Source organism: Furipterus horrens, unplaced genomic scaffold, assembly GCF_987537825.1.
Source record: "Furipterus horrens unplaced genomic scaffold, mFurHor1.1.pri manual_scaffold_4, whole genome shotgun sequence".
NCBI classification, from domain to species: Eukaryota; Metazoa; Chordata; class Mammalia; order Chiroptera; family Furipteridae; genus Furipterus; species Furipterus horrens.
In genome coordinates this window covers 88,125,648-88,269,826 of record NW_028327174.1, presented here as the reverse complement: position 1 = coordinate 88,269,826, position 144,179 = coordinate 88,125,648, and the positions used below count along the sequence as shown (strand labels likewise).

At 40.1% G+C, this 144,179-nt stretch overlaps 2 protein-coding genes across 2 annotated transcripts in view; both read left to right on the top strand.

Moving 5' to 3' along the window:
* The window catches only part of LOC150012379 (uncharacterized), an 18,970-nt gene extending 6,022 nt beyond the window's left edge, over positions 1-12,948 (top strand). The window contains exons 2-3 of the mRNA XM_090273730.1: positions 10,458-10,507; positions 12,694-12,948. Of these exons, the coding sequence (XP_090129856.1) occupies positions 10,458-10,507; positions 12,694-12,933 (290 nt within the window). The 3' untranslated portion in view covers positions 12,934-12,948. The remainder of the gene's footprint in view (positions 1-10,457; positions 10,508-12,693) is intronic.
* Positions 12,949-31,576: 18,628 nt separating this feature from the next.
* LOC150012378 (beta-1,3-glucosyltransferase-like) lies at positions 31,577-134,424 on the top strand. Its single transcript, XM_090275166.1, has 14 exons — positions 31,577-31,651; positions 38,630-38,708; positions 39,421-39,530; positions 78,141-78,217; positions 78,703-78,814; positions 90,531-90,667; positions 100,119-100,182; positions 101,239-101,358; positions 102,991-103,060; positions 116,239-116,352; positions 118,299-118,398; positions 122,149-122,268; positions 128,696-128,840; positions 133,952-134,424. The coding sequence occupies exons 1-14, from the start codon at positions 31,577-31,579 to the stop codon at positions 134,117-134,119; spliced, it is 1,491 nt and encodes a 496-aa protein (XP_090131292.1). The 3' UTR covers positions 134,120-134,424.
* The last annotated feature ends 9,755 nt before the right edge of the window (positions 134,425-144,179 follow it).

Sequence of the window (144,179 nt, the reverse complement as noted above, 5' to 3'; positions counted from 1 at the left end):
CCTTTTTCTTTCTAAAATATATTATTATTTTCTACTTATTTTTCCATTTCCTGTCTTTCCTGTAAATATGTTTGTCCTATGGCACATAGACTATATTGGTCCTGGCAAACTCTTTTGCCAAGTGAGGAAAAGCCTGTAGGCCAAACTCCATTTTCCTGCTGACCTCTTCAACAAAACAGGAGATGTGTTTCAAATGTATTTCAAATTGGGGTAGGTCATGGGCTCATTAGAGGAGAGATGTCCCGTCTCTTTGCCATCCCATCTCTTTGCCGTCCTTGGGTAGGAGGCCAAATTGTTGTAGTGTGGTAGAACCTGTGGGACAGGTGAAGGTGTTCCCTGACCTAACTGTTGTCCATCTTTCTTCTTGCCCTGGTAGTAGAATTGTGTTGGCATTTTCCCAGTGCAGCATATCCCTTTCCTAAGAGTTTGCTATTGGCTCCTGAGCAAAAGGTTCTGGCTTTTCTCATAGGTCAGATCCTGTCCTGAACCTGGTCATGTAGTGACTTATTCTGAACATGTAATGACTTATTTCATTCTTGTTTGAGTCCTTCTTTACAGGAAAGGAGGCAGAGGCTTCGAGAGGCCAACTTACTGGTCCCATGTTGCTTATCTACTAAGCAGCAGAGCCAGGATTGAATCCCAGGTGGTGAGAGTTTAGACTCTGTCCCTGACAGTGACTTCATGGTTCAGTGGGCCTGGAGCCGAGGTCTCCTGTAACTCGGTGTCTTTTCATGTACTGTGAGCTTTAAGGGGAGAGATCTTTAGGAGAACCTCTTAGAAACTTCTTAAACAATGGCCTCCCTCTCTGCCTGACTGTTGCTTTTTGTCTTATTAATTTTGTCCCTGAAATATGGGGATTTCCTTCCTTCTGTCTCCTGTGCAGTCTTGTGGCTTCAGCTTCACTGTACTGTGGAGATACTGAGTTGGTGACTTTCCTTGCATACCTCTGTGCTAAGCACCATACCTGGAGACCAGGCTGCTACTGGATGTAGGCACCTTGAGTATTGGGAATCCAATTGAATTTTCCCACACATCTGCCCACCCTCCTTTATTCTGCAGCTTGTGATGGCAGCCCAGTCTGCCTAGTCCCTTCCATCTGAAATTCAGAATCACCTATGCTTATCTCTCTCTCTCTGTCTCTGTCTCTCTCTTTCTCCCCCTCCCTCTCTGTCCCCTCCCCTCCTTCCCTCACCAACCCTCTGGAATTTTCCTTCCCTCCTCACATTCATCCCTATGATCTATCTTGAAGCCTGTCCATTCTACTTCTTTAGTATCCCCAACACTGCTCTTGCTCACAATCCTGCTGTGCCCAGGCACTGACTCACCTTAAGTCAGCCCCTTACCTCTCATCGCCCGGCTCTATTAGCTTCCCAGCTGGTGTGCTTGTGTTTTTCATGTCCTGCCCATCCACCACCCACGTGCTACCTCTAGAAAGCTAAGGCACACATTTCAATGTAGCATTTGCCTTCTTCAAAAGATTTCATGGCGCTCAGAATAAAAGCAGATTTTCTAACACCAACCCCTTTCATCATATGGCCCCTGCCATCTCCAGCCTCATCTTGCCCCAGTCACACCCTCCCTTCAGGTGGCCATGCTCTGGAAACACTGGCCTGCTTACCGTGCTCTGTGTTCAAAGTCTGTTTCCAGGTCTTGTTGCTCTTGCCGTTGAAGTCCCTGCTGCCTGGAATTTACTTTCTCATGCTCTGAGCTTCCTTCTCTGGAAGCCTCTTTACCCTTTGCTGCCCTGCTTGGATGACGTACCCTCTCTCCACCCACAGGTGCTCCCTAGTGACTACCATCAGGAGGACTGCCGTCAGAGCCACTCATCTGTGCTCAGCATTGACTGAGGGACTTGTCTCCTGTTAAACTATGATCTCCCCTTCCCCACTCCCAGCCTCATGTGTGGCTCAGAATGCCCACACAGCCACTTTTTGATTTTATTTTAAACAGGTGAAAATATAAATTCATAATGATAATAACCCAGAGCACTTAGCAAGCAAGTGCCAGGCCCTGTTCCAGCAATAGTACATGTACTAAACCATGTGATCCCCAGCCACTGCCCGAAGTGGTTCGGTCCCAGTCTGTGGGGAATGGCAGGGCTCTCATTCTGTGCTTGGGCAGTGTCCCCCTCAGGGGATAGTGGAGCTGCTACTCAGTCGTCCACATCCACAAGTCCGGGGGCAGTGGACTTGTCTGAGTTTGAGGGAAGGGCAGACTCTGCTCCCTATTGCTGAGCCAGAGCTTGTTTCTGCTCCCTCTGCTGCCATGGAGTATCTTCAAGCAGGTAAATGGAACCAAGTAAATTGGCTGCGAGCTGTGCATACTGGAGGTGAAGACCCCTCTGGAGGACCTGGAATGACACCTGGAGAGCTCCAGGGAGCAGAGCTATGGGAGTGGAACTGTGCTGGGTGGGATGTTTTGAAAGTAGGTCACAGGAAAGAAAGTGAAGCCCGGAAGGCTGCCTCCCACAGTGTGTCAAGTGTGCCGCCCTCCCTGAGCCCTGCCAGCCCGTGTACGCTGTGAGCGGGTCCTGATGGCAGTCAGGCCCACGTGATTTTCTTCTTCCTCTTGGCTGGTGTGCATGGCACACTTGCACCTAAACAGTATGTGGCCACATTCACCACCAGCAGGAATGTCATAGTCACCCACTAGGTTTGTCATCTGTGCCCAGCCCTGCCTTACCTCATGCAATCCTGGCAGCACCCCTGGAGGTGGGGTTATTTAGGGTCTTAGTTTTTTTTTTTTAATTTTTTTATTTCATTTGATTTCTATGACAGATGTTACTAGGAGAGTTTGGGAGGACGGTTGGGGGAATAGGAACAAAACAGCGAGGGGTTAGCCATACACTCATCTTTTCTACATGGGCATGGGACCCTGTACTCCCTCCCAGAAACAAGAAAAGATAGTTGATTAATGTTGGTTAAATGCAGTACAATTAATTCCTCTCCACTTTTCTTGCACTTCAGGGCTTAGTGGAGCCCATAAATCTTTGTCCCAGGTTTTTTGTAAAATCTTTTTTTTTTTTAAGTATATTTTATTGATTCTACTGTTACAATGGCCCTGGCTGGTTTGGCTCAGTGGATTGAGCGTCGGCCTGCGAGCTAAGTGTCGCTGGTTCGATCTTCCAGTCAGGGCACATCAGAGAAGGAAAACTCTGACTCCAAAAAACCTCTGCTGCCTTGCGGCATACCTCTTCAGGGGAAAGGCTAAGGGAGTAAACCCCAACAGAAAATCCGGAGCCGGAGTCCCTAAGGCGGTTCGACGTTGTAGTCAACACCGGCAACTCCTGCGGCGCACCTGAAGCCAAGCTGTATTGACTCTGTCTTTCCCTTGGACCCTTCAGCTGCGAAGAGAGGGGGGGTCTGCTGCATGGGCAACAGCAGACCCTCCATATCACCCTGCCCAGGCTCTGTAGCTTCAGCTTCACTGGAGAGGACACTCCAGCGTCATCGCAAGATGTCGATTCAACACGGGAGGAGACAGATACCGTGTCACTCCCGAGTCGGACTGCACAGCCATTCTCGGCGGTGCAGATAGACTCTTAAGAAGCTACACCATCGTCTCTCGAGACGGACGGCTGCCAACAACAACTGTTACAATAGTTCCAATTTTTTCCCCTTTGCTCCTCTCTGCCCAGCACCACCCTTCCCCCAGCATCGCCCCTCTTCCCCTGGCCAGTTCATGCCCACGGGTTGTACATACAAGTTCCCTGGCTTCACCCTTTCCTATATTATTCTTTAAAAAAAAAATTATTAATTAATGTTTTTAACAATAAAAAATAACAATCCTCCCCTCTTAGACTTAAGACCCTTTATAATCTTATAAAGGACAATGGGCGAAGGTCTCGAGCTCCTCTAGCTGCTTCAAGCTTGACATGGTCGTTGTCCTACCTAAACACACACACACACACACACACACACACCCCGGAGCCTACCTAAACACACACACACACACACACACACACACACACACACACACCCCGGAGCCTACCTAAACACACACACACACACACACACACACCCCGGAGCCTACCTAAACACACACACACACACACACACACACACACACACCCGGAGCCCTGTGGGCCCCTCCCTTTCCTTGTGTAGGGGCACTTTCTGCCCCTGTTCCCCCCTGTTGTTAAACTGCCACCCTGAGCTCTTGTTAGAGTTTTCCAAGGTGCCAGGTGATTTCTTATCTCCCTTGCTACTTTTTTCTCAGTTTCTTCCTGTTTTCTTCTTGTTTTCCTCCAGCTGTAGATTTCATGGTAGGAACTCTATAAACGATTCATTATCTTAAGACCAGATGTAATAATGGTATAGAGTATTATTCTGTATCTTCCAAATGCATTCGGTTCCTTGATGAGTTGTTTTATTTAAATTATGGAAGCAAAAATAAAACCAACTAGTATTTTTTTTTCATACTCATCTACTGGAGATGATTTTGCCATATGATTGCTCTTATGCCTGAAAGTAAGTCTGATGCATTCTAATGATATTGCTTTAAATATTATGTGATGTCATCTAGACTGCTAGAAAGGGTGCAGATGCAGAATGGGCTGGTCCCATGTGATAGATAAAAATGTATGACAGAAGCCTTGGCTGCTGTGGCTCAGTGGATTGAGTGTCGGCCTGTGAGCCAAGTGTCGCTGGTTCGATTCCCAGCTGGGGCACATTACTAGGTTGCATGTCAGGTCCCCAGCTGGGGGCGCGAGTTAGAGGCAACCACACAGGAAAAAAAAAATGTATGACAGGTATCTCGGGAGTGAGGAGTCCCAGCCTGACACCAGGCTCTCCAGCCCTGGGCTCCAGTGCCAGAAAGATAAGTCTCCACAACTTCTGGCTGCAGAAACCAGTGGGGATTGAATTGGTGGAAGAAACTGCTGCAGCCCCAAGAAGTTCCTCTTAAAGAACCACACACGGACTCACCTGCTCAGACTCACTCCCTCTGAGCTCCACCACCAGGGTAGCAGCTTGAAAGGCATCAGTGGTATACAGGGAGAAACTGAAGTGTCTGGCATCAAGGCAAGCAGAGGCCATTGTCCCTTTTCTAACCGTTTCCCCATCCTGAACCAGCAAGCTGGTGTCATATCTGACGCTCCATCCATCTGGCTTAACATTGTTTGACCTCCTTTGGATATCCCCCGAGACTCCACCCCATCCAATTTAGGGACCCACCCAAGCTGCTTTTCCATATACATAAAGGGTTGGTCTTGGCTCATGCTTCACAACCTCCTAAATCCTCTCAAACAAGCAACAACTGGCCTCAGTGAGCCCTAGGCCCAGCATTAGCAGCAGCCAGCCTAGATTCTCAGCTTGGCTTCACCTGGGAGTCTCTGATCCCAACATAAGTAGCAGACATCTCATACTGCTCTATAGCTCATACAGGGTGGCCCCAGGCAGGACACAGGTGGGGGCTGACCTTGGCCTGCACCATCCAGGAAATCCCAGAGCCTGCACACCCAGTGGATAACTACAGATCACGTCCTAGCACCACCACCTTGCCCCTCCATGGAGGGGGAAGGTTGGTGGTAAGTGGTCATTGTCAGTCCTTGCAGCTGACTGGCCTGGGTAAATCCCTCTCACTGATGTGCCAACAGCAAACAAGGCACAATTACAAGAGGAGGATATACTCAGTCCACATGCAGGGCACACCTCAAGTACCCTATAGGACACCTACTACATTAGGCACTACCAAGACATGGAGTCAAAGCAGCTCTTCCTAATACATAGAAACAAACACAGGGATGCTGTCAAAATATGGAGACAAAGAAGCATGACCCAAATGAAAGAACAGATCAAAACTCCAGAAAAAGAGCTAAACGAAATGGAGATAAGCAATCTATCAGATGCAGAGCTCGAAACACTGCTTATAAGGATGCTCAAGGAACTTAGTGAGGACCTCAGCAGCATAAAAAAGAACCAGGCAGAAATGAAGGATACACTACTTGAAATAAAGAACAATTTACAGGGAAACAACAGGAGAGTGGACGAAGCTGAGAAATCAATGATTTGGAACATAAAGAAGCAAAAACAATCAGAATAACAAGAACTAAAAAGAATGCAAAAAGTGAGGATAGTGTAAGCAGCCTCTTGGACAATTTCAAGAGGTTCAATATTCGCATCACAGGGGTGCAAGGAGAAGAAAAAGAGCAAGAAGTTGGAAATCTATTTGAAAAAATTATGAAATAAAACTTCTGTAATTTGGTGAAGAAAATAGACATGCAAGTCCAGGAAGCACAGAGAGTCCCAACCAAGATGGATGCAAAGAGGCCCACTCCAAGACACATCATAATTAAAATGCCAGAGGTTAAAGATAAAGAGAGAATCTTAAAAGCAGCAAGAGAAAAGAAGTCAGTTACCTACAGGAGAGTTCCTATAAGACTGTCAGCTGATTTCTCAAAAGAAACTTTGCAGGCTTGAAGGAACTGGCAAGAAATATTCCAAGTCATGAGAGGCAGGGACCTACAGCTGAGATTGCTCTACCCAGCAAAGCTATCATTTAGAATCAAAGGGCAGATAAAGAGCTTCTCAGACAAGAAAAAACTAAAGGAGTTCATCATCACCAAGCCATTATTATATGAAATGTTAAAGGGATTTATTTAGGAGGTAGAAGATCAAAACTATGAACCAAAAAATACAATAAATACATATCTATCCACAATTCAATTAAAAAAAACCAACTAAGCAAACAAGAGGAACAAAGGCAATCATGGATATGGAGAGCGTTTTGATAATTGCCATATGGGAGTGGGGTATAGGGGAAGGGGTGAAGAGGTGAGGGGATTAAGAAGTACAAATAGGTAGTTACAGAATAGCCAAGGGACTATAAAGTACAGTATAGGGAATGGAGTAGCCAACGAATGTATATACATGACCCATGGACATGAACAGTGCTGTAGGGAGTTGGGGGGTGCTGGGTGGTGGGGGGCAAAGGGGGAAAAATAAGGACAACTGTAATAGCATAATCAATAGAATATAATTTAAAAAGAAATAAATATTATGTGATGTTTTTCTGTCAGGAAAAGGAGTTCTTAATTTCACAGCAGAGTTATGGGGAGAAAGGACAAGATTTGTGTTGTTGTTGTTGTTTTAAGAATATTTAGCTGTAGGCCTGTGTATTTTTGCAGAGAATGAAAATGTTTGCCCTCATCTTGGCCTTGTCTGAACAAAGGCATGAAGATGGGGTTTTGAGTATGACAGGCAGGATTTGTGGAATTCTTTTGATTTATTGGGAACATCTTCCCTATGCAATTCCTACTTGAAACAGTAAGATTGTCAAATAATACTAGCTGCTTACTTATGAAAGGTGATATATTACTCCTTTTCAGAACTAGTACCACCAAATAAAGACAGGTTTTCTTCAGTGAAGTCTACATTCTAAGTGCTCTGTGATGATGTAGCCATCTAATCTTGGAGAGCAGTGACATAAGACTAAGTGCTGGTTATTAGATGGTGAGTCACTGAACATATTCGATTGAGATTATTTTTCTTAATAGAAAAGTAAACTCGAACCCAGAGAGCTTTGTCCATGTTTGGCATGAGGAGTTAACGGAGTTGGTGGATGTGTATTTTGCTATCGATATTTGATTGGCCACAGTTTTTATAGCCTGGAAGTTGTTGGAATATATTATTTTCTGAAACTCTGTGGTGCTGAGCCAGGTTAACATGCCATGACCTCCCTGTATATTTATGAATAATTCTATACAGTATTCCCTCACTTATCGTGGGTATTATGTTCTAGACCCCCTCGCGATGGGCGAAAATCCGCAAAGTAGAAACCTTCCATTTTTTTAGTATTTATATATTTTAAGGCTTTAGAAACCCTTCCCACACACTTATAAACCGTTCCCAGTCCCTTATTAATCTTTTCCACTCCCTTATTAACCTTTTCCACACTTTTATAAACACTACTTAGGTTCTTAAACATATTCTACACTCTTAAACCTATGTAACTTTAACAACATACGTATACAGTACCACCAAATCCTGCGATATAGTGAAAAATCCATGATAAATAATTAAATATAATATTTTAAAAAATCCCGTGATACAGTAAGGCTGTGATAAGTGAACCGCGATATAGAGAGGGACTACTGTATTTGATATTTTCTTGAGGGATGTAAATGTGCTTACTAGGTTGGAGGTAAGTGACCCCATATTACCCCCCCCTCTAAAATTAAGTACCTGAAAACAGAATTTAAATGGTTAAAGGGTGTTAGGTGTTAAATCTCTCCTTTCTTCTTAGAACTTAATGAGTGAGTGGTTTGGGCTTCATGTGTGTGTGTGTGTGTGTGTGTGTGTGTGTGTGTGTGTGTGTCTGTGTAAAAGTAAGACAGTAGGTCAGATCCTAGTGAAAATAAATTAAGGTGGGGACACTAAGCTGTGTCATTTTACTGGTTGATACTGGCTAGTGGAAGGAATAGACAGCCCTTAAGTGATGTTACCTCAGGGCCATCATGGAAGCTTGCGTTCACTCATTCATTCATATTTGTCACTCAATGAATATTTATTGATCTTGTGTGTGTGCTGGCTGTATTCTAGGTTCATGGGCAAACAGTAAATAAAACTACATTTCTGCCTTCATGGAGCTTATAATGAACTAATATATAATATAAGCAATAAATAAATGTGTGTGTGTTATGTCAGTAGTAGTATGTGCTCTGTAGAAGAACCAAGGATGGGTAGAAGAGGGGTGGGGTTGAGGATTTGCTATTTATAAGCAGTAGTCTCAGGGAGGCCTCCTGTAATATCTGCTATTATCTAAACTTCACATGTAGAGGTTCATTTGGCTTACATTTCAATTTCATTGTGCCTTTTGAACTGTCACCTGGAAATGAAAATGATTAAGCCACCTTAATGACTGACTTCTTAGTGTGACTATGTTTTAGATGATTTCCCCTGAGCAGATGTTAATGGAGAGCCGGAGGCTGTCTGGGAATGGGGCTGGGAAGCACCCAAGTGAGTGAGGTGCTCTCCTGCTCTGTCACCCAGAGCCCAGCATCCATAGACCTTGTGCTGAATTACCACCCCTAAGACTTGCCTGGCCCGCCTTGAAGTGCATTCTTGCTGGATGGCATTGCCCATTTTTCCTGGGAATGCTAATTGGAGAAAGCAAACTGTGAAATACTTTTGAGAAATGCACTGTAAAATTAAATTTTTTTTTTTGTCCAGTTTACTTTCCTCACTGTGGTTTATTATTTTGCTTTACATTTTCAAAGTGTTACTGTATTATTAATTATTATTATTATTACTATTATTATTTAATGTGGAGCCTAGATGTGTCTCTAGGGATATCTTTATTTATGGGCTCTGATTCAGAATGTGAAATCGTCTAAATGGGGAATGATTTATTTCCTCCCACTCTCCGGGGCCCAGAGCTTCAGTAGATTCCTTTCAGTCTCCTGAATGTGGCTGAGGCCACTTCCTCAACATGTTAAGCTGGGGCCAGATTTAGTTCTTGCCACCAGGCTCGGGAAGTGATTTCCAGAGTGGGGATATGTACTTCTTCCCTCCAGATGCTCAGGAATTCGCCTTTGCTGAAGAAGTGACCCCCCCCCCCAAAAAAAAAAATAAATAAAAGGCAACAGTTTCCTAAATTAAATGACAGTGGCAAGTGAGGGAGAGAAAGCAATGAGGATGAGAGTGTTTAACTAATTAATAGCTGTGGACCAAGTAACAATAGACTGCTCCGCTTCCTGAATGTGTGTTGGAGCTTTGATTCAACCTCCAGGCTCTATTAGCAGGCAGCGGACACCACTGCATCCTGCTTGTACATGAACTTAAGGACTGTGCCCACCACCAGTCAAAAGTAAATACTTCTTCCTTACAGGCTGTGCACCAATCCTAGAACTGTTCCCCTTCACCTTTTCCCACCCCCTATCTGTAGCTGATATAAATTCTTTCAGAACAACTTAGATCTTTCTTCCCTGAAACATGATATATAAAAACTCCCCTCAGCTCCAGGACAGCAGATATGTCACCTTCTCCATCCAGTCCTCCTGCTGGTGGCTTAGACTGCTCACTCCAGGATCTGGTCCATTTCTAGCTAGCATGTGGTTCAATAAACCCTTTTTTCCATAAGTGCTTTTGGCCGTGAAAGTTTTTTTGTTTACCATATGGCACCATAATTGAGGTTTCTAAGAAGTTGTATTCTGTGTGCATCTATTTTGTGTTTTTTGTATATAGACTGCAATGGTATACATGGGTTCTAAGCTCTCTGATGGAGCATTTCTTTAGCTTGGTAGCCTAAGCATGTTGGCTTTGCACTGATAAATAATTTTAGGTCCAGAGATAAAGGTGGCCAGTGGTTCTAGTTTGTGGCAATGCAGCTGCTTTTAAAAATGAGCAAAATTTGTCTTGTTAAAGTATTATTATTTTTTCTCATTTTAAGCAAAAACCATTCAATGTGAGAATAAATCTTAATTGCTGATTTTAATATAAAAATGTTTCCTTTTTCAGCTTTTGCACTGGCTTCTAAGGATGTAAAGAAAGCGATCACACCATCTAAGGTACTGATTCGATTGATCATATGTGTTCTTTTCATCTGAGATTTGTTTGTCATTTTTTTAAAGTATATTTTATTGATTATGTTGTTACAGTAGTTCCAATTTTTTCCCCCTTTGCTCCCTTCTGCCCAGTACCTCCCTTCCCTCTAGCAATCCCACCCCCCTTAGTTCATGTCCATGGGTCGTGCATATAAGTTCTTTGGCTTCACCCTTTCCTATGGTATTCTTAACTTCCCCCTGTCTATTTTGTACCAATCAATTATGCTTCTAAATCCCTGCACCATATCCCCATTTCTCCCCCTCCCCACTCCCAGCTGATAATCCTCCAAATGATCCCCATACCTATGATTCTGTTCCATTTCTGTTTTGCTTAGTTGGATTTTGTTTTTATTTTTTAGACTCAGTTGTTGATAGTTGAGTTTGTTGTCATATTAGTGTTCATAGTTTTGATCTTTTTCTTAAGTAAGTCCCTTTGATGTTACTCCTTGAGCTTTACCTTGTCTGGAAAGCACTTCATCTGCCCTTCCATTCCAAATGATAGCCTGGCTGGATAGAGTAATCCTGGTTGCAGGTTACCTTTCATCATATTGAATACTGCTTGCCACTCCCTTCCTGCCCACAAAATGTCTTCTGAGAAATCAGCTGATAGTCCTATACGCACCCCCTGTAGGCAACTCTCCACCTCTCTCTTGCTGCCCCCAGGACTCTGTCTTTATCTTTCACCTTTGGCATCTCAATCATGATACGTCCTGGTGTGGTCCCCTCTGGGTCAAGCTCACCTGGGACCCTCCATGCTTCCCAGACCTGTATGTCCATCTCCTTCACAAAATATGGGAAGTTTTCCTCATTTTTTCAATTCTTGTTTCCTCATTCTGCACTGGTTGGCTTTTTTTCTTCCTTATGTTCCAAATCATTAATTTGAACCCAGGTTTCCTTCCCTTTCCCATTGGTTTTGTGTGGATTTTCCTTCGTTTCACTTAGCATAGCCTTCACTTCTTTTATGCGTTTGCAATACTCAAGCATATCTGTCAAGCCCGTGAGCATCTTTATCACCAGTGTTTTGAATTCTGCGTCTGTTAGGCTATCTCCTCATCTGTTAGGTTGGCTATCTTTTCATCGCTTAGTTCTCCCACTGGAACCTTGATCTGTTCCCCCCTTTGGGCCATACTTCTCTGTCTCCTCATTCTGATAGGCTCCTGCGTTTGTTTGCCTCTGTGTCCCAGGTAGAGCTGTTGCACCTGTTACATTGTAAGGGGCAGAGCCTTAGGGATTAGTCAGTACAGGGTGACCTCTTTCACCACGTTGTGGCACTGTATGTGGGGGAAGGATCTGAGAGGGAACAATGCCGCCTTCCCAGCATGTGCCCCTTTTCCAGGTACCTCTCCCACTTCCGCACCGGACTGGTGCCCCTCTAGCTGCTGCCCTGGCTGTTGTTCCCAGAGTGTGTGGGTCTGTAGATGTTCTAGGACTGTGGGGGCCCTTTAAACAAGTGGACTCTGCTGAGAGAGCAGCAGTTTCTGCCTCCACCCCAACCCCCACTGGTCTGCAGTCAGAAGCAATGAGGCTTGATTTTCCCAGGTGCTGGGACCGTGAACTGCTAGGTCCCATGAGGCGTTGGGAATGCTCCCCAGGTGTCCCTCCTGCCTTTAAAACGTGTGACCGCTCCGAGTCCTCTCCGCCTCGGCTCTGCTGCTCCTACCTGTCTGGATGAGTATTTCTTCTTTATATCTTTGTTTGATGGATTTCCATGTAGTTTGATTTTCTGGAACTTCTGGTTGTCTCTAGTTTTGAAGTAGTTGCATTCTTTCTTAGTTGTGGAGGGAGACACAGCGTGTCTGTCTTTGCCTCCATCTTGGCCGGAAGTGTTTGTAATCTCTTAATGGGACCTGACATGATTTCCTCTTTCAATCGTTATTAAATCTATTTATTTATTCATTCATTTATTTTATTTTTACAAACTTATGAATGTTAGTCAACTTAGATTTTGAATCCCTAACAGCAATCAACAGATAGGCTGGCTTTTAAAAACATCCTTCAATGCAGTGAAGGTATATCCACTAGTTTTCTATTTCATTCTAAGAAAAAAGATGTTCTGATATGGAGTTAGGCGTTTTAGAAGTCTTGCTTAGATACAAACAAGTTTTCTCCAGTTGTACCACATCTAAACCTTCGGTTTATGCTGTTTCCAGGATCACAAGAGCCTGAGTGTCCCTTGCCTTGAAGGTGGCACCATGAGAGGGCATCCTGGGGACTGGCCAAGAGACTCTGACTCTGTACACAGTCAGAACCAGAAACCAGGACTTGGAGCCCCAATGGAGAGGGGACAGCACTCACCCAAATCTCTGAGCTGCTGCTTTGTCATCTTTTCATCATTGGCTTCATTCCTGAACTTCATTGGAAGTTTACTGTGTGGACTTTGTACAACATGAGTTTAGCATCTGAGAAGGAGAAATGATATTTTAAAATATGACTTGTTTTTGTCATATTAATTAAGGCTCAGTTGGCACTATTTCTTTTTACCCCACAATAATATAAAAGCATTTTTAAATAGAATGTTTCTTTTATCTGCTCTAACTATACTATGGGATTCCTTCACAGGGGAAATAATAATAATAATAATTCCTTAAGGTTTTAAGATCCTCTGTGGTTAATTAAACATTTTCAGACATTTAATGAAGTTTAGTTAGATTGTTTCATTTTCATATTCAATTGTGAAAAAATAGCTGGTGTTATGGGATAGCTTTTGTGTAAAATTTCCAATCAACGATGTGTTAAAAGGTGAAGTCAGAATCCAAATTTTCTGAATCCTTGAGTTTTTCACACTGTAATTTGCTATTACGCAGTTGTATGCACTATGAAATATGTGTGTGTATTTGGCAATAATGAGGCTCATTTATAATTAATTTAAAGTGCTACCCAAGGTTTATTAATAGGGAACTAAAATTTTATGTAATAAATTTAGAAATAATAGCACATACTTTCAAATATAAGTTTTTCCTAATCTTTTTAAATGAAGAAATATAGCTCTCCTTTGCCTTAAATACATATGTAAATCTAAATATAGAGATAAGGGGGTCCTATATTTTAGTGCCATTTTTAATGCAAAAGTATTAAAGCCCTTGGAGAATATCATTAATCACATCTGTACTTAGACCACCAAGCCAAAAAAACCATTAATCTCACAAGAAGAGGTGTGATGAAATGTCTCCTGTAGACCATAACTGAGACTGGGAGACAGAATAGAATCAGTTTGTCCAAGGCTGTCTAAAGTCTGTAGGTGGTTTTGAGACAGGAGTTACGGCTCTTAACAATGACCACGTTAGTCTGGGGTTCTCATTAGTTTATCTGCCCTGTCATTGCTGTGCAGAGCAGCTGCCTGTGCTCCCCTCACTTCACTGCTCATTTGGGCACATGCCCCAGAACATAGGCCAGCCTGACACAGGGCTAGGGGCCTTCCCCAAACATGGTTCAGGTTCACTGGCTGGTGTCAGGTGTCTTCTCATCAAAGTCCTGAGTGCCTCCAGTGCCCCGTAGTCCTGACTGGGGCCCAGCCTCTTGTCTCAGGCTTCTCTTCTGGGGCCCTGTCCCTGCACTGTCTTGGGTTCTGACATACCTATTTTCAGGGAACCTGCCCTCCCAGGCTCATGCTCCAGGCCCTGGGTGCTACCTCAGCCATGGCCATGTACCTGGGCAACCTGTGGTGGCTTGTGATGTTGTGTCCTGTATGACAAGGAGTTAGAGCTGGACACTGGAGCCACACTACTGCAGGTCATATTCCTTCTCCAACGCTGATCTGCTATGGAACTTACCCAACCTCTCTGTGTCTCAGTGTCCCCAAGAAGATGGGATAATAGGGCCTATCTCAGAATGCCGTTTTAAAGATTTTATGTGTGTATGTGTGCACCATGTAGTACAGCGCAGGCCCTATTTAAATGTTTATCTGATATGACAGCAAGAAATGTCCTATGCAAACTTTCAAGAGGAACCAAAACAAATAAAAAAGAGAACTATGGACTTTACTGTTTTTATCAGTTAAACTTCTTTTATGGTGGTAGTTATGTCACCTGAAGGAGGTGATAATGATGAAAAGAGTGGCAGGTAACAGCTATTGAGACACTGTGCTCAGCATGATATGATCTAATTAAACCCTATGAAACAGGCCTTGTAGTTATGGTTCCTGTTGTCCAGGTGAGAAGCCAAGGCCTGAGTTAGGGAGTGGTAAAGGCAGCAAAAATGCAGGCCCACCTTAGAGTGGGGCCTCTGAGGACTGCATCCTGCTGACCTAATTTCACTCAGAATCTCAGGGGTGCTGGTGGTGAAAAGCTAGAAGATGCCATCTTATCCCTTTCCCTTCTTAAAAGATTTCATATTACATTCTTCTGAGGATGTCTTACTTTCTTTTAATGAAGAATGTATAAACTAAGCCTCACCTAGATTGCAAGTGTTCAAATCTGTGGTGCCTTAAAAAATCAAACTGGACAAAGGTGACTTGGAATATTAGTCTTTTCTTGGTGAGGGTAGACATTGTCTGTGGGTTAGAGGTATTATGGACAGACAGATCTCTTTCTGATCTGAGCAGCACTTCAGTTGACTTAGGAAACTTTGGCATTAAGCACATTTTGACTGATATTGATAGTGGAACTAAATGGCAGCAGAGATAATAAAACAAATGACATGTTTCTTTTTTTCCTGGGAAGAACTAAACCTTCCCACAAAGGAAGCTGGAGACAGAATTTTAAATGTTCGGTCAATTCATTCATTTAGTCTAATTTTCTTTCTCAAAGGGGAACATACTCAAGACTGTTTTGGTTCCATTTCAGTTCACCTAATCCAACTGTTTCTTGGATATTTTATTTTTACTGTTTGCAAATTGAGCCATTGGCAATAGCTAATCATTTACTAGCTGTTGTGCCAGCTCACTGGCGCTGCGGTGCTCAAAGACAAAGGGAAGGAGCTGTAATTCTGGTTCCTCTCCTTTGCTTTCCCAAAGACTTCTGGTGGGGAGTCCAGTGAGTGGGCTGCCATCTTGTTCAGGTTACTAAGTCTGAAAACACTGAGTTTGGGATATTGTTTATCTTTCACGTGTTGATGAAGGGGACTGTTGTTGTAGGTATTATTTTTAGCTTACTCTTAAAATCTGTCCATATCTAATGATGCACGTTTTCTGAAGAATACCTGGACATGCATTTTTCATGGGGGAAAGTGTAAGAAAGGAACATTAGAAAGGAGTCAAAAGACCTGGATTTTAATCCTAGTTCTGTGGCTAGAATGACTATTGGACAGTGGGTAAATCCTTGATCTTTTCTGAGCCTCTGTTATTTGTAAAGGGGAGTGTTAAACTGGGTCTTTTATTTTTTAAATAATATTTTACATACTGATAGGTAAGTTCGATCCCATTTATTACACATTTGGTTCGTTTTATTGTATAATTGCTATATTCATGCCATTCACCATTTAAAAAAATAACTTTTTATTTATTTATTGTTTTTCTATTACAGTTGTCCTACTTTTTCCCCTATTGGTCCCCCTCTAGCACCCCCCTTCTCCCACAGTCAATGCCCATCCTGTTGTCATGACTTACATTTAGTCTTTGATCCATCTTGAATTTATTCTGGTGTAGGGCATAAGTTGGTGGTCTATTTTCATTTTTTTGCACTTCCCTGTCCAGTTTTCCCAGAACTATTTGTTCAAGAGTCTCTTTTCATTCCACTGGATGTTCCTTCCCCTTTTGTCAAATATTAATTGGCCATATTGACCTTGGTTTATTTCTGGGCTCTCTATTCTATTCCATTGATATATATGTCCTTTTTTTTAAACCATATGTTTCTTTTTTAAAAAAAAATTATTTATTTATTTATTTATTTATTTTATTTGTAGAGAGAGGGAACAGTAGAAAGAGAGGGAGAGAAACATCACTGTGTGGTTGCCTCTCACTTGCGCCCCCAACTGGGGACCTGATGTGCAACCAAGTCGTGCCCTTACTGGGAATTGAACCAATGACACTTGGCTCGCAGGCCGACGCTCAATCCCACTGAGCCACAGCAGCCAGGGCTGTATGTCTGTTTTTTGATTCTTCCCATCCATGAACATGGTATATGCTTCAATTTATTTGTATCTTCCTTATTTTCTTTCTTCAGTGTCATGTAGTTTTCCAAGTATAGGTCTGTTACCTCCTTGGTTAAGTTTATTCCTAGGTACTTTATTTTACTTGTTGCTATAGTAAATGGAATTTTTTTCTAGTTTCCATCTCTGATATTTTATTGTTGGTGTACAGGAATGCCTTTGATTTCTGAATATTGACTTTGTACCCTGCCATTTTGCCAAATTCACTTATTATGTTGAGTAGTTTTTTCATGGAGTCTATAGGGTTTTCTGTGTATACTATTATGTCATCTGCAAATAATGAGTTTTACTTTCTCTTTTCCAATTTGAATGCCTTTCATTTCTTTTTCTTGTCTTGTTGCTGAGGCTAGAACTTCCAAGACTATGTTGAATAGGAGTAGAGAGAGCAGAAATCCTTGTCTTCTTTCTGATATTAAGGGGAATGCTTTCAGTTTTTGCGCGTTAAGTATGATGTTGGCTTCAAGTTTCTTGTATATGGCCTTTATTATGTTAAGGTATGCTCCCTCTATTCCCATTTTGCTGAGTGTTTTCATCATAAATGGGTGTTGTACTTTATCAAATGCTTTTTCTGTATCTATTGATATGATCATGTGGTTTTTGTCTTTCATTTTGTTTATGTGGTGTATTACGTTTATTGATTTGGGAATATTAAACCGTCCTAGCATCCCTGGGATAAATCCCACTTGATTGTGGTGTATGATCTTTCTAATGTGTAGCTGGATCCGGTTTGCCAATGTTTTGTTGAGGATTTTAGCATCTATGTTCATCAGCGATATTGGCCAGTAGTTTTCTTTCTTTGTTGTGTCTTGACCTGGTTTTGGAATTAGGGTAATACTGGCTTCATAGAAAGAGTTTGGGAGTCTCCCTCTTCTTGGATTTTTTGGAATAGTTTGAGAAGTATAGGTGTTAGTTCTTCCCTAAATGGTTTGTAAAATTCTCCTGTGAAGCCATCTTGTCTAGGGCATCTGTGTGCCAGGAGTTTTTTGATTACTCCTTCAATTTCATTAGTTGTTATTGGTCTATTCAGGCTTTTTGCTTCTTCTTGATTCATATTTGAAAAATTATGTTTCCAGAAATTTGTCCATTTCATCTAGGTTGTCAAATTTCTTGCCATACAGTTGTTTGTAGTAATTTCTTACTATCGTTTGTATTTCTGTGGTATCAGTTGTGATTCCTCCTTTTTCGTTTCTGATTTTATTTATTTGGGTCCTTTCTCTTTTTTTCTTGAAGAGCGTGGCTAAAGGCTTGTCAATTTTGTTTATCTTTTCAAAGAACCAGCTCCTGCTGTTGTTGATCTTCTGAATTGTTTGTTCAGTCTCTATGTCATTTAATTTTGCTCTGATCTTGATGATTTTCTTCCTTCGGCTTGCTCTGGGCTTTGTTTGTTGTTGCTCTTCTAGTTCTTGTAGATGTAGGGTTATATTTTTTATTTGAGAATCATCTATCCTTTGTAGGTAGGCCTGTATTGCTATGAACTTTCCTCTCAGGACTGCTTTTGCTGTGCCCCATAGGTTTTGGGCTGTAGTGTGTTCATTATCATCTGTTTCCAGAAACATCTTGATTTCTTCCTTGATGTCATTGTTAACCCATTCATTATTTAATGGCATGTTTTTCATTCTTCATGAGTTTTAATGTCTTTGAGTTTTTTTCCTTGAGTTTGGTTTCCAGTTTCAAGCCATAGTGATCTGAGAAGATGCATGATGTAAATTCAATTATCTTGAATTTGTTAGGACTTGTTTTGTCTCCTACCATGTGGTCTATCTTTGAGAATGTTCGCTGTGCACTTGCAAAGAATGTATATTTTACTTTTTTGTGGTGATAGATTTTGTATATATCAATTAAGTCCATTTGATCTAGAGTGTTGTTCAGTGCCTCAATATCCTTGGTGTTTCTCTACTACAAAGATCTGTCCATTGTTGACACTGGAGTGTAAAAGTCACCTACTATGAGTATGTTATTGTCGATATCCTTCTTGTAGACTTTTAAGAATTTCCTTACATATTTCAGTTTTCCTATGTTGAGTGCATATCTGTTTACCAGGGTTATATCTTCTTTATTTTAGTTTTATTTATTTAATTAATTTATTTATTTTGGGGGGGAGGAACCCCCGCTCTGTAACAATTCTACCCTCTCAGACTTCAGACCCTTTATAATCTTATAAAGGACAATGGGCGAAGGTCTCGTGCTCCTGTAGCTGCTTCAAGCTGGACATGGTTGTTGTCCTACCTACCGTGGGTCCAGAAATCCCTAGGAAGAGCAGGGGTGTAGAGAGGAGTGTGGCCTTCCAACATGGGGAAAGATCTTGCAGACTCTAGGTCAGTTGGCTGTCCTTGGACAACGGAATGATTGGTTTAACAGGCTGGCATCCTTCTTGTATTCTGGGGACAACAGATTTGGCAACAGGGTCAATCCATAACCACTAGATGACAAAAGGCAGGGATTAGTTTTTCAATGTCCCACATTAGGGAAAAAGAAGGCTTCTTTGGAGGAAGGTGTTCAAGGCATGGCACACCTGTCCAAAACCCTTTTTCCCACTATACCTGGTTTGCGCTGAGGTGAATATTTTAGGTTTCACCCTTCTCAAACCTCTGGGCCCTTTCTGTCCAAGCCCTTAGGACAGAAAAGAGAAACCAGTTTTAAAGTGAAGCCCACAGACGACCCCATACTTCACCAACCCAGCCACTGAGTTCAGCCAAACTACTGAGTCTCAGGAGGCAGCGATGCAGGCAGGATTAAGTGAGGCCTATACGTAACAGACAGTCACTCAGGTAATGTGATCCTAGGCTTATGCCCTATGAGAAAACACACCTTTTAATTTACACAACATAACCCACAAACTAGTCTCTAAATCTGCAAGACTCTTACTGGGAAGAAATCCAGCTGCAAGGCATTTGACATTCTTCTTGCCTGTAAATTAAGCATCTTTGATGATATCACAGACGTAGTTTAACTTTCAAATGAAAACAAACTTTAAATGAAAATAAACTTCAAAGACAGCTGCACTACTTTATAGTCTACCACTGAGCATTGTGATTTTCCTTGAATCACAATTTTTCTCCTTAAGATTACCCTCCTTGACATTAAAGGGACTGCAATAAGTCCAGTTTTAATTTATCCTGTTCATTTGCATAAACACAACAAGAGCAGCAATGATCACATATGATCTTTTTGTCTGCTTTACTGGAACGTACACAAGGAACCTTTAGAATGACTTTCAGTTTGCCCTTCAGGGCACAGAAGCTGAGCCACATACCTGTCATTCAGCCTTGCCTGTAAACACCTGTCTTTTCCAAGTCCTTCAGGTTTTCCATTGTGCCTTAAGGTCCCTTCTAGCCATCTTTCAGGAAAGCAACCTTCGTTCCTTCCCTGGAAAGATTGCCATGATCTGCACAACCAACCAAGGTACCAGGGAGGCCTTTTTTCTCGCGGGGTTTTATTACTTTCAAAAGTCAATCCCAGTTCCTCAGGGATTTTTGGTAACAACCAGAGCCCAAGCATGCCTCCATTACGCATGACATTCCAGTCAAAGTCTTGTCGAACAAAACTTCTATTAACAACTGCTCTTATTAGTTTTTATGCAAAGAACCTTATTTTGTTACTTCTTCAGAATGCCAAATTTTGGAGGGATCACGTAGGGAGAAAAATATACAGTGTGACGGAAAATCCTTGTTTTTCTAATATTCACTAAAGTTGCATTTCCATACTTTACATTTTCTTTTGTTCACTTTCATACATGTGAGGTTCTTTTTTTGGGGGGGTGTATTTCCTGGCTCATTTATTAATTTATTTTGCTTTCATTTTTTTCCCCACCACTAAAATTTATTCTTTTTTCTTTTCAAAAAAAATTTTATTGACTGATTTTAGAGAGAAAGAGAGAAACATTGATTTGTTGTTCCACTTGCTGATGCATTCATTGGTTAATTCTTGTATGTGCCATGATCAGGGATCGAACCTGCAACCTTGTGGTCTCAGGACATTACTCTAAATAGCTGAGTTACCTGGTCAGGACCAAATACATATTTATTAATATAAATCACAATATCACTGTTACAGAGTTGGAGTCTCCAAAAATTCCCAGAGCCTGCGGATTGGGGGATGGGGAAAAGGGAACAGCTTTTAAGATGCCTTTGCATGACTATGGCTAGTAGCTAGTCCACCACTAAAATTTTTTGTATGTTTGTTTTTCTATTACAGTTCTCCCACTTTTTTCCCCATTGCTTCCCCGAACCCTGCCCACTCCTTCTCCCACAGTTAGTCCCTACCCAGTTGTCCATGTCCATGAGTTACTTATACATGTTCTTTGACTAGACCCTTCCCCTTCTTATCCCCCTTCTCTACTTTACCCCTCCTTCATTGTCACTGTTAGTCTACTCCTTGTTTATACACCTCTGGTTCAATTTTGCCCATTTGTATTGTTCATTAGTCTCCTGTATTAGGTGATATCATATGGTATTTTTCTTTCATTGCCTGGCTTATTTAGCTAAGCATAATTCTCTCTAGTTCCATCCATATTGTTGCAAATGGTAGGAGTTCCTTCTTTCTTTCTGCTACACAGTACTCCATTGTGTAAATGTACCACAGTTCTATGATCCACTTATCTACAGATGGGCAGTTAGGCTGTTTCCAGCACTTGGATATTGTAAATAGTGCTGCTCTGAACATAGGGGTGCATAGGTTCTTTTGAATTGGTGTTTCAGGATTCTTCAGATATAACCCTAGTAATGGATTTGATGGTTCAAAAGGCAGTTCTATTTTTAGTTTTTTGAGGAAATTCCATACAGTTTTCCGTAGTGGCTTCACTAGTCTTCATTCCCACCAGCAGTGCCCTAGGGTTCTCTTTTCTCCGCATCCTCGTCAGCACATGTTATTTGTTGATTTGTTGATGATGGCCATTCTGACCGGTGCGAGGTGGTTTCTTATTGTGGTTTTTATTTGCATCTCTCTGATGGCTAGTGATGTTGAGCATTCTTTCATATGCCTATGCATCCTCCGTATGTCCTCTTTGGAGAAGTGTTTGATCAGGTCCTTTGCCCATTTTTTAATTGGGTTGTCTGTCTTCTTGGTGTTCAGTTATATAAGTTTTTTTATCTATTTTGGAGATCAATCCCTTGTCTGAGGTGTCACTGGAAAATATATTTTTCCATATAGTTCGTTTTCTTTACATCTTGATGTTTTCTTTTGCTGGGCAGAAACTTTAGTTTGATGTAGTCCCATTTGTTTATTCTTCCCTTTATTTCCCTTGCCTTAGGAGATATATCAGTGAAAATATTGCTACGCGGGGTATCTGAAATTTTCCTGCCTATGTTTTCTTCTAGGACTTCTATGGTGTCATGGCTTATATTTAAGTCTTTGATCCATCTTGAGTTTATTCTGGTGTATGGAGTAAGTTGGTGGTCTAGTTTCCTTTTTTTTGCATGTCCCTGTCCAGTTCTCCCAACACCATTTTTGAAGAGGCTCTTCTCACCTTATTTTATGTTCCTTCCCCCTTTGGTGAATATTAGTTAACCATATAGACCTGGTTTTATTTCGGAGCTCTCTATTCTGTTCCCTTGATCTATATGTTTGTTCTTATGCCAGTTCCAGACTGCTTTGATTACCGTGGCCTTGTATTATAGTTTAGTATTAGGTATTGTGATTCCTCCTACTGTGTTCTTCTTCCTCAAGATTGCTGTGGTTATTTGGGATCTTTTTGGTTCTGTATAAATTTTTGATGTATTTGTTCTGGGTCTGTGAAATATGTCATTGATATTTTAATAGAGATTGCATTGAATCTATAAATTACTTTGGGTAGTACGGACATTTTAATGATGTTGATTCTTCCCATCCATGAACATGGTATATGCTTCCATTTATTTGTATCTTTCTTATTTTCTTTCTTCAGTGTCATGTAGTTCTCTGAGTACAGGTCTTTTACCTCCTTGGTTAAGTTTATTCCTAGGTACTTTATTTTTCTTGTTGCTATAGTAAATGGGATCTTTTTTCTAGTTTCTATCGCTGATATTTTATTGTTGGTGTACAGAAATGCCTTTGATTTCTGTATATTGACTTTGTACCCTGCTATTTTGCCAAATTCACTTATTAGATTGAGTAGTTTTTTTGTGACTTCTATAGAGTTTTCTATGTACACTATCATGTCATCTGCAAATAATGACAGTTTTATTTCCTTTTTTCCAATTTGATTGCCTTTTATTTCTCTTTCTTGTCTTTTTGCTGAGGCTAGACTTCCAAGACTATGTTGAATAGGAGTGGAGATAGTGGACACCCTTGTCGTTTTCCTGATCTTAGTGGAAATGCTTTCACTTTTTACCTCGTATGATGTTGGCTGCAGGTTTCTCGTATATGGCATTTATTATGTTGATATTTGCTCCCTCTATTCCCAATTTGCCGAGTGTTTTTATCATAAATGGGTGTTGTACTTTATCAAATGCTATTTCATCCTCTATTGATATGATCATGTGGTTTTTGTCTTTCATTTTGTTTATGTGGTGTATTACGTTTTTTGATATTGTGAATATTGAACCATCCTTGCATCCCTGGGATGAATTCCACTTGATCGTGGTATATGGTCTTTCTAATGTGTTGCTGGATCTGGTTTGCCAATATTTTGTTGAGGATTTTAGCATCTATATTCATCAGCGATACTGGCCTGTAGTTTTCTTTCTTTGTTGTGAATTGACCGGGCTTTGGAATTAGGGTAATACTGGCTTCATAGAAAGAGTTTGGGAGTCCGCCCTCCACATGGATTTTTTGGAATGGTTTGTGAAGGATAGGAGTTAAGTTCTTTCCCAAATGTTTTGTAAAATTCTCCTATGAAGCCATCTGGTCCTGAGTTTTGTGTGCTGGAAGTTTTTTGATTACTGCTTCAATTTCACTAGTTATTATTGGTCTGTTCAGGCTTTCTGCTGCTTCTTGATTCAGTTTTGGAAGATTATATGTTTCTAGTAATTTGTCCATTTCATCTAGGTTGTCAAATTTTTTGTGATACAGTTGTTTGTAGCAATTTCTTACAATCCTTTGTATTTCTGTGGTATTGGTTGCGATTTCTCCTTTTCATTTCTGATTTTGTTTATTTGGGTCCTCTCTTTTTTTCTTGATGAGCCTAGTTAAAGGCTTGTCAATTTTGTTTATCTTTTCAAAGAACCAGCACCTGGTTTTATTGATCTTCTGAATTGTTTGGTTTGTCTCTGTGTCATTTAATTCTACTCTGATCTTCCTGATTTCCTTCCTTCTACTTGCTGTGGGTTTTGTGTGTTGTTATTGCTCTATTTCTGGTAGCTGTAGGGTTAGATTTTTTATTTGAGATTCTTCTTTCCTTTTTAGATAGTCCTGTATTGCTATGACCTTTCCTCTGAGGACTGCTTTCGCTGTATCCCATAGGTTTTTGGTTGTTATGTGTTCGTTATCATTTGTTTCCAGAAACTTCTTGATTTCTTCCTTGATGTCATTGTTAACCCATTCATTATTTAATAGCATGTTATTCAGTCTCCATGAGATTGAATGTTTTGGGATTTTTTCCTTGAGTTTGATTTCTGGTTTCAAGCCTTTGTGATCTGAGAAGATGCTTGATATAATTTCAATTTTCTTGAATTTATTGAGGCTCTTTTGTGTCCTACCATATAGTGTACCTTTGAGAATGTTCCATGTGCACTTGAAAAGAACATATATTTTTTTTCTTTGGGATGAAAATTTCTATATATATCAACTAAGTCCATTTGATCTAGAGTGTTGTTCAATGCCTCTATATCCGTGGTGTTTCTTTGCTTCAAAGCTCTGTTGACAATGGGGTGTTAAAGTTCCCTACTAGACAGTGTGTTGCTGTCTATATCCTTCCTGAAGTCTTTCAAATTTTTTCTTACATATTTGGTTGATTCTAAGTTGGGTGCTTATATGTTTACAAGGGTTATATGTTCTTGATGGATTTTTCCCTTAAGTATTATGAAATGTCCCTCTTTGTCTCTTTTCATGGCCTTTGCTGTGAAATCTGTTTTGTCTGATATATGAATTGCTACCCCAGGTTATTTTCATGTCCATTTACTTGAAATATTTTTTCCATCCCTTCACTTTCAGTCTATGGAGATCTTTTGTTCTAAGGTGGGTCTCTTGAACACAGCATATATGTGGGTCATGCTTTCTAATCCATTCAGCTACCCTATGTCTTTTGATTGGAGCATTTATTCCATTTACATTTAAGGATATTATCGGTATGTACTTATTCATTGTCAATTTCCCCCTTTGTTCTTGTGTTCCTCTCTGTCTCATCCTGTTTCTTCATCTTAAAGCAGACCGTTTACCATCTCTTGCAGTGCTGTCTTGGTGGAGATGTATTCTTTTAGCCTTCTTTTGTCTTGGAAACTCCTTATTTCACCTTCCATTTTGAATGAGAGCCTTGCTGGGTAGAGTATTCTTGGTTGTAGGCCTTTGTTTTTCATTGCTTGGAATATTTTTTGCCATTCCCTTCTGGCTTGTAGTGTTTCTGCTGAGAAATCTAATGATAGCCTTATTGGAGCTCCCTTGTATGTTATTAATTGTTTCTCTCTTGCTGCTTTTTGGATTGTCTCTTTGTCTTTGAATGTTGCCATTTTAATTATGATGTGTCTTGAAGTGGGCCTGTTGGGGTTCATCTTCATTGAGACCCTCTGTGCTTCCTGGACTTGTGTGACTCTTTCTCTCGTCATGTTAAGGAAGTTTTCTGTCATTAGTTTTTCAAAGAGGTTTTCTATCCCTTCTCCTTTTCTCCTTTTTCTGGAATTCCTATGATATGGATATTATTATGTTTCATGTTGTCCTGCAGCTCTCTTGAAACCTCTTCATTCTTGTTCAGTCTTTTTTTGTTTTGTTGCACTGTCTGGGAGTTTTCTTTCTACATTATCCTCCAGCTCGCTGATCCGATCTTCTGCTCCCTCTAGCCTGCTTTTCATTCCTTCTACTGCATTCTTCAATTCAGAAATTGTATTCTTCATTTTCTCCTGGCTCTTATTGATAGCTTCTATATCCTTTTTCACGCTAGTGTAATTCTCAGTAAGTTCCTTGTAGTTTCCCTGGAGTTCTTTGTAGTTTTCCTTGAGCTCGCTGACTCATTGAGCTTCACTCTAATTCATTTTTTGAATTCCATACCTGATAGTTTGCTTCCCTCTATTTCATTTAGTACTCTTTCTGGGGATTTCTTCTCTTTTTTCGATGGGGGGTTGTTTCTCTGTCTCCCCATTTTTGTGACTGTTCTTGTTTTTTGCTGCTTCTTTGATTGATCTGCACTTCCTGGATCTTCCCCTGGTGGCGTTAGATCGTGTACCAGTCTGGGCCCAGGCAACGTGTTGGAGACTTCCAGGGATCTACTGCCTTTTTCTGTCTCCTTTATAGTTGTTAATTTATTCAGTCTGTAAGTGGTTGCCAAAATATTTTTGTACGTGATCCACTTAAGAGCTCTTTTTCTCTAGATGTTTCTCTCCAGCTAGCAAGAAACCCTGTGGCTTTTCACTTTTCACAGCTGCATGCTATTTTACTTTTCGCTCTGTTGCTGTAGGCTGGGAAGACCAGCTGGGGGTTTAGACCCTGCCCTTCTCAGGGGGAACCTCCAGCTGCTGAGCAGTTTCTAGTCTTTCATCAGCCACCTGTGTGAGCCCAGCCAGCCCTTTCGCGTCTCTGCACTCCCTACCGGTCACGTTGTGATGTAGCAGCCTTTTCTGTCTCTTTGTTGTTATAAGACTCTCTCTAGCTAGTGTCCAGTTGATTATTCCAGATGATTTCTCCACAATTACGTTGTAATTCCAGATTGGTTCAGAGAGGAGGTTAGTGTAGCTTCCACTTACTCCTCCACCATCTTGGATCTCCGGGTTGTATCTTCTTGATGTATTGTTCCCTTAAGTATTATGAAATGTACTTTTTTGTCTCTTTTTATGGCCTTTGCTGTAAAATCTGTTTTGTTTGATATAAGTATTGCTACTAGAGCTTTTTTTTTCATGTCCATTTTCTTCGAATACTTTTTTCCATTCCTTCAATTTCAGTCTGTATAGATAGTTTGTTTTTATTGGGTCTGTTGTAGACAGCATATATTTGGGTCATGTTTTGGTATCTGTTTTGCTACCCTGTGTCTTTTGATTAGAGCATTTAATCCATTTACATTTAAGGTTATTATTGATAGGTTATTATTCATTCCCCTCTCTACCTATGTTCCTCTCCCTTTCTCTTTTTCTTCTTCTTCTTAAAGCAGACCCTTTAGCATCTTATGCAGTGCTGGTTTGGTGTAGATGCATTCTTTTAGTCTGCCTGTGTTTGGGAAACGCCTTATTTCACCCTACATTTTGAAAGAGAGCCTTGCTGGGTAGAGTAATCTTGGTTGTAGGCCTTTGTTTTTCATTCTAGGAATATTTTTTGCCATTCCCTTCTGGCCTGTAGTGTTTCTGTTGAGAAATCAGCTGATAGCCTTATTGGAGCTCCCTTGTATGTTGTTTCTCTTTTGATGCTTTTAGGATTGTCTCTTTGTCTTTGAATGTTGCCATTTTTATTATGATATGTCTTGGAGTAGGCCTCTTTTTTTGGGACCCTCTGTGCTTCCTGTATTCGTGAGACTTTTTCTCTCCTCATGTTTGGGAAGTTTTCTGTCATTACTTTTTCAATCAGGTTTTCTATCCCTTGATCCTCTTCTCCTTCTGGTAGCCCTATGATACAGATATTGTTGCATTTCATGTTGCTCTGAAGCTTTCTTAAACCCTCTTCATCTTTTTTAGTCTTTTTCATTTGTTGCACTATGAATTTCTTTCTACATTGTCCTCTAGCTCACTGATCTGATCCTCTGCTTCCCATAGCCTGCTTTGGATTGCTTCTACTGTGTTCTTTAGTTCAGAATTTGTGTTCTTAATTTCCTCCTGGCTCTTACTGAAAATTTCTATGTTCTTTTTCAGGTTGGTGTACTTCTCAGTAAGTTCCTTGTAGCTTCCTCGGAGTTCTTTGTAGTTTCCCTTGAGTTCTTTGTAATTCCTCTGGAGTTCATTGTAGTTTTCTCTGAGTTGTTGAGTTCATTGAGGTTCCTCATTACCATTGTTTTGAATTCTGTGTTTGATAGTTTGCTTGTCTCTATTTTATCTATCCCTCCTTCTATGAATTCCTCCTTTCCTTTTGATGGGGTGTTGTTTCTCCTTGTCCCCATGTTATGTGGCTCTTCTTGTTTGTTTCTGTTCTTAGATTGACCTGCTTTTATTTCCTGCCTTTGTGGTGTGATCTTCTTGTATACATTTGTTGATCTGCTGCCTCTGTCTGATGCTACTTGAAGGGGAATAGTCTGCTTAAGAAATTTCTCCCGTAGCACTGGGGATGATTCTGCACTGGGATCTAGTCTGCTGCTCTCCCAGCTCTTTCTGTAGAGCCAGCGCTCAATACTTTTACAAAGCGCCTCTAGTTTTCTTCACTGTTCTTTGACCTCAGCCAGGGGTGAGTGCACTTCCTTGTGTGCAGGCCGGGGGCTGGCAGGCTGTGGGATCACTGTTTGTGTGCAGGGTGTGCGGACTGCGGACACTTCTGCACGCTGTCCAGGACAGGCTGGTTGCGCACTTGGGCAGGTGGACTGCGGACGCTTCTGCATGCCGGCAGGGGTGGGCCGGTTGCATCAAATTGGGTCATCTTTAATGCTGGTTTTTCAAAACTGTGATAAAGTACATATGACATAAAATTTACCATCTTAACCATTTTTAAGTGTAAAGTTCAGTGCTGTTAAGTATATATATATTGTTGTGCAATCAATCACCAGAACTTTTTTCATTTTGCAGAACTGAAACTCTGTGCCCATTAAATAATAACTTCCCATTCCTCTCCCCCAGCCTCTGGTCTCTACTAATTTGACTATTCTGGGTGCTCATATAAGTGAAATACTACAGTGTGTGCCTTTTTGGGACTGGCTTATTGGTATGTTAACCTAAAAATAAAAGGCAAAGTGAGAGGTAACAAGCTTGAAATATGAATGAAGAAGTTATTGAGGAAGCAGTGATTTAGGCATAAACCCAAATAGCTTTTCCATTATGAGACAAAGGCAAGGAGTATTTGTTAGAAGGAGAAAGGAAACAATTACATTAATAGAAGGAAGACATATATGTTGGTGTAGATAGCTAACAGTGATATTAATTCTAAAAAATGGTTTTAAGTTTCAGTCCTGTAGCCATCAGTTCATTTGTCATGAGATCTGCTTTCTTGTTATCTCTGCAAACATTTTTTGAGAACGTAATGTTGCTTTTTCCCAGTCCAAAAGTTATTTTGCCCTATTTTTAACATTCCAAGCTTTGAGGCATAAGACATGCAAGGCAGTTCTGATACCAGGAAAACCGGAGTCCATGCTGCCTGTCGTCTACCAGACCCAATAAGCTGAGACAGGGATTGAATCCTCATAGGCACTTTATTCAGTTGGTCAATGATGTGAGACGACAGCGGGTTTGTATCCTAACGGACTGTCTTAAATTCAATTATAAATGGGCCCTTTTTATATGGAGAAGAAAAGTGTAAGTAAGGGGTTTGGAATTCAGGGAAAAAGTTAATCAGATAAGAGCAGCATTCTTTCATCTGTGTCCTGGGCAGCGGTCACCCTGGAGTAAATGGCTCAGATACTGTCTTGATTGCTTGCGGCCCTCCTGGGACACAAAGGCTGGACTGCTGCTTATGGTCTCTTGGAGTCAAGTTGGGTCATACCTCCAGTTCCTGAAACAATAGCTTTTTACATACATTGATTACTAAGTTTATTAGCTGTTACCTGAAACTAAAATTTTCCAACATTTGAGTCCCCCATCCGTTCCTTTGGGATGGCAGCTCTGGCTCTATTTAAACTAGCGCCATTTATATTACTTTTTGCACTATTTAACATAATAATGTTGTCAACTTAAGTAGGTCCAAACCTATAAGAATATTTATGAGCCAAACTGGTGACAATTGCTGGGAAGCAAAATCTCAATGGATTGAGAAAATTCTCCAAAAAATGGCACTTTTACCACTTATTTTATACATCAGAATCAAAGGGCAAGATGTAAGGTGAATACATTAAATCCTTTGAGGGTGACATTAGGGAGATGTGAGAAAGCAAAGCGGGGAAATCTCTGGGATTGGATAAAAAATGATTGACACTTTTACATTGGTGGGTAAGGGATAGTAAACAGTCAACGATTAATGCTATAACAATAACAATGAGGGGGTCTCTGATCTTGTGCTCTGGTGGGAGATTGTGCCCTGAGGAGATTACTCTGACGTTCCAAAGGCACACTATTGCAGATGGAAAAGGGCAATAGGCTCAGTTAAGGTGAAGATTGACCTTTGTCAGGGAAGATACCAGCCTCAGAAGTGACTACCCTCTGTGACCCATTTTTAGTTAGGAATTTTGACATCCAGACCATCCTGTGTGGTTACTTTTGGTCTCTTGAGTTTGTAAGGCCGCCATGCAGGCCTCCCCTGAGCTTGTCAGGTTTAGTATTCAGCCCCTTCTTCATCCACAATGTCTCCAAGGTTCTTTCATATTGTAGCATGTGTCAGGATTTCTTTTTTTTTTTAAAGGATGAATAGTATTCTCTTATATTCTTTATCCATTCCAATGCTGTTTTTAGATCTAAAATTTCTAACTTTCCATGAGGCTTATCTGGCAGCTAAAGCTGTGGCCTCCCAAGGAGAAAGCATCTTGGCCAAGGAGCGACAGGTTAATGGTGGAAGCAAAAAAGTCGCTCTGGATCCAAGGCCAGTTCTCCTTCTCCAAGGGTGGGCTACTCTCCTGGCCACAAGTGGCGTTCAGAGTAGGGAAGACAGAGAGTCCACACATGCTAACTTTTGATGGTACCTGGCTTTGGTTCACACATTTACAGAAGTGGGTTGAGTTTTTTAGTCTGTCTGTCTGTCTGTCTGTCTGTCTGTCTCTCTCTCTCTCTGTCTCTCTCTCTCGGCTCTTCCAAAAAGTATATATTTTATCAGGAGTAACTAGAATGTCACTTGATCCTGAGGTGTAAAAAATAAATACATAACTATGGGCTTCTCCTCATCTTGAAACTGGAAAAGTCGGCATTCATGCTGACTGTCACTACCAGAACCAATAAGTAGAGGCAAGGATTAAATCTTCATGGGCCTTTTATTCAGATGCCTGTGATCTGAGAAGACAGTGGGTTATGTGTCCTCAAAAACTGTCTTAACATCTCATCTCAAACTGACCTTTTTATAGGGAGAAGGAAAAGGTAGGTAAGGGGTTTGGAAAAAGGTTAGCCAGAGAAGAGTTGCAGTCTGACAGTGATTTTCCTAATACTTCTTTATGTCATGGAGTTCCCTCCCTGGGACACAATGGCTCAGATGCCATCTCCATCGCTTGCAGACCCCCTTGGGTACAAAGGTTGACTTGTTTTGACCTCCTGGAGCCACATAGGCCATGCATTCCAGTTCTTGGAATAACACTTTTCCATTTGCATTAATCACTGAAGCCTCTCAACTTTAACTAAAGCTAAAATCTTTAACTCTTGAGTTCCTTTATCAGTCTCAGTGTTATTTCTGTTCTTGACACAAAAATAATCTCAGGAAATACCACTAAAGATAGGCATTCCCCTGTGTTTTGCTCTCTCCTCCCTGTCTATTTTCATGGCCCCTTTGGCATTTCAAGAGAATCTATTTCACTGTATCTTATCTTTTAAGCTACTGCTTGTTTTGTAGGTAATTTCTTGTTGCTGTCAGTGAAGAAAATGGAATGATATTTGCCACTGTCTGACTGTCATAGCTGTAGCATATTGTGGTTGAAAGCAGAAAAGAACAATTGGAGAGAAAATGCCTTCATCTGCTGGAGAAGACAATAGAAATGGCATATTTAGCCACTGACACTTGGCACTTTGTCAGAGAAATCTTTTCAGAGCTCCTCCCCCCGATCTTCCCAGGATCAGGGCCAGGTGTTTTTGTGCCCACATCCAGGTTTCTGTCAGGACTCTGCAGCTGTCAGATACCCCTTCTATACCCATGAATTCTTGTGAGCCGCAGGCCAACAACCTGCAGGGCCCCAGTGTAACTTCTCAGGTTGGAGAGAACATCATGGTACCATTCTTGACAGGACATCTGAGCCAAATGATAAGTACAGTAATTAGTAGGGTTCATCTTCATGGGAAGCACACTGCCAGAACTGATGCTATCTGTGATGTTTGTAATGCTTAGTCTAAAAAATAAAAAAATAAAAACCAAAACCAAACGGAACCACTTTAAAATGTAACCAGAGCTGCCATCCCAGAGGAATTGCCTTGTGTGTCTTATGCCTCAAACCTTGGAATTTAAAAACAGGGCAAAATTACCTTTGGACTGGGCCTTAGGCAGTATGGTATTCCAAACAACTGTTTGTAGAGATAACAAGAAAGCAGTTATGATGACTACTGAACTGAAAATTCAAAACTTTGTTTAGAATAAACATGACTATGTTAGGTTATCTGCACCAATAGCAATGACTTCCTTCTATTAACATAATTATTCCCCTTCCCTTTCTCATAAATACCCATTGTCTGTCTCGTAATTGGAATACTATCTGGGCTTCTGACTGAATTAGTCATTGCTTCCTGAATAGCTATTCTTACTGATTTCAAATAAATGCTGTTGCCTCTCACTTTGAAAACCTTTTTATTTTTAGGTTATCATAAGGTTTTTAAATTAACCCTCCCCGAACACTGAATCAGTTAAGTTTTAGCTCCGTGTTAAATAGGAGGAAAGAGCCTCAGCTCAATGAAGTGACTGCCCAAGATCACATATGAGGTCCTGGCTGGGTCTCAGTTAATTAGAATGTTGTCCTGATATGTCAAGGTTGTGGGTTCGATCCCCGGTCAAGGCACATATAAAAATCAAGCTATGAATACAAAAATAAGTAGAACAACAAATTGATGTTTTTCTGAATTAGTCTCTCCCCCTCTCTCTCTCTGTCTTCCTCTCTCTATCTCTTCTGTCTCTTCCTTCCTTTCTCTCTCTAAGAATCAGTTTGAAAAAAAAACACATGTGAAAGGAACAGCCCCATGGCAGGCTTCTGCCATGATACAGAAGGACATCCTTGTTGCTTTTCCTCCTTAATATTGGTCTGTGTTTGTAGGGGAACATTTCCAAGCTCCCGTCTTCATTTCCTTTCCCCAAAAATGTTAACATGTAGCATAGTATTCATTCAGTATGTTGTTAGCTTTGTTATGTGATGAGATTTATCTTTTGTTCTCTTTTTTTTTTTAAATACAGAATTTGGAGAAAAGTGGTATATCAAGGAAAAATGACATAGGTATGTAATGATTTTTTTTAACTTAAAAATATGTACCCAGGTGTATTTCTTATAAATTATGATTCAGTGAAATGCATTTTTCTTTCTGATTTTATTTATGGTGTAAATATTGTTGAGTTTTCAATAAGGAGAGATTGCCATGCCAGGTGTGACCAGAGTGAATGAGACATCATCTCTGTGACTAGGGGCCCACACTTAGTGGGAGAAAAGGACACGCTGTGACCTTTGCTCGTGCCTTCCTCTGCCTGGAGCCAGGTCCCCCACTGTGGACCCACAGACACAACTTGCCCTTCAGGTCAGCCCACTGACATGCCTCCTGCCAGACTGCCCCTGATCCCTGGTGTGGAAGGGATGGCTTGCTCCTTTGTACACACACCACACTTATGTCACAGGCCTCATACACACCTTTCTCCCTCAGCATACTGTATCTTCAGGGACATGACCACAAGTGAGGATTTTTTGTTGTATTCTGTGGGAAGCACACCCCAGGGTGTTGACTGGAGGGTAAGGCCACACCTCTGTGTAGGGGTGGGTCTTTCCCCAAAGGATGTGAACTTTGTCGCTGCCCATCATCCAGGGTGGGCCATGGAGACCTGGAAGGTAGGCTGGGACAGGAGGGAAAAGGTATGACTTTCTTTCTAGGCCTTCCCTTCCCTGGGCCTAGATTCTAAGGAGTCTGTAAGACAGGAGAGAGCACCTAAGTGGCAGGCGGGGTGTGGAGGGTGTCCTATGATAGGTAGTCCATCTGAGGCCCTGAATGCAGGGGAACATAGGGGCATGGGTGGGAGGTCTGCCGGCTCTTAGAGCAGCCTTATTTAAGGAGCTACATTGCTTTGTTGGGAGCTGATAGGTCTCCTCATAGTAAACGGTTATTAAATGCACTAATGATCATCTTCGGGAATATGGCTTTGAAAGGACTAAGGGGAAGTTATCTGGACCAGAAATCTACATTCTTGCAAGTATTGATGGTTAATCTGATAACACTGAACTTGGTATCTTGTCATCTGAAAAGGACCCTGGGAATTTTTTTGCCACAATCTTAGTGAGTCCACAGGAGCAGGGACAGCTGCGCAGTAGAGTCAGGGTGCTTAGATCACGGTCTCACTTTAGTCAGGGCTGGGTGGCAACCTCCAAAGTGGGCAGTCTTTTTTTCTCTTCTGGCTTACCACCTAATCCGTAGATTCACTAGTGACATTATTTTCACGAAGTGACACATAATTGGAGAGTGGCTCTTCATGTGTGAGTGTATGTGTACATACTTACCCCTCAGCCTTAAATCATGAGCCTGCTTGTTACTCAGCTTCTATCTGAAGAAGCCACGTTAGTTTCTCATCAAGAAAACACCAGCCCTGTGCAATTTGTGTTTGTAGATAATTTCTGACCAGGAAGGATCAGTGCTCAGTAGTGTTTGACATATAATAGGTGTTCAGCACCTGCAGAAATAGAGGACCTTTGATTATTTCTACCTTCGCAGAAGAATTATTTCTCCTGCAGGAACCGTTTCTAACTATCTCTGGTTCTCTTGCCTGTACTCAGTACTCTCTGCCGCTCTCCACTGGCTCCAGTTCTTTATCTCCTTGTCACACTTATTATTTTCAGGCACTTAGTGTACTACCCATTTGTCACACATTCCTGGAGGAGAAACAATGACTATCTGTCTTGAGTGGTGACAGTATTTGCTGAAAGCAAATTGCACTGAGTTTAGAGATGTGCAGCCAGAGTGAGAGGAAGTGGTGGAGTTGTCTTGTTAGCTCCAGTGACTGGTCAGCCGGAGCCTTAGAGTCACACAGTTGGTTGGAAGGTGTCAGCAGAGTACACTGCTGTGTGAGCTAGACAAACACAGTGTCAGAAAATATGGTGCTGATGTAAAGAACAGCAGGAATTTAAGCATATAAGCTGGTTTTGACACTAAACTACCGACCTGTTTGGTTCTCTTCTGGAAGGGGCTCGGGCTGAATGGTACGGGAATGATTTTCTGTCATTATTACTAGGTTTTAAGAACCGGGAGCACCCTTCCTTTTTTGCCCAATACCTGTAACTCCCCCATAAGCATCCTATTCCTTTGCCATACCTAACTGTCAGGGCCCTAAATTCCCAGAGGAAGAAATGAGGGCACTGAGTCCTAGGGTCCCCCAGAGAAGAGAGGAGAGGACAGTGGAAGCAGTGAAGGTTTGAGTCCCATTGTCTGGGGCCCCAGGTGGCTCTGGAGCTCATTCCCAGTTTGAAAGCTATTGATTTAGAATCCCAGCCTCTGAATGAGCTCGGTATATCCTCATGATTGATAGGATTGAGCCAGCCTCCCACTCTGTCTTTACCGCTGACTGTTCCCTGCATTCGTTCTCAGAAATGCCTGACAAACTCTCTGGCCACCCACTCAGGAATGCTGCAGAGGAAAGGCCACTGTGGTCTCAGTGATAACCCCACTGGTTTCTGCTGCTGCTGCTGCTGCTGCTGCTGTGCAACCCTCTGAGCCTGAGCCTACATAAATGGCTGCTTCTTAGCAGAAACTCTGGAAACAGCTCTTCCCAGAAGCTCCCCTTGTACTGGCTCCCCTCTTCTGTGTCCTCACAGTTCCCCATGCAGGCTCTGGCTTTGCACTTACTCCTCTGTGGTAGGTTTGCCTACCTTCTTTTAAAAAAAATTATTTTATTTTATTTTTTAAATTTAAGTATAGATAATATACAATATTATATTAGTTATATTATGAGGCGGAGGTGCCTCACACACCCTAGGCTCGGTTGGAAGCTGCTCTTTCCAGCAGAGTCTCCATGACCACGGCAGAACAAACTCTTACCTAGGACACTTTATTATGTCTGATGATTCAACATTTATATACCTTACAGTGTGAACCTCATACTAATTCTGGCAATTATCTGTCACAGTGCAGACTATCACCATATTTTTTACTGTATTCCCTTCACCTTTTTTACTCATTCCCTACCCCTGCCCTCTGCCAACCATCCTTTTTGTCTCTGTTTCCACAAGTCTGTTTTTGTTTTGTTTTGTTCTTTAGAGTCCATATAAAAGCAAAAACATATGGTATTTGTCTTTCTTTGACTGACGTATTTCATTTAGCATAGTACCCTCTTGGTCCATCCATGCTGTCCAAATGGTAAGATTTCATTTTTTTTTTTTTTTTATGGCTGAGTAGTATTCCAGTGTGTGTGTGTGTGTGTATGAAACACAGCTTCTTTATCCACTTATCTACTGATGGACACTTGGGCTGCTTCCATATCTTGGCTATTGTAGATAATGCTGCAATGAGCATAGGAGTACATAAATCTTTTTAAATTAGTATTTTGGGTTTCTTCAGATAAATAACCAGATGTGAATAGCTGGGTCCTATGATAGATCTATTTTTAGTTTTTTTGAGGAAACTGAATACTGTTTTCCATAGTGGTTCTACCAGCTTGCAGTCCTACTAACAGTGTACTAGACTCAGGTGCTGATGTGTGGGGACTGCTCGATCACCTTTGCATCCCAAATCCTGGCACTTGATAGAGGCTCAGTGAATGAGTGCACACAGCAGGTGTGGTCAAAGCATGTGGAACAGGAAGGGGATGATTTCTTAGTAGCAGAAGAAACACGTATGACTAATAGCACCTTACCCAGATATGTGAAAAAGGGAAAAAAAATTTTTTTTTCTTCTTACAAAGTCTCTGCCCTGTGTTGGACAAGCTGCAAACAGTGGGAGTTCTGCCGATCTGGTGGAAGTGGTGGGTCCTGGTTACTGTGGTGAGCACAGGATTAACCTTTGACACATAGATCTACTCTCTTAAAAATTTCATTGTGAATTATTTTGAACATACAAAAAGTTACAAAGGGTAATGTAATCGTATTCCACATGTTCATTATATGTTAGAAGCCTTTGAACCATTATCCAGATTTGCTGTTTATCATTCTCAAATAATCTTACACTTACATCAGATATACGTACAATATAGATGCATATGTGCATAACACATATCCACAGTATGTATATGTTTATGTTTTTGTAAACCAGTGATGATTTATGTAGTTATTCATTTGCAGCTTACTTTTTCCATCATTCCATCTGTACCATTCATCTGCAGTATCTATTGGTAGGACTGATTTTTATTATTGAATAGTATTTTGATTTGTGCATCTTGTTAGTGTGTGTTTGAGTTGCTTCCGGTTTTTGCTTTTGCACATGCTGCTGGAAGCATGCTCGTTATAAACCCTCTTACACAGGAGCATTTCTCAATGATGATTAATAGCAGTAGAATATCTGAGTCATTGGGAATGTCCATCCTCAACTTTCTTAAATTTTGCAAAATTATTCTCAGAAGTTTTACTTCATTCTTCACAGAAGTAAATCCTTATAACTCCTCTTTTCATATGTTGGTTTGTATTACTATCTCAGATGTAGTAGATGGAAGATTACAAGGTTACGTTTTAGTTAAAATAGAAGACACCATGTAAGCCCTTCTGACTGTCCAATTTATAGAGCCAGGGGCTGATTTAAAGTAGAGATAAATATGTAGAACCTGCATGTATATGTACACTCTAATGGAAAGCAGTGCGGTCATATTCAGTAGGTTGTTCAGCATTTCCTTTAATATTTTTGTATTGCATTTTAACCAAAGAGCTTTTGGGGTTATTTTTAGGATCTAGCTGGCTCACTGTGGAGCTGTTTTTTGTATGAATGGTTGAGTGAGTAAATTAGTGAATGACATTATAGAACTGAACATCAGAACAATAAAATAGCCCTGGCTGCTGTGGCTCAGTGGATTAAGTGTCGGCCTGTGAGCCAAGTATCGCTGGTTCAATTCCCAGTAAGGGCACATGACTAGGTTGCATGTCAGGTCCCAAGTTGGGGGCGCAAGTGAGAGGCAACCGCATAGCGATGTTTCTCTCCCTCTCTTTCTCCTTTCCCCTCTCTCTAAAAATAAATAAATAAACAAATTATTTTTTTAAAAAAAAGAACAATAAAATATAATGGAATAAAATTAAAACCAAACTAGTGTCCCTGAGTCGAGGTATTACAGAGAAAGGCTCATGGTGGGAGGATAGTCCCCACATCCATTTGCTGTAAACCTTGGTGAAAGCTCACCTTTTTGACATCTGCCTCCTGCCAACACCCCTGACCGGTGGCAGGGTGCTGAAACAATGGTGGCTTCTATCTTTTTATTACAGTCTCAGAATGGGGGAAGGCTAGTGTGCTTCTCCACATGGGGCCCGAGCCACCATCTCTGCTCAGGGTGACTGATAGTCCTCCTTGTCAGGTGGGCCTGTCATAGCAGGGGTTCTGCCCTGCTGCCTTGCTGCCTTGCAGTGATAAGGTGGCTGGCATGTTCTGCCTGTGTGTCCAGTGTTGTCATAGAGGAGCTTTTATGCAGCAGTTCTTGCTGAACCCTGCTGCTGTGGGATTGTGGCTGTTTTCCTGGAAAGAACATTCAGTTCTGGGTGGATGCCTGTGAGGTAGGGCCAGGATGACTGACTTATTTATTTGTAAATTCATGGAACATATACGGTCACTGTTGAATGTCACCTTGAAGGGCCATCCACAATAGTGTCAAGGTGGTGTGTTAGTTTGCTAGGGCTGCAGCAATGAAGTACCACAAATGATGTGGCTCAAACAACAGAATTCTGTCTCACAGTTCTGGTGCCTGGAAGTGTGAAATCAAGGTGCGGCAATGTTGGTGCCTTCCAAGGTCTCTTTCCTTGGCTTGTAGACAGCAGTTTTCTTACTATGTCTTCACATCATCTTCTCTCTATGTGTCTGTGTCCACATTTCCTCTTTCTATAAGGACACCAAACATATTGGATCAGGGCCCACACTAGTGACTTCACTTGAACTTGATGACCCCTGTAAAGACCCAGTCCCAAGTAAGGTCACCTTCTGAGATCCTGGGCTTTAGGACTTCAATCTAAGTTTGGGGGACATAATTCAACCCGTAACAGGTAACAGCACGATGTAAGGTTATTTGTGAATTGTTAAAAGGCTATTTGCAAACAAGATTTTCAGCTTCTAGGGGGGTTAGTGTTCTAGACATTTTTATATGTTACTTGTGTTTACAGTCATTCTTTTTGACAGCGGCAGGAGCAAACCCATAGTTTGTACTAGACTTGGTCTAGTACATTGAGCTTATTTATTTGCTAGTCTCTAGGAAAGAAGTTTTGCAGATCAATTTCAAAAGACAGTTTTTATCACTGGAATTACATATAAATTGATGTTTTTTCCCTAAGAGTGTATTTCCTGAAGACTTATCTTGTAGCATGTTGGTTTTTGTTTTTTTGTTTTTTTTAGATTTTACTTATTTATTTATAGAGCAAGGAGAAGGGAGGGAGAAGGAGAGGGAGAGAAACATCAATGTGTGGTTGCCTTTCTCATACCCTCAACCAGGGACCTGACTTGCAACCCAGGCATGTTCCCTGACTGGGATTCGAACTGACTACCTTTTGGTTCACATCCAGCACTCAATCCACTGAGCCACACCAGCCAGAGCTGTAGTGTGTATTTTTTTAAATCTTCTTCTCAAGTTTATTTCAGTTATCAAAAAATAAATACCTGAAAACTTTTTTTCTTTTTTGGTTCTAGATTTAAAAGAAATTGTATTTGTCATCCAGAGTCAAAATAATTCTTTTCATGCAAAGAGAGCGGAAGAGTTAAGAAAAAGCATCTTAAAGCAAGCTGCAGATCTTACACAGGTATGATAGAAATGGCTCTGGATGTCTGCTAAATATTTATTTATTGATATATTTATGTTTTCCAAAGCTCTTGGTCTATAGAGAATCAATTTTATTTAGATGAGAATAACTCTTCTGACTTGTTTTGCTTATTTAGTATTGACTATTAATGGTTTAAGATGTGCTAGTTAATTGCTAATACTCAAAGCATAGTCTAAATTATTACATATATTTTTTAATTTAAGATAATTATATAATTGTACAGGGCTATGGTAGTTTTGTTATAAAGTATTATACAAAGAAGAAATAACTTTAAAGCAGAGCTTAAAATAGCAGAGATAATTAATGTTTAAAATTTTGGTAACAAGTTCTATGGCAATTTTCATGTTGAAATAACATTTTCATTAACCTCAGTGTGGTATTTCCTCTGCGAGTCTCTTAATCTGTGTTTTAATTGGACATTATTAATTGAACTTTTGTCTTGATTTATAATGTATTTCTGAGGAGGATCATGGAGTGAAAGATTGACATGGGTACATTTTGATATAGTTTATAATGGGCATGAACTGAATTTAATGCTGGAGCTTTGGGACAGAAGAAGGTCTACTTTTTTGTGTTGCCATGCCAGTGCTTTCTTCTTTAGCCAAGCAAAAAAAGTTTCTCCGAGGCTGCTGCTCTACACTGCTGTGGCCTTCAAGACACAGAGCTTGTCTGTAGCTAAGTGCCATCCCGTGGTCGTCTCTGCAAGAACTCTGACAGGAGATGTGTGTGTTTGATGGATTGTTGTCCTTCTGTTGGTGGGGGCTGGGAAGTAGAGGGTTGGAAAATTAGCCACCTTAGTGGTATTGAAGGCTAAGATATCACTGAGATTAGGGTTTATTGTGCTTTATCTTGAAATGATTTATGTATAAAATTTATCCAGCCTCCCCGTGTCCTTACAAGGACAGGTTCTTGGCTCCCGTGTTTGGAGCATCACACCTTCTAGAAGGGAGCCTGCTTTTTTTCTTTTGGTGATTGGAGCTAGGAGCAGTTTGATGAGTTAGAAATTTTTTGTCTGGAAACCCAGCTTTTAGAGATTTTCTTCTATCAACTTGTTCTGATGTCATCAGAGAGGTAGACATACCACCTCCTTGACTGACTGGGCTCCTTCCTCTGGCTCTGTGGAGGCCCTAGTGGAGTGGACAGAGGCGGCTGCTGGGGGCAGGAGGGTGGCCAGTAGCCCCAATAATCCCTCCTTGGGATACCAGCAAGCATTAAAGAATGCAGCTCCATTGGGCTGTGACAGTTACCCCGAACTGAATAATCAGAGGTGAGTTTGTGCTAGGAGGATATGATCTTATGATTAAGTGAATCTTGAGAGACAATATAGAAAAGAATGAGAAAATTCATTCGCCTGCTTTCACAGACACCATAACAATGACTTAAGGAAGATGGAGATTTATGGTCCCTTCCAAACAGTGCAGTTGTGGGCAGCCAGCAACAGGCTGCTCGGCTGCAGGGTCCTTTGTCTCATTACTTTGCTGTGGACTAAGGTGTCTTCATCTGCATGGTGGAAGCTGGCTCTGCACCATTGCATCTGCATTCCAGTTTGTGGAGGGTTAGCAGTTTCCTGCTAAGGTTGTAACCTAAGAGTTATACTCAGTATATCTGCCCCCCCCCCCAACATATGGTTGGAAAGGTCATGTCTCATTGGGTGGCCTTGGATTCAGCCAAACCTAAGGGGTTCTACTTACCACAAGAAAGAAAGTAGGAATGGAGACTTGGACAAATTGACATCTGCTGAAGTCAGGGTTTTGTTTACGTGTCAGGGACTCATATAGTCTATGGAACAATTTATCTATGGACCTCTCATTCACTCATTCAGTGTTGACAGAGCTACTTGGGGCAAAGTACTGGGTGTTCAAGGATCAGCAAGCCATGGTCCTTGCACTGGAAGAACCCACAGTCTTGGAGAGGAGATGGGCCCATAAATGTGCACTTTTAAAGCAGAGAGGAAGTGCAGACAGACAAGCACTGCCTGGTTCTGCTTATATGCAGTTGTCTGAAATAATCAAATTCAGTCAAAGACTAAGGGGCTTTGAGGGGAGGGGCAGTGAGGAATTACCAATAGTCATAAACTCCAGACATATGAATTACAAAATTGTCCTGACAGCCAAGAATCCTCTGCTGTACACCTAAATTTTGTTAAGAGGATAGAGCTCATGTTAAGTGTTCTTACCACAATACAAGAAAAAGTATTAAATAAAAAATTCGGTACTAGGTAGGATGGGAGGAGTTGGGAGGAGGTGGGAGTGGAGGAGGGCTTTCTAGGTGGATAGCCATGTAAAGGCAGCCAGGTGAGAAGCAGGAGCGTGGTATGTTTGGGCCCTGCTTGCCATACCTGAGGTGGGTGTAGAGTGGGAGGTGGGCCGTGTGGGCGGCTGGCCCGGACAGTGGTTCGGGACCTGACTGCAGGGGAGCTGTATATCCTGTTGAGGACCCAGACTGTTCTTGGGTATTACTGGCACTTTCAGAGAGATTTCTTTGATGTCCAAGACATTCAGGAGATACCTCTAGTCCCTGTACTAACAGCGTTCCCTGTTACAGAGAGTGGTTAGAGCATTGACCTGCTCAGATTTTCGTTTTAAAACCCTCACTCTGATGGCAGCATTAAGAGAGCCAAGAGTAGAGCAGGGAGGCTAATTCTGAGGCCCTTGGACTTGTCCAGGGCAATGCTGCCCAAAGTGGGGGCAGACCCCACTTCGTCACAGGCAGTTTCAGAAGCACTGGGCTGAGGTAAGAGGTGCAGCTGGCCACGGTGGTAGTGGTAGGGATGACGTGGGGCCAGGATTGAGGGAGATTGGGCCCACCTGAGGTGGGGTAGGGTGGAGCCACCATCTGAGGCTGATGAATTCTCATGTTGGTTGGGTGAAGATGGCTGAGGTTTCTGTAGATGAAGCCTGAGGTGAAGGTATCAGTGGTTGGGAGCTAGCTGCATATTTGTTCGAAGCTCAGATGAAAGGTTTGGGCAGCAGATGGCAGGTTTGGGACTTAGCAGCATTCATAGGTAGTGCCTGAATGCAGGAAGGTGCAGCTTCCAGGGGAACAGTGGGACCCAGAGGGACCCAGGGGAGACCCACATCCTAGGGGTGGGCAGAGCAAGAGCAGCCTTCTCTGGACATAGAGAGAAGGTGCCCCATGGAACATCAGGTAACCTGAGCCTTACACAGTTATCTCACTGTTTTTCCCCAGAGAGGACTCATGAGTGGGCCTGTGATGGGACTGTGTGTGGACCCTTGCCTGTGCCCTTGCCTCACTGGGTGTCCCACCCAGTGTTTCCTTGTTGCTGGTGTCACTGCCACTGTCACTGTTTTTATTTTTAATTGCGGTAAAGAACATACAACATAAAATTTGCCATCTAGTCATTTTTAAGTGTACAGTTTTGTAGTGAAGTACCTTTATGTTATGCAACGCATTTCTGAGCTTTTTCATCTTCCCAACTGAAACAGTCCCTATCCTTCAGTCCAGGCCCCACCCTTCTTTCTGCCTATGGATCTGACTTCTCTAGGAACCTCTGATAAGTGGAGTCATATACTATTTGTCTTTTTCTTACTGACTTCTTTCACTCAACATAAAGGCCATCAGGTTCATCCATACTCAAGGGTGTAGCCTGTGGCTGCATCTTATTATTGCTGTTATTTTGACAAACTCTCCTCCATGTTTTTCTGGTAATGTCAGAGCTCGTTTGATGCCCCATGTGGGCGCCCTGCCTGTCTGTGGTCCTCGAGGGCATCTGTCCAGCTCTCAGAATCAGAGGGAGACCAAACCCCTCTGCCCCTCCCCACATCCCCAGGGCACCCAGAATAATGACAAGCACAACCTCAGCAACTGTGTTGTTACTGACACATTTTCTCATCTTCTCAAGTGTGGACAACAGCTTCATTGATCTAAAGTAGTTAACTTTTCTTTTTAAATTAAGTATATTTTATTGATTATGCTGTTACAGTTGTCCCAATTTCTTTTTTCTTTGCTCCCCTCCACCTAGTACCCCCTTTTCCTCCACCAATCCTACCCCACTTAGTTCATGTCCCTGGGTCCCGCATATATGTTCTTTGGCTTCACCCTTCCCTGTATTATTCTTAACTTTCCCCTATTTTGTACCTAACAGTTATGCTTCCTAATCCCTGCACCATTTCCCCATGTCTCCCCCTTCCCCCTCACAGCTGATAACCCTCCAAATGATCCCCATAATATGATTCTGTTCCTATTCTGGTTGTTTGCTTAGTTTGTTTTTGTTTTTATTTTTTAGATTCTGTTGTTGACAGTTGTGAGTTTGTTGTCATTTTAATGTTCATAGTTTTGATCTTCTTTTTCTTAAATAAGTCCCTTTAACATTTCATGTAACAATGACTTGGTGATGATGAACTGCTTTAGCTTTCCCTTGTCTGGGAAGCACTTTATCTGCCCTTCCTTTCTAAATGATAGCTTTGCTGAATAGAGTAATCTTGGTTGTAGGTCCTTGCTTTTCATCACTTTGAATACTTCTTGCCAGTCCCTTCTTGCCTGCAAAGTTTCTTTTGAGAAATCAGCTAATAGTCTTATAGGCACCCTTTTGTAGGTAATTCTTTCTTCTCTCTTGCTGCTTTTAAGATTCTCTCCTTATCTTTAACCTTTGGCATTTTAATGATGTGTCTTGGTGTGGTCCTCTTTGGGTCTAGCTTGTTTGGGACTCTCTGTGCTTCCTAGACTTGTATGTTTATTTCCTTTGCCAAATTTGGGAAGTTTTCCTTCATTATTTTTTCACTTAAGTTTTCAATTTCTTGCTTTTCCTCTACTCCTTCTGGCATCTCTATGATTTGGATGTTGGCATGTTTAAAGTTGTCCCAGAGGTTTCTAAGCCTCTCCTTGTTTTTTTCAATTCTTGTTTCCTCCTTCTGTACTGGTTGACTGTTTATTTCTTGTCAAGTCTGTGAACATTGTTATCACCCGTGTTTCGAACTCTGTGACTGTTAGGTTGGCTATCTCCTTGTTTATTACGTTGGCTGTCTCCTCGTCGCTTAGTTCTCCCACTGGAACCTTGATTCATTCCCTCTTTTGGGCCATACCTCTCTGTCTCCTCATCTTGCCAGGCTCCTGTGTTTGTTTGCCTCTGTGTCTTAGGTAGAGCTGTCGCACCAGTTGTGTTGTAAGGGGCGGAGCCTTAGATTTCATCAGTACAGGGCAATCCATTTTTCCACAGTGCCCGTTGTGGCACTGTTGTGGGGGTGGGGTCTGAGAGGGAACAGTGCCGCTGCTTAGCATTTGCCCCTTTTCTAGGCACTTCTCCCACCTCCAGTATGAGACTGGCACCTCTATCCCTTGCTCTGTCTCTGGTTCTCAGAGTGGATGGCTCTGTGGACATTCTAGGACTGTGGGGGCCTCTAAACAAGTGGACTCTGCTGAGAGACTGACAATTTCTTCCTCTATCCCAACCCCTACTGGTTTTCACAGTCAGAAGCAATGAGGCTTTATTTCCCCCCGTGCTGGAACTGTGAGCTGCGTGGTCTGGTCTGGTGCTGGGAGTGCTCCCCAGGTATCCCTCCTGACTTTTTAAATATGTGATTGTGTTTTCTGCCAGCCTACCGCTGCTGCTGCTGCTGCCACCACACTGCTTCCTCTCTGCCCCAGCTCTGCCCCTCTTACCTATCTGGATAAGTATTTCTTCTTTCTTCTTTCTGTCTTTGTTGAACTACCATGCAGTTTGATTTTCTGGAACTTCTGGTTGTCTCCAGTTTTGAGGTAGTTGTATTCCTTCTTAGTTGTGGAGGGAGACTGAGCATATCTACCTATGCCTCCATCATGGCTGGACGGTCCTGAAGTAGTTAACTTTTCTTGCACTTTATTCTTTGCTTATTTAGTTTGTGTGAGTATACTTAGTTTTTATCAAACTTAGACATTTACGATTGGCACTTTGTACAACCTGTTTTGTAGTTGACTCAGTTGATCACTAGGTGGCAATATTGGTTTTACATTTAAAGACACATAATTAAACAATCTCATTAAACCCCTCGCCCCCAGCATTTTATTTCTGTTATAATAAATGGAATATGGACTAAATTAATAAGGAAGCCTCTCTTTAATGATAATATAGCATAGTTCTCTTTTTCTAAAATTCTTTCCTAGTATGGAAGCCAGCCATGAATACCCAGATTCAGTCAGTCTTCACTTAACATTGTCGATAGGTTCTTGGGAACTGTGACTTTAAGAGAAACAGCAAATAATGAAACCACTTTCACCCTAGGCTAATTGATAAAAACAAACATTATGCTCCTATGGCATATTCCTGGTCACAAAAGCACCATCAAACTTCTAAAGTAAGACCCTAAACAATTCTAATATTGAACATTGAAATCAACGTAAGCTATATATCTGATTAAGAATCATGAATAAAAACAAGTGAGATAGTGATTTTCCAACCTGTTTATTCCAGTTCTGGAACACCAGGCAGGACCCTCCCTTGATGTGATGCCTTTCCATCACAGGGCCATGCATACCCACCCACACTCAGTGAGGCGGAGGTGCCTCACACACCCTAGGGTCAGTTGGAAGTTGCTCTGTCCAGCAGAGGCTTCATGACCATGGCGGAACAAACTTTTACCTAGGACACTTTATTATGTTTGGGGGAAGGAAGGTGGCTGCTATCTCTAGGGGAGAACAGCAATCAGACCTCCGTCCCTCATGCCTTTTATTGAGGAGGATACATATGGGAGATACAAGGTCAAAATTCATGAATCATCAATAGCTTTTCGGCGTTTGGATAACAGTTGATAATAACAGATTATATGTACCAGTACGGAGGGCACAGTGACCAGTCTGTGTCAGGGTCTATCAAACATCTTGATGCCACATTGGCATTAGGTACAAGGTTTCATACATTCCTTGCTAGAGATTGTTTATGTTACATTAAAAGATAAGCAGAGCAAGTTCTAAAGCATGATAAACATTCTTTAAATCCAATTCCACAGAAACCCTCTGAGTGGTCTTTGGTTATGTTCCACACACAGCCTTATGTTGAGACTTAAAGACAAGCATAGCCGGAGTGCCGGTGGCAGTCATGCTCAGGCCAGGGCTACAGTTCCCTATACCACAAGGAGCAGTTTCCTATATCTCCCCCTTTTTTGTTTTTTTGTGATACCTATAGTAGAAAGGCCTATGAAGCTTGCTACTTGCTTTTCTTGAATATGATCAAGGTAAATAACTTGTAGACACATTGGAGGACACAAAGTATAGCAATGATTAATAAACATCCAGCTGCTTCCATTATTCACATACGTAAATTTAGTTTTTGAAACTAGTTTTTAGGGTTAAGCCATTGAAGATTATTACTTAGGGTTTGAAACACTTTTTGTTACCAAGCTGTTTAATGTCCATAAATTGCTGATGAAGTTCAAATTGTAGCCAATCAATTTGGCCTTTCAGGCTGGTGGGAATGGTACCCCATAGATGATGTTATATTGTCAGCCCAAGAATGCTGACTAGAGTTCCATTTTAATGGGGTGACACATAGTCTTAAGAATCCGGGGTTGCAGGCAAACTGTTGTCAGGTTACCAGGGCATCCTGTCATTCCCCCAGTCACAGAGACCTCTGATTTCGTGGTTGAGAGTTGGGCCAGGATTTTCTGATTAATATGGGTCTGCAACAGGACATCATAGGGACCAGTCTGTCGTTTAGTCAGTGGCTGTTCAGGACCTTGAGTCTTCAAGGTCTTCAGTAAGATATGGTCCCCTGGTTGGAGTGGATCAAAGAGCTTGTCAGGCAGATAGATATACCTGTAATGAGTAAACTTGTACAAAATGGTTAATTTACATAATAACTTACAAACCAGACTTTGAGTCTGTAAGACTATGGAGCTACCCACTGGCAGGGCCTTTGCTGGAATGATAGTATTTTTGATAATGTTATAAACCTAGGACTTCTTGCATGTAAAGCAGAGACAAGCCTATTTCTTTAATTAAGGGGTTAAACAGTGGCAGCTATTCCCTGGGAGGGTGTTGGGAGTGTAGAGTGCCCCCCCCTCTCCCCGTTCCTGCTTTGAAGCTAGAGAAAGAGAAACAATTTTATTTTGGTGATTACTACATCTAGAAACCTTGAAAGTTTTCACAGAGGCTAGAGAAGGCAGGAGAGATAGCAAGCTTAGCATGTCTTGTTCCTGGGACTGCAGCTTTTAGGTTTAAAATTTACAATGTCTTAAAGACTGATATGCTTACTTTTCCTTCTTATTTCTTTTTTATTTTCACCCCTATTCTTCAGTTACCCTCTTGAATGTCCTTTCTTTCCATGCCATACACAATCTCCTTCCTTTATGCCTTCTTTTTCCTTCTTTTTCCTCACTTTATTTTTTCTTTCCTTTTCCCTACACAATTCTTTTTCAACTTGCACAGTCTGTCTGTGACTTACTTGGACTTTCTGCAACATACATAATTCTTTTGACCCAACATTCTACAAGAAACACAATAATTTTTTTAAAACTTAAGTCTAATTAGGTTGCTAAATTAGTTAGAATCTTTGGGGAGGACTCCATACTCCCCCTTTTTTGTTTTTTGAGAAGATTTTTAAAAGTATGGTGGGCCCATTTAACTATGTCTTGGCCTGTTGGATTATATGGAATTTTTGTTTTATGTTTAATGTCCTATCTTCATAAAAATTCTTGGGTGGAGCGGGCTATATATAGCCTGGCCTATTATCAGTTTTTATTTACTGTGGTTGACTCTGAGAAACTAAGTGCTTCAAGCCAATGTGCTCGAATATGCTTAGCAGATTTTCATGTAGTAGCGGAGGCATGTAATGCTCCAGAATAATTAGCTATAGATATATGGAGATATTTAAGCTTTCCAAAAGGTGGATAATGAGTGACATCTGTTTGCCAAATTAATCTGGGGGCCAGTCCTCCAGGGTTGGTTCCACTACTGAGAGGTGCTGCAGCTAGTCCTTGGCAATCTGCGCATTCCCGAATAAATTGCTTAGCTTGAGAGCGAGGAATGCCAGATTCTTTGAGAAGTGCTTGAGAATTTTTGTGGTAAAACTGATGAGCGGCCACTGCCTTTTGGACGGTAGTTAATACACTGATTAAAGCATCAGCACGTTTGTTGCCTTCTGTTATTAGGGCCTGGAAGGCCTGAGCGAGAGCAAATATGGGTGACAAATATAGGATGTCCTCTCCTATCAATTAGACTTTGTAAAGTTAGACATAAACTAAGTAACTGGAGATCTATAGATGCCTTAGGTAAAGCTTCATCTATATGGAATATAGTATACACCGTATAGCCAGAATTACAGACTAGATTAGGGGTTTATTTGGCCATTGTTGGAGGGTCATAATGGCTCCAGAGAGTTCAGCTCTCTGGGTGGATGAGTGGCTGTGAGTTACACAGTCTTTCCAATTCTGTCCCTCCCTCTATATAATGGCTGCTTTTCCAGTTTTTCCTGATCCAGCTACGAAAATAGTTTTTGCCTCATATATTGGGGTAGAACTAATTTTACTTTTAATACACAAATTCAATTCAGGTATATTTTGTAAAAGTTTATCTGAAGGAAGATTGATTTTAAGCTTTTTAACATAATTAGCTATAGTGCATTGGAAGTTTAAAGATTGATTAAAAAGCTGTTGTAAATAAACTTGAGTTAAGGGTGTTGAAAAGTTGAATATGCTGGTAGATGGTTATATTGAGGCTTGGCCTTAGCCAACTGATAATGCCCAACAATTGTTGGAGATTATTGAGAGTTAAAGGCTTTGGAGAATTACTTTGGAGTATTTGAGGTCACCAGGGCTTTGATTGTTGTACTTTTTTAGGAGTTATTTGTAAGCCTGCCTGGGCTATAGATTGCTGTAAATGAGCGAAGGTATTAGCCAATTGTTTTTGAGCCTTTTTGTAAAATTTTCTTATTTGACAAAACTTTCCAAGTATTTTAAAATGTACTAAGCATGATTGGTCTAGAGTCTTCTTTTTTTTGGTAAGAAGAAAATAATAAATCCTTGAGATATTTCAAGGGCCCTTTGAAATATCTCAAGTCTATAAGGAAGCTTTTTTAAAACTTTTAAATCTTGGGAATTTCTTAATTAAGGAATATATATTACAAAATGGTATTTGACTCTTTACTTAAAGTGATAATAAAAGGTATATAATATTAATATAGACTGACAAAAATTCAGTTCTTAGCATTGAGAGACATGAATTTTTGAATATTAGTTAAGTATTTGAGTAATATACCACTATATACAATTATATAATAACCCTGATCCCATTTTTTCATGGTAGTGGGTCCCTTTTTGTCGATTTTGGTTTTTCCTGTTTCCCCTGCCTCTCGTACAAAGTGGACCAGTAATTTTCCTAATTTTAAACTAGGGATTAATTGGTGTAGTGGGTCAAAGTGTACTGCTTGTGAGGAGGGCTCCCAAGGGTGTCATGCCTTGGTCATCCCAAACTCTCTTATGTGTCTCAGTTTCTCTCCCAATCATCTAAAACAACTGGAAGGGCTCAGAGTGCTGAATGACCAGTTCTTATTTTGCACATCCCCGGATGAGCCAAGAATTATATTACTATGAAGGGAGTTTTCTACGAGGCCCCTACGCATCTTGGGGGATGACCCCAGACACCTCTGCTGGGTCCCAGCTCACGTAGGGACACCCGAGAATTCGGGCCAGAGGGAGGAAGTGCCTCTTATCTTCAGAGCTCGGTCATCACCAGAGCCCTCATATAAATCAATCCTATTTCTGGCCTAAAGCTTTTCTTGTTCTGATAAAATCATATTCGGTGGGAGACGCCATGGGATTGGACAGTGAGTGCTTGTGACTGTGTTCCTGATGTTGTACGGACTTTGACTTGCAGCTGGCAGGTGCTTAGTGCTCTAACCCGGTCCATGTACGAGCTTATCCTGTCACGGGAGACTTCACGCGGTGAGTGCCCTATCGGCTTTTAAGTGCTCGACCCATGCCCGCAGTTTTGTAGTGATTTATTGAACGAGAGAAGCCAAAATGGTCCTTTGAATGAGAGGAGAGAAAGTAAAACCAAAAACCCCTGCCAGAGAGAGTGGCAGAAAGAAATCCTCCCTTCCAGAACTAAACCACATAGGCAGCCTTTTCCAGAAGGAGGCTGGGGGCTGCAGTTCTTACTGTGAGCGAGGCACCAAAATTCCCAATCCATGCAGTGTGGTAGTGTGGTCTGGCTCTTGGCACCGCAGCCGTTTCAGGTGTCATTTCTCTGAGTGCTTGCCCCTCGTCCGGGCACCGGATGAGGCTGAGGTGCCTCACACACCCTAGGGTCAGTTGGAAGTTGCTCTGTCCAGCAGAGGCTTCATGACCACAGGGGAACAAATCTACCTAGGACATTTAGTTATGTCTTGGGGAAGGAAGGTGGCTGCTCTCTCTAGTGAAGAACAGCAATCAGACCTCCATCCCTCATGCCTTTTATTGAGGAGGATAAACATGGGAGATACAAAGTCAAAATTCATGAATCATCAAAAGCTTTTCGGCGTTTGGATAACAGTTGATAATAACAGATTATATGTACCAGTACAGAGGGCACAGTGACCAGTCTGTGTCAGGGTCTATCAAACATCTTGACGCCACACTGGCATTAGGTACAAGGTTTCATACATTCCTTGCTAGAGATTGTTTATGTTACATTAAAAGATAAGCAGAGCAAGTTCTAAAGCATAATAAGCATTCTTTAAATCCAATTCCACAGAAACCCTCTGAGTGGTCTTTGGTTATGTTCCACACACAGCCTTATGTTGAGACTTAAAGACAAGCACAGCCGGAGTGCTGGTGGCAGTCATGCTCAGGCTGGGGCTACAATTTCCTAAACCACAAGGAGCGGTTCCCTACAACTCAGACTGGGATAGTGCAGACACGTCAGCTAATCTAACATGCACATCTTTGGGATGTGGTGGGAAACCAGAGGACAAGGAGAAAACACACGCAGACATGGGGAGAACATGGCAACTCCACACAGGCAGTATCCCTGCTGGGAATCAGTTTTTTTCTCATCATTGTTATAACAAAACAACACTGAACGAACAGCATTATTGAAGGACCTACTATAGTTATGACAAAACTTTAATCCTTGGTCTAATTCACTCACAAGATCCAGAGTGTGCTGTTATGACATAGATAATCCTGTGTTTTGATTAACAAGTCTTTTGGTAGTTGAAATGGCCAGAAAGATTTTGGAGTGGGCAAATATACTTGAAACTGGTTCCTTTTTTCTTTTTATAGAGATTTATAATGCTGTATATGTGATTAAAAGTTGAATTTATCCCATAAACAGCATTTTCGAAAGTCAGAGATTGTTGACCACTAATGTAGGGTCTGCGGACAATACTTGGGGCAACGATGAGATAACCTGACCTAGAACTGCCTGAAAGTGGAGCAGATGAACTAACTACAGAGAACGAAATGCTGAGATGCACAAACATAGGGAGGCAAAGTCCCTCTGAGGGGCGGTTGTGTCCCCAGTTAAAACTTCACTGGAACTTGTTTTAAGGAATTTACATATTCTTGAAAAAGAATGGACAGCTCATTTATCAGCCACAGAAACAGATTCCAGGGCAGAATAAGTTAGGATGTCCCCAGCACTCTGGTGGGGAGTGTTCTGGCTCCTTCAAGGAGGGACAGGTGTGCATTGGACCTCTAATGGAACTGGGGCCCACTTGTCCCTGCGACCTGAACCACGAGGCTTCAGCTGGCATTTTGGGTGTCTCCATAGATTAGCCCACCGTGAGCAGTCACCAAGGTGGCTTAGTGAGGGAGGAACCCTCAGTAAGTTTTTCATTTGAATATTTGTCTAATAGTCCCAAATATTTATTCTTCCCACTGGACCAGATATCTAGAATTGCTATTTATTTATTCATTACTTTTGTTGGGTTCCACTTGCCTACAGTATCAGCCAAAACAATTAAGGAGCAGAAATGGAATGGTTTCTGTGACTTTGCATCTGCTTCTAGCTGTTCTTTTGCTTTGGCAACTCATTACCTTTTCCTGTTTGTCTCAGGGTGCTAAAATGCAGTCTTACTAAAAACAAACATTTTTTCATCCTTGAAATTAGTGGATATACAACTTGCAGTGTGAAATTTAAAACTGCGCTTAGACCTGTGAGTGGACTGATATAACTGTTTCCTTTGTTTTCTGAAATAATAGGGGTCATTCCCATTTCCAGTTATAAAGCTTATAATAAAGTTTATAATGGCTTTGATGTTTATAATGATATATTTCTTCTAATCAGTAAGCCAGCAGACTTTACCAAGTGCTGTTCTGTCTGTGGAGTACCATTCTAGATCGCTGTGAAGCAAAGTATTAGAAAAGAATTAGAAAAGATATTCTGTTGTAGTTCTTTGAACTACTGATAAAGTAGATGGTAACTATTCCATAATAGAAATGACTATATAATTAAATAAAAGTTAGAAACCTAAAATAAGTAGTCCATTAAAATATTTTATTCAACAAATATGAATTGGACATCCATAGTTATAATAGGTACTCTTAAATATGAAAGGACATCTTTGGACAACATATGGGGCCATAGAGAAAGATGATGCTCATTGGAAGCTGTTTAAGAAGTAGAGTGTGAGGACTTCTGGCCAAGATGGAGGCCTAGACTGACACGCTCCACCTCCCTCCACAACCAAGAAGGAATACAATTATGGCAAAACCAGAAATAACCAGAAGTTCCAGAAAATAACCAGAAGTTCCAGAAAATAAATGGAAGTCCAACGTATGAAGTTATAAAAAAATAGTGCTTGTCTGGACGGGTAGGAGGGATGAAGCCAGGGTGGAGGGGTCAAGCCGTGGTGGTGGCGGCAGCAGTGGCGATGGTGGCGGGATGGCAGTAAGCACAGACACCCGTATTTAAGGGGAGGCGAGAAGCGCCTGGGGAGCACCCCTGGCTGCAGACCAGACCCATCAGCTTGGGATTTGAACGCCGGCAAAGAAAGACCCCCATTGCCTTCGACTGTGAGGCCCGGAGCGGGTGGGGACAGAGGAGGAGGCTCCTGGTCTCTCAGCAGAGAGTCAACGGCAGGAATCCATCTTGTATACCCACCTCCACAGAAAATGCCACAGTGTGGTGAGAAGGGTCACCTGGTTGTGACGAGTGCACGGGGCTCCGCCCTCTATAACATAGGAGGTGTGACAGCCCCGCCCAGAAATCAAAGGTAAACACAAAACTGTCAGGATGACGCAGATCATGATAGAGATCCCGGTGACCCAGGTGACCAGACAGCAAATATCTAATCTAACAAAGCAACAGATAGGAAATCTTTCTGAGGCTCAGTTCAGAGCTATGATTATAAAAATGCTTACAGACCTGACTTCCAACCAAGATGGAGGCATAGACAGACATGCTGCGTCTCCCTCCACAACTAAGAAGGAATACAACTACCTCAAAACTAGAAACAACTAGAAGTTCCAGAAAATCAAAAGTGCATGGAAGTCCAGCAAACAAAGATATAAAGAAGAAATACTCATCCATACAGGTAGGAGGGGCAGAGCTGGGGTAGAGAGGACTCGGTGTGGTGGTGGCAGCAGCGGCAAGAGCAGCAGGCTGGTGGAAAGTGCCGTTACACATTTTAAAAGTCAGGAAGGACACCTGGGGAGCGTTCCCAGCTCCTCACCAGACCCCGCAGCTCACTGTCTCAGCACCGGAGAAAATCAAACCTCATTGCTTTTGACTGTGCAAACCAGTGTGGGTAGGGATGGAGGCATAAACTGCCAATCTCTCAGCAGAGCTGCTTGTTTAAAGAGCCCCCACGGACCTAGACCATTTGCAGACCCACCCACTCTGGGAATGGCAGCCAGGGCAGCGGCCTGAGGGGTGCCAGTTTGGTGCGTAAGTGGGAAAAGTGCCTGGAAAAGGGGTGAGTGCTGGGTAAGCAGCATTGTTCCTTCTCAGACCCCTCCCCCACATACAGCACCACAACGTGGTGAAAACAGGTTGCCCGTTACTGATGAATACCTAAGGCTCCGTCCCTTACAATGGAGTAGGAGGGACATCTGTCCCTGGGACATGGAAGCAAACAAACATAGGAGACTTCCGGCCAAGATGGAGGCCTAGGCTGACATGCTCCATCTCCCTCCACAACCAAGAAGGAATACAACTACTGCAAAACCAGAAATAACCAGAAGTTCCAGAAAATAAATGGAAGTCCAACGTATGAAGTTATAAAGAAGTGGTGCTCGTTTGGACAGGTAGGCGGGGCGAAGCCGGGGAGGAGAGTTCTAGCTGTGCTGTCTGTGGCAGCAGCAGCGACAGAGGAAGGACAGCAGTAAACAGACACCCATATTTAAGGAGAGGCAAGAAGCACCTGGGGAGCACCCCTAGCTGTAGACCAGACCCATCAGCTTGCGATTCCAAAGCTGGGGAAGGCAGACCTCCATTGTCTTGGACTGTGAGTCCGGGAGGGGGTGGGGATGGAGAAGGAGGCTCCCAGGCTCTCAGTGGAGAGTGAACGGCAGGAATCCATCTTGGACTCCCACCCCCGCAGAAAATGCCACAGTATGGTGAGAAGGGTCAGCCGGATGTGACAAGTGCTCGGGGCTCCACCCCCTATAGTGTAGGAGGTGTGACAGTCCTGCCCAGGAATCAAGGCTAAACACAAAATGGTCAGGATGGCACAGATCATGATAGAGATCCCGGTGACCCAGGTAACCAGACAGCAAATATCTAATCTAACAGCTCAGCAGATAGGAAATCTTTCTGAGGCTCAGTTCAGAGCTTTGATTATAAAAATGCTTACAGACCTAACAGCAGATCTTAAACAGGATGGGGAAAGAATGAAGGCTAGTCCTGCTGAAATGAACAAAAACACATACGAAACTAGTGGCGAGGGAAAGAAAACCAGGGATCAAATCAACAAATCAGAACATAGGGAAGGAACAAACAGTCAACCAGTGCAGAAAGAGGAAATCAGAAGTGAGGAAAATGAGGAGAGGCTCAAAAACTTATTGGACAGCTCTAAGCGGGCTAACATCCAAATCATAGGGCTGCCAGAAGGTGAAGACGAAGAACTAGAAATTGAAAAATTACGTGAAAAAATAATGAAACAGAACTTCCCTAACTTGGGGAAGGAAATAGACTTACAGGTCCAGGAAGCACAGAGGGTTCCAAAAAAACTGGACCCAGGGAGAACCACATCAAGAAAAATTATAATCAAAATGTGAAAAATTAAGGATAAAGAGAGAATCTTAAAAGCAGCGAGAAAAGAAAAGAATTATGTACAAAGGGGTCCCAATAAGACTCTCACTGATTTCTCAAAAGAAACACTGCAGGCAAGAAGGGACTGGCAAGAAATATTCAAAGTAATGAAAGTCAAAAACCTGCAACCACGATTACTCCACCCAGCGAAGCTCTCCTTCAGAATAGAAGGGCAGAGTAAGTGCTTCCAGGACAAAGTAAAACTGAAGGAGTTCATTAGATCCAAATCACTGTTATATGAAATGTTAAAGGGACTTGTTTAGGAGAAAGAGAATCAAAACTATGAACATTGAAATGAAAACTGTATCACAACAACGAACAACAAAGGCAAACTAAGTAGGCAGTGAGAGTGGGAAAAGAATTATAGGTATGGGGAACATATTGGGGGGAGGTCAGCAGGGAGGGTGAAGAGGGGAAAGGGAGGGAGATGGTACAGGAATTAAGAAGCATAGTAGGAGGGAGTGGAGTAGACAGGAAGATGTTGAGAAGATCTGTATGCACAACCAATGTGCATGGACTAAGGGGGGGCACAACTGGAGGAACGGGGGTCACTGGGTGGAGGGGAACAAAGGGAAAAGAAATTGGGATAACTGTAACAGCATAATCTGTAAAGCATATTAAAAAAAAAAGTCGAGTGTGAGAGGAAATAAGATGGCGGAGGAGTGAGGGGAGGCTGTGCTTGCTTGCTCCCGAGATCTGTCTGTAGTTAAGGCTAATTGTGAACAGACCATCTCAGTTAACATCTGGATAATGGCAGGAGTTGAGCCTCGGTGCTGCTGAATCAGAGAAGACTGTCTGGGAGTGACCCATCTGATGAGGATAGCCAAGGAGGAAGGGACGAGATGGGATTTCTGGCTGGCTTGACTCCCTGAGCTGCGGCTGACAGTGCACAAAGATTTTTAAGTGACCCTAGGTTTCCCCTGAGAGGAGAAGGGCGGAGAGCGAGGCTCTCCTTGCCAGCAGAGCCAGGAGTGGGCCAGGTGGCATCTGGCTTACTTGTGTGTGTGTGTGTGAATGTGTTATTCTCTTTTATTTTTCTCTTTTGATTGATTTTCATGGACAAGGGAGCAGAGGCTAGGGATGGGGTGAGATTCTTGAGGAATGCAGGCACAGAAGCACACTTGCCCATTCCCCAACGCTCCCCTTGGGTCACGTGAGCGCGCAAACGGAAGTGCCCGAGCCCGCCTCCTCGGATGTGCAACCAACCCATCTGCTGGTGCGCAGAGGGCCCCTGACCCGCAACAAACCCACCTGCCAGTGTGCAGAGGTGCCCGCAGCCTGCCTGCACAGGCGTGCAACCATTCAGCCCACTGCCTGCCCTGTGCTGATGCACAGAAGAGCCTGGAACTTGCCTGCCCTGGTGTTCAATGGGTCAACCCGCCTCTGGCCTGTATGAGAGAGTGCACTCGCCCCTGGCTGAGGCCAAAGAAAGGTGATGTGAACTAGAAGCACTTTGTAAAAACTTCTGGGCACTGGCTTTGGAGAAAGAGCTGGGAGAGTAGCGGACTAGATCCCAGTACAGAATCATCCCCAGTGCTATGGGAGAAATCTCTTAAGTAGACTACTCCCCTCCAAATGGCATCAGCTGAAGGCAGCTCAGCAACTGTATACTAGGAGGTCACACCATGAAGGCAGAAAATAAAAGCAGATCAATCTAAGAAGCAGAAACAAACAAGACCAGCTACCAAAATGTGGAGGCAGAATAACACCCCGCCGAAAAGGAACAACACCCCACCAAAAGGAATGGAGAGATTCCCAGAGGGAGGGGTAGATGAAATAGAGGCAAGCAACCTTTCAGACATGGAATTCAAAACAATATTAATGGGGAAGCTCAATGAACTCAACAAACACAACGAAAACTACAATGAACTACAGGGAAACTACAAGGAACTTACTGAGAACTATGCCAGCATAAAAACGGATATAGAAACTATCAATAAGAACCAGGAAGAAATGAAGAATACAATTTCCGAACTGAAGAGCGCCATAGAAGCAATCAAAAGGAGACTAAACGAAGCAGAGGGTTGGATCAGTGAGTTAGAGGACAATGTAGAAAACAATTCCCAGACAATACAATAAAATGGGAAAAGACTGGAAAAGAATGAAGAGGTTTTAAGAGAACTGCAGGACAACATGAAATACAACAATATTTGTATCATAAGGATACAGGGAGAAGAGGAGCATGGGATAGAACACCAGATAGAAAAAGTAATGACAGGAAATTTTCCTAACCTGAAGAGAAAAAAATCATGCAGTTCAGGAAGCACAGAAGGTCCCAAAGAAGATGAACCCAAAAAGGCCCACTCAAAGGCACATCATAATTAAAATGGCAACATTCAAAGACAAAGAGAGAATCCTAAACAAGCAAGACAAAAACAGCAAATAACACACAAGGGAGCCTTGATAAGGCTATCAACTGATTTCTCAACAGAAACAATACAAGCCAGAAGGGAATGGCAAAAAATATTCCAAGCAATGAAAAAAAAAAGGCCTACAACCAAGAATACTCTATCCACCAAGGCTCTCATTCAAAATGGAAGGTGAAATAAGGAGTTTCCCAGACAAGGGAAAACTAACAGAATACATCTCCACCAAACCAGCATTGCAAGAGATGCTAAAGGGAATGCTTTAAGAAAAAGAAGAAAAAGAGAGGGAGAAGAACACAGGTACAAAGGAAAATGAATAAATACCTGTCAATAATAACCATAAATGTAAATGGATTAAATGCTCCAACCAAAAAACATAGGATAATGGAATGGGTACCAAAACATGACCCACACATATGCTGTGTACAAGAGACAACCTCAAAACAAAAGATTTACACAGACTGAAAGTGAAGGGATAGAAAAAGTATTCCAAACCAATGGACATAAAAAAAGCTGGGGTAGCAATACTTATATCCGACAAAACAGATTTCACAGCAAAGGCCATAAAAAGAGACAAGGAAGGACATTTCATAATACTTTAGGGGAACAATTCATCAAGAAGATATAACCCTGGTAAACATATATGCACACAACATAGGAGCACCCAAATATATAAGGAAAATCTTGGAAGACTAAAGAAGGATATCAGGAGCAACACACTCATAGTAGGGTACTTTAGCACCCCATGTCAACAATGGACAGATCTTTGAAGAAAAGGAACACCAAGGATGTTGAGGCATTAAACAACACTCTAGTCTAGATCAAATGGACTTAGTTGATATATATAGAAATTTTCACCCCAAGAAACAAAATATACATTCTTTTCAAGTGCACATGGAACACTTTCAAAATTAGACCACATGGTAGGACACAAAACAAGCCTCAAAAATTTCAAGAAAATTAATATTACATCAAGCATCTCCTCAGATCACAATGCCCTGAAACTAGAAATCAACATCAAAGAAAAAACTTAGACATTCAAACTCATGGAGAATGAATAATATGCTATTAAATAATGAATGGGTTAACAATGACATCAGGGAAGAAATCAAGATGTTTCTGGAAACAAATGATACTGCACACACAACAGCCCAAAACCTATGGGAACAGCAAAAGCAGCCCTGAGAGGAAAGTTCATAGCAATACAGGCATAACTAAAAAGGAACGAGGAATATCAAATAAAAAATCTAACCCTACAGCTACAAGAACTAGAAGAACAGCAGCAAACAAAGCCCAGAGCAAGGGGAAAAAAGGAAATTGTCAAGATCAGAACAGAATTAAATGACATAGAGACTGAACAAACAGTTAAAAAGATCAAAAAAAGTAGGAGCTGGTTCTTTGAAAAGATCAACAAAATTGACAAGCCTTTAGCCCGGCTCATCAAGAAAAAAAGAGAGAAGACCCACATAAACAAAATCAGAAATGAAAGAGGAGAAATCACTACCGCTATTACAGAAATACAAAGAATTGTAAGAAATTACTACAAACAGCTCTGTGATAAGAAACTTGACAACCTAGATGAAATGGACAAATTTCTGGAAACATACAATCTTCCAAAACTGAATCAAGAAGAAGCAGAAAGCCTGAACAGACCGATAACAAAGAGTGAAGCTGAAGCAGTAATGAGAAAACTCCCGGTACACAAAAGTCCTGGACCGATGGCTTCACAGGCAAATTTTATGAAATATTTAGGGAAGAACTGATGCCTACCCTTCTCAAATTATTCCAGAAAATCCAAGAAGAGGGAAGACTCCCAAACTCTTTCTATGAAGCAGTACTACCCTAATCCCAAAACCAGGTCAAGACACAACAAAGAAATAAAACTTCAGGCCAGTATCGCTGACGAACATAGATGCTAAAATCCTCAACAATATATTGGCAAAGCAGATCCAGCAACATAATAAAAAGATCATACACCACGATCAAGTGGGATTCATCCCAGGGAATGCAAGGATGGTTTAATATTCTCAAATTAATTAATGTAATACAGCACATAAAAGGAAAAACAAAAATCACATGATCATATCAACAAAAGCAGAAAAAGCATTTGATAAAGTACAACACCCATTTATGATGAAAACACTCAGCAAAACGGGAATAGAGGGAGCATACCTCAACATAATAAAGGTCATATATGAGAAACCTGCAGCCAACATCATACCCAATGTATAAAAACTGAAAGCATTCCCCCTGAGATCAGGAACAAGACAAGGATGTCCACTGTCTCCACTCCTGTTCAAAATAGTGTTGGAAATTCTAGCCACAGCAATCAGACAGAAAAAAAAAAAAGAAATAAAAGACATCCAAACTGGAAAAGAGGAAATAAAACTGTCACTATTTGCAGTTGACATGATAGTGTACATAGAAAACCCTATAGACTCCACAAAAAAAAAAAAAAAAAAAAAAAATACTCGACCTAATTTGGCATAAGAGCAGGGTACAAAGTCAATATTCAGAAATCGAAGGCATTTTTATATACCAACAATAAAATATCAGAGATAGAAACTAGAAAGGAAAAACATCCCATTTACTATAGCAAGAAGAAAAATAAAGTACCTAGGAATAAACTTAACCAAAAAGATAAAAGACCTGTACTCAGAAAACTACATAACACGGAAGATACAAATGAAGAAAGATACAAATAAACGGAAGCATATACCATTTTCATGGTTGGGAAGAATCAGCATCATTAAAATGTCCATACTAACCTAGGCAATTTATAGATTCAACGCAATCCCTATTAAAATACCAGTGACATATTTCACAGACCTAGAAGAAATACTTCAAAAATTTATATGGAAAAAATACTCCGAATAGTCACAACAATCTTGGGACAGAAGAACACAGTTGGAGGAACCACATTACCTGACATCAAACTATACTACAAAGCAACTGTAATCAAAACTGGCTTAAGAACAGACATATAGATCAATCCAACAGAGTAGAGAGCCCAGAAATAAACCCTGGTCTATATGGTCAACTAATATTTGACAAAGGGAGAAGGAGCATAAAATGGAGTGAAAATAGCCTCTTCCACAAATGGTGTTGGGAGAACTAGACAGGGACATGCAAAAAAAATGAAACTAAACCACCAAATTACACCGTACACCAGAATAAACTCAAGATGGATCAAAGACTTAAATGTAAGCCGTGACACCATGAAAGTCCTAGAGGAGAAGAGAGGCAGGAAAATTTCAGATATCCCATGCAGCAGTATTTTAGCTGATATATCTTCTAGGCAAGGGAAATAATGGAAAGAAGAAACAAATGGCACTACATCAAACTAAAAATTTCGGCTCAGCAAAAGAAAACATTAGTAAGATAAAAAGGGAACCAACCATATGGGAAAACATATTTGCCAATGATGCCATGGACAAGAGTTTGATCTCTAAAATATATAAAGGACTTATATGACTCAACATCAAGAACACAGACAATCCAATTAAAAAATGGGCGAAGGACCTGAAGAGACACTTCTCCAAGGGGGACATACAGAGGATCCATAGGCGTATGAAAGAATGCTTAACATCGCTAGCCATCAGAGAGATGCCAATTAAACTAGTGAGATACCACCTCACATCAGTCAGAATAGCCTTCATTAACAAATCAACAAAAAAACATGTGTTGGGCGGGATATGGAGAAAGGGGAACCTGAGTGCACTGTTGGTGGGAATGCATACTGGTGCAGCCACTATGGAAAACAGTTTGGAATGTCCTCAAAAACCTAATAATGGAACTGCCTGTTGTACCAGCGATTCCACTGCTAGGATTATACCCGAAGAATCTTGAAACCCTAATTCAAAGAATCTATGCACCCCTGTGTTCATAGCAGTGCTATTTACAATAGCCAAGTGCTGGAAACAGCCTAAGTGCCCATCTGTAGATGAGTGGATTAAAAAACTGTGGTACATTTACACTATGGAATACTATGCAGGAGAAAGAAAGAAGGAACTCCTGCCATTTGCTATAACATAGATGGAACTAGAGAGAATTATACTTAGCGAAATAAGCCAGGGAACAAAAGAAAAATACCATATGCTATCACCCAATACAGGAGACTAATGAACAGCAAAAACAAATGAACACAATTGAATCAGAGACATGTAAACAAGAGTAACAGTTACCAGGGGAGCGGGGGGAAGGAGTGAAAGGGTGGTAAGTCGGGGAAGGGTTTAGTAAAAGAACTAATATAAATAACCCTTGGACATGGATAACGCGGTGGATGACTGTGGGAGAAGGAGTGGGCTGGGTGGAGGGGAGCAATGGGGGAAAAAGTGGGACAACAGAAATAGAAAAACAATAAAAATAAATTTAAAAAAAATTTAAAAAAGTAGAGTGTGAAATGTAAAGAGCATTAATTAATAATGTGCTAATTGTGCATGTGAAACCTGGAGATAAGGAAGGAAGACTTCTGTTAACTCAGGTAGGAAAGATGAGACATTAGCTATAGGATGTTGCTTTAGAACTTGGAACTGGACTGGGAGACGAGGACAGGAACTGTCGAGTTCGCTTTTGGGGTGCCAGGTGGGAACTGGCATTTGGGGAGGCACAGTGTGTGGTGAGGGAAGCATGTGTGAGCTGTGAAATGGTGATCTTTTCAGATTGGGACAGAGGGCAAGCAAAGTTGGTGAGATGGTGGGATGTGGTGGATGCATGTGGCTCCTAAAGGCAAATCTATAGATATAAGGATACAGATTTTGAACAAGTGCTATTTTTTTCCTGAGTTTTTTCCCCTTACATGACAGACATTTTAAAGATTGACTATTTAAAGAGGTGTGTGAACAGAAAACCAAGTTGTGGGGGCTCACAGAAGCCCACAGGAATGTTCGAGTGATGACCTCTGAATTAATCAGGCACTTCAGTGCATTTCCTTTTAAATGCCTACTATTGTGCATAGCATCTGTGTATTGATTACAATTTGACTTCTCTTTTTTGAACTTAAAATAATTCCTTCTTGAGTGTACGTTTGCATGAAAAATTGTGTAATTTTTTCTTACATGAAATGGGAGCAAACAGCTCAGACTCTGGGGAGAACTCCCATAGAGTGTCCTGTGCTGATGTTGTGATGTACAGGTGGTCAGAGGGAGCATGTTCTTCCTTTGGATCATGAGGCCCAGTAAGCAGGGAGATCCTAGAATGAGATCGTTTCTACTGTAGCTTCAGAAGTGCATTAACGCTTGCCTAACATTATGGAAAACCTGTTCCCCAAAGGAGTTTCAAAATATGGTGAAATTGGAAACAGTAAAGGAGAAAAAATAAAGCATCATTGTATGTGAGGTTTTTTTAGTAGGCTCCAATTAAACAAGGATTTGCACCCCATTTTGAAGACTCTAAAGTGTGACCTTTAACCTTAGCACAGGCAAGGGTCATGCTAGGTTTGGAAATCACTTTGTGCTGGGAACATGGAAGTAAGTCATTGAAGAACGGAGTGCTGAGAGAAAGTAGGATGGAGTTTGGAATGAAGGCAGCACCTGAAAAGGGGCAGAACCACAGATAAATTATGAGTCTGTTTTAAAAGACAACCTGCAATACAGAAAAACAAATTCAGAATTGGGATAGGCTTATAAGATTTTATTTTGGAGGTTTAGGGCAGCTGTAAATTGCATTTTATGGTAGATGTTGGATTACATTTTTTTTGCTTCAGGCCAAATGGAGCCAGATGAGCTGCTTCGAAATCTTCCTGCTCTCACCACCCGCAAGATAGGTTTTGAAGAGAACAGACATTTCTAATTTTATTGCCTCTTTTGTGGTATGAACTTTATTTAAAACCTGGCGGACTCTCAACCTCACAAATAAATGACTATTTTTGCTTGTTTACAGAAAGTTTTGGAAATCATTTTCTTGGGAAGTTAGTCAGGCCTTGGCTTATTAGTTTAAAAAACCCTCATTTCCATAAAATAAGCCAAGAAAGCCAGAGCAAAGGCTTTTATAGGTTTTAGTATGAAGAAGCTTGAGAAAAATGACCTTGTGTTTCTATTTTTTTAGACAGTTTTTAATTGGCAAGGAGACAGTGGGAGGTACTTCATTAAAGGTTAGCTTTGAGAGTTGTGTCACTATCACCAGACTTTTTAGATGAAAACAATTGGATACTTAATTATTAAATGTTTGGGTTTTTTGTAGTAACGGATAGGTGTTAATGTGATAAGTAATCACATTATGTTATTTGTTATAACTGGAGACTTGATTACATTGCTACTGAATAAGAATTTATTCAACCAAAATTTCAGGCAAGATGGCAACCTAGGTAAATGCGGTACTCACCTCCTCCCACAACCACATCAGAATTACAACTAAACTCTAGAACAAACATCATTCAGAACTGCCTGAAATCTGGGTGAATGAAGTCCTGCAATTAGGGAATTAAAGAAGCCATGTTGGCACTGGTAGGAGGGGCAGATACTCAGAACAGGCTGGTCCTACAACCAGGTGTGGCAGATAAAAACTGAGAGGGATATCTTGGCTGCGGAGGTCCCTCCTGAAGAATAAGGGGTTTCCTTCCCACACCAGGCCACCAAGATCAGGGTTCCAGTGTCCAGAAGGTAAGTCCCCATAATTTCTTGCTGTAAAAACCAGCAGGGATTGTGGCTGAGTGTGACGGAGACCTTCTGGAGTCCCAGGTGGTTCCTTTTAAAGGGCCTTAGGACAAACTTACTTGGACTCATTCCCTCTGAGCTCCAGCACTGGGGCAGCAGCTTGAAGGGCACCAGGAACATACAGGGAGGAACTGAATTGTCTGGTCTCAGGGTGAGAGCTGTGGGGATAGCTTTCTCTCTTCTCCCAGATAGAAGTGCTGTCAGAGGCCATTGTTCCTTTTATCAGCCCTCCCCACACAGAGCCAGCAGGTGGGCGCCACATCTAAGACACCATCAACCTGGATCACACTGTCTTGCCCTGATGATTCCCCACCCCACTTAACCTTTGGGCCAACCCAAGCTATTTCCAGTGGCTTTTCCATATGAATGGCCTGCCTTAGTTCATGCTTCAGATTTTCCTAAAATTTCTCAATCAAGCAGCATCTAGCCTCAGTATTCTCTGTACCTCTTGCTAAATGACCCCAGGCCTGGCACTAGCAGCAGCTGGCCTTGGTTCACAGCTTGGCCTTGCCTGGGCACCTCCAAGCCCAACACAAGCAGCAGCCATCTGCAGATCGCTTTGTAGCTGATTCTGGATGGCTCTGGGCAGAATACAGGCAGTGGTAGACCTTGGCCTATGGACAGCTTTAGACCACCCAACCACCTCCATAAGGGACGCACTCAAGGGGCATACTCAGTGGGCTCCAGAGCCCTGCTGAAATAAGTTCCACTCTGTGGGGTGGGCTGATCATCCACAGTTGTTGGCAGGTTGGTGGTCAGTGGTTGCAGCTGGTCCTTGCAGCTGATAGGTCTGGCAGTAAATCACTCTCATATTTGTGCCAACAGCAATAAAGACTCCATTATAAGAGGAGGGTATATATATAGCACACGTAGGGGGGCCCTTTATAGTGTCCAGCTTGGGTGATCGGGAAGGCTGTGTCACTGGACCCTACAGGACACCTGCTACATTAGATTACTCTGCCAAGCCTGGGAGATGTAGCAGCTCTGCCTAATATATAGAAAAAAACACAGGGAGGCTGCCAAAATGAGAAGACAAAGAAACATGTTCTAAATGAAAGAACAGAACAAAACTCCACAAAAAGAACCAAACAAAATAGAGACAAGCAATCCACTAGATGCAGACTTCAAAACACTGGTTATAAGGATGTTCAATGAACTTAGACTCTCAATAGCACTTAAAAAAGGTTGAGTCAGAAATGAAGGATACACTAACTAAAATGAAAAATAATTTACAGAGAATCAATAGTAGAGTGGATGAAGCCGAGAATCAAATCAGCAATTTGGAATATAAGAAAGCAAAAAACACCCAATCAGAACAGCAAAAGGAAAAAAGAATCCAAAAAAATGGGGTTAGTGTAGGGAGCCCCTGGGACAACTTCAAGTATACCAACATTCGCATCATAGGGGTGCTGGAAGGAGAAGAGAGAGAGCAAGAAATTGAAAATCTATTTGAAAAAATAACGACAGAAGACTTCTCTAACTTGGTGAAGGAAATGGACACACAAGTCCAGAAAGCACGGAGAGTCACAGACAAGGTGAACCCAGAGAGGCCCACACCAGAACACATCATACTTAAAGTGCAAAAGCTTAAAGACAAAGAGAAAATCTTAAAAGGAGCAAGAGAAAAGCAGTTATTTAGCTACAAGGGAGCTCCATAAGATTGTCAGCTGATTTCTCAACAGAAATTTTGTAGGCCAGAAGGGATTGGCAAGAAATATTCAGTGATGAAAAGCAAGGACCTACAACCAAGATTACTAAAGGAGTTTATCACCACCAAACCACTATTCTATGAAATGTTAAAGTGACTTCTTTAAGGAAAATAAAAAAATATTAAAAATATGAACAATAAAATGGTAATAAATACATATGTATTTAACAATTGAGTTAAAAAACAAAGTAAACAAGCAGAACAGAAACAGACTCACAGATACAGAGAACATTTTGACGATTGCCAGATGGGAGGGAGGTTGGAAATTTGGGTGAAAAAAGTGAAGGAATTAAGAGGTACAAATTGGGTAGTTACAGAATAGTTATGGGAATGCAAAATACTGGAAAGGGAATATAGTCAATAATATTCTAATAACTATGTATGGTGCCAGATGGGTGTGAGATGTATTGGGATAATCAGTAAGTTATGTAATATCTAATCACTGGGGTGTACACCTGAAACTAACATAACAATATATGTCAACTGTAATTTTAAAAAATAGGATAAATTACTCTTCTTCTAAAGAAAAGGAAAGAAAGAAAAATACTGCCATTGGTGGAGATGGATATGGGCGGAATAATAGGGTGAGGTGAGCAAGTTGAGAAATTATTTGAAAGTGAGGAGATACTGTTTATATAGCATGCATGTGGGCTTTGGAATTTGAAGATCCAATTTCATAACCTGGTATTGCTTCCTTGCTATGTAGCCTTTGGCAAACCACTTTACCTATCTGAGCTTGTTTTCTAGAAAATGAGCAACAATTTGCTCTGACATTTTCTTTTCATTTTTTTCCTTTTCTTTCCTTCCCTTGCTCCCCCCAACCCTGCCCACCGCCTCTCCCACAGTCAATCCCCACCCCGTTGTCCATGTCCATGGGTCATTTATACATGTTCTTTGACTAGATCCTTCCCCTTCTTACCCTGCTTCTCTCCCTCCTCCCTCCCCCCTTTGTCACTGTTAGTCTGCTCCTTGACTACATGCCTCTGGTTCAGTTTTGCTCATTTGTTTCTGTTGTTCATTAGTTTCTTGTATTAGGTGATATCATATGGTATTTGTCTTTCTTGCCTGGCTTATTTTGCTAAGCATAATTCTCTAGTTCCATCCATGTTGTTGCAAATGGTAGGAGTTCTTTCTTTTTTTCTGCTACATAGTACTCCATTGCATAAATGTACCACAATCATTTTCTTATGACCTATTTTCTCATTGTGTCTCATAGAATAAAGCATGCCATGAAGTAGAGGCATTTTCTTTGCCTTTTTATAGTGAATACCCCACCCAACTATGGCACCTTCCAGTCCAGATCAACTGGTATTGATTTGACATTTAATTGAATCCTGGTTAAATATTGTGAGTGTATGTAGCATTTTCTATAATTCTATTATGGTTTCTCCTTTCCCATCTCAGCTTTTATATGAGCAGGGGACAGGACTGAGGTCAAACACTTGTAATTTGTATTCTGGTGCCTGTTCTGAGTCAAGTATTATAAACTTATTTCTTATTGGCTCTTTGACAGTTAAACCTTCTCACTTGATAAGTTAATATATATAATCAGTAGATGTAATGCATTTTCCACTTTGACACCTCTTAAAATAATTTAAAAAGCACTTGTGATTCCTTGAAAAGGTAGTAAGTTATTGTCTTTTATCTTGCATTTTCTTACATATTACATGTTTATTGAGTACTAGCAATGTGCCAAACCCTGTAGATATTATAAAATTATTTACTTCAATTTTAGTTTTTGAAGAAACCTGGGCTCTGGTTCCATTTAATTGTAGGTTAGGATACTATGTAGGGACAATAGTTTATATTCTTTCTATACTCCTATTTTAATTTCAACTCAATAATAAAAATTGCCACAATTTATTTCTAAGCCCTCATCACAACCTTGGGAGTAAGTTTAATTGTCTCTACTTTAACAGATGAGAAATCTGTCTTTTAAATACGGCAAAATAAATTTAATTGTCCATTATAGAGCTGCTAAATAAATCTATGATTAATGCAATTCTATAAAAAAAGAATTTATTCATCCATTTATGTAATAAATCTTTATTGGTATTTACTTTATGCAAAGGCCTGGTCAGGGTGCCCCAATGAGACCAAGTCCACTTCCAAGGGCAGAGGGTGTTGCTTGGCAATAATTAATTCCTCATACCATGCGGAAGGCTGTGTCATGAACGTTTGTCTCTTTTTAGCTGCCTAGCATTTGAACCCTGTGTCCATACTATACAGAACTCTACCTCATGTGATTGTGGTGGGAGCTGGGCCATGGCCCACTAAGAACAGAGGCAGGCGCTGGTCTCCCTTAGCTCAGGGGGGGTGCCTGTGATTGTGTGTGGCCACTTGGATATTGCCATGCAGGATTCTGCGTCTGGAGCCAGGGACCCAAAGAGGCCAGTTGCTTCAGAACCCACTCCTGCACTGGTGACATTGGCGTCCGATGTCTAGTATTCCATGAGGATGGTGCCTGTGGTGGGTGGTGCCCCTCAGGGTGGCCTGCTCCCAGTGGGACACTGTGGATGGTATGAGTCCTGCCTGCCCTGCATGCTGCTGTATGAAGTTATGCAAGCACAGCAAACTGAGAGCACAGGCAAGGACATGGCCAACCCTACCTGCAAGTGTCAGTGAAGGGTTTGTTAGGACATCTGAACTGAGCCTGGGAAAAGTAGTTAGAGCTTGCCAACTCCTGCCTGGGGCAACTCTGAGGGCTCCCATGCATAGAGGTGGTCAGTTACGGGTCCCCCTGGATGTTTGTGAATAGGTGAATGAAAGGAAGGTGACTGGCCATGAGCTAACATGATGAATTCACATTTGGAAAGGTGGGGTTGGAGGGGCTAGTGAGATACCGAGTAGATGGGGCCAGGACCTGTAGCGGAGACAGACTTGGAACAACAGTAGTCATCCGAGCTGACCCTTGTGGAGTATGTGTCACTGTTATCATTTTACTTGGTGTTCCTGTCAATACATTGTGCTGTGCTGTTTTCGTGTGTCAGCTCGTTTAAGTCTGTGAAGTGGTTACAGTTATTTTCTCCATTTTGCAGTGAGGAAACAGGCTTGGAGAGGTTGAGTGACTTGCCCATGGTCATATCACTAATAAGTAGTGCAACCTGGCCTATATCTCAATCTGACTGACTCCAAAGCCTCTCTGTCTGCTCTGCTGCCTCCTGACACACAGATGGGGCTTAATCACTCAGCAGATTTGTGCAGTTGATGTGTGCAAAGAATTCCATGCTGGTTAGTCAATGGTGTCCTGTTCATACCATCCCTTTCCCTGGCTTTATTTTTTAATACCATTTATCCCTGACATTGTCTTCTAGATTTATTTGCTTATAGTCTGTCCCCTTCATGAGAATGTGAGGTCCTAGGGGGCAGGGACTTGGCCTTGTGTTTTCACAGCTGTTTATTGTGTTCCTAGAACAGTGTCTGGCACATATAGTTATTCAGATAGTCAAATCAGTAATAATAATAACTATCTCATGCATAGCATGTGCCAAGTTGAGGCGTGTAGTAACTCACTTGATCCCCAGGACCATGGTTATCTCCATATTAGATAGAAGAAAACAGAGGTGCAGACAGGTCAAGCAGCTTGATCAAGGTTACACAGCCCAGATAGATGGTCCAAGGATTCCCATGCAAGTACTTTGGCTCCAGAGGTTAGGTTGTTAGATGCTAAGCTTTACTGCCTCTCATGAGTGAATGAATGATTAGTGAAAATGTTTATATGAGCTATAAAAATGTACTTAGTAATGCATCTCAAAGTAAATGCTTAATAAAAATAAATTTTATAAATAATGAGGTAATATTTTTCTCTTGTTAAGAAAGCACAGTTAATGATTAAGACAGGTATCTGGAAAAATCTTTTTTTAAAAAATAGGCTTAGATTCCTGGAAGATACATTATTATAGCATCATATTTCAACTACTTGTCCATAAATAATACTGTGTTTTTAAAGGTTAGTAAATCTGTCTGATATGTGTTTCAAACAGCATGTTATATACATCTCTGTTATTATCCTCATAAGATATACCTACGTCTTGCAGAAGAAATTACAAGTAAATAGATGTTAATTTTAATCACAATTTATTTGTTGGTCTAAAAGCTCAGTTCAATGCCTAAGAACTATAAAACAGTTGGAATTTGGAAATACAGTTGAACTGGAATCAGTCTTTAAATGGGTTCAGCCTTTTAGAGACTTTGCCTAATACTAAACAAATGTATGGACTTCTAGTTTAGTACTTGTTCTGAATAGTGAGACTGAATTAGACTATAAACTCATATACTGCTAGGCTTATATTTTAAATCAAGGGATGGACAGGTTGCAAATATTGGAAAACTGTCTTTGGACAGAGGAAAAAGCCAGCAGCATGGGGTTAAATGAGCTGAATTCTTTCCAGACAGAGTCAGGAAACTAAAGTGGTTCAAAACCAAATTTGCCTTAAATATAATGAAAGTAAATTGTGTGTTTTAAATGTTAATCTGTTTCATCCATGTTCAAATGTTGGCTTTTTTATTTATACTATTAATATTCCTAACTATAAATTTTTCATGATTTTCCTTCCATATGTAGAATAATGGGATTTCTTTATTCCCAGAGCGTTTTTAGACTGCTCAGCTCTGCAGTCAAACCTCATTCCCTAATGAAGATGATGAACATGTGCAACAGCCATGTGATGAGTGAGGTGTTCGTTTTGAACTTGCTTGTTTTCAAATATTATTAGCATATTTAAATGTGAATATATATGCCTTGATAATAACTATGTTCAAAGGAAGTATAGACTGGAAGTCTAGTGGGCTTTCTGAGACTAAAGTGCTCATTAGGACACCGGTAGATGCTGAGGATGGAAATAAAGGTTGACTTTGGTTCAACGAGACATAGAGACAGGTGGCATAAAAAGTTTAAGTCATTGTGATCAAGTTTTTAAATTTTCTTTTCCTTTTCTGCCATTTCCCCATTTTTGATCATTTGCATTTTTAAATATTTTATTTTACTTTTTTAATCCTCACCCGAGGACATGTTTCCATTGATTTTGGGGGGGGGGGGTTGGGGGGGAGAGAGAGAGAGATCAAAATGAGAGAGAAGCATCTATCAGTAGCCTCTCATACATGCCCCAATGGGGGATTGAACCCGCAACCTAGGTATGTACCCTGACCTGAAATCGAACTGGCAACCATTCAGTGCACAGGACGATGCTCCAACCAACTGAGCCACATGGCCAGGGCTATCATTTGTATTTTTAGCCCTTTATGCTTGCCTCTGCTGTGGCATCATCTCCTTAGTGACAGGACTGTGTCTTGCTTTTAGGTTTGAAGAAGCATGGTTTGGTAAATAGGCATGGCTTACAATGACGGTAGACAGGGCTGCATGCATGAGTGTTTCTACTTTAGCTGTTATTCCAAATGTCTCTTTTGATGTAATACTTTCTTATTTTCCCTTTGATTTTTCATTTGAAAACTGCTTCTCAGTGATTCATCGAATTATATATTTAAAAACATGTTTTGCATCTAAAGTGCCTTAGGCTAGTGACATGGCACCTTAAGGCGGTATAAACTCCAGGGTGGTGTTAGACGGACAGAGAGAATAGAAATTATAATAATTCCAAGTGGTAAGACCTGAGATAAGACCATTTGATGGAAAATTTTACTTTGATCTTTTAAGCTACTTTATCTAAGAAGTGCTAATACACATAAGGGTATGTGTATCTGTTTGGGTCTTTTGTATTCACACACAGAATATATACATACATACCTATGCATATATACATATACATACACACACACACATAAAGAGTAAAGACTCTTGGAGCTTTTTGAGTATTAGTAGATGAAAGTTTATTTGTAATGTGACCTTGTCTTAATGAAGAATTTGTCAAGACCAGATTTCTGAGTGTCAGGGTAGAGCTTTATATTTTTGAGTCAAAGGTATTTACATGCCGGTGGAGGTAGATATTGACACAGCATACCGGTTTTTGAAGTGTTTCTATTTGCAGGTTTATGGGTACTGAAAGCTTGATTGCCATTTTTGTGTTCACCAACTGAAGCAAATATGAAATCCAGGCATATGATTTAGTGCACAAAAAAGTAATAGAGATAGAAATAATTACTGCCCTGGCTGGTGTGGTCTGCAAACCAAAGGGTTTGCCAATTCGATTCCCAGTCAGGGCACATGCCTGGGTTGAGGGCCAGGTCCCCAGCTGGGGGCGTGTGAGAGGCAACGAATCAATGTTTCTCTCCCTGTCTTTCTCCTTCCCTTCCCCTCTTTCTAAAAATAAATAAATAAAATGTTAAAAAAGAAAAAGGAAAGAAATAATTACAATCCACCAGTTAGCTATAGAGTTTTAGTCTAGAATTTAATTTCTCCTTTGTGCTGACTAAACCTTTGCCTGCTGCACTTTTATTGTGACAAAAGTTGTGTATGAGCCTGACTTGGCATGTCTGCAGGAAAGTGTGAGACAGACTTTCTGCTGACATGAGTTGTCTAGGTGCAATATCTGGTGACATCACATATACAGGGCGGGGCCAAAGTTGGTTTACAGTTGTTTGTATGGAAAAAATATGATATTCAATAAATAGTAATACAAGAATAAACTCTGGGTGTCATGTACTCACAAATGCAAACCTACCTTTGCCCACCCTGTATTCCCTATAACTAGGAAGGACACTTCTTGTGTGGGAGAAAAATTTTGAAAAGTTCCTTGAGACATTTTAAAACTAAGATATGTTTTAACTACATTAAAGGGTTTTTAAAGTATGCATGTAATAACTTTTGTCATCTTGACATGAATATCTTAATTTTTCTGGTTCCTTTGTGGTCTCGCTTCATATATGAATTTGTTTTATATAATTGGAATCATGTGTTTTCCCACCTAACATAAAGATGCTTCCATTGTTATAAAGTCTTTTTTTAAACTATATTTTATGATTATTCTATTACAGTTGGCATTTTAATTTTTATGTGTTCTGGTGTGGTCCCCTCTGGGTCCAACTTGTTTGGGACTCTCTGTTCTTCCTGGACTTGTATGTCTATTTCCTTCACCAAATTAGGGAAGGTTTTTTTCATTATTTTTTCAAATAAGTTTTCAATTTCTTGCTCTTCCTCTTCTCTTTCTGGCATTCCTATGATTCAGATGTTGGCACTTTTGAAGATGTCCCAGAGTCTCATCATTTTTTTGAATTCTTGTTTCTCCTTTCTATTCTGATTGAATGTTTTATTTCTTCCCTATGTTCCAAATCGTTGATTTGAATCCTGGCTTCCTTCCCTTCACTGTTGGTTCCCTGTGGATTTTTATTTATTTAACTTAATGTAAACTTCACTTCTTCCCTTACATTTCTGCCATACTTAATGAGTTCTCTGAGCCTCCTGATCATCAATGTTTTGAACTCTTCATCTGATAGGTTGGCTATCTGTTTCGTTTAGTTCTTTCTCTGGGTTTTTTTCCTGTTCTTTCATTTGGGCCATACTTCTTTGTCTCCTTAATTTGGCAAACCCCCCTCCCCCATGTTTGTTTCTGTGTATTAAGTGGAGCCGCTTTAATTACCTATCTTAGTGCACCTGTTAAGTTGTATGGGGTGGAGCCTTAGGTATCCTACACAACCCACTTCACTCCTCTGTGTGAGGGGAAGGGTTGGAGGAGACAGTACCGCTGCCTGGCTTCTGAAGGTTTGCCCGGCACTCATCCCGTTTCCAGTCACTTCACCCAGGGCCTGTATTGCGACTGGTGCCCTTCCAGCTGTTACCCTGTTGGTGATTCCCAGAGTGGGTGGGTTTGCCTGTGTTCTGAGTCCGTGTGGGCCCTTTAAATGGAATCTCCTGAGAAATTAGCAGTTTCTTCTGCTGCCCCATCCCCCACTGGTTTTTACAGCCACAAGTTAAAAGACCTTTATCTTCCTGGTGCTGGAACTCTGGGCTGTGTGGTCTGGCCTGGGCTGGGATCACTCGCTCCCAAGGCATCCCTCCTGATTTTTATCCACCACATGTGAATGTGGGACCACCTGTTCTGCTGCCACCTCTCCATGCCACATTGCATTCTCTCTACCCCAACTCCATGTCTCCACCCCTCCTACCTCTCTGGATGAATATGGCTTCTTGAAATCCTTGGTTGTCAGACTTCCATACCATTTGATATTCTGGCAGTTATGGGTGTTTTTGTTTTGAGGTTAGTTGTAATTCTTGATGTTACACAAGGAGGTAAAGTGTTTCTACCTATGCCTCCATCTTTACTGGACGTCTAAAATCTTCATTATTATAATTTCAGTTTCCACATAATAGCTCATTTGCTACCTATTATAAAACTTTTTTTTAGTATTTGCTGTTTCTTTTCTATTTAGCTCATATTAATATGTTCACATAGTTATTTGAAACTTATGCAAATGTTAATTTATTAGGTTTCTTCACACAATATTTGTTTTTAAACAGTACCTCATGAATATATATAACATTTATACACTATTTTAAAAGACAGTGAAATTACTGATAATTTAGACTCAACAGTAGGAAAGCCCTGGATTATCATAGATCACTGTTAATTCAGCCTTTAGGTTTGTTTTTTTCTTTAACATGCTATTTTGTTAGTCTGATTTAACCGTTTTTTGTTTTTTTTTTAAAGTACAGCGTATGGAATATATTCAATAATACTGTAACAACCATGTATGGTGCCAGGTAGGCACTGAAAATATCAGTGGCATCACTCTAAATTACATAAATGTGTAGTCACAAAAACTAATGACTAATATAAAGTAATATAAAACAAATACAAAATAATATTGAATGTCAACCACAATTGGAAAAAAAAGTCTTTGCTGTCATTATTACCTTTGAAGAGGGGTTTCTGGGTTCTGAGATTTTATTTGCCCAGTGGTCACCATCATATAGTCTACCAGGAGCAAACCTCAGTCATCCATCTCATCAATATCTAGTGTACAGGACTATGGAGAGGGGTGATCAGTTCAGCAGTATTAGAGACTTAGTAAGCCATATCTAGGGTGTGCCAGATTTTGTTGAAAAAAATGACTCTGCAAATTCAACAAACAATAAGAATGAAAATTATAAAAATAGAACTTTATTAACATGTAGAAAGAGGTGGCTTAGCATTCAGTCTCATAGAAAATGTTCAACAAAGAATAATACATTTTTAAAGAAGTTACAAGACAAAGGAGAAGTACCTTGAGCTTTTTTAATTTATTTTTTTCAATTACAGTTGAAATTCAGTGTTATTTTATATTAGTTCCAGGTATGCAGTGTAGTGCCTGGACATTCATACAACCCACTAAGTGACTACCGCATAAGTCCAGCACTCACCAGAAACCATCACAGCCATCACGACATTATTGACTATATTTCCCATACTTTTTTAAAGTGTATTTTATTGATCATGCAGTTACAGTTGTCCCAATTTCTTTTCCCTTTGCCCTCTCTCCCAGAACCCCCACTTCCCTCCAGCAGTCCCAGCCCCCTTAGTTCCTGTTCATGGATCATGCATATAAGTTCTTTGGCTTTACCCTTTCCTGTACTATTCTTAACATCTTCCTATTTTGTACCTCCAATTATGCTTCCTAATCCTTGCACCATTTCCCCATTACTCCCTCTTCCCCCTCTCAGCTGATAACCCTCCAAATGATCCTCATACCTGTGATTCTGTTCCTATTCTGGTTGTTTGCTTAGACTGTTTTGTTTTTATTTTTTAGATTCTGTTGTTGATAGTTGTGAGTTTGTTGTCATTTTAAAGTTTATAGTTTTGATCTTCTTTTTCTTAAAGAAGTCCCTTTAACATTTTATATAGTAAGGGCTTGGTGATGATGAACTCCTTTAGCTTTACTTGTCTGGGAAGCACTTTATCTGCCCTTCCATTCTAAATGATAGCTTTGCTGGATAGAGTAATCTTGGTTGTAGGTCCTTGCTTTTTATCACCTTGAATCCTTCTTGCCAGTCCCTTCTTGCCTGCAAAATTTCTTTTGAGAAATCAGCTGATAGGCTTATAGACACCCCTTTGTAGGTAACTCTCTTCTTTTCTCTTGCTGCTTTTAAGATTCTCTTTATCTTTAACCTTTGGCATTTTAATGATGATGTGTCTTGGTGTGGTCCTCCTTGTGTCTAGCTTGTTTGGGACTCTCTGTTATTCCTGGACTTGTATGTCTATTTCCTTCACCAAATTTGGGAAGTTTTCCCTCATTATTTTCTCACATAAGCTTTTCATTTCTTGCTCTTCCTCTTCGCCTTCTGGCACCCCTATGATTCTGATGTTGGTATGTTTAAAGTTGTCCCAGAGGTTCCTAAGCCTCTCCTTGTTTTTTTCAGTTCTTGTTTCCTCCTTCTGTACTGGTTGACTATTTATTTCTTTCTTTCTTATGTTCCAAGTCATTGATTTGAACCCTGGTTTCCTTCCTTTCACCACTCGTTTCACGTGGATTTTCGTTCGTTTCACTTAGCATAGCCTTAATTTCTTCCCTTATGATTTAACCTTTGACTACCGGTTTTGCATTTCATATTTGTACATGGAAGGTAAAATAAATGGTACGTAACATAAAGAAATGAGGCTTATTTGATATTTAATTCCAAAGATTTATATTAAAACCACTGTCTTCTTAAATACTAAACTTAAATGAACTTACCACTGATATGGAATATTACTGCACTACATTAGTACAGTGATATTTTAAATATTTAGATATTTATTTTGTCTTTACCAGTTATCAGGAAATAGGATAAAAATACAGAATATACTGAAGTTTGTTGGGGGAGGTGTTTAAGCATATTAGATATCTGATTTTTGGCTTGTAATAACTTGAAATATAATGAATAGTGCTTTACTTCAAAGCTAACATTCATAGCCTTAAAAGTATTCATCTTTCTTTGTGTATATGTGTACATGTTTATTTAACCATAGTTGTATCTCATTTCTGAATTTTAGTTCCTCCTATGTTTATAAATTTTGAAATTCAATCATTATGCTATTATTATTATTGTTTGAATACTTAAGGAATATATATACAATATTTATATCCCAAACTCTTTGTTTCCATGGCGTTTTGAGGTTTTTAGGGCCTTTTTAAAAAGTTATTTTCATGTGAGGTAAACTGGATATTATATCCTTTTTTTTAGCATAAGTGTTTTATTTTTCATGTGCTACCTGTGGTGTATATATAATAAAAGCTATTTTTTAAAAAGTGGATTTGGGGCTCATTTATCTCTCTAGGTTACCTTTATTTTTAAAAATGATTATATTTGTTTATTTTTAGAGAGAGGGGAAGGCAGGGAGAAAAAGGGGGAGAGAAACATCAATCAGTTATACCAGCAAACCTTCGGTTTGTGGGGTCATGCTCAAACCACTGAGCCACACCAGCCAGGGCACAATAAAAACTATTTTGATGCCTCTTAGTGTTCTCTGATTACTTCCTCTGGACTCTTCTCTTCCAGTCACCTTTGCAAATATGAAAATATCAGGTCAGCTCTGGGTGTCACTGAAGACCCTTCATGGAGGTATTCAGCACTGTTTGGTGTCTGGGTGGTAGAGAGGGTGTGTTGTATTCAGCCCAACTCTTTTATTTCTATTAGCTCCAGAAGAGAAGAAAAATGAGAATAGTGCAAAGAGTAAAATGTCAGGTCTCTAAAAATTTCTTTGTTTTAAAATTTAGTCTTTTTTAAAAAAGAATTGGAGTGATCATATTATAGTTTTACTTATTTCTCTTCCTTGATTTATTTCTTTAGGAACTTCCCAGAGTCCTTCTGCTTCACGAGCTGTCTGAGCAGGAAGGTGCATGGACCATACTTCCATTGTTACCTCAGTATGTATCCCTGGAATTGTGTACATTCCTGGACACTTGTAAACTCCCTAGTTTTCATATCAAGATGGTGTGTTTTTTTCTCAGAGCCAGTAACTGAAATAAATTTGAACTCCCATTCTTATGACTACTACATTAACCGGATTTCTTGATGATTGATTTCTAACCATCAATGGCTTTTAGTTTTAAATGTTTCTTTCTTAAAAGATAAAATATTTACATATTTGATATTTATATTTGAAAATAATTTGTTTTCTGAACTGATGTTGTTATAGAGAGAATTAACTTTAAGAAGTCTAGCTGTTGTATAAACCAGTAGTGTCTGGCTTTCCTATAAGCTGAAATTATATGTTAAAGAAAAATATAAAGAAAATTTAGATATCTTGCCATTTTATATGTCCTTCATCCATTTTCTGCCTCTCAGTTTTAAACCTTATTAAAAACTCCCTTTATAGAGGTGAATACTATAGCCTATTTCATTTTGTCAGCTTTTCTGTAACATTTAGCAGAAATTCATCATGGATTTTCTTCTGTGAAGAAGAGACAAGAATACAAGTTCCAGAACTCTTAGAAACACTCAGAAGATATGACCCCTCAAAGGTGAATTTAGTTTCAATACTAGTTTTTATCTTTTGGAGATAATGCTTAAAAGCAGATTTTAACTGAGAGGTGTTTAAACCTAATAAAATACTTAATTTAAAATGAAAAAGAATGGAATGATAGTTGAATATCTGGAAGCAATGGTTAAATAATTTTCTTTAAGTTGGTTAGCTTTCAGAGGGCTGGAACGTACAATGAGCTGTTTTTCTAAGTATATTTTATTGATTATGCTGTTACAGTTGTCCCAATTTTTCCTTCTTTGTCCCCCTCAGCTGTGTATCCCCGTCCCCTCAAGCAATCCACCCTCTTAGTTCATGTCCATGGGTCATGTGTGTAAGTTCTTTGGCTTCTTCCTTTCCTGTACTATTCTTAACAGCCCGCTGTCTATTTTGTTCCTGCCAATTATGCTTCTTGATCTTTGCACCATTTTCTCCATTCTATTCTTTCCCTCTCCCAGCTGATAACCCTCCAAATGATCTCCATGCCTATGGTTCTGTTCCTGTTCTGCTTGTTTGCTTAGTTTGTTTTTGTTTTTTAGATTCAGTTGATATTGTGAGTTTGTTGTTATTTTAATGTTCATAGTTTTGATCTTCTTTATCTTAAAGAAGTCCCTTTAACATTTCGTATAATAATGACTTGGTGATAATGAATTCCTTTGGCTTTACCTTGTCTGGGAAGCTCTTTATCTGCAGTTCCATTCTAAATGAAAGCTTTGCTGGATAGAGTAATCAAGGTTGTAGGTCCTTGCTTTTCATCATTTTGAATCCTTCTTGCCAGCCCCTTCTTGCCTGCAAAGTTTCTTTTGAGAAATCAGCTGATAGTCTTATGGGAACTCCTTTGTAATTCTCTTCTTTTCTCTTGCTGCTTTTAAGATTCTCTCTTTATCTTTAACATTTGGCATTTTAATTATGATTTGTCTTTGTGTGGTCCTCTTTAGGTCTAGCTTGTTTGGGACTCTCTATGCTTCCTGGACTTGTATGTCTATTTCCTTTGCCAAATTAGGGAATTTTCCTTTTATTATATTTTTCAAAGAAGTTTTCAATTTCTTGCTCTTCCTCTTCTCTTCTGGCATTTAACCCTTTGAGTGCCATGTGTAATTGCTAAAATTTGTGTGAGAAATACCAGGCTGTTTTGCTGAGAAATGCAGAGTTTATGAAAAATGTCTATAAAAACATTATTATTCATAATAATTTGCTGAAAATTTCTTGACATATAGTAAATACACTCTTCTTTTGTAAGCAGTGTTCTTCGATGCAATTTAGCAAAAAAATTTATTGCATTAAAATTATTTTATTATAACAATTATTTTAGAAAAAATAGATTCTTTCCTTCAGTATGGCATTTGAAGTATAATATATGGCATAATATAAAACCTGTGATTATAATTTGAAAAAACACATAGCAACGTGGATAACAAGCAAGAAGTATGCCAAATATTGCATAAATTTTTGAAAAAAAAAAAAACTTTATAATGTACAAAAAAAGGAACACAATAGGCATTCACACTAGAGACATATATATCAATAGATATCAACGGTGAAAAACAGTTTATAAACAAAAAATGAAGTGCAAAAACAATAAAATAATAGTAAAATGTTTATATATTAACATTTGTGGCTATTGACACATCTTTTTCTTTTTTTACTGTTATATATTTATTTTTATTTTTTTTTATTTTTGGTTTTTCAATTTATTGACACATCTTTGATGCAGCCCTTTGTCACATCTCACGTACTGTTCACTATCTGATTTTTCTTTCTGGTGTTGAGCATTCCTTACATAATCTTAGCTTTCTTTCTGGAAGCATCTTTACGCCATATATGTGAGAGGGACCTGGTGGATTTTCTTCATTGCTGGATTTGTTAACAGAGTCTCTAACCTTATGCCATTCTCTGGCAAGCTCTTCTATTACGGAGGTATTGAAGTTCAATCGAGACATTGGTTTGCTCCCACCTAAAAAATTTTCCTTGTAAAGAATATATGCATTCAGCAGCATTCTTGATAATACATTGAACATAGCCTTATTCCAATACTTTAGTGTTCTTCTTTCATGCAAATACATGTAAAGCAGCATATCAGACATGTCTATGCCTCCCATGTATCAGTTGTATTCCAATATGGTATCTGGCTTGGAAATTGGTGTCATATTTCTTTTTGATGCTGTGTTTGACATTTTTGGACCCGAATAAGAGCTAAGGAGCAATATCTGCTTTCTTTGAGATTTGTTTTCCCTAAACCCACACAGTAACAGGAAGGCATTTCTAAAAAATCTTACCTCTCCCACACTGAACTTTTGTAGAATCTGGTGAGGGAGAAATTTTCAATTCCTACAAAGTGTTCCTGTAATGTATGTCCTTACTGAGTAGAAGTACTTAGCCAGGGGAATCGAACTAAAAAAATTATCGCAAAAGATGTGGTAACCTTTATTCGTATAATTTCCTATGGTAAGCAATTTATTTACTACAATGTAGGCCAAACCATGTTTCTTCACATCATCTTTGTCTGTATTGCTTTCTGCTCCAAGGTAGGCATAGAATACAGGACAGTAATTTGAGACTGCATCACACATCATCCAAAATTTTACTCCCCAGCGATGATGGTGTTTGTTTGGCAAGTACTGCAATTATCTGCTGTGACTTTGGTACCAACCAAACTCTCATCAATGCTTAATTGTTGGTGGGGAGTATAGTAAAGCCAGAAGATAAAATTGGCGTTACCAACTATTGGCTGAAATTTAGCACATGGGTCATAAGATGGATCATTAGGAGTGGAGATTTTGGAATTGTCTGCAAAATGAAAAAACCTCAGCAATAACTGAAATCAGTTATGAGAAAACATGTGCCAGAACCAAGAAGTTGACAAAGATTGTTTTTTCGACCAGTAGCTGTACATGCTTGGTTTAGTAATTATGGCCGTGTTCAATATACAGGCTATACAAGCTTTTATTTCTGTAACTGTTGTTGGTTTCCAGGAACTCACTCTAGAATTAGGGGATAAGGTTTTGTGTGACTGAAGGTGCTGTTGTGCATATCTGTTGGTTTCGATGACCATCAGCTTCAGCAGCACTTCAGTGAAGAAGAGATGAAAATAAGCAATTGGCTTAGAATCAGTTGGTGGGGCATGCTTCACACCTGGAAGCTCTGCAAACTGATGTTGAAGTTATGTTGTGTCCTGCCCATCTGCGTCCCTCTCAGCCCAACAGCTTTCATTAGCATCACTTTCAGAAGAAGATGGTTCAGTTTCATCTTCACTTATTTTATCTTCAGATGCACTGCTTTCAAGATCACTTATCACAAAATCGCTGTCACTCGATTCATCGCTGATCAATTTTAGAAATTTCTTCATGCAAAGTTTCCTTTCTCTTCATTGAGGCATTCATTTTCAGTTTTTATATAAATGTCTTTCCAATATAAAAAAGCACGGCACAAAATGAATGAATACTGGCCATAAGAATCATATAAGATCACTCCCTGGCTAAAGTTCAACTGAATCCTTTTATTCATCTACAACTCTTGAAAGTAGTCTTGCTCTCTCAGCACATAAGAATGATCCACTCTAGTATAAGAATAGCACTTCACCCAACCAAAAGTTGGTACTTTTGATACTTTTTATTCAAAACAGAAGAAAGTGCACGTTTACTGCAAACACTGTCAGGCAGTGGTTACCTCTGAATCTGCTCTGACACAGAGAGAGACTAACCTTTGTTGTCTTTACAGCCTAATAGAGGGATACCCTGAGAGCCAATGCAGCACTTCACATTTCTGCAGTAAAGAATGTTCCCCTCATTCCGAAAGGCTGACTCATTGTCAGAGGATATCAGGTCCTTATCCCTCCAAGTGTGGGGGTCAAATGTTTCAAGGATGCTCCATGATTCCACTGCTGGTGAAATGGACCTAAAATGCAGCACTTCGCATTTCCTTAGTAAACAATGTCCCCTCATCAGAAAGAATGCCTCATTGTAAGATGGTATAAGGCCCCCCACTCTATATCATGTCCATATTCAGGTTCCTATCTCTCCATATGAGGTGGTCAAATGTCTCAAGGACTCTGCATTTCTGTGGCAAGAGCAATAAACCTACTCTGCTGAGACACCAGAAGAAATGCTAAGGCTATACCATGAAGCAGTGAAAATGTCCATTACCAAAAACTTCCTTATCATGCACACTGCATACAGTTTCAATGATTGTTGCAAAGGTAAATGAAATTAAAAGGACCATTTAAAATATAAGTAAAAATTATAACAGAATTAATATGTCAGTATTTGAACAAGTGTAAAAATTCAAAATTTGGATTAACATGAGAAAAAGTTATATCAATATATAACCTGAGGTACAAAAAAAGAGAACAAAACATAAAATACAAATTATTCCTTTGTTATTTACATTTATAGCCATCAAAATAAAGAGCCGCTGGGAGCAACGCTGGCACTTTTGGGAAAATTTGTCAGTGTCGCTCACAGCGATGTTGGCCCTCAAAGGGTTAAAGTTGTCCCAGAGGTTCCTAAGCCTTTTCTTGTTTTACTGCATTCTTCTTTCTTCTTTCTATTCTGGTTAAGTGTTTATTTCTTCCTTTTGTTCCAAATCATTGATTTGAATCCTGGCTTCCTTCACTTCACTCTTGGTTTCCTGTATATTTTTCATTTCACTTTCTGTAATCTTTATTTCTTCCTTTTATTTTTTTGCCTTACTCAGTGGGTTCTCTGAACATCCTATCACCAGTGTTTTGAACTCTACATCTGATAGGTTGGCTATCTCCATTTTGTTTAGTTCTTTTTCTGGGGTTTTGTCCTGTTCTTTCATTTAGGCTGTATATCTTTGCCTCCTCAATTTGGCAGCCTCCCAGTGTTTGTTTTTTGTGTATTAGGTAAAGCCACTTTTACTGCCTCTCTTAGAAGTGTGGCCTGTGTGGCAAAGGCACCTGTAAGTTGTGTGGGGTGGAGCCTTAGGTATTTGCCAGGGCGGGGCAACCTGATTCACTGCTTTGTGGTTCTGAGTGTGGTGGGGGGCTCCAAGAGGGGACAGTGCTGCTGCCTGGCATTTGGCAATTTGTCCAGCACCTGCTCTGTTTTCAGTCACTTCACCTACTTCCCGTATGTGCAAATCTGGCAATTTTTTCCATCATTCCAACTCCCACTGGTTTTTAGAGCCAGAAATAATGGGGGTTTGTCTTCCTGGTGCTGGAACCCTGGGCTGTGCAGCCTGGGGCTGGGATCGCTCGCTCCCAGAGTATTCCTCCCAATATTTATCCACCACATGTGAGTGTGAGTCCTTCCATTCTTCTACAGCCACTGCTTCTGAGCACCACACTGCCTATCCGCCACATCTTCACAACTCCACCCCTCTGAGCCATCTGGATGAATGTGGCTTCTTTAAATCCATGGTCATTGGACTTCCGTACAGTTCAATTTTATGACGGTTCTGGTTGTTATTTGTTTTGAGATCTGGTTGTCATTCTTTCTGTCATTGTGCAAGGAGGGGAAATGTGTCTACCTATGCCTCCATCTTGAAATCACAGTAAGCTGTTTTTAAAGGAAAAGAAAAATCTACTTATATGTGCTAGCAACTTCAGAAAGTTAAAAACTATAACCCAGGCTTAAGAAATGTTAAATTGGTTATTTCTCTTTATTAACATTGAGCACATATTATTTTAGATAAGGCATACTTTTGAGTGCTGCTTTGACAGCAAGGCAGACAGACAAGGTCCTGACCACATGCATGGTTCAAGACAGCAGGGAGACAACAGAAGCAAGTCACAGGTAAAAGTGAGACAGCTTTTAATAAAGGGAAACACAGGCTGCTGTTGGAAGCACAAAACTGGCATCAGATTTAATCTGGGAGGGTCACAAGTGGAAGTGACATTTAATCTGAGTTGTGTAGGATGAGTAGTAGTTAATAGAAGTGAAAGAGTATGTTCTAAGCAGTTATATTTAAGAAGGTCTGCAGGTGAGAAGGGATGCATCTTAACGTTAGAAATTCACTGCTACTTTCATATTTTCAGATTTCATTTTGTGCGGATAGGATACACTGAGTAGGTGGTCAATAAACACTTGTAAACAACTTAGTACAGTAATCTTATGATGTCAGCTTTCCTACTGGCTCCATTCAGTGCCTCTGAAGGTTTAGAGGTCTGACTCAGAGACACGTCAAGAAAAACATCAGGCTGCTCATTCTCTTCAAGAAACCCAGGTTCACCCTGATCACGTTATAGAATTCTTTAAACTTGAAGTAAACAGAACAGGCCCTTTCTGATACCACTGGGTGCCTGCCCTACCCTTGTTCTGATGTGCACTCAGAACTGGGTCCGGTTTATGAGGACACTGGGAAGGAAAGGTGGCTTCTGACTGTTGATGTAGACACCAAAAGTTGGGCAACTGTGAACATTAGATTTCTTGGGCATGTTTGTTACTGTCATAAAACCACCAGTTTTTATATTTTTTAAATGCTTGAAGGATCCACTATAATTTCTCTTCATGCTTTTGCTTTCTGGGAAGATAGAGATATAATTGAATGAGAAAGTTGTTCCATTAAAAAAATAATCCCTTCGCCCTGGCTGGTGTGGCTCAGTGGATTGAGTGCCGGATGTGAACCAAAGGGTGGCCGGTTCCTGGTCAGGGCACGTGCCTGAGTTGCGGACCAAGTTCCCAGTTGGGGGCGAGCGTGAGGCAACCATACATTGATGTTTCTTTCCCTCTCTTTCTCCCTCTCTTCCCCTCGCTATAAAAATAAATAAATAAAATATTTAAAAAATAATAATTTCTTCAAAGGAGAGAAGAATTATGGCTATGTCTCAGATGATGCTAACCAGCACCTACCTTTTGCCATGCTTTATGGAAAACATTTGTTAGGCTTTTATGTTTCCTTTTGACTTGGGAAAAACTCCCATATCTTTTTCAGGATGTAGGAGTTTTATCTCTGCCTAGTGTTCATTTCACCTGGAGATTATTTTCCCATTATCCATAGTTCTAATTCTGTTCAGAGATGGTGACTCACTGTGCTTTTTAACGAAAATTGAAATAAATCCAAAAGTTCAAAGCAAGTTCATGAAAAGCAAGAACAGAGGCAAAATGAGATGGCTCCCCTCTTTTCTGAACTCTTCCACGGGGGCGAAAAGCTAGGATGCTTTATAGCTTTTGAAACTAGCTTTTGGAATAAAAAGTACATAATGTTGCAGTTAGCTCAAACCAGTAGGTTTTTACTCTGCCATTTGAAATTTTAGGGGAAAAAAGTATGAAGCAAGCCTGGCTTGAATATTGACACAAATAAACTACACAAAAATATGATGTAATATGTTAGAACAGCGTTCCCCAACCTTTTTGGCACCAGGGACCTGTTTCATGGAAGACAATTTTTCCACGGATAGGGCGGTGGGGGTAGGGGTTGGTGGTGGAGCTCAGGTGGTAATGCAAGCATTGGGGATCGGGGATCAGGATGAAGCTTCTCTCGCTTGCCTTCTGCTCACTGCTCTCCCTCACCCCTCACCGCTCACCGCTCACTGCTCACTGCTTACCTCATACTGTGTAGCCCAGTTCCTAACAGGCTGTGGACTTGTAGCAGTCCATGGCCCAGGATTTGGGGACCACCCCTGTGTTAGAGTACCAGTTATGTTGTTTGCTTCTGACAGTTTTTCCTTCAGTCTCTTCTGTCATTCTTATTAATTCAAATTTATGCTGTCATATAATGTATTAAATGGAAAAATTTAATCTTTATTAAAATAATTTTTGTTAATTGCCTTTCTAGGTGATTTTCTATAAACTTCCATATCTTGATGACGTTTTTTTTTTTTCTCACTGTATGCTTTTAATATAAGTGTGCATTTGCTGACACTTCTTAACTTTTTAATTTTTTCATAATTTTAATGGCCGTTTATAATTTTATCTTATAAATGTGCCACAATTTCCATAAGCAATTCCTATTATTGAATGTTTAAGTTGGCATTTATGTATTTAATTCTGCTTTTTAATTTTTAATGGAGGTGATACAAGGGTGCTGGGAAAAAGTAATTCTGAGGTACTAATAGAACAATGCCCAAGTTATTCTTTTACAGTTTATCTGGATTATAATTGCCTCTATTAGGAAGTCATAAAGAAAACCATTAAGAAAGTTGGGGGAGTGCCTCTTTTCACATATTCTATATTATAGTCCCTAACAAAATATTGACTAATTCTCTTATATAGTAGATAATAGTTAACCACTGCCATTAGGAGTTAAAATATAAAAACATATTCTGCATAAAAATCTGTTTGGAACAGGAGAGTATAACAGTGAAAGATTAGTGAGGAAGAGGCTAAAATATACCGAAGTACTTTTTTTTAAGTAAGCTATACTGACATGGTATGTTAAATGTGATGATTTTCATATTGGTAATTGTTTAGTAGTTTGATAAAGTGCTATATTACTGATTTTTTCATATGTTGAATTTTCTGTCTCAAGCTGAGGCCATTTGCCCTGTAATTATTCCATTTGCCCAGTGATGACTTAATATATTTATAGATAGAGTATCAAGAAGAAGATGATCAGGGGGAGGAACTGTGAACTTAAACATATAGGCTGTGTTTATGGCTTTCACACAGTCCATCTATGACCCATTGCTGAATGGACCACAACTAAGACTGGGAGATATCTGAAACACAACCATGGCAGAAGGTGGCTCTTAAGAAATAAATAGTGCTGTATCCCTCCTGCCTTTATTTTCTGATAACAAATATGGAGTGAGGTGGTGATGGTTGGGAAACAGAGAATATGTATAAAACTTTTAGAACTTAGGGTACTTGATTTAATGATATACTTTCATTTCTTTCATGGGGGTGGTGCCTTAAAACACTGTCCTGAGCTTGCTCCATTCATTTAATCAGTAACTAGTGAGCACCTAGTACATGTTAGGTGTTCTGGGATGCAGCAGTGAGCAGAGTGGGCAACAGCCCTACCCACAAGCAGGAGATATTCTTGTTGCAGGGGAGATGAGCAATAAGCAAAAATGCATATAGTGTGTTCGATGATCATTAGTGCTATGGAGAAAACAAAGCAGAGTACAAGGGATAGGGATAGACCACATTACTATTCTATGTAGGGTGTTCAGGGAATACCTCACTGATAGGTCATATTTGAGCAGAGCATGAAGAAACCAAAGGATGAGCCATGTGCACCCTACTTATATATCAAACTGCCTACTTAATACCTCCGCTTACCGTCTAATAGGAACCTCAAATGCAACATGTTCAAAGCTGAATGCTTAATGACCCTGTAAACCCCTTTCATCTCAGTCTTCCCCATCCCAGAAATGGTGTCTCCGTCCATCCAGTTGCTCATATAAAAAGCCTAGGACACATGACTGATTCCTCTTTTTCCCGCAACCCTATGTTGGCATGTCCAGTTGACTCGACCTCCAAAATATACCTCTCATTCTTCTTCTCTCCTTATTTAATATCACCACTCAATTGAGGCTATTATCATCTCTTGCCTTGACCATTATTAGAGCCTCCTTGCTTATCTCCTGATTTTTACTCTTGTCATCTTGATAATCTAACCTCTCTGTAATTCAGATGATAATCATTAATTCACTTGCTTGAAAACTTCCAGTGGTTTCCCATTCCACCTGAGACAGTTTCACTAAACAGAGTATTTTTGGTTGGCCACAGTTGTCTTCTGTCACTGTAAATATGTTGTTCTACTGTCTTTCATGTTCTGTTTGTTTTTTTCCTGGTGAAAAGTCTGCTGTGTGTCTTGTTTTGCTCTTTTTAAAGAAATGTGTATCTCCCTCTGCCTCCAAACTCCTTTTAAGATGTTCTCTGTTTGGTTTTTCAGCCAATTTAAACCTATGTGTAGTTTTCTTTATCTTGATTGGAGTTTATAGAGCTTCTCGAATCTATGGCTTGATGGCTTTTGTGAGTTTAGATGGTTCTAAGTAAGGCTCTATTTCTACAAAAAGTGATTCTGTTTCATTCTCTTTCTCCCTCTATTCTGGACTTCCAATTTCATTTATTTTAGACCTTTTCATTTTGTTCTATATTGTTCTTATGCTCTTTTCTATATTTTTCTCTTCTTGGTTTCTTTTTTGTGTATTAATCTAGATATATTTTACTGCCTCTTGAATTCCTAATTTCAGTAACTGCATTATTCAGTTTTGGGATTTATATTTGACTCTTGTTTATATATTCTGGTTCTGCTGTAAAATTTTTTATTTTTTCTATTTTATTAAACATGAATCAGTTATGTTTTAATAACTGAAATTTTGATTTATCTGTTTCTTTATGTTTCATTATTCACTTTGTTTTTAGTATGGTCTTATTTCTTCTCATGCCTGGTAATTTCACTAAATGTCAGATGTTTTATGTGAAAAATTGAAAAGTCTGTGGATGATATCCCTTCCTACAGGGATTTAATGTTTTTCTGGGTGTAGACTTTGTTTGGACAGGTCTATGTCCTTACTCCTAGACCTCTTCTCCCCTGGAGGACCCTATACTTCAGCCTGGGGCTCCCCCATATCACTACTGGAGTCTGTGCTCAGCTCTTTAGCCTTTCCACTGTTCTTTCCACTTGCTTCTTGTTTTTTCCTTTGGCTTTGGAATTGAAGGAAGATTATATTGGAAATTTGGGCTCACTTCACTGGGATACTCTGAAGTCTTTATCTTTTCGGCGGCCTTCAGCCCCAACCTCTGTCTTAGTCCAGTGAGATTGCACTGTCCTTGGCTGCTACCTTCTTTGGTGTGCTCCTCTCTGCTTTGGGAACCAGTGAATTCCTGAGGGTAAAAAGAGGTGAATATGGGGTTTCCATGGATAGGTGTCCCTTTTCTCTGGGATATTAGTTCTCACATCCTATCTGTCTTTGTTGTTTTCTGAGACCCTCAATCATTTCCTTTTAAGTAATTTCTCCTGCTTTTATACTTGTCCTTGGGGGAGTAGGTCTGAGCCAGGCTATTCTGTCATGGCCAAAAGTGGGAGTCCTCCATTGCATTTAGAATCAAGTCTAAGTTGTGTTTCATTGGCATGTCAAACTCACTCTTGTATGCCTTCTGCCTCTCTCTTTCATACCTTGTTTCCTTGTGCCTATTATATTCTAGCCACACTTTGTATTAACTGTCTTGACTGTTGTTCCCAGATTTGTGCATAACTGGCTCCTTGATATTTATTATAATACTTACTCTTCAGTCCAGTTGTCACCTCTTTCACTCTGTTATGTTTTTATCATAGTACATTGCAGTCACTGTCTGAACTTACTTTATTTACTTGCTTATTTTCTGTCTTCGCACTATTGTGTGAGCTATAGTCCTGTCTGGTGTGGAATCAATGTTAAATGCTAATTGATAACAATTAATAATAAATATTAATGGAATAAATAATGAATAAAACAGGCACTGATTCTAAAGGAATTGTTCAAATTCTTTGCAAACCTCAGTGGGGCATGAAATAAACTGTTTTCTTTGCTTTAATAGTATTTTGATATGGAATGTTCTGTAAAATGCCACTCATATATTTATTGTATAATGACTAAATTTTGTTTGTACTGATGATATGATATTAAATTACTCTATGGACAAAGATTATGCTCTGTTCATTATTAGGAATATTAATGGTTTTTGTTTAAAAAATTAAAAATATATATAATCGTGTTAATTTCTCTCACCTAGAATATTTAATTAACTAAAACAATGATATGACTTTGTTTTTGGTGTTACATGAAATTTTTTATTTTAATCACATTTTATATCTTCATTTCACAGGAATGGTTTTTAGGAAAAGCATTACATGATAAAGAATCTACAATAATTCACCATTATGCCTTTTCAGAAAATCCTACAGTTTTTAAATATCCAGACTTTGCTGCTGGCTGGGCCCTTAGTATTCCACTTATAAACAAGTAAGAATTTATTAGATTTTATTTTTTTTCACTGAGTATTGTAACTGATGGATCTCAAATGGGTTTCAGCTAGAGGCAGTGTGTGGTAGAGTGGGAAAGACCTGGGGGGTTCTTTTCTTCTGCCCCATCACTCACTGGTTCCCTCAGACTCATCACTCAACCTCTCTGTGCTTCCTCTTACTTATCTGCAAAACGAGGTGAGTAATAAATCATGATGGTGAACACACAATATAATATACAGATGACGTATTATAAAATTGTATACCTGAAACCTATATAATTTTATAAGCCAATGTCACCCAAATAAATTCAATAAAAAATTTTAAAAAACAAACAAAAATAAATCATGTAACTAAGGAAGGGCACATACATGCTCTGAGAACTCTACTCTGAGGCGTATTATTACTGTTGTTGATGAACCTAGTTAGCAATAGGTCTGACTTTGATTGTCAGTAAGAAAATGAATCAGTAACAGGCCTGGGATTGGTAGTTGATTACTCATCATGTGCATGGGTATGCATGCTTAAACACAGAGGAACAGAAGCAGTATGATATTTATACCTAGCTGTTTGTGTGTATAATTGCAATAATGCTTTCTTAGATGTGGAAAATGAAAATAATTAAGTTGTAATTCAGGAGAAATGTGGTAGTTGATAGGCCCTCTTTTAATCTGAGTACTTCAGATTAATTATGTGTTTTGTTTTTTTTAAGGAATGGGAAGTAGATAAAGTAATTTGGACTTTGTGCCTTCAGAGGTGAAATGGTTTCTCTTCTTATATGAAGTGTGCTGTTACTGCGGGTTTGGAGTCTTGAGAAGCTTCCTAGCCCATTGTAGGTACACAGTACATACCTTGTCATGAGTGGCTGGCTGAAACTGCTTGACGACCCCCTTGACACTTGAAATTCTTTATAGTGTGATCCCTTCCTTGACAAAGTGGTGTCAAGCTTAACAGTATTTTCTATTGAGAATCCAAAAATGACATCAGTAGCACCCTTACAGCTAGGGAACAGCCACGTGAGGTAGGTTGCATCAGAATGATGTAGTGTGGAAAATTCCCTTTGGGAACTGAGTTACATGGGGAAGGAGACAGTGCAGGGGTTCCATTTGGCTTGAGAGGTCAGGACAGAGGAGGGGTCATTTGGGGTCTGGCAGCTGAGACGGTGGCTTCCTGGTGTAGCAGAGGTCACAAACTCCTTGAGCACCCATTTCTGTGGTATGAATCTGAGGATTGTTCTGGCAGTCTCAGCCCAGGGTCTCATCTTCTGACTTTCCAGTGATCCTATGAGCCAGATCTGTATGCCTTTATAAATGCATTTTGTGCTTAAACTGGCCACAGTGGATTCTGTTATCTTCAGCTAAAAACCTTGACCCTTGAGCGCCATCCTGAGATAGCTGAGCAAGGGCGCCCTTGCCAGGCATGTCTAGGAGGATCTACACCATTTACCCACTCCATTCTTAGAAGGTGTGGGGCAGAGTGGAGGGGAACCAATAAGAGGGTTGTTTTTCTCTTGAGAGAGGGATAAGTACAGCTATAACCTGTCCTGTGATATTCACTGACTGAAGACAGTGTCTCCTTCCCTCAGGCCAAAGAGGAAACCAGCAGACCCAGGAAGACCCTGTACAGTAAGCCTGGGTTTATCTCCCTTTCTCTGAAGCCAGCATAACCTTTCTCCATCCTGTAGGCACCTCATCCTGGATGTAAATCCTGCAAGTCTAGAGAGTTTCCCTTTCTTCTTTCATTCCAATTTCCCCATCTAGCAAGGACCTTCTGGGAGACCTTTTTCAATGTTGAATGCAATTGAGCTTTTATTGAGTTAAATGTAAGAAATACCTACCTTTCCTTTTAAACCAGATGAATGGTAGTTATGTATCCTGAATATGTTTTTGACTCCCACTTTCCTCATACAGGACAGCTCTGTCCAGTCATGTTGCTCGCCATGCTGGCATTAAGGCACCACATAGTCTATGGAACCTTTGGGTCTATGACTCTGCCCTCCTGCCACACTGCTCACGTGAGTAGTGACCAGCAAGCACTGGCAGATTCCATGGCTCATCTCCGAACTACCTCGTCCCCATGTGACCTGCTGCCAGGGGCTTTGTGACCTGGGGCTGCAGGTTCTGCACCAGCCGAGATGTTTGTCTTGTTAAGGGGACACTTTTTATGCATTGCCTGGCATTCTGTAGAGGTAGTCCCATGGGCACTTCTCTCTCTTGTTTGTGCTTATGATGTCATTGAAAACATTTGTTGACAAGTGCCAGCTTACTCCCTTTTGTACAAGCTTAACAATATTTTCTGCTGAGATTTGGGAGAAAACTGAGGGCCTCATGTCACTGCAGTAGGATTTGTAGGGAGCTACATCTAAGGGAATTGGGGCCAAAAGACTAATCTTTTGCATGAGTTAAGAAAATTTCTAGTACTTGCCCCATAACTACAGAGTGACAGAAGAAGGAAGCACTAGTTAACCTTCCATACTGTGTCGTCTGCTTTCACAACACCGAACAATTACCAACAAACTGTGTAATGTTTGTAATTAATTCATATCCATGATCTTCTCCCTGCCTGTTCTACCTTTCTGCTGCCAGCAGAAATAAAACAAAATAAAAGCGCAGACTCTGCCATAGGACCAAATCCAAAACTCTGCTTATCTTAGACCGTATATATTTTTTTCTCATGATACAGGCACTAATCAAACAAATGAAATAATATAACCCATTTAGCATAAAAGCTATCTGTGGCCAAGATACAGCTAATAGGAGATTCTAATTTATTTTTCAAGCAGTTGATAATATACTTAGAACTAAAGATGGCATAAGTGCTAATTAGCTCCATCAACTACAAAACTGGATCCTTCCAGTTGATTTCTCCTGTTCAGAAGCTAATGCGCTGACTTGATTTCCTCCTGTTACTGTGAGCTACATCAATTCACAGGCTGGATGGAGGACATATTATTACTGTACTTGGAAGGTGGGGTTGGCGGTTGGTTGGTGCAGATCAATAGTGTTAATGAGGACCCTGGTTCTCTCTCTCTCTCCTGTTGAGTACGTAGCATCAGTTCATCCTCAGTCTGGTTTCCTTTGTAGTTTCAAGGCAGTAAGCACTACATGTGTTTTATTTATGTCCAAGAGTAGAGAACCTCTTTAACCATGGAAGTTAAGTGCTTATCCTTGGTCTTTAGTTGGACCTTATCCAAGTAAAGTTGGTTGGATCAACTTTCGGAGTGTACCATCTCCCTGACCAGTAACAGTGGTCAGGGAATTTCAGTGCTTTGGTTAGAATCAAACTAATTCTGACTCTGGAGTCCATTTATTTGGCTCAAGAATTAATCACAACTAGAATCTCTTGGGGAAAAAGAAAGGGGAAGCTGTATTATGTAGGTGATTGACAGCACCCTCTACAGGAATGCTGTTTCTCTGTCTCTTTCCTTGACTTTAGCCCATGCAGTAGGTAGGACAACAATTTACAGTTACAGTTAATAAAATTATTTCTCCAGCTGAAGTCACCAGGAAAACTTTACTTAAAGAGGATTCATGGCACAAACTTTCTTAGACTGTTTACCACCAAAAAATCTTATTTGTCCTAGCAGTCTCACATCAGTGAGGTTTGAGTTAACACTGCTCAACATTTCCTGGTGATCCATCATGGGATCTTCCAATAACAGTATCAATAAAAACAAGCTTGCATCTTCAGAGAAACTCATTAATTCCCAATAAGGTGACTTCTTCAGTTAGTGTTATTACAGAACACTGTTATTGTTCTCTCTTGTTTTCCCACCAGCAAACCTTACCTAGATTTCCTTCAACAGCTTGCCCTGTTGACTGGCTCACAAGTGGGACTAGAAGTATCATAGGGAGATTTCTTGGAATGGAGTTGAAGGGACCCTATGTCTGTTGTAGTTTCCAGTCTAGTTGGTTGAGTCATTAGAACTGTTACAGGGGCATGACTTAATGCCTTCTAAAAATAGGAAAGCTGAATATCAAATGTCATATTTAACAGGAACTGAGTATTTAATGAGGAAGTATTTAAGCAATGGAAACTTCTGGCCTTAATTGTTTTTTGGCACTGTTTGTTACTGAAATTAACATTAAAAAACCCTTGTGCTGTCTTGCTTGGTGTACAGAGAAATGAAAACTAGTTCCCACCACTAGGACTCCCCTTTTAAGTTAAGGGAACACCCTGCACGCTTTTAGAATTTGAGCACATTTGCAAGGTGACTGACTGACTTAGGCTTGGGGTGTCACATGGTCATATGAGGTGACCCATCACCTTGAAGTTGGTGATGTTGAGATAACCATCACTCTGAGGGCTTCTAGACACAGCCACTCAAAAATGTCAGTGCACATATTTACTTGTCCCCATCCTACAGATAATCTGTGGTCTTCACTTTCCCCTCTTGACATTCTCCCCAAAGAGAAAGTTTCAGGAATTGAATGAGAAAGAAACTTAAAAGACAAAGAGCTGATAGCACATAAGCTAACAATTTGGGGTGTTTGCTTTCAAGAGGGGGCATCTTAAGTGTGACTATCTCACTGTGCATGTCAACATGCATTGGATTCTGATCAAAGTTGTGTATCCCTTCCCTGTAGCAGTAAGCCCAAGTGTGACTTTTTTCTGCCTTTGGAGTCTGGATGTGGTCTGATCAGATTTTAGAGGCACTTGGCATGAGTCCAACTTCCAAAGGTACCTTGATACAGTTTATTTCTAAAAATGAGCTCCAAATGAGAATTGGAACTAGACAAGATTCCAGGCCAGGGCAGATTTCTTTTTTCCCCCCTCAATGTATATTGGAACATATCTGAGAACATCATGTCCTTATGTCCCCTCACCCACTCCAGCTCACAAATCCGTGGGCAGATACCGAGCAGGACTGTGAAAGAGATTGCGCCCGGGTCCTTTTGGAGCTTCCTGCCACCAGGCTACATTAATATCAGCCATAAGACAAATGCTTTATAACTAAACCTAAATTATTACTGTTCTTTTTCTTTCCTTGAGTAAAAGAGTACATTTTTTGAAGAAATCTTTGTGTGTCAACCAGGCTAAAAACTCAGTAAAGATTTTTTGAAACTTATTACTGTTTGTTGGCCAAAAAGTTTGTTCATTTTTTCTGTAAGATGTCTCTAGTAGTGTTTACTTGGCTTTAACCTCATTTGAAACAATTTTGTTAGATTGTGACACTGTCATATAAGTGTGCATTTAAAAAAAAAACTTATCAAACTGGTGAATTTCTGTGTAGCCATTTGAATATTGACATGGGAAAAAAACAACATTTTTGGCATATTATGCTTTATTATTTCAAGAAAGGTAAAAATGCCACTGAAATGCAAAGAAAGATTTGTGCAATTTATGGAGAAGGTGCTGTGACTGACTGAATGTGTCAAAAATTATTTACAAAGCTTCATGCTAGAGATTTCTTGCTAGCCAATGTTCCACTGTTGGGGAGACCAGCTGAAGTTAATAGCAATCACATTGAGACATTAATTGAGAACAATCAACGTTATACCATGCGTGAGATAGCTGAAACACTCAAAATATCCAAATCAAGCATTGAAAATCATTTGCACCAGTTTGGTTATGTTAATCGCTTTGATGTTTGGGTTACATATAAGTAAAGAGAAAAAAACCTTCTTGACCGTATTTCTGCATGTGATTTTCTACTTAAACGTAATGAAAATAATCTGTTTTTAAAACATTGTGATGGGTGATGAAAAGTGGGTACTTTACAATAATGTGGAAAGGAAGAGATCGTGGCGCAAATGAAATGAACCACCACCAACCACACCAAAGGCCAGTTTTCATCCAAAGAAGGTGATGTTGTGTAGATGGTGGGATTTGAAGGGAGTCCTCTATTATGAGCTCATCCTGGAAAACCAAATGATTAAGTCCAACAAGTACTGCTTCAAAGTATGCTGACTGAAAGCAACACTTGACGAAAACTGTCCAGAATTTGTCAACAAAAGATGCTTAATCTTCCATCAGGATAACACAAGACTGCATGTTTCTTTGATGACCAGGCAAGAACTATAACAGCTTGGCTGGGAAGTTCTGTTCTGACTCATCTGCCGTATTCACAGACCTTGCACCTTCAAATTTCCATTTATTTCTTTTTTTATTTTCATTTTTCTTTATTTTTTTAAGTATATTTTATTGATTATGTTGTTACAGTAGTCCCAATATTTTTCCCCTTTGCTCTCCTCTTCCCAGTACCCCACTTCACTCCAGCAATCCCACCCTCCTTAATTCATGTCCATGGGTCATGCATATAAGTTCTTCGGCTTCACCCTTTCCTATGGTATTCTTAACTCCCCCCTGTCTTATTTTGTACCAACCGATTATGCTTCTTTATCCCTGCACCATATCCCCTTTTCTCCCCCTTCCCACTCCCATCTGATAACCCTCCAAATGATCCCCATACCTATGATTCTGTTCCTATTCGTATATGCTTAGTTGGATTTTTGTCTGTATTTTTTAGATTCAGTTGTTGATAGCTGTGAGTTTGTTGTCATTTTAGTGTTCATAGTTTTGATCTTCTTTTTCTTAAGTAAGTCCCTTTAACATTTTATATAATAATGGCTTGGTGATAATGAACTCTTTTACCTTTACCTTGTCCCAGAGGCACTTAATCTGCCCTTCCATTCTAAATGATAGCTTTGCTGGATAGAGTAATCTTGGTTGTAGGTCATTGCTTTTCATCACTTTGAATACTTCTTGCCAGTCCCTTCTTGCCTGCAAAGCTTCTTTTGAGAAATCAGCTGAGAGTCTTATAGGCACTTTTTGTAGGTAACTCTCTTCTCTTGCTGCTTTTCAGACTCTCTCTTTATCTTTCACCTTTGGCATTTTAATGATGATGTGTCTTGGTGTGGTCCTCTTTGGCTCTAGCTTGTTTGGAACTCTGTGCTTCCTGGACTTGTATGTCTGTTTCCTTCACCAAATTTGGGAAGTTTGCCTTCATTATTTTTCCACATAAGCTTTCAATTTCTTGCTCTTCCTCTTCTCCTTCTGACACCCCTATGATTCGGATGCTGGCACATTTAAAGTTGTCCAGGAGATTCTTAAGCCTCTTCTCATTTTTTTCAATTCTTGTTTCCTCATTCTGTACTGGTTGACTATTTTTCTTTTCCTTATATTTCATATCATTGATTTAAACCCCAGTTTCCTTCCCTTCACCATTGGTTTTATGTGCATTTTCCTTTGTTTCACTCCTAGCCTTCACTTCTTCCCTTATGCATTTGCCGTACTTAAGCATATCTGTCAAGCCTGTGAGCATCTTTATCACCAGTGTTTTGAACTCTGCATCTGTTAGGTTGGCTATCTCCTCATCTGTTAGGTTGGCTATCTCCTCATTGCTTAGTTCTCCCACTGAAACCTTGATCCATTCTCTCTTTTGGGCCATACTTCTCTGTCTCCTCATCTTGCCAGGCTCCTGTGTTTGTTTGCCTCTGTGTCTTAGGTAGAGCTGTCATTCCTGTTACGTTGTAAGGGGCGGAGCCTTAAGTATCTGTCAGTACAGGGCAACCAGTTTCACCACGCTGTGGCGCTGTGTGTGGGAGAGGGGTCCAAGAGGGAACAATGCTGCCCGCTCAGCACTCGCCCCTCTTCCAGGCACCTCTCCCACCTCTGTATGGGCCTGGTGCCTCTCTAGCTGTTGCCCTGGCCATTGTTCCCAGAGTGGGTGGGTCTGTGGACATTCTAGGACTATGGGGGCCCTTTAAACAAGTGGACTCTGCTGAGAGACCAGCAGTTTCTTCCTACACCCCAACCCCCACTGGTTTGCACAGTCAGAAACAATGAGGCTCTATTTTCCCCAGCGTTGGGACTGTGAACTGTGTTGCCTGGTTTCAGGCTGGTAACGCTCCCCAGGTGTCCCTCCCAACTTTTTAAAACATGAGACTGCGTTTTTGCCTGCCTGCCGCTGCCACTGCCACCGCATCTGCTGCCACCACCACACCGTGTCCTCTCTTTCCCGGCTCTGCCCCTCCTGCCTGTCTGGATGAGTATTTCTTCTTTATATCTTTGTTTGTTGCACTTCCATTTACTTGATTTTCTGGAACTTCTGGTTGTCTCTAGTTTGAGGTAGTTATATTCCTTCTTAGTTGTGGAGGTAGATGCAGCGTGTCTGTCTACGCCTCCATCTTGGTGAGAAGTCTCCTCCATTTATTTCTTAAATGAAAGAAATTTTGATTCCCTGGAAGACTGCAAAAGGCACCTGGAACAGTTTTTTTTGCTCAAAAAGATAAAAAGTTTTAGAAAGATGGAATTATGAAGTTGCCTGAAAGATGGCAGAAGGTAGTGGAGCAAAATGATGAATACATTGTTCAATGAAGTTATTGGTGAAAGTGAAAAAAATGTGTCTTTAATTTTACTTAAAGGCTGAATGAACTTTTTGGCTAACCTAATACTTTTTTAAAGAATCACTATTGTTTCTTTATAGTTAAAATATCTGTTAGGAGGTTTGTAATTGTAGCTGATGGTCTCTTCTCTGGCCCTGTAATGAATAAAAATCATGTGGAATTCCATTGGTCTTCCTAAGGATATAATTCTACCTCACTCAGCTTGGAATCAAGGAATGTACCACCCTTGTCTATTGAGGCTGCTCTGAGTACTCACTGCAGCCAGGCACAGTGGACAGTGCTGGCAGGACACGTAAGGTCTGTAGGCAGAGAAGGATGTGTGCACAACAGATTGTAATGCATGTGACAAAGCTAATGAGACTGTGCTTCCTCCTCTGGGAGCAAAGGAAGTTTTTATTTATCTGGTGGGTAAGTCTGGAAGGGTTTCACAGAGCAGGTGGCCTTGATTTGATCTTGAAGCAAGTTTGCCAAGTCAAAGTGGGTGAGGGCGTTGGGCAGCTGTGCAGGAGAGGAGAGCAGGCAGGAGTGTGCCCTGTGCTGTGTGGGGCAGGTGGTACTGTGGGCAGGGCAGGGCCAAGGGGTGTGGAGGGGCTCTTGTGTCTGTGTATGGGGGCATGGGACTTGATTCTGCCTCGCATGGAACTACGGAGGATTTTCTAAGCAAGAAAATTACATACTTCCCAACACCACATGCTTTCTTCCACTAATATCTTCACAAATTGTAATTCACTTGGGTTATTAAAAGTTGGAGGGTGAAAGCAAGCTTTTCCTTTCTCTGTCATTATTTAGTGTAAGGGTTATCAGGAGTCAACAAACTTCTGGGCTTTTTTTAAAAAGGCATTTAATGTGTTGTATTGTTTTGCATTGCATTGTTCTGTATTGTATTTTATGTTATTTGCCAGGCACTAGAGTAATGAATGCTGCTTGTGCAATAAGCCTTGCATTTTCACAGTTCTTAGCCTCAAGGAAATTAAACTCCTATTTTTATCATAAAATTTGTACTTTTGCCTGTTTTCAAACATGGGAAAGCCTCAAGAATGATTTATTCTTGTTTGATGTTTCTTCTGGTTTAAGAAGAGCCTTCTAATTGTTTCTATTTTCTAGGCTTACCAAGAGGTTAAAGAGTGAGTCCCTGAGGTCCGACTTTACAATAGATTTGAAACATGAGGTATGTCATGGTGTGTTTGGTTAAAAGTTTCAGTAATCAGGAATTCACATCTTCTGATATAAACGGTGTTCTGTATTCCCCAACAGTGCAACCTCTCCACCCCCATGCACCATCTCCCCCCACAAGGTCACTGGGCTCCCTGAATCTGGATGAGGTCATGTCTGTTGGCGCTTGCTCAGCAGCTTACTGGTTTGTGCTGCTGTGGTTTTTCTTGGAGTGTTCCTGCTCCTTTGGAATCTTATCTCACCGTCCTCTAAGTCCTGCATTGAAGTCCTCAGTAAGGACTTTCACTTGCTTTTGCTGCCAGAGGGTTATACTTATGTGGGGCCACTTTGAATCCCTCTGAGGTGTTTGGACAAGTGGTACAATTAGGGAGGTCTAGCTTCTGCTTACAAAATCCAGAGGAGATTTGGAGATGGTTTCTGATCCATCTAGCTCCAGAGCCCTAACTCAATGTGGGGTTTGTGTTAGACACCCCAACTCAGTGAGTCCTAGGCTGTATGCTTGAGAGTTCAGTCAGAAGCCCAGCATCCCCAGGGCTCAGCTGATAACCTGCTGAGGAGGGCTGTTGTGGAGCCCTCTTCCCAGGTTCTCACTCTTTCATTTTGTCCTCACAAGTTTCACACTTTTGTGCAAATTTAGCAATTCGTTTGCAATGATTTTAAAGCTATTTTGTCCACATTTTTAGATGTTTAAAGCAAGTCAAATATGTCATTACCATAGTATAGGAAACCAGTCATGATAATATTTTCTTGCATTGTTCTCTGCGATGTTTGAGAATCCTCAAAATAGTTTCCCTACAATTGCCTAGGACAACTTTGGAATTTTTTGCAAGTCAGAATATTGATTCTTATTTAATAAAAGATAAATCAATTCATATGGAATTACTATTTTTGTAAGTTCAAAAGCTGTTTAATACTGACCAGTTGACATGCTTCAACCTAGTACTGTCTGTAGGAGGTGTGGTTGCTCTTCCTTGAGCTGTTTCATAGCTTCTCATATTTGCGGGGTCAGTTGAATTCTTTCACTCACTGCTGGTCTACTGTCACTGGACAGATTGCTCTCTACATCTGGGACAAAGGTGGCGGAACTTCCCTTACTCCAGTGCCTGAGTTGTGTACAGACAGCGCGGACGCCCACTGTGCTACCACATTTCACTCTTCCCTACCCCTTTGTGTAAGTAATAGACGAAAAACTTCTTTGCACATCAAAGGAAAATGTACTTGCTGTGCAATGTTGTCCTAGCACTTTACATACTGAAAAAAAATCAATGTTTGCTATGTGCCAGGTAAGAAGTGTATGTCATGTTTCTATTAATAACAGCCCTGTAGGGTAAGCACTGTCCTCAACCCATTTCACAAAAGAGGAGAGAGAGGCCGGAGGAGCACTGGCTCAGTTACACAGTGAGTAGGCAGAAGAGCGGTGTCACCAGCACCTGCTCCCTCTAGAATCTTTGGGCATCATTGCCTGCCATGCTCTTTGTAGCCACTTCTTTTGTTGATACAGCATGTGTTTACTGGAGTGCCTATTTCATTTTCTAGAAAGGCAGTTTCAAGCATTTTCCATGATACCCAAGCCTCTCCTCAAGCCCATCTTATCCTCTTAGCTGGTAACCTCACTGCCTTCTCACCTGACATAGTCCAGAACCTCCAGAGTGAACTCGCTTGTTTTGGCAGATCCTCAGTCCAGTCACCAGGATGAGCCTGAAGACCCTGAAACTCACTAACTTGTCACCAGTTCTTCCTCATAAGGAAATGTTTACTCACCACCCTCATATGTTATCTGCTGTCCTCAAGTCATTCACACCAAAGTATGTGTGTTGCATTTGGAAAGATGAGTATATGTTACACACACACACACACACACACACACAGCAACAATGGGAAGAATCTGTAACACTTGGTCAATTGTAGATATGCTTGCTTGTTCTTTAATGCTTACTCTAGGGAATCTGGGGAGGGGAGGGCAACGCCCTAGTGCCTTGAGTAACATGACAAAGCTGTGGTTAGATGTTACTATAAATGAGCTCAAATGATGTAGGAGGCATGACTTAATTTTACTGAAGGCCTAAGACAAGTGATGAAGCAGTCAGATACCCATGATGCAGTCCATGGCCTTGAGAGTGGGTTGTCCACATATCTCTCTGTATCCCTTTCATCTGAGTGATGAGCTTGCCTGGAGCCAGCTCAGGGCTCTGGTTTTCTCCTTCCCAGACAGATATGTGAAGTAAACCTGCTTTTGGCAGAGGACAGAACATCACTGTAGCCTAGACTTGGGTAGACAGTAAAGGTGCCATAAAGATACTTTAAACACCAAAGTAAGGCAAGGCTCACCAAAGGGGGCTATCTCTTATTTTACACTAAGCCATCCCCTTAGTTCTCACCTTTTGTCAAAATCTTCATCAGCTGGAAAAAGGAATGTGAAGAAGATAGCTGACATTTATTGGGCACCTATTATGTGCTTAATAAAAGAAGCTTAACTGGTAGTTATTATTTTTTGCTTTTTAAATGGCAGACTGAAGTTCAGAGAGTTGAGGGGACTTGTCCAGATGCGAAATGTGTGAATGGCAGAGCTGGGATTCCAGTCCCAGTCTGGGTGACGTCAAAGGCTTTGTTGTCAGTTGAACTACAATCTCTTTCCTCCTAAAACTTCATCCTGGAAACAGGTATAATGCCCCTGAAACTGGTGCATTTGATCTCTAGAGACTGTGAGTTCTGATGTGGGTATGAAGTTAAGATATGGGCTCATACATGCATATATATTTTTTTGTTATTTATCTATTTATCTATTTATTTATTTATTTTTTAGGGAAATCCAGTGAAGAAGGAGGATATTTTTATTGCAGTAAAAACGTGCAAGAAATTTCATGGTGAAAGAAGTATGTTTTGGGTTATTCATTTTTATTGAACTTTTAGAATCTGAATTGCCTTCTTAAAAAAATACAAATCAGATATAAACTCAAGAAAGGGTTAATGATACATGTATTATTGAAGTTAAAGCATTAATTAATCAGTATTCCTCATCATACCACTTCAATCACAGAGATCAATTAGGGCAATTTGGAATTAAAATCTAACTACTGTTTAAAGCAGTGTTTTAAATCGGAAATGGACAAGCTCAGCTGTTGCAGCCTTGCACACAGGATGTGAAAACAAAGCATTTTGCAAAACAATGTCCTATTGTGTCCACCCACAGTCTCCCAACCAAATGAAAATATTAGAGGGGATTTCAAGATGAAAGAATGCCAAGCAGCAGTGTTTTCTTGAAGACTATTTCTCTTTTTTAAGTTGTGTATTTTCTCATGAGTAGATATGTAAGAGAAAAGGAAAAGTTGCCTGATAGGCAGTAGTAGTGGTCCCTTCTTAAGGTAATCCTGGCATGCAGATAGATATTTTTATTCAAGTTTTCCATGTCATTACAGAATTGTAAGACATTGACATCAGTTAAAGTATGGTTATTAATCAACAATATCTTAAACCTTTATGTTTACCTAAAATAGTCATCTGAAGTGCCAAGTCATAGTAAACCAGCCTAAATAAATATAGCATTCATTATATAAGGAGTCTCAAAATACTATTAAAAATCAATATAGCATTTAAAATTTTCATTCATCACAAATTTAACCTAGATTTAATATCCTTTTGCTTTTTTCATAATCTGGAAGGGCTTTGTGGGACAATTCGTGATAAATACCGTTCACAAAAAAATATAAAGGGAAATGAACTAGGTTGCCTTTTTTTAACAGCAAGCAGAAGTATTTGAATTAATTTATTTTACTTGGATCTTGAAGCTGCACTTAGAGTAGTGGTTGCTTTCACTATATTGATGTTAAGAATGGTGGTGGTGGTGGTGTGGTAGTGGTGGCTGTGGAGGTGAGGGGTGATGGTGGTGGTGGTAGTCGTGGCTGTGGAGGTGAGGGGTGGTGGTGGTGTTTTCTCTTTGAAACACATTTTTCAAGTGACAGTAGGCAGTGAAATTAGGGATTATCCCTATCATATTCTTAATATTCTACAGAAATGAAAAGGTTGCTAATTTTAATTTAGTAATTTGAATAATCTAGTTTATTGCTCTCTTATTTGCATAAGGTTGAGTGATCTTTTAAGATATATCCCTCAAATGCTTTTATATTGTAACTTTGACTCAAAGTTTTTAAAAAGTAAAGAATCTTAAAAGTCTTTTAGGAGCATGAAAACATAACGCCCCAAAGCCATGTGCATTGATTTCCTGCTGTTAATTTGGATCTGGGGGTCAATGAAGCCTAAAAGGTATTATCGGACTTTCACAGCTGGGTTTCTGTTTCAAGCCCTCTTTGAACTTGGACTTGTTTGAGAAGATAGTCTAAGGCAGCAGGATTTTAGGGACTTGGATATCCATTTGGCTTGATGGAATGAAGCCTGACAGATCCTGGGCTCTGCCTTCCTTCTGGAAGTCTAGTCTAGCCACCAGTTGGTGCAAAGAATTACCCAGTAGTCATATTAGATACAATGACAGTGCCACAGTAACTGCTTCTGACCGCTACCTTTTTTTACGTTTTCTCGTGTGTTTTTCATGTATGTTCTGTCATCTGATTTCATGTTGACAATTCCTTATGATGTGGTAACTAATGTTATTCACTTGATATTGTAGAGAAAGCTGAATATAGACGAGAACACCTGTGGTCTATTGAGTAGGGCAGTTGGAGCTCGGGTTTTCTGGCTCCAAATTCCAGATTCTGCCTGCCAGGGCACAGCTGTGATCTTCTTGGAAGTATTCCAAACCTAACACTTGATAAATAGTATTTGATATTTGTGTCGCTGCTCAAGGTCAGGTTTGACTTGGCCAGACACTGTGAAAGTGGCCTTTATTTTCATTAGCAATGGGGACATCCAGGGATTGAAACCCACAAATGATCTCAGATAAACATTGAGCAGGGAATTTAGACTGCTACCCCATCAAGCATATTACTGCTGTAGTGGAGCAGAATACATGGATCGAGAGTGTCTTTTTTTTTTTTCTTTTTTCTTTTCCTGTATACCTGTGGTAGAAACACTTGAAGTTACAAAGGCCATATTACAATGAAGGAAAATAAAATTTAGATAAGACTTTTCTAAGTTTTCTAAAGAGTTTTCTAGTGACAGTCCCCTGGAGATTGAGCAAAGGGGACGCTGGTGATGGCCTCCACTCCTGGCTTCCTATAATGTTGGCCAACCCCAAGGAAGAAGGTGAGGGATGGGACTTTTTGTCCAAGACTATAGTAAGGCAGGGGAAAATATACATTGAGCTCATTGTTTTATATTCTCATGGAAAAACTGAGAATAAAGCCAAGTTCCAAAATTATTTTACCTCTTGTTTTGTTTAGTTTTTTGTTTGTGGGTGGAGGGGTGGGCTAATGGTGAAACTAACGATTATATGACTGCTCGTGTCTGGGTTCTGACTTAAATGAAAAGAAGAATTCTTACGACATGATCAGCAAAAGCATATTGTCTTTTGGCTTAAGTAAGAAATACATGTCAACACCATTGAAACAGCAGCACTCTGAGATGGAAGCATTCAGTAGGGTTTTAAGAAACTATAAGAATTATATAAAGCAATGAAATTGGGCGTAGTATATCAGATTATATTTAAGCAAGGAAATCTCTAGAATTTAATATCAGCTTGATCACTTCCTCATGGACTAGTGTTCTTCACTGTGTGATGTCTGAAAACGTGAAGAATTTGCCTTTGTGCACATCTCAGGTATCAGAGCAGCCGCTGTTCACGTTCATCGGTTGGTGGTTGTAAGATACTTTCCTGAAGTCTCCCTCTAATTAAATGGGTTAAATTGTTTGCTCAGTCTTTATTGCTTTTCACAACTTCCTAAGCTCCTAAAAATAAACACTTTATTCTTTTTAGATTAAAAAACACCGATATTATAAAACACCCATTTGATATCTTTACTGCAGTGATCTTCTCTAGAAGAGGCAGCTCAGAACAAATTTATGAAAAGGAGTGCGCAGTAGCTGTATTTTCTGGTTAGAGACGCTGACAGGTGCTGCCCTACAATCTACTTATTTAAATGTGAAGCTTGGATTAAAATGCAGCCAGGTGCAAGACTACCTGCTGTGTTAAATGGAGTGATTACATTAATCATTAAAGGGAGGACTAGAGTCAGGTGTTGCCTCCTTCAGTTCTCCCCTTGGCCGTGGAACAGATGAAGATGTCCCAAATTGCCCTAAAATGTTTCAGATCAGCCATGAGGGATGCTTTTGAGTCTTGTCCACATCTTTACCATCAGAAATTAAAGCACATTTTAGGCAGGTGTCTCTAACCCTCTCCTGAGATGAGCAGCCAGGGTGTTATTTTGTGGTCATTGACTTGCATACTGAGACAATGGTCAGTTTGTCAAAAACAGCTGATTCCATAAAATCAAGAGTCATTCACAGTTGATTGTGTGGTAGGTTTTGTGTTGTGTTCAGGTGTCAAGTTCATTTTCATTTGGATTCAGTTTCATAGGTAAATTTTCTAAGGGTAAAAATGTGTGCGCCTTGCCTCATAATGAGACACAGCTCCTCCTGCCTCAAGACTTAAGGGCACATGGAAGATTTATGCCTTTTGTGCAGCAGGCTTTTATTACGGTCTAATTTTTACTTTGCTCCAACTTTAAGTTAACTTGCAGCAACCTTCTTGAAAGAGATATTCACTGTTGTTTTATTATGTGGCAGAAAGTATGCTTCTCTTTATCAAAAATGAGATACTAGGTTATGTAATGATTTTGACATATTTTTTCAATGTTTAATATCTTTAGGAATACACTGCATTGATACCACATACAATATTTTATAAATAATGGAATGAATTCAGTTTAGAATTCAAACAGTGTTAATGGAATAGACCAATATTTTTAAAGTGTTAAGTAGTTTAGAATTAAATTTGGTTGAAAATAAAGCCCTAACCTGCTATTATACAAAACTTAACCTGAGCTTGAAATTCTTTGCCCCTGTTACGTAGGACAAATCCATAGGAGTTACAGTCACAGATGATACAAACCGTTGAATGCTTTTAGTATTATAGAACCATAACACCTCATTATATTAAAATGGTTTGTCTGCTTTTAAATGATTGGTAATGGTGGTACTGCCTTGTGTCAAAGAATGAGTTACTGTTATGAATAAAACCGTCCTTTAAATTAGTTCCAAAAATAGCCCTAGACCTCTTGGAATTTCTACAAAATTCCATCCTCATTTAACTATGTGTAGAGCACCTACTACACCCCAGGCACTGTGCTAAGTGTAGGGGAACCATTCTTTATTCCTTGGTGAAATTTCGTTTTCACTGAAAACTGAAAATGAGTAGTTAGGTATAGCAAAGAGCTAACTGGTACTCAATTTTTATAATTTTATTTTATTTTTTTAAAGTATATTTTATTGATTATGTTGTTATAAGGGTTCCAATTTTTTCTCCTTTGCTCCCCTCTGCCCAGCACCACCGCTCCCCCTCAAATGCTTGCCCCCCAAAATGCATGCCCATGGGTCCTACATACAAGTTCTCTGGCTTCACCTTTTCCTATATTATTCTGTTTTTAGAAAACAATAATTAATTAATTATTTTAACAACAACAAAAAAACACAATCCTTCCCACCCCAGACTTAAGACCCTTTATAATCTTATAAAGGTCAATGGGCAAAGGTCTTGTGCTCCTCTAGCTGCTTCAAGCTGGACATGGTCATTGTCCTACCTACCCTTGGGTCCAGAAATTTCTAATAAGAATGGGGATGTGGAGGGGAGGGTGGCCTTCCCACATGGGGAAGGATTGTGCAGACTCCAGGTCAGTTGGCTGTCCCCAGGCGACGGTGTGCTTGGTTTTAACAGGCTGGCATCCTTGTTATATTCTGTGGGCAACAGATTTGGCAACAGGGTTAAAAGACATCATTCAATCCATAATAACTATATGACAAAAGGCAGGGATTAATTTTTCAATGTCCCACATTAGGGGAAAAAAAAGGGGGGGGGACTTCTTTGGAGGAAGGTGTGCCAGGCACATCTCACCTGTCCAAAACCCTTTTGCCCATTATACTTAGTTTGAACTAAGGGAAATATTTTAGGTTTCCCGCCTCACAGAACTCTGGGCCCTTTCTGTCCAAGCCATTAGGATAGAAAAGAGAAACCAGTTTTAAAGTGAAGCCCATAGACCACTCCATTCTTCACCAGCCCAGCCACTTAGTTCAGTCAAACTGTTGAGTCTCAGGAGGCAGCAATGCAGACAGGATTAAGTGAGGCCTATATGTACAGACAATCACTCAGGTAATGAGATCATAGGCTTATGCCCTCTGGTTCAGTTTTGCTCATTTGTTTGTGCTGTTCATTAGTCTCCTGTAATAGGTGATAGCATAAGGTATTTTTCTTTCATTGCCTGGCTTATTTCGCTAAGCATAATTCTCTCTAGTTCCATCCATGTTGTTGCAAATGGTAGAAATTCCTTCTTTCTTTCAGCTACATAGTATTCCATTGTGTAAATGTACCACAGTTTTTTGATCCACTCATCTACAGACGGGCACTTAGGTTGTTTTTAGCACTTGGCTATTGTAAATAGTGCTGCTATGAACATAGGGGTGCATAGGTTCTTTTGAATTGGAGTTTCAGGATGATTAGGACATAATCCTAGCAATGAAATTGCTGGTTCTAAAGGCAGTTCCATTTTTAGTTTTTTGAGGAAATTCCAAACTTTTCCATAGTGGCTGCACCAGTCTGCATTCCCACCAACAGCGCAGTAGGGTTCCCGTTTCTCCACATCGTCGCCAGCATAAGTTGTTTGTTGATTTGTTGATGATGGCCATTCTGACTGGTGTAAGGTGGTATCTCATTGTGATTTTTACTTGCATCTCTCTGATGGCTAGTGATGTTGAGTATTCTTTCATATGTCTATGGACCCTCTGTATGTCCTCTTTGGAGAAGTGTTTGTTTAGGTCTTTTGCCCATTTTGTAATTGGGTTGTCTGTTTTCTTGGTGTTGAGTTGTATAAGTTCTTTATATATTTTGGAGATCAATCCCTTGTCTGAGGTATCATTGGCAAATGTGGTTTCCGATACGGTGGGTTCCCTTTTCATCTTGCTAATATTTTCTGTTGCTGAGCAGAAACTCTTTAGTTTGATGTAGTCCTATTTGTTTATTCTTTCCTTTATTTCCCTTGCCTTAGGAGATAATATCAGTGAAAATGTTGCTATGTGGGGTACCTGAAATTTTCCTGCCTATGTTTTCCTCTAGGACTTCTTTGGTGCTACGGATTTCATTTAAGTCTTTGATCCATCTTGAGTTTATTCTGGTGTATGGTGTAATTTGGTGGTCTAGTTTCATTTTTGTGCATGTTCCTGTCCAGTTCTCCGAACACCATTTGTTGAAGAAGCTCTTCTCACTCCATATTATGTTCCTTCCCACTTTGTCTAATATTAGTTGACCATATAGACCTGGGTTTATTTCTGGGCTCTCTATTCTGTTTCATTGATCTATATGTCTTTTCTTATGCCACTACCAGAGCGTTTTGATTACAGTGGCCTTGTAGTATAGTTTGATATCAGGTATTGTAATTCCTCCTACTGTGTTCTTCTTCTTCAAGATTGCTGTGGCTATTCAGGCTCTCTTTTGGTTCCATATAAATTTTTGAAGTATTTGTTCTAGGTCTGTGAAATATGTCATTGGTATTTCTATAGGGATTGCATTGAATCTATAACTTGCTTTGGGTAGTATGGACATTTTAATCATGTTGATTCTTCAATCCATGAACATGGTATATGCTTCCATTTATTTGTATCTTCCTTAATTTCTTCAGTGTTATGTAGTTTTCTGAGTACCCTTGGCTGGTTTGGCTCAGTGGATTGAGCGTCGGCCTGCGAGCTAAGTGTCGCTGGTTCGATCTTCCAGTCAGGGCACATCAGAGAAGGAAAACTCTGACTCCAAAAAACCTCCGCTGCCTTGCGGCATACCTCTTCAGGGGAAAGGCTACGGGAGTAAACCCCGACAGAAAATCCGGAGCCGGAGTCCCTAAGGCGGTTTGACGTTGTAGTCAACACCGGCAACTCCTGCGGCGCACCTGAAGCCAAGCTGTATTGACTCCGTCTTTCCCTTGGACCCTTCAGCTGCGAAGAGAGGGGGGTCTGCTGCATGGGCAACAGCAGACCCTCCATATCACCCTGCCCAGGCTCTGTAGCTTCAGCTTCACTGGAGAGGACACTCCAGCGTCATCGCAAGATGTTGATTCAACACGGGAGGAGACAGATACCGTGTCACTCCCGAGTCGGACTGCACAGCCATTCTCGGTGGTGCACATAGACTCTTAAGAAGTTACATCATCGTCTCTCGAGACGGACGGCTGCCGACGATGTAGTTTTCTGAGTACAGGTCTTTTACTTCCTTAGTTAAGTTTATTCCTAAGTACTTTATTTTTCATGTTGCTATGGTAAATGGGATATTTCTTTTGGTTTCTATCTCTGAAACTTTAATGTTATGTACAGAAATGCCTTCAATTTCTGAATATTAACTTTGTATCCTGCTGTTTTGCCAAATTCACTTATTAGGCCAAGTAGTTTTTTGTGGAGTCTATAGGGTTTTCTATGTACAGTATCATGTCTTCTGCAAATAATGACAGTTTTACTTCCTCTTTTCCAATTTGGATGCCTTTTATTTCTTTTTCTTGTCTGATTGCTGTGGCTAGAATTTCCAAGACTATGTTGAATAGGAGTGGAGAGAGTGGATATCCTTGTCTTGTTCCTCACCTCAGGGGGGATGCTCTTAGTTTTTGCCCATTGAGTATGATGTTGGCTTCAGGTTTTTCATATAATGCCTTTATTATGTTGAGGTATGCCCCCTCTATTCCCATTTTGCTGAGAGTTTTCATCATAAATGGGTGTCATACTTTATCAAATGCTTTTTCTGCATCTGTTGATATGATGATGTGGTTTTTGTCTTTCATTTTGTTTATGTGTTGTATTACGTTTATTGATTTTCGAATATTAAACCATCCTTGCATTCCTGGGATGAATACCACTTGATTGTGGTATATAATCTTTCTAATGTGTTGCTGGATCTGGTTTGCCAATATTTTGTTGAGGATTTTAGCATCTATGTTCATCAGTGATATTGGCCGGTAGTTTTCTTTCTTTGTTGTGTCTTCACCTGGTTTTGGAATTAGGGTAATACTGGCTTCATAGAACGAGTTTGGGAGTCTCCCTCTTCTTGGATTTTTTGGAATAGTCTGAGATGGATCGAAGTTAGTTCTTCCCAAAATGTTTTGTAAAATTCGCCTGTGAAGCCATCTGGTCCAGGGCTTTTGTGTGCAGGGAGTTTTTGATTACTCCTTCAATTTCACTAGTTGTTATTGGTCTGTTCAGGCTTTCTGCTTCTTCTTGATTCAGTTTTGGAAGATTATATGTTTCCAGAAATTTTTCCATTTCATCTAGGTGGTCAAATTTCTTGTGATACAGTTGTTCGTAATAATTTCTTACAATCCTTTGCATTTCTGTAGTATTGGTTGTGATTTCTCCTCTTTCATTTCTGAATTTATTTATTTGGGTCCTGTCTCTTTTTTTATTGATGAGCCTGGTTAAAGACTTATTGGTTTTGTTTATCTTTTCAAAGAACCAGCTCCTACCTTTGTTGATCTTTTGAAATATTTGTTTAGTCTCTATGTCATTTAATTCTGCTCTAATCTTGATGATATCCTTCCTTCTACTCGCTCTGAGCTTTGCTTGTTTATCTTCCTCTAGTTCTTGTAGCTGTAGGGTTAAGTTTTTTATTAGAGATTCTTCTATCCTTTTTAGGTAGGCCTGTATTGCTATGAACTTCCCTGTCAGGACTGCTTTCACTGTATCCCATAGGTTTTGGGTTGTTGTGTGTTCATTATCATTCATTTCCAGAAACTTTTTGATTTCTTCCTTGATGTCATTGTAACCCATTCATTATTTAATATCATGTTATTCATTATCCACGAATTTGAATGTTTTTGAGTTTTTTCCTTGAGGTTGATTTCCAATTTTAAGCCATTGTGATCTGAATAGATGCTTGATATAATTTCAATTTTCTTGAATTTGTTGAGGCTTGTTTTGTATCCTACCATGTGGTCTTCTTTGAAAATGTACCATGTGCATTTGAAAAGAATGTATATTTTGCTTCTTTGGGGGTGAAAAGTTCTATATATATCAACTAAGTCCATTTGATCTAGAGTGTTGTTCAATGCCTCAATATCTTTGGTGTTTCTTTGCTTCAGAGATCTGTTCATTGTTGACAATGTGGTGTTAAAGTCCCCTACTTTGAGTATGTTGCTGTCTATATCCTTCCTGAAGTCTTTTGAAATTCTCCTTACATATTTGGGTGCTCCTAGGCTGTGTGCATATATGTTTACAAAGGTTATATCTTCTTGATGGATTTTTCCCTTAAGTATTAGGAAATGCCCTTCTTTGTCTCTTTTTATGGCCTTTGCTGTGAAATCTGTTTTGTCTGATGTAAGTATTGCTACCCCAGGTTTTTTGTTTTTTTTTTATGTCCATTTGCTTTAAATACTTTCTTCCATCCCTTCACTTTCAGTCTTTGTAGATCTTTTGTTCCAACGTGGGTCTCTTCTGGATAGCATATATGTGGGTCATGCTTTCTGATACATTCAGCTACCCTATGTCTTTTGATTGGAGCATTTAATCCATTTACATATAAGGGTATTATCGATAGGTACTTCTTCATTGTCATTTTCCTCCTTTGTTCTTGTGTTCCTCTCTGTCTCTCCCTGTTTCTTCAACTTAAAGCAGACCCTTTAGCATCTCTTGCAGTGCTGGTTTGGTGGAGATGTATTCTTTTAGCCTTCTTTTGTCTTGGAAACTCCTTATTTCACCTTCCATTTTGAATGAGAGCCTTGCTGGGTAGAGTATTCTTGGTTGTAGGCCTTTGTTTTTCATTGCTTGGAATATTTTTTGCCATTCCCTTCTGGCTTGTAGTGTTTCTGCTGAGAAATCTAATGATAGCCTTATTGGAGCTCCCTTGTATGTTGTTTCTCTTTTGATGCTTTTAGGATTCTCTCTTTGTCTTTGAATGTTGCCATTTTAATTATGATGTGTCTTGAAGTGGGCCTGTTGGGATTCATCTTCATTGGGACCCTCTGTGCTTCCTGGACTTGCTTGACTCTTTCTCTCATCATGTTAGGGAAGTTTTCTGTCATTAGTTTTTCAAACTGGTTTTCTATCCCTTGCTCCTCTTCTTCTTCTGCAATTCCTATGATATGGATATTATTACATTTCATTTTGTCCTGCGGCTGTCTTAAAACCCCTTCATTCTTGTTCACTCTTTTTTTGTTTCGTTGCACTGTCTGGGAATTTTTGTCTACGTTGTCCTCCAGCTCACTGATCCGACCTTCTGCTTCCTCTAGACTGCTTTTAATGCCTTCTACTGTGTTCTTCAATTCAGAGATTGTATTCTTCATTTCTTCCTGGCTCTTATTGATAGCTTCTATATCCTTTTTCATTCTAGTGTAATTCTCAGTAAGTTCCTTGTAGTTTCCCTGGAGTTCCTTGTAGTTTCCCTGGAGTTCTTTGTAGTTTTCCTTGAGCTCAGTGAGCTCATTGATGTTCCTCATAATCCATGTTTTGAATTTCATATCTGATAGTTTGCTCCCCTCTATTTCATTTTGCACTCTTTCTGGGGATTCTTCCTTTCCTTTCTATGGGGGGTTGTTTCTCTGTCTCCTCATTTTTGTGACTGTTCTTGTTTTTTGCTGCTTCTTAGATTGATCTGCACTTCCTGAATCTGCGCCTGGTGGTGTCAGATCCTGTACCAGTTTAGCCCTAGGCAGCCTGTTGGAGACTACCAGGGATCTACTGCCTTTGTCTGTCTTCTTTTTTTGTTAATCTATTCCGTCTGTATTAGCCATCAGGCTTAAGACTGAGGGCATGGCTGCTTAATTCCTGTAGGCAGGGCTTTTGCTTCCCCTCAGGCTGACCACTCAGAGAGGAACGGTCTGCTTGCAGTATTGGGGATGAGTCAGCACTGGGACCTGGTCGGCTGTTCCCCCAGTTCTCCCCTCAAAGCCACTGCACCAAATGCTCCCCAAGGGTTTCTAGTCCTCTCTGCCTTCCCTCTGCTTGAGCCCAGGGTAAATGGGGACCAAAACATTTTTGTACGTAATCTGCTTCAGAGCTCTTTCTCCAGCTTTTTCTCTTCAGCTAGCAAGAAACCCTGTGGCTTTTCGCTTTTCACAGCTGGATAGTATTTTATTTTCCACTCTGTTACTGTAGGCTGGGAAGCCCAGCTGGGGGTTTAGACCCTGCCCTTCTCAGGGGGAACCCTCAGCAGCTGAGCTGTTTCTCAGTCCCTCAGCTGCCACCCGTGGAATCCCAGGCAGCCCTTTCACATCTCCGCACTTCCTACCAATCACGTTGTGATGTATCAACCTTTTCTGTCTCTCCGTGGTTATGAGTTCTCTCCCTCGATTTTTATTTTAATTTCATTTAAGTTAGCTAATTGAAAGAAATACCTGTGCTGTTTAATAAAGCTTTTAGAGCCAGAAGAACTGATGGCTAAGGGTCAAGAAAATGGAAGCAGAATCTGCATGGCTTGCAAGACCCAGTGCTGGGGACTGGGGCAAGTTCTTGACCTTCCCAGCCTTATGCAGTGGGGACATTTAGAGGCCACAAGCTGCAGGGAACCCTTTCTGGGGTCATTATGTGCAAAGCAAACTGCCAGTGCAATGTCAAGGTGAAGACTTTTGTTGTGCTGGAATTTGGAAGTAGAACGTGTGGAACTTTTTCTGCATAACAACGTTGTCAGTACTCACTGCATCTTTGTTTTACCGTGGAGAAGTCTTTGTATCTGCCTTTTTATGGTTACAGAAAATTATGTTAATATATGAAAATAATATTTAGTGGGTTAGAATAAGAATTCATAGGTCTTTTTCTTAAAGCTGGTGTATAAAGAAGTATAAAATGGAGCACTTTTGCATTTTATATACAAAGGCTTTCTGAGTTCGAGTTTGTTGGCTTACATAGCTAAACCTTAAATTTGGCATTGCATTGGCAGTTTTTGCAGATAATTTATTTCTGTTTGGGCTGTGGTAAAGGAAAAGATCTGATAATGTCACAAAATATTGGCCTGAAGATTAGGTTCATCAAAGTTGAGATTCTTAAATTAACAGGGTATAAAATCTTAGGGTGACCTTTTCTGTTAAAACTACAATGGAAGCCCCTTCTTTTCCTTAAAATTTAGAGATGCACAAATTTTAAAAAATCACAGAAGAAAATAATTACTCAGATAGTTGGTCAAGTGAATTAATATCAAATAGTGATCAGGCAGAATTCTATATCAGGTGTGGCTACAGAGCTGTCTTTTAACATCTTACCCTAAAATACAGAAAACCAGGAACATTTTTTGTTGTTCATGTTTACTGTGCTAAAACAATTTATCTGTTAATGATGGAGTTTTAAAATATGAAGTGGTTCTCAAGATCTTATTTCTTCCACATTTTTCAAAAGTGCAACAATAATGTCAGACATTATACTTATATATAGTGATTCCCAATGGTAGGGTTGTGCCCTTTATAGGGTTGGATGGTCCTATTGGAATCTTTGGGTGCAGACACTGTAGTTTGAAAAGCTTCCCTTACCCTCATTGTAAGAGAGATAAAATTGCATCTCTGTCAAAACCACATCAAATATTTTAATCCTTAGAAGTAATTATATTCCACATCTCCCTAAAAAGCTTTTTAAAAATCCAATTGTGAATTTTAAATGAACCCTGTTGGGAAAAGAGAAAAATTAGGTAAAATTAAACAGAACAGTATAAACAGATTATTGATTATACACCAATTAAACACAGTCAGTATAATCAGAAAATTTATCATTATATGGAAGCAAGTGTATTTATAACCAGGAATGAAAAGAGCTTGGCTCCAGAGTCTATTGAAAATGCATTTGGCATTTCTCAGGGTAGAAAAGTGAGCTTTAAGGCTTGTAACCTCTGAACAAGAACAAGGCACTCTTCTTTTTCTTTATAGGGGATTGTGCTGCCCCTTCAAGATTCCAGGCTTCTCTACGTGACTGCTACTGACTGTTGTTTCTCTCCTTTTTTCAGTCCCCATTGTAAAACAGACATGGGCTGGTCAGGCCAGCTTTATTGAATACTACAGTGACTATGAAGAAAGTTCCATTCCTACAGTGGATCTGGGAATTCCTAATACAGACAGAGGTGAGTCCTTCATTCTTACCACTCTTCTTACTCAGAATGTCCATTCTGCAAATATAGTAAATTCAACTAGTAATAAAATGAAGTATCTTATAAATACTATAATTTTTGCCTTATATAAATTTTTTTCTTTCTCCCATCCCAACATCTTTACCTGTGGATATGAGCTGATCTTTTCAGATTAAGCACTATGTTATAAGTACTAAGACAGGTTATACATTTTTAATAAGGCACATTGATATAACTGAGCACATGACAATTACGATCAAGTTTAACAATACATTTTTATACCTTCAGAATTCATTGTGGCTCAGATGGGGTGTTCAAAGTGAATTTATCATCTTCCCACCAAAGCCTCTACTCATTTAATTGTAGCAATTTAACCAGCCAGGATGTTCTCTAACTGCTGTATTCCAGCCAGTGTTAGATGTCAGGAGAAGTAGGAATAAAGCTGACAGTTTCTATCCTCAGGAAGTTTATGGTTTGAGCTTATTGTGTGTGTATTTCTGAGTAGCACTTCACCACATTCCACACTGGTTGTATGTTGTATAAGCTATATATATATATCACCATATATGTTAATATTATAATTACTCAATTTTTGGATGTACACTAGGTTTTCTCTTCAGATTGCAGGCTTTCTAATTAAAAACATTTTTTATTTAAAAAAATTGTAAGTAGATATTTGGCTACCTCACCTTCAGATGCCCTTTGTTCATCTTAATTTCTACCTAGTGTTCCTGCTACATTTTTTTTTTAGTTTTCTGATTCCCCAAACACATTTATGAGTAAAAAAAAATTAAAGTAGTAAGTTAATTGTCTAGTTCTATAGAGTCATTGATCTTGATTGCCTTTATTGATAAGTACATTGTGGAATCAGATATGCTGCTCTTGTAGTTTACCAGTTCTTCTGACAAGGTTTAATGTATTACTGAGTGTGTTGTTGTCTGTTTTGAAAAATGCTTTTAGATGAATTTCCTTTTTTTTTTCTTTTTAGGTTAATCTTGCTTTTTAGGCTTCTGTTTAGGTTGGCTTTAAAATCACTTATTTATTCATGCATTCCTTATTGAATTTCTTATTTTTAGTCCAGCATTATTATCATTCATATTTTTATTCTACTTTATTCTAAAAGGAATTTCAGATGATTTTCAAAAATACATGCCATAATGTTTAAAAATACAGAAAGAGATAAAGAATAACAAAAATAAAGGTCAAATTGAGTGGTTTAATATTAATTAGTACTAGCTTGTTCATGTCACCAAATACTTTGTTGAAATGGGGGGCATCTTTCAATTTATCAACTTGGGTTCTCTTCCCAGGCATTTTATTCTTATCGTGGCCTCAGCATTTGAAATAAGGCATTGACATTTATTTGGTGGCCCCAAAGCCTGTGACTGTCTTAGTCAGACTGTGTCTTTAGTACATAGCCTAGAACCTGCCACAGTATCCTCAAGTTAAAACTTAACAGCAAGTATTTACAAAATGAATGAAGGTATAGAATTCTGCTTTTGCACCACTGTTTCTCTATGGTTGTGATAGTTGGAGTTCTCAAAGTTGCTTTAGAATAAGTACATCTAAGGACAGATACCAGGCTTTGTAATTTCTTTGAGGTTTACAACTTTCTTGTTTGCTCAAGTGAGGGTACAAGACCTATCTCTTCCTCGAGTTAGCCATGTGACCTTGTATAATCTCTTCATCTGTCCATCTTCAGTTCCTCGTGTGTGAAATGAATGGCTTAGACTTAGTGACTTCTAAAGTTCCTCCTGGTTCTCTATGTCTGTGAAAATTAGAAGAGACTGATTTTTAAAATTTCAAATTATTAAAGTACATGCCAACATTTAAGCTTTTTCTTCTAAAACCCTAAAACTAAAAAAAAAAAAAATTTTAAATGAATTATATATATTTTAAAGAAAATAGTACATTGTAAGTTTTCCTCTTGCCTTTCCTAGGTCATTGTGGAAAAACGTTTGCCATTTTGGAAAGATTTTTGAATCACAGCCATGACAAAATAACATGGTTAGTCATTGTGGATGATGATACATTAATAAGGTGAGGAGTCATTCTCATCCCAGGATGGCTTCATATTCTATATATATTCATTTTTAGACACTATGATGGGTACTTCTCTTTCCGGCCAAGATGCTATAGCAGGGACTGAATTTACTCTCACAAATCTGAAACAACCACCAAAAGGGACAAGATATAGGAAATGCAGGCTTTTAAGGCACTGGACATTAGGCAACAAAGGACAATGATAGATGAGACCCAGGAAGCAGTTGAGGTGAGTTGTATGACTGCCCCAGCTAGCTGTCCTATGCAAGTGTCCAAGTCACTGCTCTGGAATGGGAACCCAGGTGGGACCTGGCCAACTCCTTGAGTGGAAAATCTGAAGCTGAGAGTCTGGACACCCAAGGCAACTGGAGTTTGCAGGACAGAACCACACAGAAAAAGCATAGAAGAGGTCTGTGGAGGCACCACTGAAGTTTTAATCAGCATTGCATGTGAGGAAACTAATGCAGGCTGGGGAAAGGACCAACCAAAATGACTGGAAGGAATGGTGCCTGAACTCACCAGGCTGAGTATATGTACCTGTTTACACCAGCCAGCCTGGAGTGCCCCAGCCTCACAGGGCAGTGGGTAGAAGGTCTTGCTCTAGTAGTGGGAAATAGCACTGCTCCAGTCTTGCCTGACACCTTGAAAGCAAGATCCCAAAAGGCCAAACTGTTTCCAGTTTGAGTAATGAGCTCATATCCAGAACAAAACTCAAGAGGATTTACACAAATACCAAAACATCCAGCACCCAAGAAGATCTACAATGCCTTTCACCCAGTCAAAAGTTACCAGGCCTGCAATGCAGCAAGAAAATTCACCCGTAACAAAGAGAAAGCTAAATTGATTGAAATTGTCCCAGAGCCCTAGCTGGTGTGGCTCAGTGGATTGAGTGCCAGCCTGTGAACTAAAGGGTCACCGGTTTGATCCCTAGTCAGAGCACATGCCTGGGTTGTGGGCTAGATCAGCAGTTGGGGGTTTGCCAGAGGCAACCACACATTGATGTTTCTCTCCCTCTCTTTCCCCCTCCCTTCCCCTCTCTCTAAAAATACATAAATAAAATCTTAAAATGAAAAGAAAAGTTGTCCCAGGAAAGATACAATGTTAGAATTAGTGGTTATAAGCTGTCATTAATAAATAGTTACTGCAACTCTAATCATTATGTTCAAAAAGAGATATGTAAGGTATACATAATACTGAAGTCGAACTTCTAGAGATGAAAACTACATTGTCTGAAGTGAAAAACCCACTGGATGGGATTAACAGCAGATTAGGCATTGCTGAGGAAGGTGTCTCTGACCTTAGAGACACAGCAACAGTAATTATACAAATGAAATACAAAAATAAAAAACAATTTTAAACAGGTAAGCAGAGCTGTGGGATAATTCTAGGTGACCTTGTATGTATGCAGTTGGAGTCCCCTGAAGAGAAGGGGCACATGACAAATATTTACAGAAATACTTTCCAAATTTGATGAAAATGATAAACCCACAGAACCCCAAACACAGCTGTCAGCATCAGAGCCACACACAGCCACCCCCACACTGTCCTTATTGATAGCATCTCATGCAGCATGTGTGCTGTATCTGTAATTGCAACATTCATGCCATCATCTTCAGGACAGTTAATCTTCCAGGAAGTTTTGCCAGATCTTCATTTAGCGCTTTTTTTTCTCCCCGTATTTACCAGCAATAATATCTAACTACTCAGTATTGTCTTAAATGTGTTTTTGAGTTTGAACTTTGTCACCTTTTCCTTTCAAGACTTTGATATTTTTTATCACCATGAACTCTAACTTTTTTGAAGTCACGAAGCTGAACAATTTTAAGATTTGGGATCAGTCCACTTGGACAGAATTGAAGATTGGTTGGCGTTTGTCACATGTCCAGTTTTTAGTCATTATGAAGGATGTAATACTTTTCAGACTTAGTTTATGATTTTTCAATTTTAAAATGATATTTTGACTATGGAAATGGTTAATGTCATTAGGAAAACAAACCCAGAAGAGATGCTAAATATATTAACCTCACAAATTGAAAGTTGAGAATTTGAAGCGGTAATTTTACAATATGTAGGAAGAGGAGAAATACCTTTTATTTATTCTCTAGTCAAGGAGACATAAATTTTCCCCAGAGGGCTTTTGAGTTTTACTGGGCCTGTTACCAACCAATGACTGTGATTTCCTTGGGGACCTTTAAGGTTCATTCTCCATAACTGAGTTGTGTTTTATAGGTATCCACACACTTACTGGCCTTCCCCTGCAGAGCTAGACTTCCTCAAGACTAATTCCAAATTAGTGGCCTAGAATATTTAACTTGTGTGCCAAAAACAGGATCATTTCCAAAGATAACATTTCTTTTTGGCCATTCTGAAACTGTCAACATTATCAGAGGACTTGACCTTCAGACAGATATAAACCGAATGAGCAGACTTGTAGACTCTTTTAGCACTGCGTTTATAAGAGGTTTTTTTTTTTTTTTCATGCATTAATTTGTTTTCTTCACTGTCAGCCTCATGTCTATGACTTGGGGTACTTTTGTAAGCAGCATGAGGGAGGATGGAAAAGATTACCTCCTCTTTTTCATCTCTACTTTGTTTCCTTATAACCCCACCTCACTCCTCCCCAAAGAGAGAAAAAAACAAGATGCTAGAACGTTAGTGCTTTAAATGTTAATTCTGTCCTGTGGGAACAGAATTCATCATGAGTAATTTAGAGGAATGCTTGGTATCATATCCACCTCTTGGAGATGAATCACAGTCTTGAGAAACATTAACATTTATTTAGCCAATTAAGAAAATGTAATCTTAAGTTATTGACCATCATAAACCTTTTTTTCAAGGAATATGAATTAGTATCATGAGGGTACATAGGGTTAGCTGGTGTGAAAGCTCCAGTTTAGAAGAAACAGTGGAAGGACTTTACGATGCATTTGTGAGTGGTTAAGTTCTTACCGCATGGAAAAACTAGCTTTTCTTAGCATCAACCTTTGTGTTGCCTTTAAAAGTAACTTCTAGGTTTTGTTTTCCTATGAAATCTTTTTTTTCATCTTTACAGCAACAATAGTTGCAGGCATTTTTCTGACCAGCCCTTGAATTTTTTCATTGTCCTGTATAAGTCATCATTGTTGACACATGACAAGTATTGGGTCAGAGGTATAAACAAATAGACATAAGAAGACCACAGACAAGGGCGAAGTACTCCAGGAAAACCGAAGCATCACTGTGGATCATAAATGGAGCATTTCCTGGAAAGCCCACCTGCCTGCCTTCCCTTCCTCACCTGCTAGCCAATCTGATGTGGACTTCATTAGTTCTCCAGACTTCCTTTTGGCCATTGATAATTAAAAACAAAAACAAAAACACCACCAAGTATACCTGAAGATATGTGATAATTAGTTCACACTCCCTAAGGAACAGGATGCGTAGAAATGAGTTATATAGTACACTTGCTATATCATCTTCATTAACCTCCCACCCAAACTGGGCAGCCACACACTGTCAGGGGCTCCTTAAGACTGGGGAGGAAGGCCCATGTTTCTCAATTTTTCTCCTGTTTTCAGTAATGTACAGTATTCATCAATTCTTTTTTTTTTTTTCTTTAAAAAAATCCATTCCTTCTGTGAATCATTTGAATTTCATCTCTCAATGATTTTGGTATCATATTTTATAATGTCACCACTGGGATGTAAGAACCCTAAAACTATTTACTGTATTAAATAGTCATTGCTTATGTTCCCTTGGTAATCCTAGCATCTTCAGGCTGCAACACTTACTGAGCTGCTATGAGTCCGGTGAGCCCGTGTTCCTGGGAGAGCGCTACGGCTATGGCCTGGGCACTGGTGGCTACAGCTACATCACGGGAGGAGGAGGGTAACTATGAGCATGGCTTCCCGCATATTCTCTGCACACTGCACTCCCCTTTCTGGATGGAGAGTTGGGTCTGTGGCTGTGGGATCTTTACTGATATGTAAGTGCTCTGGGAATGATAGTTGTACCCATTTGTTAAATATGGAAAGAACCACAGTAAGGGATATTTTACTCCTTGACGAAACAATACATGTTAAGGTCCTTGCTAGAAGTGTAATGCTTTTTTCTGGGTAGCCAGTTAGTTTTAATTACCTGATTAAATGAAAAAAAATTGGATATAGATTTTATTTTCAGCAAATAAATCATTAGACTTTTAAATGATTCAGTGCTTGCAAATCACATTTGGGAAAAGAGTAGTGTAGAAGTTCAGACTCCAGCAGTTAAGTGATATTTGTGTAGAATGTATAGGTTTCAAATAGGTTTCAGATCAAATGTTTTTAAATGAAACATTTGCCAAATCTTTTATGGGGAAAGATCTTAATTTGATTTATATGGGTAAATCAATTAATCAGTTTTTTCTGTTATTTCTATAGTCTTTGCTATTGGGATATTTAGGAAGACTTTTTATTTTTATTAAAAAATTTTTAATTGTATTATTATAGTTACCAACTATATTAATTTAAACTCATCCAACAGGAGTTTGTTGAGTGATCACTGTGTGCTGGGCAACATTCTAGGCATTGGACTATAAACTTCTGAAGGGCTAGGATTTTATATTTTTGCTTTGCAGTCCCCAAGATGAGAACGGTTCTACTGCAGGGTCTCAGGCATCATATCCAGGTCTTCCTGCTTGGTCTAGCTGATTCAGTTGTGTATGCAGCATGGTTGTGGGGGTGGCCCTCATGCAGTGATACCCCAGGCTGGGCAGGAGGAGTGATCAGTTCAGCAGTGACAATGCATCACCTGAGGTCATGAGCAGTAGGAGATGGGGGTGCATACAGGCCTTTGAAAGGACACTGAAAGGTAAGGCCAAGGAATACTGACCTCTTCATTTTAAAAAAAGCTCTTTGCAGCCTTTTGGTAATACATTTAGTTTTCTGGGTGAGGTATGGGGGCCATTTAAGGGTCAAGACACGGTACCCTTTAAGCCAGAGCCTTCCACTTTTGAAATGGGCTGGTATTTGCATATGGGTTTATATATGTTGTAGCACAAAGGTGTTAATACATTTTTAACTTAGAAGTGACTTTTTATGTGCTCTCTGCGAGCAAACTCTTGTTGTCTTCCTTGCCAGTTGTATTTGGCTATGATTTCTGAGACTGGCACTAGAAGCCTCTGAAGCCGGGTTTTACCTTAACTACCCACATTGCCTTCAACTGCTCCAGTTGGTCATTCATTCAGTCAAAAAAACAGTGTGTTCCAGGCACTGGGAGGGCACTGGGAGTGTAAATGAGAGCCACAGTGCTAGCTTCTCCTGGATTGTCCTGATTCAGGCACTGCTGAACCACCAATGTGGCACCTTTAGCCTCCTACATGTTGAATTTTTGCCTGCTACTATCTTTTCTGATACCTGCAGTTACCTCATCTTAAAACTTCTTCCTGTCACCACACCTCCTCCCTTCTCTCCTTGAAAAAATATCTTAAGAATTCACTATTCTCACTCCCCTGCTTCCACCGTTCCACTGCCATCTGACCTGCATGTGACTTGGGGCCAGTGTCTATGGCCTTCTACTTAAACTAGCTTATCAGTGTGATCCATGCAGCCAGTCAGATGGATCCATTCCATTCTTTATATTATTTAACCTCTGAGTTGCCTTTGATGGGGTTGACTGTTACTCCTTGAAACACTGCTTTCTCTTACTCTCTAGAACACCCTTCTGTCATTGTTTATTCCTGTCTTTCTGCTCATAACTTCTCAGTTTCTTTTATCTCTCCCTAAATGTCTGTCTTTTTCAGTCACCTTTTCTAGTCTCTCTCCTCACTCTCACTGATCTCACCCACACCATGACTTCATGTCAAGTGCACCCCACTTCCTATCCCCAGCCTGGAATTCCCTCTTGACCTCCTGATTCAAATGTCCACTTACCCGAGGCCACCTCCACTGGGATGATTCAAGGGCTCATTAAATTCAACACCTCCCATACTGACCTCCTCATTTCTGACTTGAACTCGTTTTCATGTTCTTCCAGTTGCCCTTCCCTTCCAGAGAAGACACCAGCATATGCCAGTTCCTACCCCAGAAATCTGTGAATCAGGTCCTACTCTTCCTCTTCTTCATTCCCCACTCCCCTGTGCTTGACTCAGTTGCTAAGTTGTGTTGATTTTATCTCCTAAATATCTCTTCTGTCAATACTTCTCTGTCTGTACCTCCATAATTTTAGTCTAGGTCACCATCATCTCCAGCATAGTGGGTTCCTTCCACAGCCTCCTGGTCTCCCTACTTCTGTATTCTGTTGTTCACACTATAGTGAGAGAGACCTTTCTCAAAGCATATCTGATTTTTGCCCTCTCCTGCTTAGAGGCCTTCACTAACTTCCCATTGCTTTATTTTTTCCCCAAGAGTGTGAACCCTTTTTTAACTTTTGGCTGCTAAGGCTAGGAGATAATCATTTGGACTTCAACAAGATGAGACCTCATTTTAATCACTTTGAGTTTGCCTAATCCACAGCCTCTCTGGTCTTCTGAGGCCACTGCTTTGGGGCAAGAGGCTCTGGCAGGCTTTTCTTCCACCCTTCAGCCCCCAGGCCCATTGCCATGAAAGCTGTCTCAGCTTGCTCCCCACCTTGGAAGTATGCCTCTCTCTAGGAATTAGTTCATCTAGACTTCATATCATCCATCTCTTCAAAAATTCCATAGGTTAATGTGATTTTTTTTCTTTGCATTACCACAAGAGCATCCTTTTATAACCTTCCATTGCCTCCACATTCCATATCAAGTCTGCCAGGCCTCTCATGGTCTTGGCAGATGCCTCTTTCATCTGCGCCCTCTTACTGAAAGAACTCATGCTGAATTTATCTCAGTTCCTCAGAGGCACTGGCTTTCCCCTTTCCCACCAAGATAATCATCTGCTGGTCTCTATGGCATTGTTCTGACACCCCAACTTTCTGCCTCTGTCAAGGGGCTAATACTTTTCATTCTTTTGGACCCAGTATAGTCATTTATTTATTCTTGAACGCTTTCAGCCTGGTCTAGCCTCTCAAATCTAGTTGATACCTTTCTAATGTACTTTCATGGCATTTTATGCAAACCATTATCATTTAATTGCCTATTTACTTTTTCATTTTCCACCTAAATTATTAATTATTTAAAGGCAGTGCCTGTGTCTTGTTTCTCATTACATCCTCACTTCCTAGCACAGGACTCATTTATTTTTACAAAGTGCATTGAATAACTGAATAAACAAATGCAGATCACAGATCACTAGCATTGATCTTTACATGGCTAACGTTGGCCAGTGTACTGTTCTGTAGTTAATAGATCTTTTACAGAGATGCAGAAGAATTCTTTGTGAGATTGTCTCATGTCAACTTTGGATAAAAGTGACGGACTCAATGTTGAATAATTTTTCTAGTATTACATAGACTTTCCTGATGGTGTAGTTGAAGAACCAACATGTTTGTTTAAATAGCAAGTCAGGATCAGTCGATGGCTTGTAAAATTAAGGATCATAACCATCACTTAAAAATAATGAACTATAGAATGGAATAGAATGAACTAGGAATATTATAGTGTGTCACATGTGGTTAAGGGCAAGTATTGTTTTGTGAAATTTTTGTTTCCATTTTACACACACACACAGTATTGTAATATCAAATATATTTGCTTTCTCACTGTAGTTTACAGTCCATTAAGTTTCTGAAAACATTGCCTTAAACCATCCTTCTAAGCTCCACTGGTCAGAGCCAAGTTGGGAGTGTGGCCTCTGTTGACTTACATGCAGGTTTTCTGTATTGTTTGGGAAATGAGACCTGTGCACTATTTGAATCCAGGTGTTTGTTTTTCACCTTGTGCTTACCTCTTGAAAGTCTGCGTATTGGGGGACAATTGGTTTAGTAACTGTTTTCTTTTTATGAAAATACTTACTTTTACATGTTTGGGTAGGAAGCTGTGACCAGGATATCATGACTCTCTTTGACAGTGTTACCCAGGGAGCCATGACCATGACCTTTCATCTGCTGGAAGACCAGTGTCGGCAGTTGGGGCAGGGGAAGGTCAGATTTCTGAGGCACTTTATCTTCTATGTGTGTTCTTGACTTGCTGGTACTCTTTGGGGCATGTCTCTGCCTCTTATTTCAATATTTTTTTATTTTTAAAATGAGTATATTATGTATTGAAGGAAATCACATTGTTAGTCTTACTGCCTTTCACCATCTTCTTAATATTTAAAAGTTGGCAGACGTACCATGGTATGACACGTAATTTTCCATTTTGGCAGCAACTTTGTTTTGAAAGACCCCATGAGCACACTAGTAAACAGGTGTTATTAAAGGACCTTGTATACTTGGTTTATTTGAATAATGAATGCAAGATTGCTCTATGTGAGTAGGCCCAAATTCAAATACTGATAAATATTTCGTGCTTATATTTTGTCTTCTCGTAAAGTTAATTTTCTAGAGAGTGGGCCCAAATAAAAGGCCTTTCTCATCTTTCTCATTCTACTCGATGTTGGCAAAAGGAATAAAGAAGTATTTTTATTTAAATTGGGTTGACAGTGAACAAGATTACAGCTTTGATTGGAATATGAGTATACTTATGAAATTTTCCTCGATATGGCGTCACATAGGTGGCGTTTAAGGGGACTGTTCGTGTACAGTCCACACGTGTCTCCTCACATACGCCTTTTTCCTGGGGTCAGTGAGATGACTTGAAGTTTAACACAGCCGTGCAGGTGTGCAGCCCAGGAACCAGGTGGACACTAGACTTTTTAAAAGAAAGTTTATGGTGAGTTTTAAACCTGCAGTTTTCCTTTTTTGTATAGTTCTTCTTGTACAGTCACATTTTCTTGTGTACTCTTTAAAAAATAGCTTCTTTTTTCTGTCTGGTTATATTTCATTGTGTCTTCTGACATCCTTGCAAGGGCAGGGAGACTGTCTCAGCATCATTGTGTCACTTGGGTGAGTTAAATTGCTGTGAAGTGAGCCCAGAGGGGCACAGAATGAACATTTTTGCATCAGGGATTGTGTCTAAACTCTTTGTCCTTTTTCCTCTTCTACTAGATTGACCTGTAGAACTCTTCCTCTTTCAGAAAGATCTTTGCAAAGGGAGCTTCATTCTCATTTATTTGGTGCATCAAACTTTTATCAAATGCTTACTGTGTGTGAGGCCCTATATTTGGCTGTGGGAATATATGGATAAATTTTAGACAGTTTTGCCTTCAAGAGTGTCGTTGCTTATTGGGAATGAAGTTGCGAACCATATTTGTCCCGTTAGCCCTATCACTATTGGGTTGTTCATGATATGAAATGATCCCTAGGACTAGATGGAAGCCAGAAACCAATCTGTATGTTAAGAAGGGGAGAATTTATTTCAGAAACTTGGTACCAAGTGCTAGAAAATTGTCAGAGGAATAACAGAAAGCAGTGACCTTGCCTCTAGGTCGGTAACCATAGAAAACTGTTACTGCTCCTACGGCTGGAGAAGCAAAGCAAGTGCCATCTCCTGGAGCCATCTTTGTGGGCTGCTGTGGCTGCTGCTGTCGGTCATGGTGCTGCATGGAGCCAGACCAGGACTGGACCCTTGCTACTGCTGTGAGCTGCCACCAAAGTTCTGCTGGAACTTGTGGTTGCCCCTGTGCCATGCCTCTGCCCCAGAAGCTGCAGAAGCCAGAAGCAGATGGCCTGCCCCAGGGTTGTGCCCTTGTTGTAAGAACAAAGCCAGGACTGGCTGGTGAGGGAGTCTGGAAAGGCAGTAATGGAGTTCTACCAGAAAGTACCCAACACATCAGGTCAGATACCGTCAGAGCACTGTTTGAGGCAAATCAATCTCTCTTCCTCTCTTTTTCTTTTCTCTCTTTCACCTAATCACCATATGGAAGCTTCCATAGACTGGAGTCACTTAGACAATGAATGGCTTTTCAGTCAGATTTTATCTCATTGTCTGTTATCCCCTGTGTGAGTGAGGTACCTCATTTTTCTGGGCCCATCTACCTGCTGGGAGTGTGGGCAGATTTTGTTAGTGATCTCACTGAGAGTTTGGGAACTAAAGAATAATTCCCATCTCCAGTGGCATATAGAAAAAGAACATGGCATAGTATTACCAAGAAATATATAAAAAAATAAAACTACCCATTAGATAGGTAAACATCTCTTAAATGATTTTCCTTTTATAGAAAGTACAAAAACATTTCCCCCAGAATTTATATTAAATATACAGGATTGCTGATGTCAACATCTTTTCTATAAAAAATGTAGCCTCAGAATGGTATTTCTTTATTCAACTTCATGATTTCAAGGAGCGGCTCTAACTCCTTTGTCTGCCCTGACTTCTTACTAGAATGGTCTTCAGCAGAGAAGCCATCAGGAGACTTCTTGCGAGTAATTGTCGTTGCTACAGCAATGATGCTCCCGATGACATGGTCCTGGGCATGTGCTTCAGTGGTCTGGAAGTCCCTGTGACACACAGCCCTCTCTTCCATCAGGTGAGGAATGGATTTTATTTCTACCTCAGAGGGACAAAGGAAGATTTCTTCTCACAGAAGGGCAGATAAAGTGCTTCCCAGACAAGGCCAAGCCAAAGGAATTCATTATCACCAAGCCATTGTTACATGAAATGTTAAAGGGACTTACTTAAGAAAAAGAAGATCGAAACTATGAACATTAAAATGACAACAAACTCACAACTGTCAACAACTGAATCTAAAATATAAAAACAAAAACAAACTAAGCAAACAACCAGAATAAGAACAGAATGATAAGTATGGGGATCATTTGGAGGGTTATTGGCTTGGAAGGGGAAGGGGAGAGAATGGGAGAAGCATAATTGGTAGGAACAAAATAGGGGGAAATTAAGAATAGTATAGGAAAGGGAGAAGCCAAAGAACTTATATGCATAATTGAAAGATTCAGTGTTGCTGTGATGGAACCTCACTGTTGATTCTTTAAATTGATTTTAAATTAATTTTATTAATTTATTTTATTAATTTTAAATTATTCATTATATTCTAAATGTCCACATGAAATGTTCTTGATCAGAAACAGATTTTTAAATTAAATTCCTCTCATCAAATAATAAGTACACCTTGCCCCCACCCCCCACTGCCCTTTTGACTTGGTTTTTCCTCTAGGGCAATATGATGAGAGCCAGGTCAGTTGTCCTATACAAGTAACCAGATACCCACAGGCAAAGGAAAAGGAAAATTTATTTCCTCTGCATATAAAGGTGAAGGAGGTTGCTGTCCCTTTCCGCTCCTTACTCCAGCCGTTTGATAATGGAAAGAAAATCTCTCCAGGGATCTCATTCCTCTTTGAAATATAAATGTATCCCTAGGGTGATAGTGTTCAGGTCTTCCTGGTACCCAGGGACTAGTTCAAGGATGTAACCATTGGCCTTCTTCAAGAGATAAGGCAAGTTTTATTGTCATTTTGGGTCAGAGCAATTAACTAGACAAATAGCTACAAATCTTATTCTCATGGGGTATGAGATGTTTCTAATGAGTTAAACTTTTATTTACAGGAAAACAGAAACTCAGGGAAATTTTCTTTCCTTACAGTCCCCAAATTGACCTAAAGATTCATTGCAATCTATATAAAAATTATAGCAGGCTTCTTTATAAAAATTGACTATATGATTGTAAAATGTATAAGGAAATACAAAGCAATTTTTAAAAAGGAGATCAAAATGGGAGGAATTACATGTATAGGTTTAAAACTTATTATAACTCTACAATAATCAAGACAATATGAGTTTAGTGTAAGGATGAACAATGGAACAAGACAGAGAGTCTAGAAATAAATTCTCCCATTTATGGTAAAGATGCCAAGACAACCAATGGGGAATGGAACAAGTGGTGCCAGACAATGATATATATCCACATAGAACCTTACCTCACAACCATACATAAAAACGAACTCAAAATCGATCATAGTATGAAATATCAGCGCTAAAGCTATATACTTCTGGAAGAAAACATAGGGATTATTCTTTGTGACCTTTGTTTAGGCAGAGATTTCTTATGTCATCAAAAGCATTATCCATAAAAGGAAAAAATTCACAAATTGAACTTAATAAAAATTTTTTTAAACTTTGATCTTCAAAAGGTATTAAGAAAATAAAAATTCAAGTCATAGAATGGAAGAAATACTTGTACATCATACATCCAATAAAGGACTTGTGTCTGGAATATGTAACAATCTTTTACAACCCAGTAAGAAAACAAATTACAGTGTAAAATGGGCAAAAGATTTGAATAGACAGTCCACTACAGAAGATATATGAATGGCAAACAAGTGTATGAAAAGATGCTCAACATTTTCAGTCTTTAGGGAAATGTAGACCAAAGTCTGTATAAGGCACCACCATACATACATCTATTAGAATAGCTTAGCAGAAAGGCAGACCATACCAAGTGTTGATGAGGATGTGTAAAACTGGATCTCTCATCTATTGCTAGTGGGAATATAAAAGACAGTCACTGTGGGAGCATTCTGGCAGTTAAACATACATATGGCAAGCAGTTTATGACATGGCTCTCAATAGTCCCCTCCTGCTTGTGTTCATGCCCTTGTGTAATCCCCTGCTCTTGAGTGTGGGTCACTGGAGTATGAAGAAGGTGATGGGACATCTCTTCTGTAGTTAGGTTAATAAGGGTTTGTTACTTCCATCTCCCTTGCATACTTTCCCTATAGCCTTCCTGGCTTACAAGTTTTGGTGAAACAAGCTGCCCTGGGGGCAAAGAGGTAAGGCCCTCCTCAGTCCACTAGTTCACAAGTAACTGAATCCTGCCATGACTACCAAGTGAGCCTGGAAGGGGCTTTTTTCCTCAGTCGAGCCTCAGATGAGACCACAGAGCCTAGCTGGCATCTCTGTGAGACAGTGAAGCGGAGCTTGCAGCTAAGTTGTGCCCAGATTTCTGACCCATGAAAGCTGTGTGATCAGAAATGTGTCTTGTTTGTGTGGTATTTCCACGCAATGCAATATTGCTCAGCAGTTAGAGGATTGACCACTGATAACTGCAATTATGCTAAGCAAGGGAAGCCAGGCACAAAGTATTTGTATCAATATGATTCCACTGATAAGAAAGTTTTAGAAAAGGCAACACTAGAGAGAGAAAGCAAATCAGAGGTTTCCTGGGTCTGCCAGTGGGGGCAGGGATTGACTGCAAATGCTTGCCAGGGAATTATAGTGTTCTAAAACTGGATCTGTGGTTGCCTACCTGGATATTTACCAAACATTTTTAAACTGTGGTTTGTGTGTATAAAAATCATACCTCAATACATTTGTAAAACGTATGTATAAGAAAATCTAGTTTTAATCTCCATTTGTTATACTGTTTGGTGTGCTTTAATCTTTACAGATAAAAAGGTTTTAATTTTGCCCAATTTATGTTCATGTGTAGTTTAAGCCATGTCTCTCTTTTCCTGCACATCTGTCTCTTACTAGGGCCTTCCTCATGTGTGACCCTGCCCATTTGGGATTTCCTTCAGGCATTTTGGACACAGAGATATGATTATTAGAGGCTGTATAGACTTCTCAATGTTATAGATGCCTCTTTGGATGCATTTTACTTTTCTAGTTTTGTCTTACTCTTCTGTGGCCTCCTTTATCAGACATGATTAGCACCTTCTAATGCTTGCTAGGCCAGCTCTTCCCTTGCATACATGGCTCCTTAGATGCAGTTATCACTTCTGGAATCGACACTGGCAGAGGGAAAAACGGTGGGGTGGCCTCAGATTGTAGGTGTTTGTGGATCAGTAAAATGATTTTCCTTTATTAACTTCAATAAATAAATACAGCTCTGAGCTTTTTGGTTTTGCAATAAATAAATAGAAAGATGTTATTGATTTATTTCCTTCCTGTTAGACATATTTGTATCTTTAACCTTTAATATTAAATATATATATTTTATTTATTTATTTTTAGAGAGAAGGGAAGGGAGAGGGAAAGAGAGGAAGAGAACCATTGATTAGTTGCCTCTCATCCACACCCTGTCTAGGGACTGAACCTGCAACCCAGGCATTCGCCCTGACTGGGAATTGAGCCAGCAACCTTTTGCTTTGCAGGATGATGCCCAACCAACTGAGCCATACCAATCAGGGTCAACCTTTCATTTTTAAATGTGAAAAACGACCAGTGATTTGTTTCCACTCTTTTTCTTTCTTTCTTTTGGGGTTTATCTGAGAACTGAATTGGGAATGTGCTCTCCTCAGGTTTCCTCCAGCAAACTCGGAGGGCGTTGCTAGTAAACATTGGAGTATATGAATTCCCTTAACTAATCAAAACGTCCCCAACTCAATTAGACTTTACTCCAGTATATTTTTGTTCTCTGTCTCACTCTTTTCCTTTTCAATTTCCTTAAAAATTTTTTAACTCCATGAGTGCTTAGATTTTTAAAGGGCAATACAATGACCAGGGTGAAGGTTCTCCCCCTACATTACTCTGAAGTCTTTCTCCCAGGTATTACCGTTGGAACACTTATCTGAGCAGGATGTGAATGCCACCATTGCACATCCGGAGAGGCCAGGGGCCAAAGTACACTTGGCGTGCCAGACCTGCATGCTAAGGACCAGCTAGGATACTGGACTAGCAACGGGGCACCAGCCCTCGCCCTCATGCCAACATTTGCTAGTCATGCCACACCAGGGAAGTCACAACTTCTTGTGAGCTCTGGTTTCCTCATCTGTTAATTAGGGAAGAGTCATGATAATCTGATCATCTTGCAAGGTTGTTTCAAGTATTGGATGAAATAAAATTTTAATGAAAGTATTCTGTGAACCACTCACAAGAGTTTAAATATTCATCAAAAATTTAAGCAGAATGTAATAAAATATTAGCCTAGAGAAGACTCGTTCTTAAAATGTATCACTTCTAGTTTTACTAAAGTGAAGACTCAGTATTGATAACCCAGTGAGTTACTATGATGCTTTGTTTAGAGCAAACAAAGCAAGATCTGGTGTCAGTTTCCTTCCAAACCCTGTAGGCTGCTTATTCAGTCTTGTTGATCTAGGCTATACCTGATTCTGTTTAAATTTCATTTCTTATATTTAGAGAATTTTGAAATGCAATAATTTCTGAGGCTCTTGTAAACCGTTTTAGGTTACACAAAATGTCCATTCACACTTCTGGAGCCAGGAGAGATATTCATGTAGGAGGAGAGTGAGTCAGCCCCACCTTTTCTCCTCTGAAAGACGCACGCATTCCTGACCCCACGCGGCCCAATTTACAGACCTGGGAAATAGAAATAATTTTTTCTGCCTTTTTGCAGAAGTCATAATAGTAACTGAAATGCCTTACCTTGGAAAGCCTTCTATATTTATTACCTGTAATTGAGGAATCTTCCAGAGGCATGACTATGGAACGCAGAAGCAAAAAGTGATGCATTTGGGATATTAAAGTAACTGGAGAGGCAAAGGCTAAAAGCCTACACTGAGGGAGCATTTTGTTTTAGTGGAACAGTTTTTTTTCTTGCTTGAGATTCCGACAACCAATAGCAAATATTGAAAGAACATGATTGTTTCATACATTTACATGCTATTCTGGGGCAAAGTTGTTCTCAATGAACAAAGTGAGCGTAATTCTCTTTTCTTCCTGCAGGCCCGGCCCATGGATTACCCTGAAGACTACCTTTCTCACCAGGTTCCCATATCCTTCCATAAACACTGGAACATTGACCCAGTGAAGGTGTATGTCACGTGGTTGGCACCCAGTGAGGAATACGAATCCTGGCCAGGGACTCAAAAAGGCTTTAAAGAGGAGTTATAAAGCCTGGGGAACCTAGGAGCACAGTCTGGGCAGGAAACAGAAGGCAAGACTGTGGCCTTGGTCCTGTGTTCTGCTTGTGCAACATGGCTTCGGAAGCTTCTGACTTTCGGTGGAAATCCTGTATGGGGTGTTTTTTGAGTGGGGAGGAAAGGTTGTCATAGGGGAAACAGATTCTTTTTTCTGGGAAAAATACTTGCTTTTGCATTTTGCATTATTGTACTATACAGTCATCCCTGTGTGTTTTTCAAGCTGTGGCACAGCAGCTTTGTTCCTGTCACAGGAAAATAAATGGCACCAGAAGTCTCCTTCCTGTTTCTTTTCTTCATTATAATGAAGGTTTCAGTTGGGGATTAGACCAGAGAGATGTGACTGTCTATCATTCTATAAATGGGGGGGGGGGAACGGGGGGAAGACAAGGAATGTCGACTGACATAGATATTACAGTGGTGTGAACTTTTTAACTGTAGTGTTGTTGATGAAAATTATTTTCTGGTCACCTGGTAGGAATAATGCCATACTAAGGATGATTCATAAGACATCATAAGAGTCTAGCTATGAAATCCCCTGTAGTCTATAATCAGAGTTGTTATGTTTTATCTCTTTTTCTGTTTGTGGCTCATGAAAAGACAAGTTGCTTTCTGTGGGAGCTTTTCACGTTGTTAGTAATTCTTCTGTTTTCTGTTTCTCCCTGAAGCCCTCTGTTTTTTCACCTCATTGTATAGGAAAGTGTGCTGGATGCTGCCAGAAAATTGTGTACTCAGTATTTAAAAACAAAGTTGTCATGTTTTATTAAAGTCACTGAGCTTTATGTAAGTCTCAGGAAGTGAATTAAATTAATTTGTACCTGATGTTTTGCTCTTCTTTTTCTTTGAATGTTACTTAATGACTCCCTCCTGACTCAGAATAGATCCCCCTACAAGGGTACCATGAAACCCTATTGGAAGGACAGCAAATGATTTGGCAGTTTTCCTGGGTTCTTAAAAAATGAAATTTGAATATAATATTTGAAACAGCTCTAATTTTGAAATAATATCTTTAATATATAGTAATTTAACACATTCATTATTTATAAAAAGTACTCTGTAATTTAATGTTTTATTTATATAATTCAGTTTTCTAAAGTTATTTGTAGAAAATTTGATTTTAATATGGGTTAAGCTAATTTTGATATAGCAAAAAATTTTCTTCTTTGTTTTTAAATAAAATTGTTATTCATTAATTTTGCTTGTAGTGCTTTATAGCCAAGCACAGTTTTTACAGTCATACTACCATAAGTATCGATGTGTGTGCTTTTCAACAATATATTTTTCTTGTAGCTTAGATTTTACTCATTTCCAAAATTATGCAATAGTATTTACCATTTTTCCACGTTAGCAGATACCAGTACTGGTATGTTTGCAGTGTCACCTGAATGTAACCAAAATGAAGGTTTGGCTGCCAGCCACAACAAAAACCAGACTCATGAGACAGGTGCTGGTGCAAAAGGAAAGAGGTTTATTTAGGTCCTGAGACTTTGGAGAATGGTGGATTCCCATCTCAAATACCCTATTCCTCCTCAAGCCTGCAGTTCTTAGAGAGATAGGGAGGGGAGGACTTTTTTTCCTACACAATTAATTTTCTAGCTTTCAGCATTCTCGGGACATGTCCATTCATCTTGCTTACCTTCTTGGCACACTGGGGCCCCTATCCATTCATCTTTCCAGCTCTTGGTGTGATCAGTGTAAGAACCTCCATCTGTGCCATTTTGGCCAATGGGGGAGACACCCCAGAGCCCGGGCTGACTGTGTACGGCAACACAAATTCATTGCATTCTTTTGTTTTTTTCTGAGTGAATTTTGTGTTCTGTCTAAGGAGTGGATCAGGAACAGATGATCTGCTGGGTAGGAGCACCCTAGGGATTTATAGATCCTGTCAAGCTGTTGCTGATGACTTCAGCATTGTTGTCATTGCTGCCATCATCATTACCTTCACATCATTTGTAATAATACTCTTGGAGGGCCTGGCTGCCTAGCCCAGTGGAGAACAGTCGTCAGTTCTTCCTATGCCTGCCTACTAATTGTCACACTCAGAAGACAGCATATTCATTTGATAGGATTGAACTGGTGCCCTGTACATGAAGACACATTGTGCTTCCTTGTTACAATCAGTGCCTTCTGATACCAGAAAACCTCCTCTGGTAATTTCACATGTTCTGTGAATTTTGTTTACTTTTTGTAATTATATAAGCCTAACTACAAATAAAAAATCTTTGCCCGAGGTCCTGATTTCTCAAATGTATTTGTTAGTCAAGCCTACAACATGGGCATGGAAGGTGTGGGGAAGAGGGATTAGAGAATGCAGGAAAAAGTTGACAGCTCAGTAAACACAGTTTTCAGAGATAAAAATTAATAAAAAGAGATCCTTTTAAGAGGAAACCATTAGACACTGAAGATGTGTTGATACAGATATTATTATATAATGAATTGGATTTACTATTTGGTGCCCTGGCTGGTTTAGCTCAGTGGATTGAGCGTCGGCCTGCGAGCTAAGTGTCGCTGGTTCGATCTTCCAATCAGGGTACATCAGAGAAGGAAAACTCTTGACTCCAAAAAACCTCCGCTGCCTTGCGGCATACCTCTTCAGGGGAAAGGCTAAGGGAGTAAACCCTGACAGAAAATCCGGAGCCGGAGTCCCTAAGGCGGTTTGACGTTGTAGTCAACACCGGCAACTCCTGCGGCGCACCTGAAGCCAAGCTGTATTGACTCCGTCTTTCCCTTGGATCCTTCAGCTGCGAAGAGAGGGGGGGTCTGCTGCATGGGCAACAGCAGACCCTCCATATTACCCTGCCCAGGCTCTGTAGCTTCAGCGTCATCACAAGATGTCGATTCAACACGGGAGGAGACAGATACCATGTCACTCCCGAGTCGGACTGCACAGCCATTCTCGGCGGTGCAGATAGACTCTTGAGAAGCTACACCATCGTCTCTCGAGACGGACGGCTGCCGACGACTATTTGGGAATTGATGGCCATACAGTTCATATCTTAGGAACTAAGTTTTGAATCTGAATGTTCCAGGAAAGATATTGTTCTATTCCCATTTCCTCTGCCTTTTTAATAGAAATTTACTTTCATATGGCTGTTTTTATTCTAGGGTTATATAAACATCAAGGAATTATATGTGGTATAACTGGAATGTTATTTTTGCTTTTAAGCTACTTCTTCTGATAGGGCCAAAGCAAGTTGTCTGACTATGCAGGATTTTTTACATCTTGCAGGTAAGTCAGAAGCCAGACACAAATACAGCCTTCATAGACTGAGAATATAAAACAGCAGTACACTAGCATGCAGGTGATGCTTTGCACGGGCTCATGAATATCAGTGCTTTCTGAATTCCTTGATTTATTGAATAGCTTTAGTGCTTCCATGTACAAACTCATAATTGTTTATCTGTTTTACCTCAAAACTAATAGCCATTTGTAATAATTTTCTGTCATCTTCCATTCATAATCAGAGATGTAATTTCTGTAAATTAAATGAATAGATTAATTTAGCCACTGTTTAAACACACACTATGTGCTATTCACAACTTATTCCTGGAATCTTTGAATGCCTGGCACATAGTAGGGGCTATTGTTTTATGTTCCCAAGCATTCTACAAACATGTCACCTACAAAATGTGTTTTCCTCCTATCTAGAACGTGAAAGCTTTGTTTCTGGCATTCAGTCTTTTAGCAGATGTTTTCACTTCAAAGGCAGTCAAATTCCTGGAGGAAGTAGAAGTAGGTGAAAGGAAAAGACATAAAATAAACCAGTTTAGTCTGGGTCTGGGACTACTTCAATGGAGTGTTTAGAGAGGCCCTCTGAGAAGTGATGATGGAGTGAAAACCACACTGAATAGAAAGAGTCAGGAGTGCAAAGGTTTATACCCCAGGTGTTCTAGGCAATGGGAACAGCAAAAGTGGAGACTCTTAAGGTGGGAACAAGTTAGGCATGTCTGATTAAAAAAAAAAAAGCCTGTGTCTTCACTGTTACTATTAGACATCGAGGTGATGCTAAATAAACAGCTGATAGGGAAGTCAGGAACTCAGTGGAGAAGTCAGGGCTAGAGATGGAACCTTGGAACTCATCAGCATTTTGAAGGGTTTGAAAAGCACAAGACTGGATGAGGTCATGTACGGAGATGACAAGACAGCCTGAATAGGAGTCAGTGAGGTAGGAGGGACACCAGGACAGTGATCAGTAAGGGAAGGCAAGGAAAGAGTGTGTGTTGCAAAGTGAATGATCAGGTGTGTCACTTGTAGCCAAGATGTCCATTTACGAGAGGACAGAGAAGTGATTGTGTAATTCACCCACAAGAAGTGACCTTGATGAGACTGCTTCCAGTGAGTGGGGCTAAAATGGACAAGAATGGGTATTGAAATTGCAGAGAGCAATTCTAATCCATTTTTTTAAGCATATTTTACTATGTCGTTACAGTAGTTCCAATTTTTTTCCCCCTTTGCTCCCCTCTGCCCAGTACTCCCCTCCAGCAATCCCACCCCCTCAGTTCATGTCCATGGGTCGTGCATATAAGTTCCTTGGTTTCATCCTTTCCTATATTATTCTTAAATTCCCCATGTCTATTTTGTACCAACCAATTATGCTTCTTAATCCCTGCACCATTCCCCACTTGTCCCCCACCCACCTCCCAGGTGAAAAACTCTCCAAATGATCCCCATACCTATGATTCTGTTCCTATTCTGGTTGTTTGCTTAGTTTGTTTTTACTTTTATTTTTAAGGTTCTGTTGTTGATAATTGTAAGTTTGTTGTCATTTTAATGTTCATAGTTTTAATTTTTTTTCTTAAGTAAGTCCCTTTGACATTTCATATAATAATGGCTTGGTGATGATGAACTCCTTTAGCTTTACCTTGTCTGGGAAGCACTTTATCTGCCCTTCCATTCTTGGTTGTAGGTCTTTGCTTTCTATCACTTTGAATACTTCTTGTCAGTCTCTTTTTGCCTGCGAAGTTTCTTTTGAGAAATCAGCTAATAGTCTTATAGGCACCCTTTGTAGGTAATTCTCTGCTTTTCTCTTGCTGTTTTTGAGATTCTCTCTTTATCTTTCACCTTTGGCATTTTAATTATGATGTGCCTTGTTGTGTTCCTCTTTTGGTCTAGCTTCTTTGGGACTCTCTGTGATTCCTGGACTTGTATGTCTGTTTCCTTCACCAGATTTGGGAAGTTTTCCTTCATTATTTTTTCACATAAGTTTTCAATTTCTTGCTCTTACTCTTCTCCTTCTGGCACCCCTATGATTTGAATGTTGGCATGTTTAGGGTTGTCCCAGAGGTTCCTAAGCCCTTCTAATTTTTTTCAATTCTTGTTTCCTCATTCTGTACTGGTTGACTATATTTCTTCCTTTTCTTCCAAATCACTGATTGAACCCCAGTTTTCTTCCCTTCACCACTGGTTTCATATAGATTTTACTTTGTTTCACTTAGCATAGCCTTCACTTCTTCCATTATGCATTTGCTGTACTCAAGCATATCTGTCAATTCTGTGAGCATCTTTATCGCCAGTGTTTTGAACTCTGCAACTTTACATTGGCTATCTCTTCATCTTAGTTCTCCTAGTCAAATCTTGATCTGTTCCCTCTTTGGGGTCATACTTCTCTGTCTCCTCAACTTCACAGGCTTCCATATTTGCCTCTGTGTCTTAGGAAGAGCTGTCACACCTGTTACATTGTAAGGGGTGGAGCCTTAGATATTCATCTGTTTTGGTGTCCTGGTTCACTATGTTGTGGTGCTGTATGTGGTGGGGGACAGTCTGAGAGAGAACCTGCTGCTTGCTTGACACAACCCTTTTCCAGTCACTTCTGTGATTTCCCATATGGGACTGGAGCATCTCTAGCTGTTGCCTTGACTGTGGTTCCCAGAGTGGGTGGGTTTGTGGAGATTCTAGGACCATGGGAGCCTCTAAACAAACAGGCTATGCTGAAAGATCAGGGTGAGGGGCAGTTTAGGAAGTACTGAGGACAAGTACTGCTGAAGGACTTGACAGTCAATTATTAATGTTAAACCTTGAGATTCTATTTTATTTTTTGTTCTTAGTATTACCTAAAAGAAACAAAGATATATAAAGGTTCAGAAACTTTTTTCCTAAGATTGACCAATGTTCTAGCTGCCAAGATTTCCTCTTCTAGCAACCTATTACCAAATTTTATTGTTGACTCCTCTAATCTATTAACCAAATGTGATTTCACACAATATTTAAAATAATTATTCCTTTTTCCAGGGCTACCCTTAGGGTGTGTGGGATGATTTGAAAGTCTTTTGGCAGGGAGCCCATCTATATAAACAATTTGCTTTAAAAATATATTACAGAATTCATGAGTCCATGTGAGTGAGTTATAATTACTTATTAAGACTTAGAATGATGAGTAGAGGAGATCTGCTTACTATTTGCTTATATTTAATCATTGTATGTGAAAATTTTTTGTCCTATGTGAGTGAGAGTTACCCCAAATCAGAACCTCAGCACTATTCTGATGGCCCGATCTCAAGTGATCCTGTGAAAGAATTACTATACTGGCCTGTGGGAGTCACCTGTTCTCCATGTTGCTTCTGTGGGACTAGGTCCCTCTGTGGGCCCTGGACTGACTCCATAAACCTTAGCTCCAGAGTTTCATAGGGCTTTTAGTCAACCCCAGATATGAGGGCTGGAGAGTGCTCCTGAGAGTGAAAGTGAGGACTGGGGCCCATGTAGGTCATGATCTGGGCTTGTGACCCAAAGAGCAGGTGGCATGGCTGGCCCCAGCAGGTGCCAGATTTCATGGAGGGACTTGTTTTGCAGAAGACATTCCAGAGTACTGGGTCCAGAGGCAGGGGACAGTGGCAGGGATCTGCTTCCTTGATCTAAGAGCCATACTGCCTCTTTCCATGTTGCCTCATTATGCCTTTAACCGTAAATATCACCCACTGTTTTCATTTTAACTGAAAATAGGCAAAGCAGCTGAGCATCACACATCATGCTCCATGGCTTCTGTGTGAGTTTCTCTTGCTTCTTTCCTTCAACATTTAGCACCTTATTCTGTTTGCTGGTGTTATGAACTGAATGTTTGCCCTCCCCCCAAGTACTTATATATTGAAGTCTTAAACCCTTGTGTGGGTGTTGTTGGAGATGGGACCTCTAAGGAAGTAAGTTAGGTTAAATGAGGTCACTAGAGTGGAGCCCTAGACCAACAGGATTAGTGTCTTATGTGACACCAGAGAGCTATCACTCTCACTCTCTCTCTCCCTCTCCAGCCCTCAATGCACAAGCACCAAGGAAAGGCCATGTGAAAAGGGTAAAAGGACTCATGGACATGGACAACAGTGTGGTGATTTGGGAGGGAAGAGGGGTATAAGGGGGCTAAATGGCAATAAAAAAATACAATAATTAAAAGGAAAGAAAGGCCATGTGAACACATAGTGAAAAGGTGGCCATTTACAAGCCAGGAAGAGTGGTCTTACCAGAAACCAAATTTGCTGGACCCTTGATCAGGGACTTCCAGCCTACAGAACCATGAGCAAATAAATATTTGTAGTTTAAGTTACCCTGTCTGTGGTATTTTGTTATGGCAGCCTGAGTAGAAAAATATACTTTGCTTCTCAGGGAATATTCTTCCCCTTCCAAAACTACATCCCAAACCTCCTTTAAATTCTATCTCTTAGTCATCTCAATCCTTTCGGCTAGCTTTCTGGTACAGAAACCTTCAGTGATAGTTATTAATATGATGCTTTCTGGATAAGATATTTACTTTAATTACGACCACTGATGGATAATCTTCTAATTCCAAAGAATAATATTAACAGCAGGCTTTCAAAACACTAAGACAGGTAGGCTGAAGGATTCAAATTTGCTTGTACAGGCCTCCCAGTGGACTTTGTCCCTCCATGAAAGCAGCTGCCTTTTCACTTGCGAACAGCATCACCCTTAATCCTCAGACTTAAGCAGTCCTTTCACTCTCAATATCCAGGCAGTGAGTACTTATTTTACCAGAAGAAATAGGGAAAATGATTATATTTATATCTATCAGTTGTTAATTATTGTATCATTTATTTGAAATGGGACTGAGATGTATCATTTTTTAACTTTTGCTTGTGTATTTATTTAGTTTGAAAGACAATATAGTTCTTTGTGGTAGGAATAATGTTATGAAATCCCCTCTTTGCTTTTTAAAACAAAAGCTTAACAAAACCATTGTGTATATTACACGTATTCTGTTTTTGGTTCAGCTTCTCAAAAATGCCATCAGAGACTGTCTTTATATATCTTTACCCTGTCATTCTTAGTGTGTTGTCTTTTGTTCTCATGCTTGTGCCTCATGATCAAAAATGAACACTGCAAACACAGAGGTTATCATGTACCCATTGAAGGAAAGAGGGAGAACATGTCATAGCCACTACTAGTTGCTAAGGAGTCTTGGAAAGTGGGTATTTAGCTTTTGAAACTATTAATGGTGGTTAAGAGAGAAGATGATTAGAAATGCATGCCAGGTGAGCCACAAGTGAAAGGAATTATATTGTGTTTAGAAATTGTTATGTTATCAAAATTGATTTTTAATGTTAAAGTGTTTGGAGTAATTTTTGTGCATGATATATCTCAGATGTTTTCTATAAGCTAATAATTTTGATTGAGAATTATTCCTTTTCTTATAAAATTAATGCATACTTGACCTTTGCTTCTGGTTAAGATATAGAAAGTAGCAGAAGATCATTGCTTTTGCCAAGAAATTGGATGAATTACAGAAAGTGTTAAAAACTGACCATGGAGACTGTGAATAAGGGAAGGTAGAGGAGACTCAAATTTCAGAGTAGAAAGATCTCATTCTATGTGGGTACAGATCTGTAGCATTCTTCCTTCTTGAGTCATTTGACAAGTAAGTGTGTGATAGGCTGAGAACTGGACTCACCATTGCAGAGAAACTCTGTTAGGATAGAGAGAAACAGTAGCGCTTTTGAGGGCTGGTGTGAAAAGTTCAAATCTAGGGGATTTCTAAACACAAAGACAGTTTTCTATGCTGGTTTCTCCTCATGAAACTTTAAAGACTGCTGTAGTGGTAAGTGGGGTTCAACCTGGGGTTGAAGAGCAGAATAAAGTCCTGTAGTTTCATTGAGTTTAGAAGTCAAGATCATGTTAGAGAGGGGAGCCTACAATAAACTTAGCACACATCTCACACATGAGGCATTGAAACCAGAGGTAAATTGAGTGTACAAAAATTAACCACCTTATCCCAGCTCAACTGTTGATTGAATCATGGTAACCAGCATTTTCCCCTGTCTGCCTGATGAAGGAAAAGGCAAACCACTGTTGGAGGATATGGAATATACTTCAGTATTTACACAACTTTTATAGACAATTTCTGGCATACAAGAAAAAAATTACAATACATCAGAAAGGGAGAGGGGCAGGAAAATGTGAATATAATCAAGAGAAAAATCAACCAGTACAGGCAGATAAATAGATGACTCAGATTTCATACTTAATAGACAAGATTTTACAATGACTATTATAAATATATTAAAGAAAACGGGAAAATATGAACAAAACTGATGAAAAGAGAGAATTTCAACAGAGAAATAGAATATTCTATCATTTATCTATCTGTTATCTTGTCATCTATTCCAAATGTACATTATAAACCTGAACATTTAAAATAACTTACCAGAAGAGCTTAATAGCCCACTAAACAAACAAGAAGACAGGATTAGTGAACAAATCTAAGCACAAATAAATTTAAAACAAAAACAGTGTGTAAAAAGTATAAAGACCATTAACAAAAGATCTAACATAGATAACTGAAGTCCTAGAGGAGAGAGAAAATAGGGCAAAAGCATATTTGACTTTTCCAAATTTGATGAAATATATTAATCTACTGCTTAAGAATTTCAGTGCATCCCCAACAGGAAAAATAAATAAGTCAAATATAGATATGTCACAGTCCAAATTGTGACTATTTTGGAGGAAAAAAAAATGTTTAAACAAAGGAATAAAGACACATTAACTTCATAGAAACAGCAATTATATTGATGGCAGACTTTTCAATAGAAATGCTGAA

What these genes read in the sequence shown, in the direction of transcription:
- LOC150012378 (XM_090275166.1), top strand. Translation starts at nt 31,577, where the DNA reads ATGAATTCTTGTGAGCCGCAGGCCAACAACCTGCAGGGCCCCAGTGTA. An exon ending in CTGTAAAGACCCAGTCCCAA is followed by an intron (nt 38,709 to 39,420) that starts GTAAGGTCACCT and finishes TTTTGGTTCTAG; the next exon opens with ATTTAAAAGAAATTGTATTT. An exon ending in ACTCTTCCCTACCCCTTTGT is followed by an intron (nt 101,359 to 102,990) that starts GTAAGTAATAGA and finishes TTTATTTTTTAG; the next exon opens with GGAAATCCAGTGAAGAAGGA.